The 106320-nt window shown below is 51.3% G+C and overlaps 5 protein-coding genes and 3 pseudogenes across 7 annotated transcripts; all 8 read right to left on the bottom strand.

Moving 5' to 3' along the window:
• Positions 24399–27370, bottom strand: LOC108638124 (zinc finger and SCAN domain-containing protein 5B-like). Its single transcript, XM_018063460.1, has 4 exons — positions 26993–27370; positions 26497–26703; positions 25421–25574; positions 24399–25045 (listed from the first exon to the last, which is right to left on the bottom strand). Exons 1-4 carry the CDS (start codon positions 27368–27370, stop codon positions 24399–24401), a joined length of 1386 nt encoding a protein of 461 aa, XP_017918949.1.
• On the bottom strand, positions 29380–30001 carry LOC102190814 (annotated as a pseudogene).
• On the bottom strand, positions 36401–39694 carry LOC102169898 (zinc finger and SCAN domain-containing protein 5B-like). Its single transcript, XM_005692993.3, has 4 exons — positions 39311–39694; positions 38791–39030; positions 37549–37699; positions 36401–37047 (listed from the first exon to the last, which is right to left on the bottom strand). Exons 1-4 carry the CDS (start codon positions 39692–39694, stop codon positions 36401–36403), a joined length of 1422 nt encoding a protein of 473 aa, XP_005693050.2.
• LOC102191077 (zinc finger and SCAN domain-containing protein 5B-like) lies at positions 41921–44892 on the bottom strand. The gene is made up of 4 exons (XM_005692987.3): positions 44515–44892; positions 44019–44225; positions 42943–43096; positions 41921–42567 (listed from the first exon to the last, which is right to left on the bottom strand). The coding sequence occupies exons 1-4, from the start codon at positions 44890–44892 to the stop codon at positions 41921–41923; spliced, it is 1386 nt and encodes a 461-aa protein (XP_005693044.2).
• LOC108638098 lies at positions 46653–47559 on the bottom strand (annotated as a pseudogene).
• Positions 55786–58757, bottom strand: LOC108638123 (zinc finger and SCAN domain-containing protein 5B-like). The gene is made up of 4 exons (XM_018063459.1): positions 58380–58757; positions 57884–58090; positions 56808–56961; positions 55786–56432 (listed from the first exon to the last, which is right to left on the bottom strand). Exons 1-4 carry the CDS (start codon positions 58755–58757, stop codon positions 55786–55788), a joined length of 1386 nt encoding a protein of 461 aa, XP_017918948.1.
• LOC102191368 lies at positions 60794–61412 on the bottom strand (annotated as a pseudogene).
• On the bottom strand, positions 81839–90373 carry ZNF444 (zinc finger protein 444). Of its 3 annotated transcripts, none has more exons than XM_018063471.1 (4): positions 90263–90373; positions 85669–86005; positions 83638–83722; positions 81839–82865 (listed from the first exon to the last, which is right to left on the bottom strand). In XM_018063471.1, the coding sequence occupies exons 2-4, from the start codon at positions 85978–85980 to the stop codon at positions 82285–82287; spliced, it is 978 nt and encodes a 325-aa protein (XP_017918960.1). In that variant the 5' UTR covers positions 85981–86005; positions 90263–90373; the 3' UTR covers positions 81839–82284. The 3 variants fall into 3 exon arrangements, with proteins under 3 accessions (XP_017918960.1, XP_017918959.1, XP_017918958.1); XM_018063470.1 differs by lacking the exon at positions 90263–90373 and having other exon boundaries at positions 81839–82274; positions 82373–82865; positions 85669–87686; XM_018063469.1 differs by lacking the exon at positions 90263–90373 and having other exon boundaries at positions 85669–87687.

The raw sequence follows: 106320 nt of genomic DNA, 5'->3' as shown, positions 1-106320 counted from the left end.
ATTCAGGACTGATTTCCTTTAGGATTTACTAATTTGATCTCCCTGCTGTCCAAGGGACTCTCAAGAATCTTCTCCAGCATGATTTGAAAGCATCAATTATTCAGCATCTCTAGCTGTCCCTTTGAAATGTATGCAAATCTTTTTTTTTTTAATTTACTTATTTATTTGGCAGTGCTGGGGTCAATTTCAACGTCCTTCTTCACCTCTAGGAACCGATTTAGACCTCAGTGATCAACAGAAGCGACTGAGAAAAATCAAGACGTTTCCCAGTCACACCTCAGTGTGTTTGGTGTCCTTGGCACCAGGGGGCAGTACAAGGGGGTAGGGGTGGTCTGCAGGCTTTGGCTGCCCCTCAGAAAGACATCCTCTCAGGTTCTGAAACCCGGACCTTGGCCACCTGAAATTGTGTCTCCTTAAGGCTTTGACGTAACACAGACCGAGGGAACTCGCAGGCGTGTCAATGGAAAAGGCATGATGCCGGGCACCTACCTTCTTCCTTGCAGCCGCTTGATTCTTCTGAAAAGAAGAGAAAGAGGCAAAGAAGGATGGGAAGGAAGGAAGAGGAGGGGGGGAAAGGAAGAAAAGAAATCATCAACAAATTCTGAAATGAACGGAGACCAAACCGTAAAGAGCAATTCTGGGCGCCCCAGGTAAGGAGAGCCGAGAACGAGCCCAGCCCCCGGCAGTCCCTGGTCTCAGGCACCGCGTGGCCTCGTGGCCTGTCCACCTGCTGTCCCCTCTGCCAGCAACACCCTGCACCCACATGTGCTCGGGACTGCCTCCCTCACCTCCTCCAAGTCTTTGCTCAAAGTCACTTTCCCTGATCACCTTTTAAAAACGTATCCCTCTGCCCTGCCCTGCCTTCCCGTCTCCCTTCCTCTGTGATCTTCACAGGGCTTAGCAACCAACAGACTTCTAACCCACTATTTCTCTATTTATTCGTGTTCTCTTCTCATCAGTTCTATCTGGACACAGATTTCTGACCTGTTCCTTACTGTATCTCTAACATCTAGAACAGGACTGAACACAGAGAGGCTAATATTAATTAGCATTTGTTGTTGGATAAATGAAAAAAAAAAAAGACACTTTTCATGTTCAGATAATGATAAAGAGTGTATGATTTCAATTAAAAATTGAAAAAGAAATTTTAAAAAACCCCAAGAGTGTAAGGTTTGATGCTATTTAAAGACTCTTCCAACATTAAAAAAGCAAAGCTGAGAAGTCTACATTTTTGTGTCCAGGAGCAAAAGCAAATGGTGGGGCCAATTAGCATAGTCACTACTTACCATTCAGCACCTGGAGGCTCAGCAAACCTGCAGAGACAGTGTGGACATGGAATTGCCAAAGGCAACGTGCTAAGTGCCCTTAGACCGACAAGGCGCAGCTAACTCACCCCAGCTGCCTCTCGCTCTTCTCATCGGCTCCCCCTGAGGACGCTCATACTGCCCTAAAGCTATCTGTCTGTCCCCGCATCAGTCTGTGTGGGGTTTCTCTAGAGGTACAAGCACATGAGGCTCATCTCTGGCTTTCCACCGCCCTGCGTGGTCCTATCCCACATGGAGAGTTAAAAAGAATATCCTTCCCGGGCTTCCTTCCTTGGTGGCTCAGTGGTAAAGCATTCGCCTGCCAGCTCGGGAGAGACACAGGCTTGATCCCCGGTCCAGGAAGATCCCACGTGCCTCGGAGCCACTGAGCGCCACCGCTGCTGAGCCTGTGTTCTGGAGGCGAGGAACCACAGCTACTGAGCCACACCCTGGAGTTGCTGCTCCACGACACGAGAAGACCACCGCAAGGAGAAGCCCGAGACGGCCTCTAGAGAGTAGCCTGCACTCCCCTCAACTAGAGAAAGCCACACACAGCCACGAAGACCCAGCACAGCTGAAAATTAATCTTTTTAAAGAAAAGACTTTTCTTTTCCCAAACAAACTTCCCATGCCAAAATCTCGGGGCATGCATGGAGTGAGATGATTTACCTAGGATCTCTGATGTCATCCATCCAAAAGGAAGTATGGTCCGGGAGGCAGGGCAGTGTTCAAGGGTGCAGACAAAGTCCAGAGTGTTGAGTCCAAGGGGCCGCGAGAGATGAGACCATAGAAGGAAAAAAAAAAGTCATAAGATCAGAAGGTGGGGAGACCGGCAGCAAACGAGAACGAAGCCCAGGCAGGCGGTGCTGAGCCGTGAAGGGGAGAGGGCTGGAAGCCCCACCGTGTGGGTTAGAGCAGCGATCTAGTGGCTGAAGGGGCTTCCCTGGGGGCTCAGACGTAAGGAGTCCGCCTGCCAATGCAGGAGATGCGGGTTCTGTCCCTGGGTCAGGGAGATCCCCTGGGGAAGTGAATGGCAACCCGCTCCAGTGTTCTTGCCTGGAGGATCCCATGGACAGAGGGGCCTGGCGGGCTCCAGTCCATGGGGTCACAAAGAGTCGGACACGACTGAGCAACTGAACAACAACAGGTAGTGGCTTGAAGAACTGGCGCTGGGTCAGAGTCAGGCTGGGAAGGCAGCCACCACGCCTGCTCTGCATATTTGCCATCACCATGCTGTGCCCCCTGACACCCTCCAGGTGAATAATGCCTGCCTGGTGGGGAAACGCAACAGAATATATTAAGCGTGCCCAGCGCCCAGGAAACCCTGAACGAATTTTCCTTACTGTCCTCACCGTCGTCATAAGAACGTTGCCCATGTCCCTGATTTGACCAGGGGCTTGGTTCTCATAAGACACCCCACCTTTGAGAAAGTGAAACTCATACAGTCATTTTTTCCAGTCCCCAGATTAATAAAAAAGAAACAGAAAGATTCTCTGATCAGTGAGGCCGTGGTTGGGAAGGGACCCCATGGCAGAGATAAGAAGGGGAACAAGACAGACGTGGGGGCAATGTGGAAAAAGATACTCACGTTTCAGGACTGTCGAGGTGCGGGCGACGGGGAGGAGAAATTCCAGCGGGAACCATTGGGCATCAACAGAAAGGGGAGAGGATGAGAAGGTGTGACTGGCTTCTTCCCAGCTCATCCCACCCTGCTGGTCCTCCGGAGAGACCCTCCCGTCACGGTGCGATGAGGGTGCCCCCAGATCTCATGGGGTGGCCAGGGGCCAGGCTGGGGACTCTGCCTGCTTCCGCTACACTTGCCTCCTTTGGAGCCCTGATTATCCAGATGGACAGACTCCCCAGACACCTGTTTTCCTTGAGCGTTGGTCCCCCAGAGATGAGGAAGGTCCTCAGAAGATCCCCCAACCCACCTTTATCTCCTTTCTCTCCTGAGAGGTCAGGAGGGAAGAAGCCTGACCAAAGAGAAAGCCATGGCTTTGAGCTCCTCCTCATTCAACCGTCCTCTCCGCAAATACACACAGCTCAGTACATTCTTGTGTCCTGGGGCTGTGGCCCTTGGCTTCTGCTAAAATCTGGAGGCCTTGATGGCCGTGCACTCACACACCCAGTCACACATACAGCCTCAGACACACCCCTGCCTCCCACAAATTCTGGGGATTATCCGTACGGTCTCAGGCGGGCCTGTGGACCCTGTCGGGTCAGTCTGAGCCCCTTTCAGAGTCAAGAGTGATAGATGGAGACCCTGTTAGCAGAGGGTCTCTCTCAACCCGGGTCCCCAGGTGAGAACAATCCAAAGATTCCCTTCTCATTTACTTTTTTGTCTCAGCGGCTGAAAACACCCGAATTACCACAGTAAAGGAAGAATAACTCACTTTTTACTGGAAGGTGCAGCAGGACCAGAAATCAGGGGGTCAACATGGAAAAAAAGGGAGCAAGAGAGTAGAATCAAATACACCCCCTGGCATATTCCTTTATTCACTCACTAAACACTCTTCAAGTTATTTGTAAGCTGTTATTATGCGCTAATTATAGGCTCGCAAAAACACTGCAAAAATAGTACCAGAGGGGGTTGCCCTTTCCTCCTCCAGGGGATCGTCCCAGCCCAGGGACTGAACCTGCGTCTTCTGCATTGGCAGGCAGGTTCTTTACCACTGAGCCACCAGGAAGCCCCAGTTTGGGGAGCCATGCCTTAAAACTAGGGTTCTGTGTGGCGCAGAGAGGCATGATGAGGATTCCATGGCATCATGGAGGTAGACGCTCCAATGCTGCTTCTCCTCCATTAGCAAAAATTACATCCATCAGCCATAGAAGGGACCTCTCTGTTGCTTCAGGAATAGTAGTAGAGCCCGTGTGTGTTAGACATGCTTCTAGGTTATGAGTGTGAGTGGTGGACAAGACTCTGCTCTGGAGGTGCAAAAGAGATGGGAGAGAGAGGTGCTTCGCCAGCTCACCTGACCTGGGGGGCATACGTCTGTCTTCCTTAGAATGCGTTCCCTGCTCTCTAACGAGCATGGCTCCCTTTCTCTCCCAAGAACCACCAAACTTTTCCTTCTGGAAGGTAGGCCCTTTTTCATGGGAGCAATTTACACACCAAACAAGAGCCACAGCGCTGAGACCCGGGCTGTGCCGGAGCTGGCTTGCAAGAGATGGTTGTTAAATTTGCAAAACTTTCGCAAGCCACTGCCAAGCCTAATTAGCGGCTTCAGATCAGCCCAGCGCTAAAGCATTTACACCACAGAAATCGGCAGTGGCTGCAAACCCGGGCTCTGCTCCCCATCCTCTCCCCATAGAAATGATTGTTAAATGTTACAAGCACAGCCCGACTGCAGCCCATTTGTAACAGTTTTGCTTTTGACCTCAAGACAATATCTAAATGCCAGGGCCCACACCAACACTTCCCTCCACTGTTTGTTTTCCACTGCAGCTTGTTTTATTTTTGGCTGCGCTGTGGGACATGCAGGATCTTAGTTCCCCAAGCAAGCCTGAAACCCAATAGACTCCTAACCCCTGGACCACCAGGGAATTCCCCTCCCTCGATTTTTTAATGAGGAAATCCCACAGACAGAGGAGCCTGGTGGGCTGCAGTCCACAAGGGGTCACAGAAGAGTCAGATACCACTGAGCAACTGAACAACAAGGTGTAATCCCAGAGAGGGTTACGGGAATGTCATCTCAAGGACACAGACTCGGGATTGAAAAAGCACTTACTTTCTTCCTCTGTCCTGTCTGGAGGCGAGGGTGCAGGCGGCCAGGTTCCAACAGAGGTGCAGAGGGAAGACAGGGATCAGCGTTAAGACACCGTGAAACAAGGACACCGCGAAACAAGGACACCGCAAAACGAGACTCCCTGACCGGTCAGAGGATTCAGAGGCAGAAGCAGACACGAGGCGGGTAGGGGCTCAGTCGTTGCCTCTCTCTCTCTAACAAGTACCGGTGGAGCCTCTAGTGTGTGCAAGGCGTGAGGGCTACACGGAAAGTAAGAGGACAAGGGTCTTACTCTCGGGGAGCACAAGCAAGTGGAGGCCCGAGAGGCGGCCTCGAGAGTCAGAAACCCATCCGGGGGAGGGCCAGGGTTTCTGGGTGCGGCCGGAACCTGCTAGAGAGCGGCATTTGCTGACCTTGTTGGGGTGCCAGGGAAGGCGTCTTGGAGGAACTGTCACTGAGTCTGACACCTGAAAGATGAGGAGGGGTTAGCCAGGTGAAGACCTTTGGAGGGGAGAGACAGAGACGCATTCCCGGAGGCAGGACAGTCCTGGGTGGGAAAGAGTCTGGAGCTTCAGAAGGATGGAGAGAGACCTGCTGAGAGGACACGGTAGGCGAAGATGACCAGCGGACAAGAACGCCCAGGGTTAGATGATGCCCGGCCCTGTGGGTCATTTTAAAGACCTCGGGCTTCATCCTAAGAATGATGGGCGATCGGGGAAAGACTTGGGCCCAGCACTTGGGCAACTTACCCCATCTCTCTAGGGCTTGGTTTTCTCATAAAAGTGCAATTATTGTCCTGCTTGGCCCAGGACTTGGAAGGGGTCCACTGGGTGAGAGAGTTTTAATGCTGAAACCAGGCATGTCATGGGCGCACACAGTCACTCTGGATTGTAATGGGATCCACCCGTCTCACAGGGGTGAGGAGGCTTAAAAGAAATGATCCAAGCAGAGCCCTGAAACACACTGGCTTTTCCAAGATGCTCCGTGAAAGTTTTTTAAAGAATTTTGTTTTGCTGTGGATCATTTTTTAAATCTATGGGATTTGTTACAATATCGTTTTGTGTTTTGGCTTTGGGGCCTCGAGACATTTGAGACCTTAGATCCCTGACCGGGGATGGAACCTGTTAGGGACCAAACGACAGGCTCTAGGACCTGAGTCATGTTTACCAGAAAGAGACAGGACATGCGTTCATCCTGCCTGGCCAATCATGTAACGCCAGCTACTCCTGTAACTGAGACAAAGAACTGCCTGTATATAAGCCGCCATACTCCTTTGTTCGGGGCTCTTGTCGGATTCTGCTGAGTCGGATGAGACTTGGGCCCTAGCGCGCTAGAAATAAAACTCCCTTCTTGCCTTTGCATTACCGTGGTGGACTTGCTCTCTCTCTCGGTCGGTTCGGAGATACGGGCTCAGAGCATAACAGAACCCATGCCCCTGGCATTGGAAGGCCAAGTCTTGCTAACTGCTGGACCACCAGGGAACTCCCGCATGACGTTTTTGTTAGTTACCACTCTGCCTCTGAAGCTCTGCGTCTTTCTGGCTGTTTTCGTGTCTCTACAGATGGTTTCCGGTCTGTGAGCCACGACTCTGGCCTCTGTAGTTGTGATTTAGTTGCTCAGTCGTGTCTGACTCTTTGCAACCCCATGGACTGCGGCCCGCCAGGCTCCTCTGTCCGTGGGATTCTCCAGGCAAGAATACTGGAGCGGGTTGCCGTGCCCTCCAGGGGATCTTCCTGACCCAGGGATTGAAGCTGGGTCCCCCGCATTGGCAGATGGATTCTTTACCACTGAGCCACTAGGGAAGCCCTGACTATATGGCTTTATCCACACTCAACTCTGGATCTGAGGTTATTTTGCCTAATAATGTTTATGTGACGTTGACCTTTGCCTTATAGCCGGGTCGTATGTTGGCTAAGAAGCGCATTTCACTATTTATGAAGTCTGGCTGTTTTCCAAGGAGGGAGGTCTTGGCCCATAAAGCTCTGCTATTTCTGGATGGATTCTTCGAGGGTAGGAGTTAGGGAGTCCTGTGTTATTCAGCTTGTGAGAAGGAGAAGGTCTTGGAATTCCACGGGCAGTGTGGGGAGAAGGAAAACGGGAGATGAGAAGAGAGAGAGTGAGCAGAGATGGGAGAAGGCCGTCCATCTGCTCAGGGCTCTCGCTGTTCTGCACGCTCTCGTTTCATCGAGACTCAGTACTCGTAGGTGTCAGCCGATTTCTCATGGGAACCAGTGAAGGAGGGTTCTGCTTCCAGGTTGATGGGAACACAGGGAAAGCACAGAGCTCTTCAGCAACCCAAGGGGAGAGACGTGAGAAACTGGTATCTTTGAAAGAGCAGAAGCCGTGAGGAGGGCTACGGACTCCAGGACCCCTGGACAGACGGGACGCAGGGAGCTGAGCCCACTTCAACCAGCTTCCTAGTACCTGAGTTTTTCATAGATTTAATTATAATGTCATATAATTTTTATAACATATAAAATGTTATAGTTTATTATAACATTAAGAAGCACTCCTTATAGTGTGGATTACTAGCCCTACTCTATGGGAGAAGAGAAGAGCCTTGCCCCAGGGTCCCATATGCTGGTAAAGAACAGAGCTGGCTTGAAATGCCAGGCATATGTACCCCTGGAAGTCCAGTTCCCGTCTCCATCTCCCTGGAGCTCCAGATCCTGGCATGCCCTGTGCACTGGGACGGGAACCCTTGGGGATGGCTGGAAAGGTCTCAGGTGGACACAGATGTTACTCGTTTGGAGTCACATGGTGGGAATATGTAATCTAATATTGAATTCACTTTATAATTCTCTTTCTTCTCAACAGTCTCAAAATGATGCTAACTTGTCCAGAACCTCTCTCTAATGCGCTCTGGTCTTCCTTTCCAGTGAAGAGAGAACCATCTTCAGACTAAGACCCTCAGCAGTCATCAGTATCGTTATAATTACTACTTTATTTTCATTGTTTCAGTATGTCTATTTTTGCAGTTATCTTCTTAGAAAATTCTTTGGCATTGTCCATCTTTGGGATTGGAATGAAAACTGACCTCTTCCAGTCCTATGGCCCCTGCTGAATTTTTCAAATTTTCTGGCACATTGAGTGCAACACTTTAACGGCATCATCTTTTATTATTTTAAACAGCTCAGCTGGAATTCCAGCACCTCCACTAGCTTTTTTCATTGCAATGCTTCCTAAGGCCCACTTGACTTCACAATCCAGGATGTCTGGCTCTAGGTGAGTGACCATTCCATCGTGGTTATCCAAGTCATTAAGACTTTTTTTTTGTATGGTTCTGTGTATTCTTGCCACATCTTCTTAATCTCATCTGCTTCCGTTAGGGCCTTGACACTTCTGTCCTTTGTTGTGCCCATCCTTGCATGAAATGTTCCCTTGGTATCTTCAGTTTTCTTGAAGAGATCTCTGTGGCTTAGCTGCTAAGTCGTGTCCGACTCTCGAAGAGATCTCTGTGGCTTAGCTGCTAAGTCGTAGCCCACCAGGTTCCTCTGTCCATGGAATTTTCTAGGCAAGAAGACTGGAGTGGGCTGCCATTTCCTTCTCCTCTAGTCTTTCCCATTCTGTTGTTTCCCTCTATTTCTTTGCATTGCATACTTTTGAAACAAATGAAACTGGATTTTCACCGACTAAAGGAATGCAAAACTTCCTTTGCAAGTTTATCTATTTAAGCTTCTCAATAAAGGAAGTCCTTTCAAAGTGCAGCCCTTTACTGGAAAACATAAATGATAGCACTGGACTGGACAGTAGCAGAGACAGCGGGAACTTCTGCTGGGGTTCAGCCTCTCTACCCGTGCACATGGGGACCAGTGTTTTCAGCCATCCCGTTTTGAAAAGTCAGAATACTAGATGCTACCCCATGTTGCTGAAGGTGTGGGGAACTTAGCATTCTTGTAGGCGGTTTATGGAACTGTACGTTTGTCAAACCTCTGCCCAGATTTAAAAGACCTCTGCTCTTTGACCCAGTCATTTGAGTCATGACCTCAGAAAGTTGAAGATATAGGTACCTAAGCACATTTCTTGTAAGAACACGCAGGAGACCAGGAGTGGTGGCTGTTTCAAGACAGGATAACTGGGGATAGGACAGAGAAGAAGATTTTGACTCTCACTTTATGTTCCTACAACTTTTCTCATGAGCATAAGTCTTTCATAGCTTAAAACAATCTACCACGTGATATTTCTCTTGCAAAATTCTAGCGCTCTGATTCTACACGAATAAAAATTTCCCTTACCTTAAAACTCTAAGAGACAAAACGTGATCAGATACAGTCTGAATCGTTCTTCCGAAATAAAGAAAGAAAACATAAATAAAACACGGAATTTAAATAAATAACTAAAAACACAAAAGACTCCATAAATCTGCATTACCTTATAGAGAAGAGAAACACCCGAGAAGACAGAAGTCTCACTTACCATCCGCTGACAGCCTGCTCATCATACCTGGGGAAGAAGACATAAGGAAAGACGTTCAAATGCAGCAGAAGGAAATATACCAAATTCGTGGATTTCCCCGGTTCAACGGATTTAAGAAGCTCTCTTCTTTGGAAAGTATGGCTATGAGAGCTCGCGCATGACTTAGGGTTTCCTCATTATTCCCATCATCCCTCTGTTCAGGCCCATCACCACCAGCAGACATCAGTGTCTCTAATCTAATTTCTGGGTTTTGTGTGTGTCTTTTCCATCAGTCTCTGAGTTCCTAAAGAGTGAGCATATATGATCCATCTTTGGGTTTCCATCACCCAACATGGCTCCAGACATACGTCAAATGCCCGGAAAATCTTGCTCAGAGTTTCCCCCCAAAGTTCACAGTCCAAGGGCATCGTGAACGTGGTGAGGTATTTACCTACGATTCCTGAGAGCAGTCGATCCAGGGTCGGCACGGTGGTGGAGGATACAGACGTGGTGCAGAACGGTGGGACCAGGGGCCGCGGAGAGGAAGCCATGAGTAGAAAACCAAAAGTAAGGTCAGATGCCGGGAGCTGGGACGGACTCGGAAAGCGAGGCCGCCGTGGGCGCGGGGAGCGGCTGGGTGGGGTTATCGAGAGCGGCTTTGTGCTTGATTTCGGGGAGGTTTACGTGAGTGGGGGCGGGGGTGGCGGACGCAGCCGTGGGCCATTCTTCAGCCAGGTAGGAAAGAGAGAAAGGAGCTATTCTTCACTGACTCTGGAAAAAAGCCCAACTCTTTCCTTATACTGATTTCACACCAACCCTCCCAGGTTAGCGAATTGTCCTCATGTTGTCAATGAGAATAGCTGAAGCTCTGAGATATCGTATTAATTTTTGAAGCCCCACACAGTGGATGAGTGAAAGCGCAAAAATTCAAATGTAGATCTCTCCAACTTCTTCTATAAAGTTCTATTTCCTCACCCACAAGGTGAGTATATTAATATCCATCACTCGGTTGGGGTTAAGTGATCTATATACTGATAAGAATAATAAGAAGAAGAAGCTTACATAGAGATGATTGCGTGTATGTCCATGGTGAGGGGCTTAGAGGCAGAAGAAGGAAGAATTCTGTGTGCTAAGTCACTTCAGTCGTGCCCAGCTCTTTGTGACCCCATGGACTGTAGCCCACCAGGCTCCTCTGCCCATGGGATTCTCCAGGCAAGAACACTGGAGTGGGCTGCCATTTCCTCCTCCACAGATCTCAGATAGACCTGAATTTAGCTCTACAACCAAATGGCTTTCCTTTAGTCACAAGTGGACCACAGAAATGTGCTCAGTTTCTGATCAACTCGTTTTTACAGGGGAAGGAGAGAGGCATGCAGTATTTTCTTTTCATCAAGATATCCAGTCTCGACTTTTTATGTCTCTAGATCAGAAGCTGGGCTGTGGACAGTCACAAGAAGAAAGATCCTTGAAAGGCAGGCCAAAATTACCCCGTCAACCAAGGGCAATCAGAACCCCAAGGGAGAGAGAGTGAACAAAAATGTCACCTTTCAGCACTGTTGACTCGGCGCACACAGCAGGAAGGAGAGGTTCAGAGGTGGCCGGCAGAGATCAGAGAGAAGGTGAAATGCGTTAATTCATCCTTTATACCCCGTGGCATCCCCCAGGTCCCAGGACAGCATGGGGACCCAGAATGAGAAGCTGTGTCCTGTTCCAAGAGCCATAGACCTCTTTGTGCATCATGCTCAGGCACTCAGTCATGTCTGCGACCCCATGGACTCTGCGACCCCATGGACCGTAGCCCCAGGCCCCTCTGTCCGTGAGATTCCCCAGGCAAGAAGGCTGGAGTGGGTTACCATTTCCTTCTCCAGGGGATCTTCCCAACCCAAGGATCGAACCAAAGTCTTTCTTTACCCCTGAGCCCTCAGGGAAGCCCATAGGCCTCTTTAGAGACACATTTATCCCAGAGGTCAAGACACCCTGAGATACCATGGTCTGGGGCATCCAATCACCCACCCCCCTTACACCTGAGTCTCCGGAGGGTGGCAGACAAGGGTCTCCATAATAACCAATAGTCAGAGGCCAGGATGGTTAATACTTGGCGAGGAGCGAGCCTTGGCCATTCTGTACCCTATTTCTCTCATCTACAACCCACCAGTGAAGCCACACAATGTAGTCCAGTCTGGTTGTACATGTTAGAGCACAAAGTCCTGCTGAAAATCCGACTGAAGCTATGAAGTCCATATTCCCAGAAAACCACCGAGATTCTGTCCCTCACACCCTGTTTTGCACAAGATTACAGAGGCTGGTCGGCCTCCCCGAAGTCCATCTGGTTGGCCCCAGGGATCCGCAGGCTCTGGGTTTGGAGCCGCGCTGAGATTGAGAGCATCCTGTGAGCTGCCCAGGTTGAAAATAAGAGACAGCCATCCCCCTGTCCCCTGTCCCCCCTTCCTCCTCTGGCTGAAGGCTCCCCAGTTACATTGGGAGAAGGAGATAAGACTCACATTTGACTGGAAAAGGACAACAGGACCAGGAGTCAGGGGGTCCACATGGAAGAAAAAAGCCAGAGAGAAGTTTGAGTTAACAGTCATTTATCCACCTCAGATGATTTCTGCATGCACGCCTTTCTCCCTTCATCTGAAAGTGAAAGTCACTCAGTCGTGTCCAGCTCTTTGCGACCCCATGGACTATACAGTTCATGGGATTTTCCAGGCCAGAATACTGGAGTAGGTAGCCTTTCCCTTCTCCAAGGGATCTTGCCAACTCAGGGATCGAACCCAGGTCTCCAGCCTTGCAGGCGGATTCTTTACCAGCGGAGCCCCCAGGGAGGCCCAAGATAGGATGGGGCCCCAGAATGAGAAGCTATGTCTTGTTCTAAGAGCCACTCTGTGTGTGTACGCTCAGTCTTCCTTCATTTAGCCTAGCCTATTCTTACGGGGGAGGGATTTCATGAGAGACTGATTTTTTGTAGTTTGTCATGTACAGTTAGATAAAGATCAAACAGCTCGGTTACACTGTTGGCAAGGATGTTGAGAACTCTCCTTCGTTTTTTTTAAACTTTTAGTCTTATATTGGGGTATAGCCAATTCACAATGTTGTGATAGTTTCAGGTAGACAGCGAAGGGACTCAGGCATACATATACATGTGTCCATTCTCCCCGAAACCCTGCTCCCATCCAGGCTGCCACGTGACACTGAGCAGAATTCTCTGTGCTGTAAAGTAGGTCCTTGTTGGTTCTCCATTTTAAATACATCAGTGTGTCCATGTCCATCCAAACTCCCTAACTGTCCGTTCCCCTCATTCTTCTGGCAACCGTAAATTCGGAGAACACTTCTTTAGCTTTACAGTTTTATAAATGAATCCTACAGATCGATTTTATGTATATATGTGTGTGTGTGTGTCAGAATATAACTCCAGTAAAAATATTCCAACTATTCTTTCTTGCTGATAAGAGCTCTCCATTCACCCACTGAGCCTGTCTTCCCCAGACAAAAGGATGAACGAACAGCCCTTTAGACAGCAGGCATCACTAGAAGACAGAGATGTCAATGGCTTGCTTTGGCTCCCAAGACGAAGCCCACTTTTCCCCAGAATCCCCAAAGGGGTTCTACAATCTACATGAATTCCCATGGAACTGGCTATGGGAATACAGACTTGGGATGTTCACAGTTCTTACTTTTTTCTTCAGTTGCAACTGGAGGCGAAAGTGTTAGGCCATCCGGATCCCAGCAGGAACAGGAAGAAGGGAGCAGGGAGAGAATTCAGCATTAGACTTAGATCACTGCAGTGCCCAAGGAGCCCAGAGCTGAAAGTGTCACTGGAGACGCACTAACCCATCCAGTCTATCGGGAAAGCTACTTAAGTCCACGTATCCCTCTCGCCACCCATTATCCCTCTATCCACCCATTTACTTCTTCACCATCCACTGATTTATCCATCTAACCATCATCCATTCATCATCTGTCCATCCTGCCATTCATTCACCATCTAGCCAACCTTCCATCCACCCATCCACCACCCATCCATCCTTCCATCCACCCATCCACCACCCATCCATCCTTCCATCCACCCATCCACCATCTATCCATCCTTCCATCCTTTATCCACCCATCCACCACCCATCCATCCTTCCATCCACCCATCCACCACCCATCTGTCCTTTATCCACCCATCCACCACCCATCCATCCTTTATCCACCCATTCACCACCCATCCATCACCCATCCATCCTTCCATCCACCCATCCACCACCCATCCATCCTTCCATCCACCCATCCACCATCCATCCATCCTTCCATCCACCCATCCAACCATTCACCATCCATCGATTTATCCAGCTAGCCATCATCCACCCGTCATCCATCCATTATCCTGCATCATCCATCCGTCCAACATTCACTAGCCACATATACTGGCCACTGGTCTGTGCTCGATGATGGGGGTGCAGGTGAATTAGACTCAATTCCTGCTCTGTAGGCATTTGTAACATTGCTGGGGAGAGAGATGTTGGTACAGGAGAAAATTAGACATCACAAACCCTGCTCTCATGGAACCTGTGACGCATGGAGGTCTTGCACATCTTACAGGCTCGTCACACTTAGCATGTCCAAAAGAGAACTTGTGGCCATCACCCTTCCACCCATCAAAAGATAAGCTGTTACTTTTTGTTGATAAAATAAATATCCGTGCGTTCATATTGATATAATTACTTGAATGAATAAATAGAGCAGAAGCATTGAGTCATCTTACAGAAGCGTTCCAACGGATACTTGTAGCAGAAATAAGAGAAACAGAAGATCACCATCGTGCAAATACTACAGCAATCATTTTGGCAGACAAGATCCACAGATGGATGCTGCAGTTCGTGGGGGGAAAGTCTGAGGGGGAATAGGATATCTGCAAAGTTCCCAGTGATCTCAGCCAGATTATCTACCAGTTATAAAGGCAAAAATAGTAGCTGGTTGGTGATCAAACTTAACATCACGGGTAGTAAGACACCTCGCCAACACATCATCTCTGATAAAGCAAGTCGAGGACAAGTTAACACGACTTCTGCGGGGCAATCACTCCCACCCCCGGTGTCACAGATTGTTGTGAGCGCTCGGTTGTGTCCCACTCGTTGCAACCCCATGGACTGTAGCCCGCCAGGCTCTTCTGTCCACGTGATTTCCCAGGCAAGAATACTGGAGTGGGTTGCCATTTCCTCCTCCAGGGGAGTCTCCCCGACCTAGGGTTTGAATCCGAGTTTCTGGCGTCTCCAGCCTTGGCAGATGGATTTTTTTTTTTACTACCGCGCCACCTAAGAAGTCAGTGATTTAACCAGGGTTCAGACTCAAGTCTGTGTGTCTTCAAGGGCAGGAGCCGTGATACCCAGGACTTGCCCACCCCTCCATCTCCACCAAGGGAAAGGGGAAGTGAGAATTTCTAAACAGGGAGCGGGAAGGAGCCTGGACTCAGACCCGAGGAGGCTCTCTGAGGCCAGCCACCAGGCCCCCTCCCGTGGTAACAAGAAACAGAGGACGGGGAGACGGCAGGAGGAGCTGGGCTTACCTTCCCGCGGGATGCAGGCGTCTGCCAGTCCCAGGAAAAGCAGAATCAGCAAGAACATCTTCAGAGAGGGCCCTGACTTGTGGACAGTGGGCTTGGGGGTTGGGGTGGATGAGCTCCTTCCAGGACCAACGGGACTCTGGTCACTCGCTGTTCTCCCAGATTCCAAGGGCGAAGCTAACTGCCCACACACACCCTCCCGCTGCCTGGAGGCTGACAGGTGTCTGCTCTGTGCCCACGACATCAGGGGCTGACACACAGACTGCTTCTTCCCATTGGCGTCTGCTTATTTATCCTTTTTTTTTTTTTTTTTTAGGTACCTGGGTTAAGAGTTAAGTGCATCGGGTACTTTTCAAAAATTTTCATTTATTTATTTAGCAAGCTCGGGGAGTTGGATGTACAGGGAAGCCTGGCGTGCTGCAGTCCACGGGGGTCGCAAAGAGTCACACGCGACCAAGTGACTGAACTGAACTGATTTACCTGTCCAGGGACCTTACTTGTGCCATGTGGGATCTAGTTCCCCAAGCAAGGATCGACTTGAGTCCCTGACATTGGGAGCTCAGAGTCTTAGCCACTGGACCACCAGTGAAGTCCTTGCTTATTTATCCTGAAACAACATTTTAGAATAATTTTATGCTGAGCCTGATCTTTGCCGTCCTATGACTCCCATCTCCTGTTTGTGTAGGACCCGTGGCCTATAAGTGGGTTTTTAAAATATCCTGAGGGCTTCCCTAGTGGCTCAGTGGTGAAGAATCTGCCTGCCAATGCAGGAGACGCAGGTTCGATCCCTGGGTCAGGAAGATCCCCTGGAGAAGGAAATGGCAACCCCCTCCAGTATTCTTGCCTGGAGAATCCCATGGACAGGGGAGCCTGGCGGGCTACAGTCCATGGAGTCTCAAAGAGTCAGATACAACTTAGCGACTAAAGAGCAACAGCAACAAATGATATGTTGCCCATACATCTCTTAAGAAGTGATTTTTGGGAATTCCCAGGCGGTCCAGTGGCTAGGACTCGACACTTTCACTGCCAAGACCAGGGGTTGGATCCCTGATCAGGAACTAAGATCTCACAGGCCACACAGCAGGAAAAAAAAAAAGTCAAAAAAAGAAAAAAGGATTATTTCATGCATGAAGTATTCAAAGTCCTTTACTGTCATGCACAGTATACTGATCATTTCTCCAAGCCTTCAACTATTTAACAACCATTGCTTTGTAAGCATAAGTTTTTTAAAAATTGTGTTTTGGCCACAGGGCTTTCAGGATGGAGCTGGAGATTGTCATCCTGAGTGAAGTAATTCAGACAGAGAAAGATGAATACCATACAATATCACTTACATATGGAATCTTAAAAAAAATGATACAAATGAATTTATCTACAAATTAGAACTGGAATCACAGTTGTAAAACACAAACTTATGATTACCAGACAGTAAGGGAAGAAGAATCAATTCAGAGATTGGGGCTGACATGTAGACACTAAAGTGTCTGTCACTAAATCATGTCCGGCTCTGCGACCCCATGGACTTTAGCCCACCAAGCTCCTCTGTCCATGGGATTCTCCAGGCAAGAATACTGCAGTGGGTCTCTTGCATTGGCAGGCATATTCTTTACCACCGAGCCACCAGGGAAACCCTGTTTTCTGCATTGCAGGCAGATTCTTTACCATCTGCACCACCAGGGAAGACCCATGATTCCTCATGAAAGTGCAAGTTGCTCAGTGGTGTCCAGCTCTTTTCAACCCCATGGGCTGTAGCCCGCCAAGCTCCTGTGTCCATAGGATTCTCCAGGCAAGAATACTGGAGTGGGTAGCCGTTCCTTTCTCCAGGGGGTCTTCCCAACCCAGGTCTCCCACATTGAAGGCGAATTCTTTACCCTCTGAGCCACCAGGGAAGAGTCCTCATAGTATTTCTTATTTCTGCAAAACCACAAATCAAGTACAAAAAAACTAGGAAAAGGTATTCTGAACATTTATTTTTATTTACTTATATTTGCTTACTTAACTTCTAGTAGAAATGACTTTTAATACAAAAGGAGGGGTTGACTGCCCCAAACTACACCCCCATGACTCCCTAAGGATGGCAGAGTTCTCCAAACGTGCCAGAGGCTCGCAGAGTCCCCCACACTTAGGAAGATGTGGCCATGGTGGGCGGGAAGATCCAGGGTGGAAGATGGCCAGGTCTCCAGGCGTCTGAGGCCAGTGGGCGTCTGGTTTCTGCACATCTTTGATCAGGAGGCACTGGAGGGACTCTGAAGCTCACGTCCCAGGAGCAAGTGTTCCGTAACCTCCCCATAAATTCTCTTGAGGACGTGGGGGTCAGCCCTGGGGGTCATTCCCAGCTGACCCGCTGGCTCCAATGAGTCACCCCTTGCTGGAAGTCTACCATCTCACTGCCCCTGAATGTCTCCGTTGCTTCCCCCTTCCTTCACCCCTGTCCTGATTGCCGTGGCCTCTGACAGTGTCCTGGGTCCCCTCCCCTGCTTAGTCCTTCCTGTGGACCTCACTCAGATACGGGGCTCTCTCCCCACCTACCCTCTCCACTACCTGGGGCTCGTGAACCCCCTGCAGACAGTGGTCAAGCCCGCTGTCTACTCCAGACCCGAAAACCAAGTTACCCATGGGCTCTACTGGGTATCTCCCTGGACGTCTATCCCACCGACCTGCTCACTGACCACTGAGAATGGGCAGTCTTTGCTTTTCTTTTTTCAATTATGAAAACAATATAACATGTTTACAGGAGAATTGGGAAATACAAAACAAAGTCACATATCACCCCATTATATAATTTTTTTTTGCTTTTTGTCTTTATTTTTTCTTTTTAAAATTATGAAAATATGATAATACATTTACACAAGATTTGTAAAATACAGAACAAAATTACATATAGTTCCACTATTTGTTACAATTGTTTAAGTAGATAAATTAAGTTTTTTTTAAGGCAGAATTTCAATATCAAACTCTCAGAAATTAGTAGAATGAATTTACAGAGAGGTAGACTATAGTAGACCTGAAAAGCATAATGAATCAATTCAACATATTTAAGATTTATACAATTTTCACGCAGCAGGAGGATAGCAATTCTATTCCGGTTCTCATAGACTGTAAACTAGGAAACACTGGTCACACCCAGGGACATAAGGGCAGGTGCAGAAATTTCATGGTCTAAAGATATTGCAGTCACACATGGCGTTTTCTCTTATTACTGTGGAATTATGTTAGAAATCAATATAAGATGTTTGGAAAAACCCACTTATTTCAAGCAGATTGTGACATCTACCAAGAGAGATCTTTGACTTCTCCATTAAAAGCCTCAATAAAGTTCGGAGACTGGAAAACCACAGAGGGCAATTGCAGAGGAGAGAGCATTGAAATGAGAAATTAATATCGAAATGAGAAGTTAATATCAAAGATGTTTTAAAAACCGCATGTATTTGGAAATTGAATGCCTGCTTCTAAATGAGGGGTATGTCTAAGAAGCCATAACAAGAAAATTAGAAAATACTGGTAATAGAATAAAAATCTAAAGAGAATAAAAATGGGCACTTATGTTCCTCCTTCGGACCTGCCCTTCAACTCCAGTTTGCCCTCAGGAGGAGCCCCTTGGGCCCCTGGCTTGCTTTTCTTTTTTCTATTATTATTTTTCTTTTCTAGACTTGCTTTTCTTTATCGCCATCTGCAGCAGGGGCCCTCGAGACACCTTTTTGAATGCTGCTGACTTTTGTCTTCACCCCTGCCTAACTCAGGGCATGCTCGTCACAGGGAGAGACAGCCTGGGCCTTGGCAGTGGGCTCCGCACAGCTCCAGGCCTCCAGGGCCCCTGGCCCCAGAAACTGCGATGTGGATTTTTTAAAGGAAATTGTGATCATGTCACTCTTGTGTTTCAGTCTCTTTGCTGCTCCTCCTAATTGTTCTGCATTTAAAAAACACATGTGTGTAATGTGTGTATCTGTGTATATATGTATTTGTGTAGATATATATATAATGTATATATTATGTATATAAGCATGTCTATGTTATGTATATATGTATACATAGGAAACACGAAGACACACTAAGTATTAAGACTGCTTGTCTCAATGAATGGATAAAGATGTGAGATACACACACACACACACACACACACACACACACACAGTGGAATACTACTCAGCCATGTAAAGGACAAAACAATGCCATCTGCAGCAACGTGGATGGACCCAGAGGTGATCACTCGAAGTGAAGTAAGCCAGACCAAGAAAGGCAAAGACCGTACGATATCACTCAGTGTGTGGAACCTAAAATATGACGCACTGTTGTTGTTGTTCAGGGACTAAGTTGTGTCTGACTCTTGGACTTGGACTCTCAGGCGACCCCATGGACCGCAGCGTGTCAGGCTCCCCGGCCCTCCACCGTGTCCTGGGGTTTCGCTCAAACTCAAGTCCATTGAGTCAGTGTTGCTATTTTACCATCTCACCCTCTGTTGTCCCCTTCTCCTGTCGTTTTCAACCTTTCCCAGCACCAGGGTCTTTTCCAATGAGTCGGTTCTTCCAATCAGGTGGCCAAAGTACTGGAGCTTCAGCATCAGTCCTTCCAATGAATACTCAGGGTTGATTTCCTTTAGGATTGATGCTTCAAGATCAGAAACAGGCAATGACTGTAGTTTGTTTTTTGTTTTTTTTTTTCCAATAAGCATTGAACCAAGCAGCCCAGCCTGGCAGCTCACAGTTGGCAAGTCATGTTTACCAGATCTTCAGAGTGAACTTTTTGATGCCAGTTCAGCATCTCAACAGGCAGAAGTTGAGCATCACGCTCTGGGACTCATTAAAATTGCCTTAACAACCCTCGGAGGGACCCTGGAAGTAGGTGAGGCTGTTTTCTTCGTCTTTCCTGCCAGGCAGCATAATTATGATCAATTATTCAACCCGTCTCCAGGAGGGTCAAGAAAAACAGCTTCATTTCTGAGGCCACGGGGACAGAGAGAACACCGAAGGGAAAAAAAAAAAAAAACTTTACCCTCCAAGAGAGGGAGGGGAACGAACAAATTTGAACACATTAGAGGGAATTAAAACTTTGAAATTGCGAGAGGAGAGTGGCTTCTGGGCTGTAATTAGGCAGCACCCCCCTGTGAGCGCTGACGCTTTAACACTCATTTGCCTTGCATTGGGAGTTCCTGGTTGAATGACTTACTCTCTGCGGGCAGAATTTTCCTCCGGCTCTCCAATTACCCATTCCTCTTCCCTGCTTGCCACCGCAGGTCCTCAGCTGGCGTCTAACCCCACTTAGGCTCAAGTTTGACACTCTTGGAATCATAGGTTAGATACGACTCTGTGCAGTGGTTTTCACTACTAAATAGTCAACAAAAGCTTTTTAACCTAAAGTGAAGTGTCTTTACTGCTAACAATAGCAGCTTGAGAAATGCGCACTTCATTTCTTTATTCTTTTTGTGGTAACCCTATTTAGTGTGGTGTGGGTTTCACACGCATGCTCAGGTGCGCACACCTGCCTGCACACACCTGCCTGCACCTGTACCAAATACGCAAACAGAACCCCATCCTGCCTACGGCTAGGTAACCTGCTTTTTCTTCCAGCTGTCAGTCTGTCGCAGACATTTTGCCAGCGCCGTAGAAAAAGCTCCATCTACAGCACACTCTTCTATCCTGTGGATGCACCATACCTTTATACATTCACTCTTTCAGTGAATATTTATGGGGCTTATGACACGGGCTGGGAACTGGGCTGACGATGTGGCTGCAAATAAAAAGTAAATAGAAGCAAAGGGAACTAGGCAAACCAAAAAAAGACATGTGCCAATGGGATTTTTTAAAAATAGAATTTACTAAGTAGGTTCTGAAGTTCACACCGAAAGAGAAAGTGCCCATACACATAAGAAACTAGAACAGGGGCTTCCTTGGCAGTCCAGCGGTTAAGACTTCGCCTTCCAGCGCAAGGGGTGCGGGTTCAGTCCCTGGTCAGGGAGTGAAGATCCCACACGCTTCGTGGGGTGGCCAAAAAAAAAAATTGTCATTATAGTAATCAGAACTTTACCTCTATATAATACTTTGGGGTTAATAATGATTTATGTAATAATAAAATATTTCATGATAAAATTCAAATATAGCATTCTAGGAAAAGAAGAGAACGGCAGATCGTGTGCAATATCATACAAAGGATCGAATTCCTTCCTGCACTAACAGCAGAAAGATTTATTTATTTTAAACAGACACTCATTTCTTGGGGCATCGGTTAGCAAAACGTTTCCCCATTTGAAGCACCGGTTATTTTTATTTTTTCATTTTACTTTTTACTGAAGGATAGTTGGCTTACGATACAATAGTTTCAGATGTACAAAGTAGTAATGGGATATTTGTCTCAAGGGCGCCACTCAGGATATTCACACTCCGTGCTCACGTGTCCACTGGGTCACGTGTCCACTGGGTCAGGTCTTGGGTGTTGCATCCAGAGTCCTCAGTCTCTGGTCTCGCTCTGTCTTTACAATAATTAGTTAATTAATTAACTTTTTGTTTATTTTTGGCTGTGGCTTCTGTTGTTGCGAGCATGGGCTCTAGGCACACAGGCTCAGTAGTTGTGGCACCTGGGCTTGTGGGATCTTCCTGGACCAGGGCTCGAACCAGTGTCCCCTGCGCTGGCAGGCGGATTCCTATCCACCGGACCACCAGGGAAGTCCAACAACTAGAGAGAGCCCATGCACAGCAGCGAAGACCCCCCACAGCCAAAATAAATAAATCCTTAAAAAAAAAAAAAAAGATGGCCTTATATTTGTGCCTCTGGAGGCAGAAAGTACAATATCCAGTTTGGCAAGAATGTACAGAAATGATACCCCTGCCCTCTGCTGGCTGGATGATTTCAAGAGAAATGTTCCAAGCTTGCAAAGAAGAGTTAATTGTCACTTATTGATAGCTCAGTTGGTAAAGAATCCACTTGCAATGTAGGAGACCCCAGTTCGATTCCCGGGTTGGGAAGACGGTGCTGGAGAAGGGATAGGCTACCCACTCCAGTATTCTTGGGCTTCCCTGGTGGCTCAGCTGGTAAAGAATCTGCCTGCAGTGTGGGAGACCTGGGTTCGATCTCTGAGTTGGAAAGATCCCTTGGAGAAGGAAAAGGCTACCCACTCCAGTATTCTGACCTAGAGAGTTCCATGGACTATTCCCATGGGATTGCAGAGTCGGACACGACTGAGTGACTTTCACTTTCACTCTTCACTTCATTTCCTGCTACCTTAAATGAACGACATTGGCTAGATATTCGGTATCTAACACATATGGGCTCTGTTCCCCACGTTGTACACATCCTTGTATCCTGACACCCAACAGTCTCTGCCTTCCATTCCCCCCCCCTTTCCTCTCATCACTAGTCACCCACTAGTTAGTTCTCTGTACCTGTGAGCCTGCTTTTTGTTATATTAACTAGCTTTTGTATTTTTTAATTAATTAATTTTAAAAATATTTATTTATTCAGCTGCTCAGAGTCTTAGTTTTGGCAGGCAGTATCTAGTTCCGTGACCAGGAATCTAACCAGGCGCCCCTGCACTGGGAGCTCTGAGTCTTAGCTACTGGGAAGTCTTTGTTGTATTAGCCATTTTTTTTTGAGATTACACATAGGAGTATCAATAATATTATGCAATAATCGCTTTCCTCTGACTTACTTCACTAAGCGTAATGCCCCCCAGGTCCATCTATGTTGCTGCCAGTGGCAAGGTTTCATTCTTTTTCATGACTGAGTAATATTCCATTGTATACACACACCACACCTTCAGTCCTCTGCTGATGGACACCTGCCTTGCATGCATGTTCTGGCTGTTGTGAATACTGCTGCTTGAACATTGGGGCACATGTATGTTTTACAATTGGTGTTTCTGGGTTCTGAGGTTCAACGGGGTGACAAGTTCTTCTCATGTCATGGAACAGTTCAACAATCAACCACAGTTAATATGGGGATCTAGGGAGATTAGTTGTTTCAACAAGGTCTCCAACTAATGAGCATAGCGTAGAAAACCAAACCCTTCTGAAACACACGTCCATCTGTCCTGACCTCTAAGCAGTCTCTTCACATGTCCCCAGCTGACATTTTCTCCATTGCGCCCTCTTGCCCTAAGTGCTCCCAAGCCAGGGACTGGCTCTCAAACTGTACCAGGAGATGAAACGTCTCTATTTATATGGTGCTGGGGGGAATTTCAGGGGTCCCTCCCTGTTACCCCAAAAGTGGAATGATTGGCTGAATATTGTAGAATGAATTGTTTTAAGCAAGCCAGGGGGATTCATTTTCCATGGAAACTACCCCATGACTTATTAAACAGGCCCCCATATTGGTTTAATGTGAAGCGGGGGACCTCATTTATTGTACGTTAGCCGTTTATGGATTGCATTTTGGCAGGGGGCAGAAATGGGTTGGTATTCCTGGTTTAGTGAATGTTTATTTTCATTTGCCTGAAGAGTTTACAGGAGAAAGAGAATCGAGATATGATAGTTGTCGGGTTGCATAGCTATTTTTTCTCATGTAAATACAGCTCCAAAGAATTTTCTAAGATCAGCTTAAGAGCTACAGGATGAAAGAACCTACGCTGGAGTAGGCATGTAGAAAGTCAGAGGCGGTACTGCCGAAGGGCGAAACAATGACACCTATCAGTTTTGGAAGCCTTCCTTTTTCTATATGACTAGGGAAGAAACATCAAAACAAGCACAGAGGGAAGACGTGGGTGCTCAGCTGTGTCAGCTGTGTCTGACTCTTTGTGACCCCATGGACTGTAGCCCGCCAGGCTCCTCTGTCCGTGGGACTCTCCAGGCAAGAATACTGGAGTGGGTTGCCACTCCCTTCTCCAGGGCATCTTCCTGATGAAGGGATCGAACCTGGGTCTTCTGTGCTGCAGGTGGATTCTTTACCCCGAGGCACTGGGAAGCCTTACAGAGGGAAGGTATCTCCACATAATAATGGCCATGTACCAAACAGCAGCTATCATCTACTCCATACAAAAAAAATATTGGAAGAGGAAATACACAGGACACTTATTTAACAGAAATGTCTTTATTTGAAATTTAAATTTCACTGGTGATCCTCATTTCCATCTGGCCACTCTGCTAGGAGCACCCTATTTTACAATTAAATCTTCCCTAATGGGGGGACAATCAGCAGTGACCTCAGTCTCACAAGACGTACTGAAAACTAGTGAGACCTGCATTCACTGAAAGAACACCACAAAGTCAAAACTGATCCCCAAAACACAGGCTACACTAAAGTAGAAAACAGAATCTGAAGGGAAAGATAAGTCATCACTCAAAGATTCGCCTAGTCCATGTGAATGGAAGCCCATCGGGTTCCAGTATGATCGTGAGTTCTTCACATGTCACCCTTTCATGGTATCACCTGAGTGACAAATAATCCCGAATTTCCTTCTAGGAGCAGAAGGCACTTGGACCTGAGGGCAGGGTCCTGAGCCAGTCATTTGGAATGGATTTTCTGGTGGCGTTTCAAAGCGCCCAGCTGACGGAAGGCACAGTGACACTCGGGGCACACGTAGGGCTTGACCCCAGAGTGGGTGCGTTGGTGAACGTTGAGGTTCCCTCGGCGGCTGAAGGCTCTGTCACACTGCTCACAGCGGAAAGGCTTCTCCTGGGTGTGGGTCTTCTTGTGAGCGCGCAGCGTGGAGTGGTGGGAGAACTTCTTGAGACAGAGATCACAGCTGTAGGGCTTCTCGCCAGTGTGGATCCGCTCGTGAACCCGCAGGTCCGAAGGCTGCATGAACCGTTTGGCACAGATGTCGCACTGAAAGGGCCTCTCTCCTGTGTGTGTCCTCTGGTGCAGGGTAAGCTGAGATTGATAAGGAAAGCTCTTTTTGCACACCCTGCATTCACAGGGTGCCCGACCCGGGGTTTCTGCTCCCTCAGGGAGACTGGTGGGTCCCACGGTGCCAGATGAACCAACGGAATGGGGCCCATGCTGTCCTGAGAGCTCTCCTTGGTCCAAACACGTGGCTGCTTCTGGACGCTCATCTTGGCAAGTGGGGCTGCTGTCCCGTTTCCTTAGGACGTGTCTGCGATTCTTCAGAGGACCTCGTCTGGATCCACTCGTAGTGGAAACGTCTCCCTCTGGAACACAAGAGGAAAGGGTTCAGGAGCCACATCTGAAGTATCAGTTCCTTCCTGGGGACTCTCCCCTCTCTCTCTGCCCTCCCAGAATCTGCTGAAAGAAGAGATTCAGCACCATATTTATCAAGGAGCATTATCCATGGTGCCAGCCTCATTGGAACCATCCCTAATCTTCGCCACAGTCTTCCCATCAACCAAACTACCTGAGTCTCGCTGATGAAACACTCTGGAACATTGACGATGGAGAAGGTTGGCACTGGAGAACCAACTCCTACCCGGCCCCAACACCAAGGGATGGAAATGCTGGGTACCCCTTCCTGGACATCAGTGGAGGCAGTCATTACCTCCTGCGGTCTCCAAGTGTTTAATACTCACCACCATCCTGCAGAAGTCCAGGCTCTTGACACGGAAGGGTTCTTGTCACTCCTGTGTCTTCCAGCAGGTCCTTCTCCAAGTTCTCCTGGGAGGGCATCTGACCCTCCAGTTCACCTGTTTCAGGAATGGTCTCTGGCGGGAGAGCTTTCTGGCCCTGACAAGGGGCAACCAAACAGAGTCAATCCCACTGCCTTAGCCCATGGCAAGCTCTGTCTCCTCTTTCCCCACCCCCCTAGTACCCTGATCTAAGACTCCAGCTTTCTGAATATCACTTTGGGGGATATGCCCTGACTGCTTCCCATCACCCTGACTGGCAGTCCTCTCCTGATTCCCATGACTGTCCTTGATCTATACTGACCACCTCTGGCAATCAAGTCCAGATTTCACAGCTGGCACGGCCAACTGTCTTGCACATATGTCTCCACCTCATCTCAAATCCTCCCTGCCCCTGACTCTGCAAGCAGAGAACTCTGGCTCAGGGCTCCTGACTTCACCACTTGTTGATACCTTGCCTGGATTTGTCCTCCTCATGGAGGGTGGCCTGGGGCACAAGAAGATGATAAGCAGTATAGCTGGTCTCTATTCATGAGAAATCAGTAGCATCTCCTCCCCCGATTCACACTGCAAAAAAATCCACTCTCTCCAGACATACTCCAAAATCTTCTGGGGCGGGGCGGGAATGACTCCAACTGGGAATTTTTTACTCAATTCAATATTCAATTCAATTTACAATATTCCCCAATAGTCAGTGCCTCTGACGAAATCCATCATGGGTAAAACAGCTGTGAGTGCATTTACCCCTGACGAACTGACCCAGCACCATCCCGTGGAAACAGGACTCCTCTGTCCTCATGCTTATGGCCACAAGCTTCCATGGTGAGGCACTAGGAAAGATGGGTGAGCCTTCATTCTCACACTGGCTGGAAAGCGGCTGGGCATGGAATGCAAGCATGGGAATTCCGGCACGCAGTGGGTCCATTTCTGTCCTTTGCCAAGTTCTCCCGATTACTTTCAGCCACGCCCACCCGACCCTCTTCTACCTGCTCCCAGACTGCAGGTCAGGACATGACACTCACCTGCCCCCTCCACAGGTCCTTGGCTCCTGGCAGATGCTGCCCGTCTTGGCTTTCCTGCTGGCCCTCGTCTGGAGGGACGACACTGACTGCAGACTGGGGCTCCCTGGCTCCGTCTCCCTCATCGTGCCCCTCACTGACCTCAAATCCTAACATCTCAACATCCGAGACTGGCATCAAAAAATCCTCGCCTTGGACACGGACTACAGTCTGTGAGGAAAAATTCAAATAGGTTCAGTCTCCCTTCACAGGATCCAAAAAGGCATTCCCTGCGTATCCCAGCCTAGGAGCCCACCTCCTGGCAATGACATTCGAAAGAGCAACACCCTCACAGTGAGGACCGACAGAAACACCTCCCCTGAGGCCACAGGCAAGCGCCCACCCCTGTGGGAAGCGCTGATTTAGAGCCAAGCCCTCTGGTCCTTCTGCTTCATCGCCCAGCTCGCAGCCCATCTTCCCACCCTTCCCTCTCTCACAGGGTCCCTAGGGTCCTACTCACCCACTTCTTCAGTTTCTGCTTATTTCTCAGCACCTCCTCCAGATCCTTACAAGTCTCGGCGCCACTACTTCTGACTAAGACCTGGATCTCCGGCGGCATGCACATCACGAACTGCTCCAGCACCAGCCTGTCCACCATCTGCTCCTTGGTGTGAAGATCCGGCCTCAGCCACAGACCGCAGAGTTCACGGAGCCTCCTCAGAGCCTTGATCGGGTCGGATTCTTCCGAGCTGCTAAACCTTCTGAAGCGGATGCGCAACTCTTCAAGGGCGGAGGCGGGCTTTTCCCTTCCGGTGTCTTGGCGTGGCGCAGAGGCTGGCGACCCTGCTCCGGGGCTGTCCGCGAGGCGGCCACGACCCGCTGTCTGGTTCTCAGCCATACTGACTGTAGAGTTTTCAGTAGGACTCTGGGCAAATGCTTCTAGAAGTGGGTGCCCAACGGGCCCGATAGCCAGGAACTTCCTCTTGCTTTTCCTCAGTAATAGATTCAGTATTCAGAAATATGGCGGCAAAAAAGGAAATTAAAAAGAATGCAGCCAATTAGTTTTATTTTCATCCAGCCTACCATCCCTCAGCCCAATACTGGGCATTATTCCCCCTTCAGTATTTCATACCGGGGACAAGAATCCATTCTATTCTTCCGACATGCATCTTATAGTACAAGAAACTGTGTAATCAAAAATGTCCCCAGGGCAGTGCTTAAACGCCCTTGTTGAAAAAATGAACCACACCACAGGACCGGTGGAGTGCGGAAACAACCTCATTCACAGAAGAGTTCCACCAATGAACCACGGTTTATGTGTGGCCCGAGGGCGGTCGCTGCATTTCCCACGGTCTCTGAGCCAATGCAAGGTGAACAGAAAGCCAGGACTTAGTGAAACCCACTTCCACGTGCCCTGACTTTCTAGCGTTCTCTTTAGACATTGCCCATCAATTACCTCCTTGAAGCCTTCTCGCCTTGGTCCTCCTCAGCTGGGCACTTGACTCAAACTCGGCAGGCGGAGAAATGTCTCTCTAGAGAGCTGGAGGCGACGCCTTCTCGGCCTGTTGCCCAATCAGCGCGTGGGTTGCTTAAGGGCGGGGCAAACCCTCAGAGACAATCCCACTTTCCTTGGTGACCAGGGACTCGCTTGCCCTGGAAACTCGCTCAGGAGAAACCACGATGTACTAAAGAGGCCGCCATAGTGGTTGAGTGATCCATGCTGTGTATTTTTGCCTGGTTTTGTTTTTGGCCAAGCAGGGAGGCGCGTTGGACCTCAGTTCCCAGACCGCGGAAGGAAACCACGCACCCGCAGCAGAAGCGCCGAGTCTCACCGCCGGGCCGCTAGGGAAATGCCTCGGTTTCCTTTGGGGTTTTATTTATTTTGGACTTTGGGGATGGTTTTGGCGTGTACGGATTGGTTTTAGTGATCTCATGAACTTTTTGTCTCACTGCCAGGAGGTTTGACTCCTCTCTGTTCTTGTGAGATAAGTCTTCAAAGGGTTTTCTAAAATCAGCAGATGAGCCAAGGTGTGAGAAGAACCGACTTCTAAGTAGCCTTTTTGAAGACTAGAAGTTGTCCACCAATAGGAAAAAGAATGACACGTATCACTTTCGGAAGCCTTCCTTTCCCTAAACACCTCGGGAAGAAATACCCGAACAAGTATGGAGTGAGTGAATCTATCTCAGCATAATAACAGCCATGTAGGAAAACCAGGGCTATCACCTATTCCATGTAGAGAAGTCTTAGAAAATACGCAGAGCACTCTTTGACAGAAATGTGTTTATTTGAAATTGAAATTCCACTGGAGAGCCTGGCCTCTGTGCCAGGAGCGTGCAGTTTTACAGTGAAGTCCGCCTAGCAGGAAGGCGGTCAACAGTAGGCTCAGTTTCGTGATGAAGTTTGGGTAACTAATGAGACGTGCTTTCATGAGAAGAAGAACAAAACAAAGCAAAAAACTTACTGAAACAGGCTACACTAAAGTGGAAAACAACATCCGAAGGGAACCATAAGCCATCATTCAAATATCCCACTCATTCACTGAATGGAACCCCTCTGGACCCAACATCCTCCAAACTCTTCACGTCATCCACCCTTTGTGTGACAGAATTGACAAATCATTGTGAAATTCCTTCTTGGAGGAGAAAGGACTTGGACCCGAGGGCAGTGTCCTGGGCTAATCGTTCGGAATGGGTTTCCTGTGGGGAATGACAGATCCCAGGGAGCGGAAGGCCGGTGACACTCGGGCACACGCAGGGCTCGAGCCAGAGTGTGAACACGGAGGGTCCCACTGTGGTTGAAAGCCTTGTCACAGTGCTCAGAGCAGAAAGGCTTCTCTTGGGTGTGGGTCCTCTGGTGAGCAAGCAGTGTGGAGTCGTGGATGAACTTCTTGGGGCAGAGATCACAGCCTAGGGCTTCTCGTCCTCATGGGTCTCCTGGTGAACACACAGGGCAGGAGGCTGCATGAACCATTGGACAAGGATGTTGCTTTTGTATTTTTTAAATTTAGAGTTAAAGAGCCATCTCTCTTTATTGCAGTTCCAGAGTAAGGGCCCATTACTTTGATCAGCACGGGCTCAGCAGAAGGCTCCAGAGGATGTGTGTAAAAGAATGTTTCCAAAGGCTCCAGAGATGAGCCCAACCCTGCTTCCTGCTTCCCCTGGACAATACTCCGTCTCCTGGGTGGGGCGGCTGCTTGGTCCAGCTGACTTTGGGGATGTCATAGTGCTCCGAGAGCGTGTCCAGGTGTCTGTTGAAGTCCTCCACTCTCTGCTTGTGGGTTGTGGATGCTTTCTTCAGGACCCTCTCCATCTGTCGCGTCTCCTACACCTTCTCAAAGGCCACCTGGGCTGGGGTCCGCTTGTCAAGGTGGCGCCTCAGCTCCTCCTCCTGGTTCTTCTGGATTTTTCCCATCATTTGCAGGAGTTTTGCCTTGTCTCTGTCCTTTTCCTTCTTCCGCTTGGTCACGCCAAGCTCTGGGACTCCTTTCAGCTTCAGGGGTCCCTTTTGGACCTGCTCATAGGCGTCCATGCTGCCCATCTTCGGATTCGGATTTCTAAATGGACAAAAGTGGTGGGTCCGTTTTCTCAAATGGAAACTGGGACAATATCGTTCTCTGCTGTAGATCCGGGAGGTTCTCTCTGTGCGGGTTGACACAAATGAATGCAGACGAACATCTCTGCTTAGCCCAGGGGGCCGAGGTTCAGAAAGCCTTGTGGAATAATTGCACCACTCCACACCATGGAGGGTGGCAACACTCTCCCCCCTCACAGAGAGCTCTGGCTCAGCCATGGTTAATATGGAGTTGAAGGGAGACCCACTGCTTTCACAAGGTCTTTGAGCTGATGCAAGGTGAGTAGACAACCCAGCCTTCTGAAACCCCCCACCTCCTTCTGTACTGATTCCCAAACCTTCTTCTTAGACGTTCTCACTCATCACTTACCTCCTTTGAGCCCTCTTGCCATCAGCTTCCTCAAGTAGGTGACTGGCTATCAGAGTGTGCTGGGGACTGAAACGTCTCTATTTATAGAGAGCCAGGGGAAATGGCAAGGGTCCCTGCTTGTTACCCCATCAGCACAGTGATTGTGTAAGGGTGGGTCAACCCATTCATATGACCTCATTCTAGATAATCCAATTTATCCATGGATCCAGTTTCACATGAACACTGAACCAGGAAAAAAACACAATTTATCAAAGAGGCCTCCATGGTGGTTTTGTGGGAGACTTCTCGGATAGCTCAGTTGGTAAAGAGTCCACCCGCAGTGCAGGAGACGCTGGTGTCATTCCTGGGTCAGGAAGATCCGCTGGAGAAGGCACAGGCTACCCACTCCAGTGGTCTTGGGCTTGCCTTGAGGCTCAGCTGGGAAAGAGGTAAAGTGGGAGTCTTTCAGTCAAGTCCGACCCTTTGTGACCCCGTGGAGATACATTCCATGGAATTCTCCAGGCCAGAAGACTGGAGTGGGTACCGTTCCCTTCTCCAAGGGATCTTCCCAACCCAGGGAGGGAACCCAGGTCTCCCGCATGGCAGGCAGATTCTGTACCACCGGGGAAGCCCATGCACGTTTTGGCAGGAAGATTGATTTTCTGGGTCCAGCAAGTACTTTCCTCATTTGACTGCAGAGTTGGAAGGAGTCACAGCATAGGTATCTGACAGTTTTAATCAGTTTGGGTCGCCTAAGCGTCCCTGGTGGCTCAGTGGTAAGAATCTACCTGCCAAGGCAGGAGGTGTGGGTTCACTCCCTGGGTTGGGACGATCTCTTGCAGAAGGAAATGGCCACGCCACTCCAGTTTTCTTCCCTGGAAAATTCAATGGCCAGAAGACCCTGGTGGGCTACAGTCCATGGAATGGCAGAGTTGGACACAAGTGAGCGACTAGACAACCCTTTATAAATTCCGCATGTAGAGATTTCGGACGAGGTCAGAATCCTGTTTTCTGCAGGGAATGTGCCACTTTTGGGGTTGCAGTCTGGCTTTTCAGTAAGTATGCTTTGGTGTGGCGCAGACACTGGTGGTTCTGAGTAGGGGCTGTCTGGGACTATTCCAGGACCCGACAAAAAACGTACATTCTTTAGCCATAGTGACTGAGGAATTTACTGCCAAAATGTTGAGCACGTGCTTCTAGACGCCCATGACAAATTCACCCGTATGTAAAGGGATTTCCTCTACCTTTCGTCAGCAGCGTATTCACGGCTCAGAAGAATGGGGGCAAAGGATAAACGAACAGGATTAGTTTCATTTTATTCCACCCTTCCATCTCCTCTACAATCCTCATCCCAAACCCCTTACCATTCCCTCACGGGTGCAACATCTCATATTGAATGGACATTAGTCCATCCATCATTCTTCTGACATCCACCTTTCCAGGAAGAAAAGGTTCAAATGTCTGAATGGCTCCCTAGATTTTGATTTCTGTAGTCTGGGACTATGTTGTTCTTTGCTGTACTTTCAAGAAATTTACAATGTGTGAGACTCCTCAAATGGATATTAACAGCAATGCCAGGTTTTATATTATTCGGTCAAGACAAGCCACCAGGCAAGGCTCTCAGTCATGATTCTTCTGGGGAAAAAAAATATGAGGAAGACTTTAAACGCTGAATTCCATGTAATATAGTGACGTTGGAAATGTTCAGCAAAGATTTTCCACCCAAAACATTTCCTTGCTGTCACCAGGGTATTTATTAGCTCGAAGGAAGGGATGCACAAAAGGATCCAAAGAGAATAAAGTTCCTGATCAGATACTTGTTATGGTCATGAAACACGCAACGTGCAATTTTGCCTCTTTTATAAAGTGTACAATCTTGTTCCACCACGTTCGTTCACAGTTTTGTGCAACTGTCAAATTTGTCTACTTCTAACTTTTTTCATCACCCCAAGAACAAAATGTGAACCATGAAAAGTCCCTCCCCATTCTCTGCCCATCTTCCCCCTTACCCTTGGCAATCCATTCATCTACTTCTTGCATCTGTGGGTTCAGTTCAGTTCAGTTGAGTCGCTCAGTCATGTCCGACTCTTTGAGACCCCATGAACCGCAGCACGTCAGGCCACTCTGTCCATCACTTACTCCAGGCGTTTACTCAAACTCATGTCCATTGAGTCAGTGATGGCATCCAACCATCTCATCCTCTGTCCTTTCCCTCCTGCCTTCAATCTTTCTCAGCATCAGGGTCTTTTCAAATGAGTCAGTTTTTGCATCAGGTGGCCAAAGTATTGGAGTTTCAACTTCAGCATCCTTCCAATGAATATTCAGGACTGATTTCCTTTAGGATGGACTGGTTGGATCTACTTGCAGTCCGAAGGACACTCAAGAGTTCTCCAACACCAAGGTTCAAAAGCATCAGTTTTTTGCCACTCAGCTTTTTTTAAGTCCAACTCACATCCATACATGACTACTGGAAAAACCGCAGCTTTGACTAGATGGACCTTGGTTGGCAAACTAATGTCTCTGTTTTTTAATATGCTGTCTAGGTTGGTCATAACTTTTCTTCCAAGGAACAAGAATCTTTTAATTTCATGGCTGCAGTCACCATCTGCAGTGATTTTGGAGCACCCCCTCCCTGAAAATTCTCTCACTGTTTCCACTGTTTCCCCATCTATTTTCCGTGAAGTGATGGCACCGGATGCCATGATCTTAGTTTTCTGAATGTTGAGTTTTAAGCCAAGTTTTTCACTCTCCACTTTCACTTTCATCAAGAGACTCTTTGGTTCTTCTTTGCTTTCATGCCATAAGGGTGGTGTCATCAGCGTATCTGAGGGTATTGATATTACTCCTGGAAATCTTGATTCCAGCTTGTGTTTTATCCAGCCCAGCTTGTCTCATGATGTCCTCTGCATTTAAGTTAAATAAGCAGGGTGACAATATACAGCCTTGATGTACTCCTTTTCCGATTTGGAATCAGTCCGATGTTCCAAGTTCAGTTCTAACTGTTGCTTCCTGACCGGCATACAGACTTCTCAGGAGGCAGTTCAAGAAGTCTGATATTTCTGTCTAAGACTTTTCCACAGTTTATTGTGATCCACACAGTCAAAGGCTTTGGTATAATCAATAAAGCAGATGTTTCTCTGGAACTCTCTTGCTTTTCCAATGATCTAATTGATGTTGGCAATTTGATCTCTGGTTCCTCTGTCTTTTCTAAATCCAGCTTGAACATCTGGAAGTTCATGGTTCATGTACTGTTGAAGACTGGCTTGGAGAATTTTGAGCATTACTTTGCTAGCGTGTGAGATGAGTGCAATTGTGCGGTGGTTTGAATATTCTTTGGCATTGCCTTTCTTTGGGATTGGAATGAAAACTGACCTTTTCCAGTCCTGTGGCCACTGCTGAGTTTTCCAAATTTGCTGACATATTGAGTGCTAGACTTTCACAGCATCATCTCTGAGGATTTGAAATAGCTCAATTCGAATACCATCACCTCCACTAGCTTTGTTCATAGTGATTCTCCCTAAGGTCCACTTGACGTGACATTCCAGGATGTCTGGCTCTAGGTGAGTGATCACACCTTCAGGATTATCTGGGTCATGAAGATCTTTTTTGTATAGTTCTGTGTGTTCTTGCCCCCTCTTCTTAATATCTTCTGGTTCTGTTGGGTCCATACCATTTCTGTCCTTTATTGAGCCCATCCTTGCGTGAAATGGAAGGCAGGCTCCTCTCCAGTCGGGGCATAGACTTCTCACTGCAGTGGCCCCTCTTGTGCGGAGCCCGGGCTCTCGGGGCTCTGGGCTTCAGTAGTGGCGGCTCACAGGCTGAGTGGTTGTGTCGCGTGGCCTTAGCTGCTCTGAGCACTGGGATCTTCTCGGGTCAGGGATTGAACTCGTGTCCTTTCATTGGCAGGCACAATCTTTACCACCGAGCCCCCGGGGAAGCCCTATTATTCATTTTTCTTAACTAATACTTAACTGTGTCTGTGTTTTGAAGTCTTATTCATATGTCATCATATTAATTTCTTGTGTTTATTCTTCGATAACGGTTCTAATACCCCTGTTTCTGAAGAGACCCAGTCTTTATATTCTATATTGCTTCTTTGAATTAGTTGCCTCCTACTTGGGCCTGTAAGTTAACATCCTTTTAAACAGAAGGAGGCAACAGAGGATGAGATGGGTGGATGGCATCACCGACTCAATGGACATGAGTTTGAGCAAACTCCCGGGAGACAGTGAAGGACAGGGAAGCCTGGCGTGCTGTGGTCCATGGAGTTGCAAAGTGAAAGAAAGTGAAGTGGCTCTTTGTGACCCCATGGACTGTAGGCCACCAGGGTCCTCCGTCCATGGGATTCTCCAGGCAAGAATACTGCAGTGGCTTGCCATTCCCTTCTCCAGGGGATCTCCCGACCCAGGGAGCAAACCCACGTCTCCTGCATTGGCAGGCAGATTCTTCACCACTGAGCCTCCTGGGAAACCATGAGAAGCTGCCACAATTCTGAGAATTGACCCGAGAAATGAAAACAAACGGACCCGGAACTGAAGGTTAACTGTATTTACAACAATCAAGGTGACACTGATGAGACCAGTGATGACCAGTTTCAAGATGATTGTCAGAGCTGACTGTGCTGTTTCTGCCTGTAGCCCCCTCCCTCCATCTGTAAAAGCTGTTGCTCACTAAGTGTCCAGGGTGGGAGGTGGGGGCAGTCAGCCATTGGACAGACGTCTGACCCGCCCTCCACAGTTGTTGGAGAAGGAAATGGCACCCCACTCCAGTACTCTTGCCTGGAAAATGCCATGGACGGAGGAGCCTGGTGGGCTACAGTCCACGGGGTCGCAAGAGTTGGACATGACTTAGCGACTTCCCTTTCACTTTCAACAGTTGCTGGCATCCAGAATAACGCTGGCTCTCCTTTCCCCCAACCTGGCCTCTGTATTGGCTTTTGAGTGGCGAGCAGCCAGACGCCAATTTCTATTAAAATATCATGCTTGAGATTGCTGCCCCCAACAAATTCCCAGGCTAATTAATAGAAGAAAACACTGGTTCCTTGAAAAAAAAAAAAAAAAAACTTTATTATCTCCATTCTGCTCCAAATGACTTGTCTTCATTTCTACTGGAGGAGAGCCAGGTGGGATGAAAGAGTGCTACCTTGAAGAATCTTTTCAAGCCGAGACACGCTATACTCTCCGTGTTCAAATGGGCATTAATCGTACATCACCTAACAGTCCATAATCCCAAGAGAATGCAGTCACTTTAAATGCTCGAGTGGGTGCTCAGGCGCTTCAGGCGTGTCCGACTCTTTGCAGCCCAGCAGACCATAGCCCGCCAGGCTCCTCTGTCCGTGGGACTCTCCAGGCAAGAATACCGGAGTGGATTGCCATTCCCTTCTCCAGGGCATCTTCCTGATCAAGGGATCGAACCTGGGTCTTCTGTGCTGCAGGCAGGTTCTTGACCCCTGAGCCACTGGGGAAGACTTACAGTGGGAAGGTATCTCCACATAATAATGGGCATGTACCAAACCGCAACTATCATCTACTCCATACAAAAAAATCTTGCAAGGGGAAATACAGAGGACACTTCTTTGACAGAAGTGTCTTTGTTTATTTGAAATTTAAATTTCACTGGTGATCCTCTTTTCCATCTGGCCACTCTGCTAGGAGCACCCTATTTTACAATTAAATCTTCCCTAATGGGGGGACAATCAGCAGTGACCTCAGTCTCACAAGAAGTACTGAAAACTAATGAGACCTGCATTCACTGAAAGAACACCACAAAGCCAAAACTGATCCCCAAAACACAGGCTACACTAAAGTAGAAAACAGAATCTGAAGGGAAAGATAAGTCATCACTCAAAGCTTCGCCTAGTTCATGTGAATGGAAGCCCATCGGGTTCGAGTACGATCGTGAGTTCTTCACATGTCACCCTTTCATGGTATCACCTGAGTGACAAATAATCCCGAATTTCCTTCTAGGAGCAGAAGGCACTTGGACCTGATGGTGGGGTCCTGGGTGAATCATTTGGAATGGATTTTCTGGTGGCGTTTGAAAGTGCCCAGCTGACGGAAGGCACTGTGACACTCGGGGCACACGTAGGGCTTGACCCCAGAGTGGGTGCGTCGGTGAACGTTGAGGTTCCCTCGGTGGCTGAAGGCTCTGTCACACTGCTCACAGTGGAAAGGCTTCTCCTGGGTGTGGGTCCTCTTGTGAGCACGCAGCGTGGAGTCGTGGGTGAACTTCTTGAGGCAGAGATCACAGCTGTAGGGCTTCTCGCCAGTGTGGATCCGCTCGTGAACCCGCAGATCTGAAAGCTGTATGAACCCTTTGGCACAGATGTTGCACTGAAAGGGCCTCTCTCCTGTGTGTGTCCTCTGGTGCAGGGTAAGCTGAGATTGATAAGGAAAGCTCTTTTTGCACACCCTGCATTCACAGGGTGCCCGTCCCGGGGTTTCTGCTCCCTCAGGAACACTGGTGGGTCCCACGGTGCCAGATGAAGCAACGGAATGGGACCCATGCTGTCCTGAGAGCTCTCCTTGGTCCAAACACGTGGCTGCTTCTGGACGCTCATCTTGGCAAGTGGGGCTGCTGTCCCGTTTCCTTAGGACGTGTCTGCGATTCTTCAGAGGACCTCGTCTGGATCCCTTCGTAGTGGAAACGTCTCCCTCTGGAACATAGGAGGAAAGGGTTCAGGAGCCACATTTTATCATTATTACTTTTTAAAATATAAATTTATTTTTTTAATTGAAGATTAATGACTTTACAATATTGTATTGGTTTCACCATACATCAACATGAAATCTGCCACAGCTATACATGTGTTCCCCACTGGGAGCCACATTTTAAATGTCAATTCCTTCTTCAGGATTTTCCTGTCTCCCAACACTCCCAGAATCCACTGAAAGAGATTCAGCGCCGCATTCAACAAGGAGCATGTCCTGTGCTGCCCGCCTCACTGGAACCCTGATGTTGGCTGAGAAGTTCCCATCACGCAACCAAGCTAAGAGCTCGGACTGTGCGACTCTGGGACGTTGATGATGGAGAAGCTTGGCACTGGACAATGATCTCCACCCCACCCATCCACGGATGGCGATGCGGGCTGCCCGGTCCCTTGCCACCATGGGCAGGAGCCGCTAAACTGCTGAATTCCACGGTTTTGAATACTCACCAGGACCCTTCAGAAGTTCAGGTTCTTGAGATTGAAGGGTTTTTGTCTCTCCCCTGTCTTCCAGCAGGTCCTTCTCCAAGTTCTCCCTGGGTGTCTGACCCTCCGGCTCACCTGATTCAGGAACAGTCTCTGGCGGGAGAACTCTCTGGTCCTGACAAGGGACAAACAAGCAGAGTCAATAACCCATCTACCTTAGTCCGTGGAAGACTGGTTCCTGTTTTCCCATCTGCCTCGTATCTTGATCTAAGACTCCACCTTTCTTAATGTCATTTTAGGGGATATGCCCTGACTTCTTCTGGTCCACCCCATCACCCTGATTGATAATCATCCGCTGATACTCAAGACTGTCCTGGATCTACACAGACTGCATCTTGCAATCAAATCAGGACATCCCAGTTGGCACTCTGACTTCTCTATGCAAAGGTCTCTCCAAATCATGCCCACTTCTGCCTGCCCTTGACGCTGGAGGGAAAGAACTCTAGGTCCAGCTCTCTTGACTCCATCATTGTTGGAGACTTTGCCTGGATTCATCTTTGTGATGGTGGTTACCCGGCACATAGGAAGAAGATGACTAGTACTCTTAGTGTCTACTCCATGCAAGTCAATAGCATCCCTGTCCATACCCAACCTTATTTGAACGAATCAACTGTCTTCCATTCATTCTTCAATGTCTGAAAGTGAAAGTGTTAGTCGCTCAGCTGTGTCTGACTCTTTGCAACCCCGTGGACTATAGCCGCCAGGTTCCTCTGTTCACGGGATTCTCCAGGCAAGAACACTACAGTGGGTAGCCATTCCCTTCTCCAGGGGATCTTCCTGACCCAGGGATCAAACCCAGGTCTCCTGCATTGTTGGCAGATTCTTCACCATCTGAGCCACCAGGGAAGCCCAGTGTCTACTGGGGGGCACAATGAGTCCAATTTGGAGTCACTCCTTCAGTTGCAAGGAATGACTACATTCTGAAATATAACGTGCCCCTGGGGGAAGGGGCCGTGGGCAAATCAGCTGTCAGTGCACTCACCTGTAGCAAACTGAACCTCGCAGCCTGTCAGGAGGACAGGACCTTCTCCCCACTCCTAAGACTAGAAGCTTTCGTGGCAGAGGGACAAAGATGGATTATCTTCATTCTCACACTGACTAGGAAAAATGCCTAGGAACTGAATGCGTGCATGGGAATTCCTGGAAGCAATGGGTCCATTCCTATCCTTTGCCAAATCTCCCCATTACTCCAGCAGCCACACCCACCTGACTCTCTTCTACCCGCTTCCACTCTCTCGCCGGCTCCCTAGACAGGTCCGCGGCTCCTGGCAGATTCTGCAGCTCTTGGCTTCCCTCCTGGCCATCCTCTGGAGGTATGACCTTCACGGGGGGTTGGGGCTCCCCACACGGGTCTCTCTCATCATCCATGTCGCCGGCCTTGGCTTCAGCCACCTCAGTATCGGGATCCCGCACAAGATGTTTCTGCCCTTGTATGCAGACTATGGTCTGTGAGGGGAGAAATCAATCAAGATCAGTCTCTATAAGACCTGGAATGTAGCTTTCAGGCTTCCAATGGCATTGACAAGAGACGCTCACATTTGGTGTAAACGACCTACGTCCTTCGAGTTGAGACAGCCAAAAATATGTCCCAAATTGCCCACGTGTGAACTTCCCTCACCTGCTTGGGAGTCACTGACACAGAGCCAAGCCCTCAGGTCCTATCTTGTGATCCCTGCAGCTTGCAGCTGTCTGCTCGCCCCACACCCATCACTGAGGTCCTACTCACCCATTTCTTGGGTTTCTGCTTGTTTCTCAGCACGTCCTCCAGGTCCTTGCAACTCTGCACCCCGCTTTCTTTGAGCAGGACCTGGCACTCCAGGGGCATGCAGACCATGAACTGCTCCAGCACCAGCCTGTCCATCATCTGCTCCTTGGTGTGAAGGTCCGGCCTCAGCCACAGATGGCAGAGTTCACGGAGTCTCCTCAGGTCCTCAATGGGGTCAGATTCCTCCGAGCTGCTAAAGGTTCTGAACCGGACGTGCCAGGTTTCCTGGTCACATTCTGAGTTTTCCATGAGTGTGTCTTGGGGTGGCACGGACGCTGGTGACTCTGCCCCAGGGCTGTCTGAGATGTGTCCACAACCTTGAAAAAATGTCTGGTCCTCAGCCATATGGATGGAGGACATTTCCAGTAGGACTCTGAGCAAATGCTTCTAGAAGTGGGTGCCCAGTTGACGCCTATGGAAATGGATTTCCTCTGCTTTTCCTCAGCACTAAAGTCACTGTTTAGCAGTCTAGGGAGGAAAAAAAAAAAAAAAAAAAGAAACAAATGGGTTTAATTTTGTTCCACCCTTCTGTCTCCCCCTACATCCCAGTATTGGACACCTTTGCCCGACTCATTCAATATTTCATAAAACTGTCTGGTCAGAAATGACCATAAGGCTTCCTTGGTGGTCCAGTGGCTAAGAATCTGCCTGCCAATGCAGAGGGACATTACTGAACCCAAGCTCTAGACTCCCAGCTCTGCCATGGGAGAAGCTGCTGCAATGAGAAGCCCATAGCCCTCAGCTAGAGAGTAGTCCCCACTAGCTACGACCAGAGAAAGCCCTCACAGCAAAGAAGACCCAGCCCAGACAAAATGAAGGAATTAAAAAAATTTTAAAGTAATAATAAATATATATGTAGTTCCTAAATGGCGATAGGGTCACCGCTCAGAAACAATTGAGGAAAACGAGCCACCTCACAGCACCATGTGTGGAAACATCCTCCTCCCCTCACAGAAGAGCTTGATTAACCGTCGTTCATGTGGGGTTTGAGGAAGATCTCCTGTCACAAGTCTCCCAACTAATGCAAGATGAGGAGAATGCCAGACCTTTCTGAAACCCACCCGTGTGTACTGACTTCTAAGCCTTCTCCTTGTATGTGCCCACTCATCACTTACCCCTGCGAGGTTTCTTGCCTTCAGCCTCCTCAGGTCGGGGACTGGCTCTCAAAGTGTGTCTGGAGCTGAAATGTCCCTATTTATAGAGAGTTGGGTGAAACTCCAGGGGTTTCTGGCCATAACCTCATCATCCCAGTGATTGGATAAAGGGCACGGAAAGAACCACCTTGGATAATCTGGGTAGATTCCATTTCCTGTGGAGACTCCAACAGGAAGAACCATTAGAGAGGCCACCATATTGGTTTGGTAGTAAACGTTCTCTTATATATTTATTTTAGACTTCATGAATGGCATTTCTTGGGGAAACAGATTGATTTTCCTGATCTAATGAATTTTTTCTCTCCGCTTGGAAACAGTGAGGCAGTCCAATAATGGTAATCCGATGGTTGTAATCAAATTGGGTTAACTAATCTTGTCTCTTTTCTCATGAAATAAGTCATCAGAGACTTTTGTCTAAAATCAGCTGATGAGATCAACTGTAAGAAGCCATTTCAGAGAGGCATCACAGAAACCAGAGGTTGTACACCACTAGGGAAAAAGAAGGCAATGGCATCCCACTCCAGTACTCTTGCCGGGAAAATCCCATGGGCGGAGGAGCCTGGTGGGCTGCAGTCCATGGGGTCGCTAAGAGTAGGACACGACTGAGCAACTTCACTTTCACTTTTCACTTTCACGCACTGGAGAAGGAATTGGCAACCCGCTCCAGCGTTCTTGCCTGGAGAATCCCAGGGACGGGGGAGCCTGGTGGGTTGCCGTCTATGGGGTCGCACAGAGTCGGACACGACTGAAGTGACTTAGCAGCAGTAGTAGCAGCAGGGGAAAAGAATGTCACTTATCAATTTAAGAAGCCTTCTTTTTCTACATGCCTAAGAAAACAGTATGCAAACTAGTGCAAAGGGAACATATCTCAACATAATGGCCACATAGACAAAACCACAGCTATCACCTACTCTGTGTAGCAAAGTCTTAGAAGAGAAAAGACACAGCTCTTTGATAGAAATGTATTTGTTTATTTGAAATTTAACTTTCACTGGAGATCCTGTATTTAATCTAGCCATCCTGCTAGGAGCATCCTATTTTACAAGGAAATCATGCCTGATAAGAAGGGAATCGGCAGTAGCCTCACTCTGATGATGAGGTACTGATAACCAGTGAGACACAGCATCAAGGGAAGAACAAGAACACAAAGCAAAAACATGTAAGAAAACCACAGTCTCACATCGTAAGGCAATTATCCTCCAATTGAAAATAAACAAATGAAAAGGAAAACTATAGTCTATAGAAAAGTAGAAAATCAAATATCCTAATTCACACGAATGGAACCCCACTGGGTTCCAGTATCCTCCTAAGCTCTTCGCCTGACATCCACACTTTGTATCACACAGGTGACAAAACATTCTAAATTTTCTCATTAAAACAGAAAAGACCTGGCCCTGAGGGCAGGGTCCTGAGCCAGTCATTTGGAATGGATTTTCTGGTGGCGTTTCAAAGTCCCCACCTGACGGAAGGCACGGTGACACTCGGGGCACACGTAGGGCTTGACCCCAGAGTGGGTGCGTCGGTGAACGTTGAGGTTCCCTCGGTGGCCGAAGGCTCTGTCACACTGCTCACAGCGGAAAGGCTTCTCCTGGGTGTGGGTCTTCTTGTGAGCGCGCAGTGTGGAGTGGTGGGTGAACTTCTTGAGGCAGAGATCACAGCTGTAGGGCTTCTCGCCAGTGTGGATCCGCTCGTGAACCCGCAGGTCCGAAGGCTGCATGAACCCTTTGGCACAGATGTCGCATTGAAAGGGCCTCCCTCCTGTGTGTATCCTCTGGTGCAGGGTAAGCTGAGACAGATAAGGAAAGCTCTTTTTGCACACCCTGCATTCACAGGGTGCCCGTCCCGGGGTTTCTGCTCCCTCAGGGAGACTGGTGGGTCCCACGGTGCCAGATGAACCAACAGAATAGGACCCAAGCTGTCCCGAGAACTCTCCTTGGTCCAAACACGTGGCTGCTTCTGGACGCACATCTTGGCAAGTGGGGCTGCTGTCCCGTTTCCTTAGGACGTGTCTGCGATTCTTCAGAGGACCTCGTCTGGATCCACTCGTAGTGGAAACGTCTCCCTCTGGAACACAGGAGGAAAGGGTTCAGGAGCCACATCTGAAGTATCAGTTCCTTCCTGGGGACTCTCCCCTCTCTCTCTGCCCTCCCAGAATCTGCTGAAAGAAGAGATTCAGCACCATATTTATCAAGGAGCATTTTCCATGGTGCCAGCCTCATTGGAACCATCCCTAATCTTCGCCACAGACTTCCCATCAACCAAACTACCTGAGTCTCGCTGATGAAACACTCTGGAGCATTGACGATGGAGAAGGTTGGCACTGGAGAACCAACTCCTACCCGGCCCCAACACCAAGGGATGGAAATGCTGGGTACCCCTTCCTGGACATCAGTGGAGGCAGTCATTACCTCCTGTGGTCTCCAAGTGTTTAATACTCACCACCATCCTGCAGAAGTCCAGGCTCTTGACACGGAAGGGTTCTTGTCACTCCTGTGTCTTCCAGCAGGTCCTTCTCCAAGTTCTCCTGGGAGGGCATCTGACCCTCCAGTTCACCTGTTTCAGGAATGGTCTCTGGCGGGAGAGCTTTCTGGCCCTGACAAGGGGCAACCAAGCAGAGTCAATCCCACTGCCTTAGCCCATGGCAAGCTCTGTCTCCTCTTTCCCCACCCACCTAGTACCCTGATCTAAGACTCCAGCTTTCTGAATATCACTTTGGGGGATATGCCCTGACTGCTTCCCATCACCCTGACTGGCAGTCCTCTCCTGATTCCCATGACTGTCCTTGATCTATACTGACCACCTCTGGCAATCAAGTCCAGATTTCACAGCTGGCACGGCCAACTGTCTTGCACATATGTCTCCACCTCATCTCAAATCCTCCCTGCCCCTGACTCTGCAAGCAGAGAACTCTGGCTCAGGGCTCCTGACTTCACCACTTGTTGATACCTTGCCTGGATTTGTCCTCCTCATGGAGGGTGGCCTGGGGCACAAGAAGATGATAAGCAGTATAGCTGATCTCTATTCATGACAAATCAGTAGCATCTCCTCCCCCGATTCACACTGCAAAAAAATCCACTCTCTCCAGACATACTCCAAAATCTTCTGGGGCGGGGCGGGAATGACTCCAACTGGGAATTTTTTACTCAATTCAATATTCAATTCAATTTACAATATTCCCCAAGAGTAAGTGCCTCTGACGAAATCCATCATGGGTAAAACAGCTGTGAGTGCATTTACCCCTGACGAACTGACCCAGCACCATCCCGTGGAAACAGGACTCCTCTGTCCTCATGCTTATGGCCACAAGCTTCCATGGTGAGGCACTAGGAAAGATGGGTGAGCCTTCATTCTCACACTGGCTGGAAAGCGGCTGGGCATGGAATGCAAGCATGGGAATTCCGGCACGCAGTGGGTCCATTTCTGTCCTTTGCCAAGTTCTCCCGATTACTTTCAGCCACGCCCACCCGACCCTCTTCTACCTGCTCCCAGACTGCAGGTCAGGACATGACACTCACCTGCCCCCTCCACAGGTCCTTGGCTCCTGGCAGATGCTGCCCGTCTTGGCTTTCCTGCTGGCCCTCGTCTGGAGGGACGACGCTGACCGCAGACTGGGGCTCCCTGGCTCCGACTCCCTCATCGTGCCCCTCACTGACCTCAAATCCTAACATCTCAACATCCGAGACTGGCATCAAAAAATCCTCGCCTTGGACACGGACTACAGTCTGTGAGGAAAAATTCAACTAGGATCAGTCTCCCTTCACAGGATCCAAAAAGGCGTTCCCTGCGTATCCCAGCCTAGGAGCCCACCTCCTGGCAATGACATTCGAAAGAGCAACACCCTCACAGTGAGGACCGACAGAAACACCTCCCCTGACGCCACAGGCAAGCGCCCACCCCTGTGGGAAGCGCTGATTTAGAGCCAAGCCCTCTGGTCCTTCTGCTTCATCGCCCAGCTCGCAGCCCATCTTCCCACCCTTCCCTCTCTCACAGGGTCCCTAGGGTCCTACTCACCCACTTCTTCAGTTTCTGCTTATTTCTCAGCACCTCCTCCAGATCCTTACAAGTCTCGGCGCCACTACTTCTGACTAAGACCTGGATCTCCGGCGGCATGCACATCACGAACTGCTCCAGCACCAGCCTGTCCACCATCTGCTCCTTGGTGTGAAGATCCGGCCTCAGCCACAGACCGCAGAGTTCACGGAGCCTCCTCAGAGCCTTGATCGGGTCGGATTCTTCCGAGCTGCTAAACCTTCTGAAGCGGATGCGCAACTCTTCAAGGGCGGAGGCGGGCTTTTCCCTTCCGGTGTCTTGGCGTGGCGCAGAGGCTGGCGACCCTGCTCCGGGGCTGTCCGCGAGGCGGCCACGACCCGCTGTCTGGTTCTCAGCCATACTGACTGTAGAGTTTTCAGTAGGACTCTGGGCAAATGCTTCTAGAAGTGGGTGCCCAACTGGCCCCGATAGCCAGGAACTTCCTCTTGCTTTTCCTCAGTAATAGATTCAGTATTCAGAAATATGGCGGCAAAAAAGGAAATTAAAAAGAATGCAGCCAATTAGTTTTATTTTCATGCACCCTACCATCCCTCAGCCCAATACTGGGCATTATTCCCCCCTCAGTATTTCATACCAGGGACAAGAATCCATTCCATTTTTCCGACATCCATCTTATAGTACAAGAAACTGTGTAATCAAAAATGTCCCCAGGGCAGTGCTTAAACGCCCTTGTTGAAAAAATGAACCACACCACAGGACCGGTGGAGTGCGGAAACAACCTCATTCACAGAAGAGTTCCACCAATGAACCACGGTTTATGTGTGGCCCGAGGGCGGTCGCTGCATTTCCCACGGTCTCTGAGCGAATGCAAGGTGAACAGAAAGCCAGGACTTAGTGAAACCCACTTCCACGTGCCCTGACTTTCTAGCGTTCTCTTTAGACATTGCCCATCAATTACCTCCTTGAAGCCTTCTCGCCTTGGTCCTCCTCAGCTGGGCACTTGACTCAAACTCGGCAGGCGGAGAAATGTCTCTCTAGAGAGCTGGAGGCGACGCCTTCTCGGCCTGTTGCCCAATCAGCGCGTGGGTTGCTTAAGGGCGGGGCAAACCCTCAGAGACAATCCCACTTTCCTTGGTGACCAGGGACTCGCTTGCCCTGGAAACTCGCTCAGGAGAAACCACGATGTACTAAAGAGGCCGCCATAGTGGTTGAGTGATCCATGCTGTGTATTTTTGCCTGCTTTTGTTTTTGGCCAAGCAGGGAGGCGCGTTGGACCTCAGTTCCCAGACCGCGGAAGGAAACCACGCACCCGCAGCGGAAGCGCCGAGTCTCACCGCCGGGCCGCTAGGGAAATGCCTCGGTTTTCTTTTGGATTTTATTTATTTTGGACTTTGGGGATGGTTTTGGTGTGTACGGATTGGTTTTAGTGATCTCATGAACTTTTTGTCTCACTGCCAGGAGGGTTTGACAGAGTCAGGGACATGATGGTGGGAGCCAGATCGGTTTGACTCCTCTCTGTTCTTGTGAGATAAGTCTTCAAAGGGTTTTCTAAAATCAGCAGATGAGCCAAGGTGTGAGAAGAACCGATTTCTAAGTAGCCTTTTTGAAGACTAGAAGTTGTCCACCAATAGGAAAAAGAATGACACCTATCACTTTCGGAAGCCTTCCTTTCCCTAAACACCTCGGGAAGAAATACCCGAACAAGTATGGAGTGAGTGAATCTATCTCAGCATAATAACAGCCATGTAGGAAAACCAGGGCTATCACCTATTCCATGTAGAGAAGTCTTAGAAAATACACAGAGCACTCTTTGACAGAAATGTGTTTATTTGAAATTGAAATTCCACTGGAGAGCCTGGCCTCTGTGCCAGGAGCGTGCAGTTTTACAGTGAAGTCCGCCTAACAGGAAGCTGGTCAACAGTAGGCTCAGTTTCGTGATGAAGTTCGCGTAACTAATGAGACGTGCTTTCAAGAGAAGAAGAACAAAACAAAGCAAAAACTTACTGAAACAGGCTACACTAAAGTGGAAAAGAACATCCAGAGGGAACCATAAGCCATCACTCAAATATCCTCCTCATTCGCTGAACGGAACCCCCCTGGACCCAACATCCTTCAAAACTCTTCACGTCATCCACCCTTTGTGTTATAGAATTGACAAATCATTGTGAATTTCCTTCTTGGAGCAGAAAGGACTTGGACTCGAGGGCAGGGTCCTGGGCCAATTGTTCGGAATGGGTTTCCTGGTGGGATGACAGATCCCAGGGAGCGGAAGGCCGGTGACATTCGGGCACACGCAAGGCTCGAGCCAGAGTGTGAACACGGAGGGTCCCACTGTGGTTGAAAGCTTTGTCACAGTGCTCAGAGCAGAAAGGCTTCTCTTGGGTGTGGGTCCTCTGGTGAGCGAGCAGCGTGGAGTCGTGGGTGAACTTCTTGGGGCAGAGATCACAGCCTAGGGCTTCTCATCCTCATGGGTCTCCTGGTGAACACACAGGGCTGGAGGCTGCATGAACCATTGGGCATGGATGTTGCTTTTTTTTTTTAAATTTAGAGTTAAAGAGCCATCTCTCTTTATTGCAGTTCCAGAGTAAGGGCCCATTACTTTGATCAGCACGGGCTCAGCAGAAGGCTCCAGAGGATGTGTGTAAAAGAATGTTTCCAAAGGCTCCAGAGATGAGCCCAACCCTGCTTCCTGCTTCCCCTGGACAATACTCCGTCTCCTGGGTGGGGCGGCTGCTTGGTCCAGCTGACTTTGGGGATGTCATAGTGCTCCGAGAGCGTGTCCAGGTGTCTGTTGAAGTCCTCCACTCTCTGCTTGTGGGTTGTGGATGCTTTCTTCAGGACCCTCTCCATCTGTCGCTTCTCCTGCACCTTCTCAAAGGCCACCTGGGCTGGGGTCCGCTTGTCAAGGTGGCGCCTCAGCTCCTCCTCCTGGTTCTTCTGGATTTTTCCCATCATTTGCAGGAGTTTTGACTTGTCTCTGTCCTTTTGCTTCCGCTTGGTCACGCCAAGCTCTGGGACTCCTTTCAGCTTCAGGGGTCCCTTTTCGACCTGCTCATAGGCGTCCATGCTGCCCATCTTCGGATTCGGGTTTCTAAATGGACAAAAGTGGGGGGTCCATTTTCTCAAATGGAAACTGGGACAATGTCGTTCTCTGCTGTAGATCCGGGAGGTTCTCTCTGTGCGGGTTGACACAAATGAATGCAGACGAACATCTCTGCTTAGCCCAGGGGGCCGAGGTTCAGAAAGCCTTGTGGAATAATTGCACCACTCCACACCATGGAGGGTGGCAACACTCTCCCCCCTCACAGAGAGCTCCAGCTCCGCCATGGTTAATACGGAGTTGAAGGGAGACCCACTGCTTTCACAAGGTCTTTGAGCTGATGCAAAGTGAGTAGAAAACCCAGCCTTCCGAAACCCCCCACCTCCTTCTGTACTGATTCCCAAACCTTCTCCTTAGACGTTCTCACTCATCACTTACCTCCTTTGAGCCCTCTTGCCATCAGCTTCCTCAAGTCGGTGACTGGCTATCAGAGTGTGGTGGGGACTGAAACGTCTCTATTTATAGAGAGCCAGGGGAAATGGCAAGGGTCCCTGCTTGTTACCCCATCAGCACAGTGATTGTGTAAGGGTGGGTCAACCCATTCATATGACCTCATTCTAGATAATCCAATTTATCCATGGATCCAGTTTCACACGAACACTGAACCAGGAAAAAACACAATTTATCAAAGAGGCCTCCATGGTGGTTTTGTGGGAGACTTCTCGGATAGCTCAGTTGGTAAAGAGTCCACCCGCAGTGCAGGAGACGCTGGTGTCATTCCTGGGTCAGGAAGATCCGCTGGAGAAGGCACAGGCTACCCACTCCAGTGGTCTTGGGCTTGCCTTGAGGCTCAGCTGGGAAAGAGGTAAAGTGGGAGTCTTTCAGTCAAGTCCGACCCTTTGTGACCCCGTGGAGATACATTCCATGGAATTCTCCAGGCCAGAAGACTGGAGTGGGTACCGTTCCCTTCTCCAAGGGATCTTCCCAACCCAGGGAGTGAACCCAGGTCTCCCGCATGGCAGGCAGATTCTGTACCACTGGGGAAGCCCATGCACGTTTTGGCAGGAAGATTGATTTTCTGGGTCCAGCAAGTACTTTCCTCATTTGCCTGCAGAGTTGGAAGGAGTCACAGCATAGGTATCTGACAGTTTTAACCAGTTTGGGTCGCCTACGCGTCCCTGGTGGCTCAGTGGTAAGAATCTACCTGCCAAGGCAGGAGGCGTGGGTTCACTCCCTGGGTTGAGATGATCTCTCCCAGAAGGAAATGGCCACGCACTCCAGTTTTCTTCCCTGGAAAATTCAATGGCCAGAAGACCCTGGTGGGCTACAGTCCATGGAATGGCAGAGTTGGACACAAGTGAGCAACTAGACAACCCTTTATAAATTCCTCACGTAGAGATCTCGGACGAGGTCAGAATCCTGTATGTTCTGCAGGGAACGTGCCACTTTGGGGGTTGCAGTCTGGCTTTTCAGTAAGTATGCTTTGGTGTGGCGCAGACACTGGTGGTTCTGAGTAGGGGCTGTCTGGGACTATTCCAGGACCCGACAAAAAACGTACATTCTTTAGCCATGGTGACTGAGGAATTTACCGCCAAAATGTTGAGCACGTGCTTCTAGAAGCCCATGACAAATTCACCCGTATGTAAAGGGATTTCCTCTACCTTTCGTCAGCAACGTATTCACGGCTCAGAAGAATGGGGGCAAAGGATAAACGAACAGGGTTAGTTTCATTTTATTCCACCCTTCCATCTCCTCTACAATCCTCATCCCAAACCCCATACCATTCCCTCAGGGGTACAATATCTCATTTTGAATGGACATTAGTCCATCCATCATTCTTCTGACATCCACCTTTCCAGGAAGAAAAGGTTCAAATGTCTGAATGGCTCCCTAGATTTTGATTTCTGTAGTCTGGGACTATGTTGTTCTTTGCTGTACTTTCAAGAAATTTACAATGTGTGAGACTCCTCAAATGGATATTAACAGCAATGCCAGGTTTTATATTATTCGGTCAAGACAAGCCACCTGGCAAGGCTCTCAGTCATGATTCTTCTGGGGAAAAAAAATATGAGGAAGACTATTTAAACGCTGAATTCCATGTAATATAGTGACGTTGGAAATATTCAGCAAAGATTTTCCACCCAAAACATTTCCTTGCTGTCACCAGGGTATTTATTAGTTCCAAGGAAGGGATGCGCAAAAGGATCCAAGGAGAATAAAGTTCCTGATCAGATACTTGTTATGGTCATGAAACACGCAACGTGCAATTTTGCCTCTTTTATAAAGTGTACAATCTTGTTCCACCACGTTCATTCACAGTTTTGTGCAACTGTCAAATTTGTCTACTTCTAACTTTTTTCATCACCCCAAGAACAAAATGTGAACCATGAAAAAAGTCCCTCCCCATTCTCTGCCCATCTTCCCCCTTACCCTTGGCAATCCATTCATCTACTTCTTGCATCTATGGGTTCAGTTCAGTTCAGTCGCTCAGTCGTGTCTGACACTTTGAGACCCTGTGAACCGCAGCACACGATGCCTCCCTGTCCATTACCAACTCCTGGAGTTTACTCAACCTTATGTCCATTGAATCAGTAATGCCATCCAGCCATCTCATCCTCTGTTGTCCCCTTCCCCTCCTGCCTTCAATCTTTCCCAGCATCAGGGTCTTTTCAAATGAGTCAGTTCTTTACATCAGGTGGCCAAAGTATTGGAGTTTCAACTTCAGCATCCTTCCAATGAATATTCAGGACTGATTTCCTTTAGGATGGACTGGTTGGATCTACTTGCAGTCCAAAGGACACTCAAGAGTCTTCTCCAACACCACAGTTCAAAAGCATCAGTTTTCTGCTGCTCAGCTTTTTTTAAGTCCAACTCTCACATCCATACATGACTACTGGAAAAGCCATAGCTTTGACTAGATGGACGTTGGTTGGCAAAGTAATGTCTGTTTTATAATATGCTGTCTAGGTTGGTCATAACTTTTCTTCCCAGGAACAAGAGTCTTTTAATTTCATGGCTGCAGTCACCATCTGCAGTGATTTTGGAGCCGCTCCCTGCCCCCAGAATAAATTCTCTCACTGTTTCCCCATCTATTTGCCATGAAGTGATGGATAGGACTGGATGGCATGATCTTAGTTTTCTGAATGTTGAGTTTTAAGCCAAGTTTTTCACTCTCCACTTTCACTTTCATCAAGAGACTCTGGTTCTTCTTCGCTTTCTGCCATAAGGGTGGTGTCATCTGCGTATCTGAGGTTATTGATATTACTCCTGGAAATCTTGATTCCAGCTTGTGTTTCATCCAGCCCAGCTTGTCTCATGATGTCCTCTGCATTTAAGTTAAATAAGCAGGGTGACAATATACAGCCTTTACGTACTCCTTTCCCAATTTGGATTCAGTCTGTTGTTGCAAGTCCAGTTCTAACTGTTGCTTCCTGACCTGCATACAGACTTCTCAGGAGGCAGTTCAAGAAGTCTGATATTTCTGTCTAAGAATTTTCCACAGTTTATTGTGATGCACACAGTCAAAGGCTTTGGCATAATCAATAAAGCAGATGTTTCTCTGGAACTCTCTTGCTTTTCCAATGATCTAATTGATGTTGGCAATTTGATCTCTGGTTCCTCTGCCTTTTCTAAATCCAGCTTGAACATCTGGAAGTTCATGGTTCATGTACTGTTGAAGACTGGCTTGGAGAATTTTGAGCATTACTTTGCTAGCATGTGAGATGAGTACAATTGTGCGGTGGTTTGAATATTCTTTGGCATTGCCTTTCTTTGGGATTGGAATGAAAACTGACCTTTTCCAGTGCTGTGGCCACTGCTGAGTTTTCCAAATTTGCTGACATATTGAGTGCAACACTTTCACAGCATCATCTCTGAGGATTTGAAATAGCTCAATTCGAATACCATCACCTCCACTAGCTTTGTTCATAGTGATTCTCCCTAAGGCCCACTTGACGTGACATTTCAGGATGTCTGGCTCTAGGTGAGTGATCACACCTTCAGGATTATCTGGGTCACGAAGATCTTTTTTGTATAGTTCTGTGTGTTCTTGCCCCCTCTTCTTAATATCTTCTGGTTCTGTTGGGTCCATACCATTTCTGTCCTTTATTGAGCCCATCCTTGCATGAAATGGAAGGCAGGCTCCTCTCCAGCCGGGGCATAGGGTTCTCACTGCAGTGGCCCCTCTTGTGTGGAGCCGGGGCTCTCGGCGATGAACATTGGGGTACATGTGTCTCTTTCAATTCTGGTTTCCTTGGTGTGTATGCCCAGCAGTGGGATTGCTGGGTCATAAGGCAGTTCTATTTGCAATTTTTTAAGGAATCTCCACACTGTTCTCCATAGTGGCTGTACTAGTTTGGATTCCCACCAACAGTGTAGGAGGGTTCCCTTTTCTACACACCCTCTCCAGCATTTATTGCTTGCAGATTTTTGGATCGCAGACATTCTGACTGGTGTGAAGTGGTACCTCATTGTGGTTTTGATTTGCATTTCTCTAATAATGAGTGATGTTGAGCATCTTTTCATGTGTTTGTTAGCCATCCGTATGTCTTCTTTGGAGAAATGTCGATTTAGTTCTTTGGCCCATCTTTTGATTGGGTCGTTTATTTTTTTGGACTTGAGCTGCAGGAGTTCCTTGTATATTTTTGAGATTAGTTGTTTGTCAGTTGCTTCATTTGCTATTATTTTCTCCCATTCAGAAGGCTGTCTTTTCACCTTGCCTATATTTTCCTTTGTTGTGCAGAAGATTTTAATTTTAATTAGATCCCATTTGTTTATTTTAGCTTTTATTTCCAGTATTCTGGGAGGTGGATCATAGAGGATCCTGCTGTGATTTATGTCGGAGAGTGTTTTGCCTATGTTCTCCTCTAGGAATTTTATCGTTTCTGGTCTTACATTTAGATCTTTAAGCCATTTTGAGTTTGTTTTTGTGTGTGGTGTTAGAAAGTGATCTAGTTTCATTCTTTTACAAGTGGGTGACCAGTTTTCCCAGCACCACTTGTTAAAGAGATTGTCTTTACTCCATTGTATATTCTTGCCTCCTTTGTCAAAGATAAGGTGTCCATATGTGTGTGGATTTATCTCTGGGCTTTCTATTTTGTTCCATTGATCTATATTTCTGTCTTTGTGCCAGTACCATACTGTCTTGATGACTGTGGCTTTGTAGTAGAGCCTGAAGTCAGGCAAGTTGATTCCTCCAGTTCTATTCTTCTTTCTCAAGATTGCTTTGGCTATTCGAGGTTTTCTGTATTTCCATACAAATCTTGAAATTATTCTAGTTCTGTGAAAAATATGGCTGGTAGCTTGATAGGGATTGCATTGAATTTGTAAATTGCTTTGGGTAGTATACTCATTTTCACTATATTGATTCTTCTGATCCATGAACATGGTATATTTCTCCATCTATTAGTGTCCTCTTTGATTTCTTTCATCAGTGTTTTATAGTTTTCTATATATGGGTCTTTAGTTTCTTTGGGTAGATATATTCCTAAGTATTTTATTCTTTTTGTTGCAATGGTGAATGGAATTGTTTCCTTAATTTCTTTTTCTACTTTCTCATTATTAGTGTATAGGAATGCAAGGGATTTCTGTGTGTTGATTTTATGTCCTGCAACTTTACTATATTCATTGATTAGCTCTAGTAATTTTCTGGTGGAGTCTTTAGGGTTTTCTATGTAGAGGATCATGTCATCTGCAAACAGTGAGAGTTTTACTTCTTCTTTTCCAATTTGGATTCCTTTTATTTCTTTTTCTGCTCTGGTTGCTGTGGCCAAAACTTCCAGAACTATGTTGAAGGTAGCGGTGAAAGTGGGCACCCTTGTCTTGTTCCTGACTTTAGAGGAAATGCTTTCCATTTTTCACCATTGAGGATAATGTTTGCTGTGGGTTTGTCATATATAGCTTTTATTATGTTGAGGTATGTTCCTTCTATTCCTGCTTTCTGGAGAGTTTTTATCGTAAATGGATGTTGAATTTTGTCAAAGGCCTTCTCTGCATCTGTTGAGATAATCATACGGCTTTTATTGAATCAGTTCTGATGAGATGGATGCAACTGGAGCCGATTATACGGAGTGAAGTAAGCCAGAAAGAAAAACACCAATGCAGTATACTAACACATATATATGGAATTTAGAAAGATGGCAATGATGACCCTGTATGCAAGACAGCAAAAAAGACACAGATGTGTATAGCGGACGTTTGGACTCAGAGGGAGAGGGAGAGGGTGGGAATATTTGGGAGAATGGCATTGAAACATGTATACTATCATGTAAGAATCGAATCGCCAGTCTATGTCCAGCAGGATACAGCATGCTTGGGGGTGGTGCACGGGGATGACCCAGAGAGATGTTATGGGGAGGGAGGTGGGAGGGGGGGTTCATGATTGGGAACCCATGTACACCCGTGGTGGATTCATGTCAATGTATGGCAAAACCAATAAAGTATTGTAAAGTAAAATAAGGTAAAAATAAAATTTTAATAAAAAATTTTTTTAAACTAATAATAAATATATATGTAGTTTTTAAATGGCGATAGGGTCACTGCTCAGAAACCCTTGAAGAAAACGAGCCATCTCACAGCACCATGTGTGGAAACATCCTCCTCCCCTCACAGAAGAGCTTGATTAACCCTTGTTCATGTGGGGTTAGAGGAAGATCTCCTGTCACAAGTCTCCCAGCTATTGCAAGATGAGCAGAATGCCAGACCTTTCTGAAACCCACCCGTGTGTCCTGATTTCTAAGCCTTCTCCTTGGACGTGCCCACTCATCGCTTACCCCTGCCAGGTTTCTTGCCTTCAGCCTCCTCAGGTCGGGGACTTGTTCTCAAAGTGTGTCTGGAGCCGAAATGTCTGTATTTATAGAGAGTTGGGTGAAACTCCAGGGGTTTCTGGCCATAACCTCATCATCCCAGTGATTGGATAAAGGGCATGGAAAGAACCACTTTGGATAATCTGGGTAGATTCCATTTCCTGTGGAGACTCCAACAGGAAGAACCATTAGAGAGGCCACCATATTGGTTTGGTAGTAAACGTTCTCTTATGTATTTATTTTAGACTTCATGAATGGCATTTCTTGGGGAAACAGATTGATTTTCCTGATCTAATGAATTTTTTCTCTCTGCTTGGAAACAGCGAGGCAGTCCAATAATTGTAATCCGATGGTTGTAATCAAATTGGGTTACCTAATCTTGTCTCTTTTCTCATGAAATAAGTCATCAAAGACTTTTGTCTAAAATCAGCTGATGAGATCAACTGTAAGAAGCCATTTCAGAGAGGCATCACAGAAACCAGAGGTTGTACACCACTAGGGAAAAAGAAGGCAATGGCATCCCACTCCAGTACTCTTGCCTGGAAAATCCCATGGGTGGAGGAGCCTGGTGGGCTGCAGTCCATGGGGTCGCTAAGAGTAGGACACGACTGAGCAACTTCACTTTCACTTTTCACTTTCATGCTCTGGAGAAGGAATTGGCAACCCACTTCAGTGTTCTTGCCTGGAGAATCCCAGGGACGGGGGAGCCTGGTGGGCTGCCGTCTATGGGGTCGCACAGTCGGACACGAATAAAGCAACTTAGCAGCAGTAGCAGCAGCAGGGGAAAAGAATGTCATTTATCAATTTAAGAAGCCTTCTTTTTCTAAATGCCTAAGAAGCAGTATCCGAACTAGTACAAAGGGAACATATCTCAACATAATGGCCACATAGACAAAACCACAGCTATCACCTACTCTGTGTAGCAAAGTCTTAGAAGAGAAAAGACACAGCTCTTTGATAGAAATGTATTTGTTTATTTGAAATTTAACTTTCACTGGTGATCCTGTATTTAATCTAGCCGTCCTGCTAGGAGCATCCTATTTTACAAGGAAATCACACCTGATAAGAAGGCAGTCGGCAGTAGCCTCAGTCTGATGATGAGGTACTGAAAACCAGTGAGACACAGCTTCAAGGCAAGAACAAGAACACAAAGCAAAAACGTGTAAGAAAACCACAGTCTCACATCGTAAGGCAATTATCCTCCAATTGAAAATAAACAAATGAAAAGGAAAACTATAGTCTATAGCAAAGTAGAAAACAAAATTCAAAGAGAAAAATAAGTCATCATTCAAATATCTTATTTCACGTGAATGGAACCCCACTGGGTTCCACTATCTTTGTAAGCTCTTTGTTGGTCATTCACACTTTGTATCACACAGGTGACAAACATTCTTAATTTTCTCATTAAAACAGAAAAGACCTGGCCCTGAGGGCAGGGTCCTGAGCCAGTCATTTGGAATGGATTTTCTGGTGGCGTTTCAAAGCGCCCAGCTGACGGAAGGCACGGTGACACTCGGGGCACACGTAGGGCTTGACCCCAGAGTGGGTGCGTTGGTGAACGTTGAGGTTCCCTCGGCGGCTGAAGGCTCTGTCACACTGCTCACAGCGGAAAGGCTTCTCCTGGGTGTGGGTCTTCTTGTGAGCGCGCAGCGTGGAGTGGTGGGAGAACTTCTTGAGACAGAGATCACAGCTGTAGGGCTTCTCGCCAGTGTGGATCCGCTCGTGAACCCGCAGGTCCGAAGGCTGCATGAACCGTTTGGCACAGATGTCGCACTGAAAGGGCCTCTCTCCTGTGTGTGTCCTCTGGTGCAGGGTAAGCTGAGACAGATAAGGAAAGCTCTTTTTGCACACCCTGCATTCACAGGGTGCCCGACCCGGGGTTTCTGCTCCCTCAGGGAGACTGGTGGGTCCCACGGTGCCAGATGAACCAACGGAATGGGACCCATGCTGTCCCGAGAGCTCTCCTTGGTCCAAACACGTGGCTGCTTCTGGACGCTCATCTTGGCAAGTGGGGCTGCTGTCCCGTTTCCTTAGGACGTGTCTGCGATTCTTCAGAGGACCTCGTCTGGATCCACTCGTAGTGGAAACGTCTCCCTCTGGAACACAAGAGGAAAGGGTTCAGGAGCCACATCTGAAGTATCAGTTCCTTCCTGGGGACTCTCCCCTCTCTCTCTGCCCTCCCAGAATCTGCTGAAAGAAGAGATTCAGCACCATATTTATCAAGGAGCATTTTCCATGGTGCCAGCCTCATTGGAACCATCCCTAATCTTCGCCACAGTCTTCCCATCAACCAAACTACCTGAGTCTCGCTGATGAAACACTCTGGAGCATTGACGATGGAGAAGGTTGGCACTGGAGAACCAACTCCTACCCGGCCCCAACACCAAGGGATGGAAATGCTGGGTACCCCTTCCTGGACATCAGTGGAGGCAGTCATTACCTCCTGTGGTCTCCAAGTGTTTAATACTCACCACCATCCTGCAGAAGTCCAGGCTCTTGACACGGAAGGGTTCTTGTCACTCCTGTGTCTTCCAGCAGGTCCTTCTCCAAGTTCTCCTGGGAGGGCATCTGACCCTCCAGTTCACCTGTTTCAGGAATGGTCTCTGGCGGGAGAGCTTTCTGGCCCTGACAAGGGGCAACCAAACAGAGTCAATCCCACTGCCTTAGCCCATGGCAAGCTCTGTCTCCTCTTTCCCCACCCCCCTAGTACCCTGATCTAAGACTCCAGCTTTCTGAATATCACTTTGGGGGATATGCCCTGACTGCTTCCCATCACCCTGACTGGCAGTCCTCTCCTGATTCCCATGACTGTCCTTGATCTATACTGACCACCTCTGGCAATCAAGTCCAGATTTCACAGCTGGCACGGCCAACTGTCTTGCACATATGTCTCCACCTCATCTCAAATCCTCCCTGCCCCTGACTCTGCAAGCAGAGGACTCTGGCTCAGGGCTCCTGACTTCACCACTTGTTGATACCTTGCCTGGATTTGTCCTCCTCATGGAGGGTGGCCTGGGGCACAAGAAGATGATAAGCAGTATAGCTGGTCTCTATTCATGAGAAATCAGTAGCATCTCCTCCCCCGATTCACACTGCAAAAAAATCCACTCTCTCCATACTCACTCCAAAATCTTCTGGGGCGGGGCGGGAATGACTCCAACTGGGAATTTTTTACTCAATTCAATATTCAATTCAATTTACAATATTCCCCAAGAGTAAGTGCCTCTGACGAAATCCATCATGGGTAAAACAGCTGTGAGTGCATTTACCCCTGACGAACTGACCCAGCACCATCCCGTGGAAACAGGACTCCTCTGTCCTCATGCTTATGGCCACAAGCTTCCATGGTGAGGCACTAGGAAAGATGGGTGAGCCTTCATTCTCACACTGGCTGGAAAGCGGCTGGGCATGGAATGCAAGCATGGGAATTCCGGCACGCAGTGGGTCCATTTCTGTCCTTTGCCAAGTTCTCCCGATTACTTTCAGCCACGCCCACCCGACCCTCTTCTACCTGCTCCCAGACTGCAGGTCAGGACATGACACTCACCTGCCCCCTCCACAGGTCCTTGGCTCCTGGCAGATGCTGCCCGTCTTGGCTTTCCTGCTGGCCCTCGTCTGGAGGGACGACGCTGACTGCAGACTGGGGCTCCCTGGCTCCGTCTCCCTCATCGTGCCCCTCACTGACCTCAAATCCTAACATCTCAACATCCGAGACTGGCATCAAAAAATCCTCGCCTTGGACACGGACTACAGTCTGTGAGGAAAAATTCAACTAGGATCAGTCTCCCTTCACAGGATCCAAAAAGGCATTCCCTGCGTATCCCAGCCTAGGAGCCCACCTCCTGGCAATGACATTCGAAAGAGCAACACCCTCACAGTGAGGACCGACAGAAACACCTCCCCTGAGGCCACAGGCAAGCGCCCACCCCTGTGGGAAGCGCTAATTTAGAGCCAAGCCCTCTGGTCCTTCTGCTTCATCGCCCAGCTCGCAGCCCATCTTCCCACCCTTCCCTCTCTCACAGGGTCCCTAGGGTCCTACTCACCCACTTCTTCAGTTTCTGCTTATTTCTCAGCACCTCCTCCAGATCCTTACAAGTCTCGGCGCCACTACTTCTGACTAAGACCTGGATCTCCGGCGGCATGCACATCACGAACTGCTCCAGCACCAGCCTGTCCACCATCTGCTCCTTGGTGTGAAGATCCGGCCTCAGCCACAGACCGCAGAGTTCACGGAGCCTCCTCAGAGCCTTGATCGGGTCGGATTCTTCCGAGCTGCTAAACCTTCTGAAGCGGATGCGCAACTCTTCAAGGGCGGAGGCGGGCTTTTCCCTTCCGGTGTCTTGGCGTGGCGCAGAGGCTGGCGACCCTGCTCCGGGGCTGTCCGCGAGGCGGCCACGACCCGCTGTCTGGTTCTCAGCCATACTGACTGTAGAGTTTTCAGTAGGACTCTGGGCAAATGCTTCTAGAAGTGGGTGCCCAACTGACCCTGGTAGAAAAGAATTTCCTCTTGCTTTTCCTCAGTAATAGATTCACTATTCAGAAGTATGGGGGCAAAAAAGAAAAAAAAAAGAATGCAGCCAATTAGTTTTATTTTCATCCAGCCTACCATCCCTCAGCCCAATACTGGGCATTATTCCCCCTTCAGTATTTCATACCAGGGACAAGAATCCGACATGCATCTTATAGTACAAGAAACTGTGTAATCAAAAATGTCCCCAGGGCAGTGCTTAAACGCCCTTGTTGAAAAAATGAACCACACCACAGGACCGGTGGAGTGCGGAAACAACCTCATTCACAGAAGAGTTCCACCAATGAACCACGGTTTATGTGTGGCCCGAGGGCGGTCGCTGCATTTCCCACGGTCTCTGAGCGAATGCAAGGTGAACAGAAAGCCAGGACTTAGTGAAACCCACTTCCACGTGCCCTGACTTTCTAGCGTTCTCTTTAGACATTGCCCATCAATTACCTCCTTGAAGCCTTCTCGCCTTGGTCCTCCTCAGCTGGGCACTTGACTCAAACTCGGCAGGCGGAGAAATGTCTCTCTAGAGAGCTGGAGGCGACGCCTTCTCGGCCTGTTGCCCAATCAGCGCGTGGGTTGCTTAAGGGCGGGGCAAACCCTCAGAGACAATCCCACTTTCCTTGGTGACCAGGGACTCGCTTGCCCTTGGAGACTCGCTCAGGAGAAACCACGATGTACTAAAGAGGCCGCCATAGTGGTTGAGTGATCCATGCTGTGTATTTTTGCCTGGTTTGTTTTCGGCCAAGCAGGGAGGCGCGTTGGACCTCAGTTCCCAGACCGCGGAAGGAAACCACGCACCGCAGCGGAAGCGCCGAGTCTCACCGCCGGGCCGCTAGGGAAATGCCTCGGTTTCGTTTGGGGTTTTATTTATTTTGGACTTTGGGGATGGTTTTGGCGTGTACGGATTGGTTTTAGTGATCTCATGAACTTTTTGTCTCACTGCCAGGAGGGTTTGACAGAGTCAGGGACATGATGGTGGGAGCCAGATCGGTTTGACTCCTCTCTGTTCTTGTGAGATAAGTCTTCAAAGGGTTTTCTAAAATCAGCAGATGAGCCAAGGTGTGAGAAGAACCGATTTCTAAGTAGCCTTTTTGAAGACTAGAAGTTGTCCACCAATAGGAAAAAGAATGACACCTATCACTTTCGGAAGCCTTCCTTTCCCTAAACACCTCAGGAAGAAATACCCGAACAAGTATGGAGTGAGTGAATCTATCTCAGCATAATAACAGCCATGTAGGAAAACCAGGGCTATCACCTATTCCATGTAGAAAAGTCTTAGAAAATACGCAGAGCACTCTTTGACAGAAATGTGTTTATTTGAAATTGAAATTCCACTGGAGAGCCTGGCCTCTGTGCCAGGAGCGTGCATTTTTACAGTGAAGTCCGCCTAACAGGAAGGCGGTCAACAGTAGGCTCAGTTTCGTGATGAAGTTTGGGTAACTAATGAGACGTGCTTTCATGAGAAGAAGAACAAAACAAAGCAAAAAACTTACTGAAACAGGCTACACTAAAGTGGAAAACAACATCCGAAGGGAACCATAAGCCATCATTCAAATATCCCCCTCATTCACTGAATGGAACCCCTCTGGACCCAACATCCTCCAAACTCTTCACGTCATCCACCCTTTGTGTGACAGAATTGACAAATCATTGTGAAATTCCTTCTTGGAGGAGAAAGGACTTGGACCCGAGGGCAGTGTCCTGGGCTAATCGTTCGGAATGGGTTTCCTGTGGGGAATGACAGATCCCAGGGAGCAGAAGGCCGGTGACACTCGGGCACACGCAGGGCTCGAGCCAGAGTGTGAACACGGAGGTTCCCACTGTGGTTGAAAGCCTTGTCACAGTGCTCAGAGCAGAAAGGCTTCTTTTGGGTGTGGGTCCTCTGGTGAGCAAGCAGTGTGGAGTCGTGGATGAACTTCTTGGGGCAGAGATCACAGCCTAGGGCTTCTCGTCCTCATGGGTCTCCTGGTGAACACACAGGGCTGGAGGCTGCATGAACCATTGGGCATGGATGTTGCTTTTTTTTTTTTAACTTAGAGTTAAAGAGCCATATCTCTTTATTGCAGTTCCAGAGTAAGGGCCCATTACTTTGATCAGCACGGGCTCAGCAGAAGGCTCCAGAGGATGTGTGTAAAAGAATGTTTCCAAAGGCTCCAGAGATGAGCCCAACCCTGCTTCCTGCTTCCCCTGGACAATACTCCGTCTCCTGGGTGGGGCGGCTGCTTGGTCCAGCTGACTTTGGGGATGTCATAGTGCTCCGAGAGCGTGTCCAGGTGTCTGTTGAAGTCCTCCACTCTCTGCCTGTGGGTGTGGATGCTTTCTTCAGGACCCTCTCCATCTGTCGCTTCTCCTGCACCTTCTCAAAGGCCACCTGGGCTGGGGTCCGCTTGTCAAGGTGGCGCCTCAGCTCCTCCTCCTGGTTCTTCTGGATTTTTCCCATCATTTGCAGGAGTTTTGCCTTGTCTCTGTCCTTTTCCTTCTTCCGCTTGGTCACGCCAAGCTCTGGGACTCCTTTCAGCTTCAGGGGTCCCTTTTGGACCTGCTCATAGGCGTCCATGCTGCCCATCTTCGGATTCGGATTTCTAAATGGACAAAAGTGGTGGGTCCGTTTTCTCAAATGGAAATTGGGGCAATATCGTTCTCTACTGTAGACCCGGGAGGTTCTCTCTGTGCGGGTTGACACAAACGAATGCAGACGAACATCTCTGCTTAGCCCAGGGGGCCGAGGTTCAGAAAGCCTTGTGGAATAATTGCACCACACCACACCATGGAGGGTGGCAACACTCTCCCCCCTCACAGAGAGCTCCGGCTCAGCCATGGTTAATACGGAGTTGAAGGGAGACCCACTGCTTTCACAAGGTCTTTGTGCTGATGCAAGGTGAGTAGACAATCCAGCCTTCCGAAACCCCCCACCTCCTTCTGTACTGATTCCCAAACCTTCTCCTTAGACGTTCTCACTCATCACTTACCTCCTTTGAGCCCTCTTGCCATCAGCTTCCTCAAGTCGGTGACTGGCTATCAGAGTGTGGTGGGGGCTGAAACGTCTCTATTTATAGAGAGCCAGGGGAAATGGCAAGGGTCCCTGCTTGTTACCCCATCAGCACAGTGATTGTGTAAGGGTGGGTCAACCCATTCATATGACCTCATTCTAGATAATCCAATTTATCCATGGATCCAGTTTCACACAAACACTGAACCAGGAAAAATCACAATATATCAAAGAGGCCTCCATGGTGGTTTTGTGGGAGACTTCTCGGATAGCTCAGTTGGTAAAGAGTCCACCCGCAGTGCAGGAGACGCTGGTGTCATTCCTGGGTCAGGAAGATCCGCTGGAGAAGGCACAGGCTACCCACTCCAGTGGTCTTGGGCTTGCCTTGAGGCTCAGCTGGGAAAGAGGTAAAGTGGGAGTCTTTCAGTCAAGTCCGACCCTTTGTGACCCTGTGGAGATACATTCCATGGAATTCTCCAGGCCAGAAGACTGGAGTGGGTACCGTTCCCTTCTCCAAGGGATCTTCCCAACCCAGGGAGGGAACCCAGGTCTCCCGCTTGGCAGGCAGATTCTGTGCCACCGGGGAAGCCCATGCACGTTTTGGCAGGAAGGTTGATTTTCCTGGTCCAGCAAGTACTTTCCTCATTTGCCTCCAGAGTTGGAAGGAGTCAAAGCATAGGTATCTGACAGTTTTAACCAGTTTGGGTCGCCTAAGCGTCCCTGGTGGCTCAGTGGTAAAGAATCTACCTGCCAAGGCAGGAGACGTGGGTTCACTCCCTGGGTTGGGACGATCTCTCCCAGAAGGAAATGGCCAAGCCACTCCAGTTTTCTTGCCTGGAAAATGCCATGGACGGAGGAGCCTGGTGGGCTACAGTCCACGGGGTCGCAAAGAGTTGGACATGACTGAGCAACTCACTTTCAACAGTTGCTGGCATCCAGAATAACGCTAGCTTTCCTTTCCCCCAACCTGGCCTCTGTATTGGCTTTTGAGTTGCGAGCAGCCAGACGCCAGTATCTATTACATATCATCCTTGAGTTTGCAGTCCCCAGCAAATTCCCAGGCTAATTAATAGAAGAAAACGCTGATTCTTTGAAAAAAAAAAAGAAACTTTCTTATCTCCATTCTGCTCCAAATGACCTGTCTTCATTTCTGCTGGAGGAGAGAAAGGTGGGATGAAAGAGTGCTACCTTTAAGAATCTTTTCAAGCCGAGACACGCTTGAATCTTAGTGTTCAAGTGGGCATTAATCTTACATCACCTAACAGTCCATAATCCCAAGAGAATTCAGTCACTTTACACACTGGAGTGGGTGCTCAGCCGCTTCAGGCGTGTCCAACTCTTTGCAGCCCAACAGACCATAGCCCACCAGGCTCCTCTGTCCATGGGACTCTCCAGGCAAGAATACTGGAGTGGGTTGCCATTCCCTTCTCCAGGGGATCTTTCCAACCCAGCGATCGAACATGGTTCTCCTGCATTGCAGGCAGATTCTTTACCATCTGAGCCACCAGGGAAGCCGGGAAATAAATAAATAAAATATAATATAATTTATATTTCTACTGTATTTCAATTGAAAGAGAGAGAAGACAAAGAAATACAGCCTAGCCTCTGTATTAGTAAGTTCTATATCTGTGGATTCAACCAATGATAGATTGAAAAAAAAAAAATTCTTCCATTGCTTCAGATTTTCTTCCTGAGATTTTAATTTCACGATCTCAGTCTCAGTAGAGGGTGACGACACAGGGTTTCAGAAGGAGCCAGAGGAGCAACGGTTTGGAGCAGAAGTCTGGGGACATCTAGGAACCCAAGGCATCTTCCTCCTTGAGGACCTTCTGGCCGAGCACGCCTGGATCTGCGTGAGAGAAAGAGGTCAGTTTGAATGGTTCCATTCCCCACTGCTACCCCTGCCAACTTCTGAGCGTTGGGGTGACCCAAGAGAGGAACCTCTCTTCGGTTCATCTCAGTTTCAATGACCCTCTCAAGGACAGAGAGCTCCTCCTCTCTGCCCTTGCTTATTTGCCCTCTCCTATCCGTCTACCTGCCTACTTTCCTCTTGCACTCCCATTTGGAGGTGGTACATGGTGATGCTGGGGAGCGTTTTCAAGAGCCAGCGTGTAGCCGAGTTTGCGGTGGGAAGCAGTGAATCAGAAGGTGTCCCCTGTCTGGGGTTGGTAGTCCTCCACCAGATACTTGTCAAAGCAGGTCCCCAAATGAGGTTGGGATCGAAGGAGGTGGAATTGAGGTAAAAAAATCTAACTTGAGAACGGCAGGCAAAGCTGGGGCTTGATCGTTGCCTTTGTCTGTGGTCGGCTGGGTCCGTGGTATGTGAGCCTGCACTTGCTTAATTTAGTTCATTCATTTCACAGATATTTACCGAGCACCCAGCATGCACCATCCATTGCGCTAGGCAGTAAGCAAGACGGAGAAGGTCTCTGCTCTCACGAAGCTTAGATTTTACTGGAAGGAGACAGAGTGTAAGTAGGTAAAACCATGAAGGAGGGAGAATCATATAGTGGTAAACACTGCTAGTAAGTGGGTTTCCCTGGTGGCTCAGATGGTAAAGAATCTGCCTGCAATGTGGGCCAAAGAGAAATGGAGTAATGTCAGATCAAACGGACAGGTGACCATTATATGGAAGAGGTGATGACTAAGCTGGTTTCTGAATGACACGAAGGATCTAGCCGCGCAAAACTCTAGAAACAGAACTTCCGAGAGAATTCCCTGGAGGCCTAGTGGTTAGGACTTGGTTCCTTCGCTGGCGTGGTTCAATCCCTGCTCGGGGAACTAAGATCCCGCCCGCAAGGGGCAAAGCACAGTCAAAAATTTTAAAAAGCAACAGAGCTTTCTAGATTGAAGCAAGAGCTGGTGCCAAGATCCTAGAGGGAACAGACCCAGTGTTTCAAGAAAGTCAGAAACCAAAGTTGGGACAGGTCATGTTTGAGTACGAGTGTGTGTGTGGCGGTAGGTGCGGGTCCCGTGGGTGAGCCCAGGGTCCTTCCCGCCTCCCCGAGCCTCCCAGCCCCACTCCCCCCGCCCCACCTCTCATATTTCCCCAGGCTTTACCTCCGATCTCTGCTTTGGCAATAGTCTCCCCCAGACTCCTGGAGGCCCGCAGAGACTGGGAATAGGGGAGGCCGTCTAGGAAGAGAGACACACGTCAGTAAGCTTCGGGGGCTTTCAGTTTGGGACTCTGTGCTGTGTAGGTTTGTTTTTTTTTTTAATTCTGTCTTCATTTTTTGGGCTGTGCTGGGTCTTTGTTGCTGCGAGGGTTTTCTCTGGTTGTTCCGAGTGGGGGCCACTTTTCCTTGCCGTGCGGGGCTCCTCTTGTTGCGGAGCTCAGGCTTCGTGGCTCTGCAGCACGTGGGGTCTCCCCAGATTGGGGACAGAACATGTGTCCTCTGCGTCAGAGGACGGATTCTTAACCAGGGCAGCGCTGGTTTTACTTCCTTGATTTCCTTGGAATCATACACTGCTTATCAGTTCTCATCCGGGGCAAACGCCCCCTACTTCCTCCCCCACCCCTCACCCCCTTCGCTGGGGGATATTTGGCGATTTCCAGACACACTGTCGGTTGTCACAACTTGGAGGGACTACCGCCGTCTAATGAATGGAGACCCGTTGTTGCTGTTCACTCGGTCGTGTCCGACTCTTTGCGACCCCATGGACTGCAGCACGCCAGGATTCCCTGTCCATCACCAACTCCCAGAGCTTGCTCAAATTCGTGTCCATTGTGTCGGCAATGCCATCCAACCCTCTCATCCTCTGTCGTCCCCTTCTCCCACCTTCAATCCTTCCCAGCACCAGGGTCTTTTTAAATGAGTCAGCTCTTCGCATCAGGTGGCCAAAGTATTGGAGCTTCAGCTTCAGCATCAGTCCTTCCAATGAACACTCAGGACTGATCTCCTTTAGGATGGACTGCTTGGATCTCCTTGCAGCCCAAGGGACTCTCAAGAGTCTTTTCCAACACCACAGTTGAAAAGCATCCATTCTTAAACATCCCCTGACACACAGCGGTCCAGCCCCAAATGTAAACAGCGCCGAGGTTGAGAAACTCGGCCCGAGATACAGTTAAGTGCCGGCATCTGGCAGGTGGTGATGAAAAGCGGGTTCCCTTCAGGTCGCCCTGTGCCTTCCCGGAGTGTCTACCCACGTGTCCCCGAGGCCACGTGCCCCCAGGGTTCTCGCCCTTGAGAGGCCAAAAGGGGAGAGGGGATTCTCAGAGATGGTAGCCAGCCCGGCGCGATGAGGAGGTAAACAGGATCGGGGCTGAGCAAGGAGGAAGTGGATGGGGGGCCCTGCAAGGAGATACTTAGAACCACCGAGACTCATCTGGCTCTCACCATCTGCCAGACCCTCTGCTACGAATTTTCCACGCAGCCTCACTGACCACACTGCAGAATTACGAGGGGGCTTCATAGCACCGCTTAGGCGTTTGAAACAAACAGCATCACTCTCTCATGTTCAGTCACTTCAGGTGTGTCCGACTCTGCAACCCCATGGACTGGGCCCGCCAGGCTCCTCTGTCCATGGGATCCTCCAGGCAAGAACACTGAAGTGGGCTGCCATATCCTCTTCCAGGGGGATCTTCCCGACCCAGGGATCGAACCCGTGTCTCTTATGTCTCCTGCATGGGCAGGTGGGTTTCCAGGGAAGACCCAGTCAGTCTCCCAGGCTCCCCCAACTCGTGAGTGTCAGGGCAAAGGAGGGAGCCCACACACAGCGGTTTCCGAAACCAGAGCCGGCAGGTGGGGCAGAGTGAGGGGATGGGGTGGGCCCTCCTTTTCCTTCGTTTACTCACCAATGGCTCGCCACAGGTCTAGGATCCCCAGGGTCGTCTTCTCCTTCCGGCCTCTGTCCACCCTCAGGGGAGGGGAGAGCACTGCAAGGGGCGGGGAAGCAAGACCAGGAGGTCGTTAGAGGCGGAGAGGACACGCAGAGCCCGAGGTCCCGGAGCACCGCTCAGCGGGCGAGGGACGGAGCACAGGCTGACCGGGCAGGGGCCGCGGCTCTGAGAGACGACACCTGCCCGGTGACCCGCCCCCCCTGCTGGGGGAGACTCCTGAGAGCCCCTTGGCCAGCAAGGTCAAACCAGTCCATCCTAAAGGAGATCAAGCCCGAATATTTACTGGAAGGACTGATGCTGAAGCTGAAGGTCCAACACTTTGGCCACCTGATGCGAAGAACTGACTCATTTGAAAAGACCCTGATGCTGGGAAAGACTGAAGGCAGGAGGAGAAGGGGACACAGAGGATAGGATGGCTGGATGGCATCACCGACGCGATGGATGTGAGTTGAGTGAACTCTGGGAGTTGGTGATGGACAGGGAGGCCTGGCGTGCTGCGATTCATGGGGTCGACTGAGCGACCGAACGACAAGCAACCCGTAGGCGGCAGACCTGGGGCCTGAGCCCACCTGCGTCTGCAGCCAAACCTCGCATCGTTTCTGCCACACTTCTTGGTGCCTGGCTGACTTCACTGTCCCCAGAGCACGTCTCTGGGTGTACAGCAAGCGCCCAGTGAAGATGCGGGGAGGAGGGTTGGGTAGAGCGGATGGGGGGGGATCGTGGCAGGAAGTGCTCCGGTCTGTCTGACTCTCACGCAGTGTGGGGACGGCCGTTGTGCCCACTGTCACGGGCTGGGGAGCCGAGGCATGGAGGCTGCACATCCGCCCCTGGGGGCAGAGCCGGGACTTGAAGCCAGCGCTCTGGCTCCGGGATCCCAGCGCACATCACTTCCCTGGACTAACCCCATGACCGGTCTGGAAATCAAGCCCACAGACTTCGGGGGCCGTGGGGCTGGGAGTTTCGGGTTGTGAACACACGGCTCACAGGCGCCAGGCAGGGATGGAGGGTCACTCACCGGGACCCAGGAGGTAGCCGGCACTGTTGAGGGTCCAGCCTCCTCGCCCCTAGACAGAGACAGAGAGACAAGGCTGAGAGAGATGGGCAGCGCAGTCCGCACGGCCTGGAGGACCTGGGTCAGCACGCCGCCGCCGCAGCTCAGCCGCCACTCTGTGAAGTGGCCTGGCTTCAGCTGGATTCCCCCAGTGGCTCAGCGGTAAAGAGCCCGCCTGCAGTGCAGGAGACCTAAGAGCCGCAGGTTCAGGCTCTGTGTCAGGAAGATCCTCTGGGGAGGGCACTGGAGGAGGGCATGGCAGCCCACTCCAGGATTCTTGTCTGGAGAATCCCCCAGACAGAGGAGCCTGGCGGGCTACAGTCCAGGGGGTCGCGAAGAGTCAGACACGACTGAGGACTAAAGGAACAATGATGTTTACTTTATTGTGGGCTTGCCCTGGGCCAGCGTGGGTTCTGACGGCTGAGGTAGGGAGTCCAGTGCAGAATGAAACTACAGCCCCTGCAGGTGGCTCTCCTGCTTGCTACGGCGCTGAAAGTTTACATAGTCGGGAAGCTCTGCCTTCGAAGGCAGCTTTGGGCATCTCTGGGCCAACGCTGATCATTAGGCTGTTTTCGCTTTGGACAAGCTGAGCCCCGAACCCCCGTATTCCACCTGCGATCTGTTCTAACCCGCCCCCACCCCCGCCCTGGTCCAGGGTGATGAATTCAGTCTTTCTTCTCTTATTTAAGAAAAAAAAAATTTTTTTTTAAATTTCTGGCTGCACCATGTGGCCTGTGGGATCTTAGTTCCCAGACCAGGGATCAGAACCTGCACCCCCTGCATTGGAGGCGCAGGGTCTTAACCACTGGACCGCCAGGGACATCCAGCTTGCCCATCCAGGAAAGTTAGAGCTCCCTTCCCGGGAGGGCGGTGACAGCTGTGCAGTGACAGGCAGGTCTCACCCCGTGGACGGGGGCAGAGGCTGGAGTCTCGGCCAGGCTGAGGAGGACCGCAAGAAGGAGCAGACGGACCGACAGAGGCATCTCAGGGCCGGAGGGCTGGGCGCTGAGGAACGCTGCAGAGAAAGCGCAGGGGGGTTATTTGCTTATTTTGCAGCTTGATTGGGGTATAACTGATACGAAAAAAAAAGAAAAGGAAAAAAACGAAACATGTTTAAAGAATGCCTCTTGGTGAGTGTGGACATGACCCTTCACCGGTGACGCCATCATTGAAATAGATGTATCCATCACCTTCAGAAATTTCTGTGGGTTTTTTTTCCTCCCTCAAAATTTACATTTTTTCCCCCAAAGATCTCTCGTGGTAAATGTCACATTGCGCTTGAAAATATGTGGTTTATTCAAATATCTTTTGATACTGGAATTTCTAGCATAATTCCAGAGTGATGGGAGCACAGACTCTGCGATCTCAGTACTTTTACACCAAGAAATTTCTGCACCTTGCTTTATATCCCTGGATATGTTCCAGTGTCCCCTGGTTTATACTCCATGGGAACTTGAATGCCATTCGTATCCTGCTGTTGTGTGAGAACTGCATAAATCTTAATTATGTTGAATTGGTTCATGGTGTTCTTCAGGTCTGCTAGAGCCTTCTACTTCTCTGTCTATTCATCCTATTAATTTTTGACAATTTGATATTGAGACTCCAACTAAAAATCTTAATTTGTGTATTAAAAAAATTATAATTACAGTGGAACTATATGTAACCTGGTTCTGTATTTTCCAAGTGTCCTGCAAAATGTGTGATCATACTTTCATAATTTAAAAAAATAAAAATCAAAAAACTTCTATTTAAAAGATTTTCATTGGAGGATAATTGCTTTACAACGCTGTGTTGGTTTCTGCCATGCATGAACATGAGTCAGCCATGGGTATGCACATGTCCCTCCTTCTTGACCCTCCCTCCCCATCCCACCCCTCTAGGTTGTCACAGACCACTGGGTTGAGCTTCTGTGGTGTTTTGTTTTTAAGATGCCACATGTAAGTGGGTCTGAGGCGGGCTCAGACGTAAAGTGTCTGCCTGCAATGTGGGAGACCCAGGTTCAATCCCTGGGTCAGACAGATCCCCTGGAGAAGGAAATGGCAACCCACTCCAGTACTCTTGCCTGGACAATCTCATAGACAGGGGAGTCCATGGGGTCGGTCCATGGGATTGCAAAGAGTCGGACACAACTGAGCGACTTTGCTTTCACTTTTCACGTAAGTGGGCTTCCCTGGTAGCTCAGATGGTAGAGAATCTGCCTGCAATTTGAGAGACCAGGGTTCGATCCTTCGGTTGGAAAGATCCCTTGGAGAAGGGAATTGGTACTCACTCCAGTATTCTTGCCTGGAGAATCCCATGTGTAGAAGAGCCTGGCACTCTACAGTCCTTGGGGCTGCAAAGAGTCGGACACAACTGAGCAACTAACACACACCTCACTTCACATGGAAGTGACATCATACAGTCCTTATCTTTCTCTGTCTCTTAATATACTGTAAAGCGCAGGATATTCTATTGTTAACTGAAGGTTCATCTCTACATTTTTGGTCATAAATATATAATCAAGAATTAAAACAAACGATTCTGAATGTTTTGAAGTTTACGTGGAGCACATTTCTTTAAGTAAAATGAGAGTTGGTTGGGAGAATGCCAAAGCAAGTAAGTAACAGGATATTCAGTACATAGAGCATGAGTGTGTGCACAAGTGTGAAGGTTGCTCAGTCGTGTCCGAGTCTTTATGACCCCATGGACTACACAGTCCATGGAATTCTCCAGGCCGGAATACTGGAGTGGGTGCCTTTCCCTTCTCCAGGGGATCTTCCCAACCAGGGATCGAACCCAGGTCTCCTGCATTGCAGGCAGATTGTTTACCAGCTGAGCTATGAGGGAAGCCCTGATACATAGTACACAGTACATGGTACATAGCACACAGCGCATAGACTATGCCCCTCCAAACCCTCAGTGCATGAGTGACCCAAGCTTCAGAACCAGAGAGGCCTGAACTGAGAGAGTGAGACTGACATAGACACACACCACCACGGGTGAAACAGCTAGCTAGTGGGGAGCTGCTGTATAACACAGGGGGCTCAAGCCAGGGCTCTGTGATGTCCTAGAGGGGAAGGATGGGGGGGAGGCAGTGGGAGGAAGGCTTTGCAACCCCAAGGACTGCAGCCCACCAGGCTCCACTCTCCATGGAGTTTTCCAAGCAAGAGTGCCGAAGTCGGTAGCCACTCCATTCTCCAGGCGGTCTTCCCCACCCAGGTCTCCTGCACTGCAGGCGGATTCTTTACCGTCTGAGCCACCAGGGAAGCCCCAGCTAGCTAATGGGAAGCTCAGCTTGGTGGTCTATGATGACCTTCTTCTTGGAGGGGTGCGATGGGGGTGGGATGGGAGGAAGGCTCAAGAGGGAGGCGATCTATGTACACTTATAGCTGACTCCCGTCACCGCCCAGCAGAAACCAACACAACCTTGGAAAGCACTCATCCTTCAAATAAAAACCAGGGCCACGGCCCACCACCGTGCCTCCCCCATCCGCTCTCTGACCCGCCCCCAGCCCTGGAATGCCGCCTCCTCACTGGCCCCAGCCCCCGTCCCGGACCTCCCAGCCCCCTCCCCGCCTCACCTGTGCCCCTCCCCACCTCCCCCTCCCCTTCTCCGCATCCGCTCCCGCCTGCGTCTCCATCCTCCCAGGACCAGCCTCCCCGCCCCGTCTCACCTCGCTGAAGTGGGCAGACCTCGCCACCTTTCTCCTGCCGGCCGGTCCGGGTCCCAGCTCCCGAGACTCCAGCTTTTATGCCCGAGGAGGAGAGGCGGGCGGAGGGAAGCCGGAGGAGACTAGACGGGGAGAGGGCGTGGGGAGAGAAAGGCGGAGCGGAGCGCCCGCCCACGGGAGGGGGTTTCTCAGGTCAGGACAAGGGTGCTTCCCGGAGGGAAGATTTCTCTGCCAGTTTCCCCCGCAGACCCCGCAACAAGAGGTATTTGCTCCGCATTTACCCAAGGACCCCCAGCCCACCTCCGCCTGGTGTCGGCCTTGGTGGGCAGGGGGCAGTGGACGAGGCTTGGGGAGGCGGGGTGTTCTGGGTTCTCTGCACGCCCTTGACTTCTCTCCACCTGCCCGGGGCACCCGGGCCACCTGTTTACGTGTTTGTGGAGCGTCTCTCCTCGCCACACACCGGGAAATAAGCTCAGTGCGGGCCGGGGGCGGCGGGGCCGGGGATGGGGGCGGTCACGTCCTGCTCACCCCCGAGTCGCCAGCACGCGGCGTTCAGCCAGGCGGGCCCCTTGGGCGCGCTCGGCGGCCCTTCCGCGCGTCCTGACCCGGGAGGGCGCTTCCGCATCCAGTGGGTGGAGGCCAAGGTCGCTCCATCCTCCGGGGCAGAGGACACCCCCACCCCCAGCAAAGAACCGCTGGACCCCCAGTGTCGTAGTACAAGGGTGGGAAACCCTGCGGCAGCCCGTAAAAGCGTCCCCAGAACCGAACAAATGTTGCTGGATGAACAAATCAGAGTGTGAGTGTGTGTGTGTGTGAGTGAGTGTGCGCTTGGCCTCTCTCCCGCTCCGTTTCGCTTCCTCCGTTCCTGTGTCTGTTTCTTTCTCTGCCTCTGGGCCCCGGGAAAGCAGCAGTTTTCCAGAGGAAAGACCCGGGAATCAAAGGGGAGGGGGCCCGGCCCGCTGGCTCTGCTCCCGCGCTTTCGGACGTCCTGGGGTCCTGGCGGGACTCGGTGTCCTGGCTCTGTGATGAAGAGCCCAGGTTCAGCCTGGACTCGGGGGTCTTTGCTCCAGGTCCTCATCTCTACCCCAGCCCTCCCACCCCCACTGCAGACCTTTCTGGACTGCCATGCCCGTCTGCCTCGCTCTTACGAGGCTCAGGCTTTACCGACTGAGCTAGCCGGGGGCGGGGGGAGGGGGCTGGGGGGGGAGGGGCCGGGGGGGCGGGGGGTACCACTCCCGCCTGCCTCAACCTTAAAAGCAAGACCCCAGCGGAGAGGAGAGTGAGAAACAACATCCCGGAGGCCTCGTGCGCGCCTCCCCCAGGTGGCTCCCTCTCGCCTCTTCCCGGCTTCCTTCCCTTCCCATCTGAGGGGGAGGGGTGGTGTTCCGATTGGGAGAAAGTCACAAGGAGGTGTAAATGGCTCTGCTGGGAAAGAGCGGAGCGGGGGACGCTGGCGAGGACAGACCGGCTGATCTGAACCTGGCAGACGGCTTCTCTGCGTGACCAGTGCCGTGAAAAATGAAGCTATGGGGTCTGCATCTCACGCAAACAAACAAACACAACCCAGATGATGTGGGGGACATGTCACTTTACATTTCCGTGACACAGCTGGACGTCTGTGGATGTGTGTATATGTATGGACACCCAGGCACCTATGCAGATATCTGGCTAGGTGGCTACCTAGCCGTATCTCCTACGAGATATAAGAGCTCCTTTGAGTACTCCCTAAGTAGCAGTTGTTCAGTCGCTAAGTTGTGTCTGGACTCTTTGCAATCCGACCCCATCCACTGTAGCCTGCCAGGCTCCTCTGTCCATGGGATTCTCCAGACAAGAAGACTGGAGTGGGTTGCCATGCCCTCCTCCAGGGGATCTTCCCCACCCAGGGAGAGAACCCATGTCTCTTGGGTCTCCTGCGTTGGCAGGCGAATTGTTTACCACTGAGCCACCTGGGAAGCCTTTTCTCATATAGGTTAACACAGAATTCCTTGCTTTTTTGCGACAGTTTTCGGAAGCGTGTCTCTGTACAGATAAGGCTCTGAATATGGATTTGCATATATACATATATCTCTCCAAGTGAAAGTCGCTCAGTCATGTCTGACTCAGACTGGGGTCCATGCAATTCTCCAGGCCAGAATACTGGAATGGGCAGCCATTCCCTTCTCCAGGGGACCTTCCAAACCCTGGGATGGAAACCAGGTCTCCCGCATTGCAGGCAGATTCTTTACTGGCTGAGCCACCAGAGAAGCCCGTATCTCTCCATCTCTTCCTTTAAACAGCCCCCAGCCCTAAGGTGAAGTCGCTCAGTCGTGTCTGACTCTGCGACCCCACGAACTGTAGCCTGCCAGGCTCTTCCATCCATGGGATTTTCCAGGCAAGAGTACTGGAGTGGGTTGCCATTGCCTTCTCCAAGCCCTGCTGCTGCTGCTAAGTCGCTTCAGTCGTGTCTGACTCTGTGCGACTCCATAGACGGCAGCCCACCAGGCTCCCCCGTCCCTGGGAATCTCCAGGCAAGAACACTGGAGTGGGTTGCCATTGCCTTCTCCAATGCATCAAAGTGAAAAGTGAAAGTGAAGTCGCTCAGTTGTGTCTGACTCTTAGCGACCCCATGGACTGCAGCCTAAAGGGATCCTCCGCCTATGGGATTTTCCAGGCAAGAGTACTGGAGTGGGTTGCCATTGCCTTCTCCAAACCCTGCTGCTAAGTCGCTTCAGTCGTGTCTGACTCTGTGCGACTCCATAGACGGCAGCCCACCAGGCTCCCCCGTCCCTGGGAATCTCCAGGCAAGAACACTGGAGTGGGTTGCCATTGCCTTCTCCAATGCATGAAAGTGAAAAGTGAAAGTGAAGTCGCTCAGTCGTGTCCAACTCTTCACCACCCCATGGACTGCAGCCTACCAGGCTCCTCTGTCCATGGGATTTTCCAGGCAAGAGTACTGGAGTGGATCCCCCAGGAGTTGTTATATCCCCCTGCCACCACGAGGGGGAGCCAACCCCAAGACGATCCGGCACCTCCCAGCGTTTCCTGCATCCCTTCGTTATTGTTCGGTGGGTGTGTTTAGAATACCTCGCGTTATGAGATACGAAATCTAAAAAAAGAGAAAAAATGTGACAAATAGACCTACTTACAAAACCAGAAGTACATTCACAGATGTAGAACACAAACGTACGGTTAGCCGGGGGCAGGGGAGGAGGGATAAGTTAGGCGATTGGGCCAGACACATACACACTGCGATATATAAAACACGTAACTAGTAAGGTCCCGCTGTACAGCGCGGGAAACTGCTCAATACTCTGCAACGGCCTATATGGGAAAAGAGTCCTAAAAAACAGTGGCTATGTGTATATGCCTGGGCTTCCCCGGGGGGGGGGGGCTCAGAGGTAAAGAACAGGCCTGCCAATGCAGGAGCCGCAGGTTCGATCCCTGGGTCGGGAAGATCCCCTGCAGGAGGGAATGGCAGCCCACTGCAGTCTTCTCGTCTGAGTTCCCTGGACAGAGGAGCCTGGCGGGCTGCAGCCCGTGGGGTCGCAGAGAGTGGGACGCGACTGAGTGCCTAAACAACGACCATGTGTGCATACAGAGCTGGCTCGCTTTGCTGCGCACCTGAAAGCAGCGCGGCGCTGTGAATCAAGTCTACTCCAGGGAAAGTTAATTCCAACAAAATAAAGAACTCTTTGCTTGAGATCTCTCCTCTTGAAGAATCTTGAGGACCCCAGTCGAGGGTTCAGCAGACCTCTAGAGCATACTCATCTAGCGTAACTGAGTGCCTTTTCCCCCTCCACACACACACACACACACACACACACACACACACACACACACACGCACACAGCATGCAGTGAGAAATCAGCCACAGGGGGAAACCGGGAAGTTCACCAACGTGTGGCGATTAGCCAGCCCACCGTGAACCACCACGGGGTCAAGGAAGAGATGGCGGGTGAAGTCAGGAAACACCCTGAGTTAGGCTGGCTGACTCAGACCTCCGCCAAGGCTTCCTGAGAGATTACAGCGCCCGCCCCCACAGTCACAGCTAAATTTTTATGAGTCAGCGGGGAGGGGGCTTATAAGGCCAAGGTTAGCGACAGCGACTGGCCCTCAATGCTTTCATCCCGGGGGTGGCAGGATATGCCAACCCCCTAAGGACGCCATGTAGGTATATTGATTTCTCTGAGCCTAAGCACCTGGGGGGAAGAACACAAAAACATCAGGGAGAGACTTCCTCCCCGCCGCCCACCCTCCACACACACACACGCACACACACACACACACACACACACACTTTTACTTCTGCTGGGAACACTTATGAACATCCAAAGGAACTGTTCATCCACTCCATTTGGTTCCTGTCAAGTACTTGAGGAAGTGATAGACGAGGATTCAGCCTGCTCCCAACAAATAATATATCTAAGTGTCTCCATTAGGATGAAGGTGTAAATTGAAAGACCGAGGAAAGAAAATTGCAGCAGGGAGCAGGAGGAACTGCTGAAATTTCCGTCTGCTGTCCCCTGCATTAGCCTACTGAGAGAACACAGGGAGCTGAAGACGGGGTGGACGGGTGGGTAGGTTGGTAGGTGGATGGCTGGTAGATGAGAGATAAGTGAGAGATGATATACAGCTGAGAGAGACGGCAGATAATAGACAGATAATAGGAGAGACTTCCCTGATGGCTCAGACGGTTAAGGACCCACCTCAGTGCACGAGACACAGGAGACGTGGGTTTGACCCTTAGGTCGGGAAGATCCCCTGGAGAAGGGCATGGCAACCCACTCCAGTCTTCTTGCCTGGAGAATCCCCTGGACAGAGGAGCCTGGTGGGCTACAGTCCATGGGGTCGGGTCGCAAAGAGTCAGACACAACTTAGTGACTGATCAACAACAACTGCTACTTAGGGAGTGCTCAAAGGAGACATAGCCCTTATATCTCACAGGAGATACGGCTAGGTAGCTGCGTAGCTAGATGTCTGCACAGATGCATGGAGGGAAGGAAAAAACAGTCGTAGAAAGAGGGAAAGACACCAAGGATCAGGGAGAGTGTGCGTGTGAGCTTGTGCTTAGCCGTTCAATCCTGTTGGACTCTTTGCAACCCCATGGACTGTAGCCCGCCAGGCCCCTCTGTCCATGGCATTTTCCAGGCAAGAACACTGGAGCTGGTTGCCATCCCCTTCTGCAGGGGATCTTCCAGGCCTGACCTAGGGGTCGAACCTGGCTCTCCTGCATTGCAGGCAGATTCTTTACCCACTGAGCCACCTGGGAAGCCCATGTTTGCTAGTAACAGTTAAAGAAGAAGCAAGATTGTTTAACTCTTGCAGGCCTCTCCTGTGCCCACGTCTGTTCACTCATTTCTGTTTTTGCTGCAGCTAATTCCCCGATTAGTTATTCCCTCCATATCGATAGAGGAAGGGAAACAGGCATGGTTCTTGTCTGGCTGAAGGCATAAACTTCAGTTTTGCTCCATTTGGCAAATATCAGCTGCCTGGGCCAGGGGCCCTTCTATCCCCTACTTCAACCTCAGTTCCCAGACCAGGGATCAAACCCGAGCCCTCTGTGTTGGAAGCTCGAAGTCCTAACCACTGGATGACCAGGGAAGTCTCCGTTCCTAGATTTTTAGTATATGTTTCCAGATTACCTTCCGCCAGCACTATAGGAAGGTCCCCACTCCACCTGGGAGAGTCACCTATTTTGAGAGAAGTTTAGTGAGAAAGACCTAATTGAATTATTGAATGGGAAGGGAGAGAATTGGTGGAATTTTAAAACAGGCATGGGTGGCTGAGGCTGACAATCGTGTTATCAGAAGGGGCAAGATGTCCGAGAGACAGGGGGAGAGGAACCCGCGGTCAGGAAGCGTCATTTCTGAGCTGACCCCCTCGAGCACATTTCTGTGAGAAGCTGGTGAGTCAGAGTGCGGTGGAGTCCAGGAGGGGTCAGGAGGTTGAGAGCAGCCTGTGAAAAGCATCGCTGCTGTTGACGGTGCCTTCACGCCGGGGCATCAAGTGGAGTGACGTCAGGCGGTGGGGGAGGGGGGTGGTTCGTGCTGATCCATCCTGGAGCCTGCAAAGGTGGGCACGACAGCAGCCAGGATGCAGAGTTCAAGGGACAGCATGGCCTAGCCTTTAGCGGGTGAGTGGGCAAGAAGGTGCGGACATTTTTTTCAACCTTTTTTTACTGAACTATAGGTAACTTAGAATGCTGGGTTCATTCGGGCTGTGCAGCAAGATAACTCAGTTATTCCCACATGCATCTCTGTGCAGCCGCCAAGTCGTGTCCGACTCTTTGCGACCTTGTGAACTTCAGCCAGGCCTCCCTGCCCATCACCAGCTCCTGGAACTTGCTCAAACTCAGGTCCATTGAGTCGGTGCTGCCATCCAACCATCTCATCCTCTGTCGCCGTCTTCTCCTCCTGCCCCCAATCTTTCCCAGCATCAGGGGCTTTGCCAGTGAGTCAGCTCTTCGTGTATATATACATACGCACAATGCTCTAAAAGTTCTCTCGCAGTACGGTTTATCATAGGCTTATCATAGTTCCCTGCACTATACAGTAGGGCCTTGCTGTTTATCCATCCTCCACATGAAAGCTGACGTCTGCTAACCCCACCCTCCCACTTCAGCCCTCCCCCAGCCCCCTCCCCCCCGAAACCACCAGCTTGTGCTCGAGGGCCATGATTCTCCTTCTGTTCCAAAGATGGGTTCATTTGTGTCGTAGATTAGATTCCACGTAGAAGTCATATCACATGGGTTCGGTGTTTCTCCCCAGCTGACCTAACCCACTCAGCTTGAAGGTCTCCAGTTGCATCCGCGCTCCTGCCAATGGCAGGACTGCGCTCTTTTCCGTGGCTGAGTGGCCTTCCATCGCATGTGTGGCCCACATCATCCTTATCCATTCCTGCTGATGGACACTTAGGTTGCTTCCATGCTGCTATGAACACAGGGTGCCTGTAACTTTGCAAATCATATTCTTCACGTGTTACTTCTTTTGAGTTGGGCAGTTTCTAAAAGCCCACATTTGTGTGCTGTGTGGTCCAGCGACTCGGCATTCGTAAAAGTCCGCTAAGATTTAAAATTTTAGAGCCGTATTTGTCTTTTCAGTCTCATCAGAGAATTCTCTGCACATACACACAATAAAGGGCCTCCCAGGTGGCCCTAGTGGTGAAGAACCCCCCCCTGCTAATGTAGGAGACGTAGGGACGTGGGTTCGATCCCTGGTTTGATCCCTGGGTCCGGATGATCCCCTGGAGAAGGAAATGGCCCCCCACTCCCGTCTTCTTGCCTGGAGAATCCCATGGACAGAGGAGCCCGGGGGCTACAGTCCTGGATTTGCAAAGAGTCGGACAGGACGGAGCGGCTGCACAGCAACAACTCGTACAGTGGAGCCGCGAACAGGAGGTCCTCGTGCGGCATACAGTCTCCACGAAGCTTCCCTTCTCTTTCCGCCTGAGAAGGGAGGTGAGCAGAGACTTCCGGGGTGAGAAGGGAGGTGAGCAGAGACTTCTGGGGTGCGGGGTGCCAGGCAGCTTCTTCCCTGTGGCTCAGCTTCGAGCAAACACCCCTGTCCACTGTGCTGAAGGCTCCAGTGTCTCCCTCGGTCCCTCTTTCCTCCTCCCGGACCAAGATCCAGGGATCCCAACAAAGCCTCTAAAGGACACATGTGTGTGATTGTTGGGTTGGGGATCGGGGTTGATTGAGGCCCCTTCTCCCTTTCCTGCCTAGAAATCACCCAGTGTGGGTCCAACACTCCCCACTTCCCCCTCCCGCGTTCACCGTCTCACACCCAGGAAAGAGGGGACTTGGGGGTCAGCATTCTGTCGTCGCCCTGACTCAGGGAGGGGCAGCGGGAGACACCCTCGTGTCTCGCTGGCCGACTGTGCGACTGTGGGGAACTGCGGGTCTGCGGACTTTGTCTCCTCACTGATGACCTGCTTGTACCTGGCTTTTGTTTGTTTCAGTTCTTTCATGGACTCTTTCAAAGTCTGCTGTGTCATTTTCTGAGTGGAGTGGGGTCATACTATAGATCTGGTTACATTTCTTTCTCCCAGCTGCCGGCTCCCCCCACCCAATGCTCACAATGTGTTAAAGAGAAAGTTGTGATTCTGTGAGCACCTCTAGTTCACTGCCTCTGGCTTCAGGCAGTATTCAGCATAAAGCTGTAATTATTGATTTTTTAAAATCTCATATCTCTCATATTCTAAATGCTTTCTTCTCTGTAATCACCCTCTGTGTGTTTTCAGGTTTCTAGCTTCATTGAGGCTTTCAGCAGCTAAGTCAAAGACCTCTCTTGGTAAATGTTATGTTGCACTTGAAAATAAGTGGGTTATTCTTGAACGTCATTTGGTATTGACTGCTAACATAATTCCACAGTGACGAGAACGGACTCTGATTTCAATACCTTTAGATCATGAAATTTTTGCAACTTGATTTATGTCCCTGGATATGTTCCAGTGTTTCCTGGTTTACACTCTGTGGGAATTTGAATAGAATTTGTATCCTGCTGTTGTGTGAAAGCTGTTTAAATCGTATGTTGAATTGGTTCACAGTGCTTTTCAGGGCTACCATATCCTTCTACTTCTCTGTCTATTCATTCCATTAATTTTTGAGTTTGATATTGAAGCTCCATATGAAAATATTAATTTACCTATTTAAAAAATAATGGTAATATACAGTGGGACGTTTCATGGAAAAAGACCCTGATGCTGGGAAAGATTGAAAGCAAAAGAAGAGGGCAACAGAGGATGAGATAGTCGGACAGCATCGCCATCTCAGTGGACGTGAGTGTGAGCAAACTCTGAGGAGCTGGTGAAGGACAGAGGAGCCTGGCGTGCTGCAGTCCATCGGGTCACAAAGAGGTGGACATGACTGAGCAACTGAACAGCAAGTGGAGCTACACGTAACTTTGTTCTGTATTTTCCAAGTCTCCTGTAAACACGTTATCATGCTTTCATAACTTTAAAAAATGTAAAAGAAAGAACACACACACCAAGCCAAGACTCTCATACAGACAGATATCAAAGCTGGGTTGAGGATGTTCTGGGCTCCGTTACCACAGACCCCCAGGACGCACAGCTTGTTGTGAGGATTGGAAGGACCAAGGCCGTGTGGCTGGTGGAGCAGGGTGCTGAAGAAATGTGCCTCCTCAAAGCTGGTCCATGCCCCACCCGGACGGTGGCCCTCCACATCTGGATGCCCTCCTCCACCAGACAGAATAAACATGGTCCCACACCTAACTAGCTGTGCTCAGGTTAACCTCTGACTTGGCAGGAGTGGTGAACCAAGCCCTCTCCGTAACAGCTGTTGGCCCGTCTCAGTTTCACTTGCAAGGAGGTAGAGGAGCCCGGGGTTGGATGTCTTGTTCGTCTACACTGCGGCATGATGTTATCAGGCTGCGCAGCGGATTCTCACCTCCTTTCCGGGGTTTGCCTGGACGGTGTGCAGGCACCTCCCCCTCTTCCTTGGGTGGACATCCGAGCCGGCTGGCGTGTGCACCGCGCTACACAGGTGCCGCTGTGAAGGGCCAGCACCGGAGTCCGCGTGGGTCGCCTAGGCGACAGGAGGCGAGCCCCCGGATGCTGCTGCCACACCACGAACCTGGGTTCCTCCGCCCGCCTGCACCCCCGGCCGCCAGCTTCAGACCCCGACCGTGGCGCGGCCACACACCCCTCTGATGCCTCGGTTCCCCCATCTGTGCGGTGGGGTGACCAAAGCGCTTGTCTCCTTGGGTTCTGACGATTCAAGGACTTGATGGCTTTGAGTGCTTGAAAGCGGGGCCTGGGGGCTGGCACTTGGCATGGTATTGGCAGAGCCCCGTCCTCAGACCCCAGTTTCGGGGGAGACACCCCCACCTCCCCTCCTCTGGTCCCCTCGCCGGTCTGGCTGTAGACGTGGCCTCTCCGAGCCAACTTCCTCTGCCAGGCATAGCCACACGGACCCCGGGGTGCGGAAGGAGGCCCTGCCAGAGACCGCCTGCGAGGGTCACTGCTCTGCGGGCCAGAAGGGCCGGCCCCTTCCGGGAGCGTTATCAACCCCGTCCCACAAGGTGGACGCTGAGGCCTGAGCGCTTGCCCTAGGCACCCTGGAGACCACCTGGAGGCCCCGCCCCCACCAGCTGTTAATGGTTTCGGAAGGTGGGGCCCGGCTCCGGCTGTAAACACCTGCGGGGTCCAGCTAGTCGCCTTCCCAGACTCCCTCGCAGCCACATGGCAGGGCCCCGTGGCCTGGGTCTTGCTGCTCCAGGGGCTAGCAGAGCGAAACGAGGGCCGTGACCGAGTGGGGTTCTCCCAGCAGAAGCCCGGCCAGGCTCGGGCACTGGATGCGCGGGAGCCCAGGGGAACTCGCCCTGTCACCTCTCAAGTGCTCATCGAGTCTCTAGGCTCAAGGACAAGGAACCGGGCCCTGCCAGCCGGGAGGGGCCCCGGCGGGGCCCACCATGCCCCTCCCCGACGACAGCTTGGACAGAACGCAGGCGCCAGCGGCTGCACAACTCGTCGGCGGCTTTATTAACACTCTCCAGACGCTGGTCAGCGGCGGTCTCCGGCACCTGTCCTCCTCGGGCCTGCCTGACAGGCTGGTCGCAGCGCAAGGACCCACAGCTCGGATACCCCTGCTGGAACCCGGTCGTCCTGTCGGAGCCGTGCCGTGATCCACCCGTCCTGGGAGCGGCAAGGGGCGGTCTCCCCGGGCGGGACGAGACGCAGTCCCCTCCCTGCAGACTCCTCCAGCCCGGGACCCCGCCCCTGCCCAGGTCCTCGACTGGGCTCCGGGTGGAGAGGACCGCAGAGGCGTCCTCGCAACGCAGAGACTGCGAGGACGAGGGCGGGGCGGGGGCTGACCCAGAGAGTGAAGTTCGGGGCATCACGCGACAGGGCTCAGGCACCGGGTGCGGAGCCAGGGCAGAGGCGCCGGGCGCGCGGCCGGAGCTACCCCAGGGGCCAGGGCGGGAAGGGCGCGGCGCCCTCGGGGCCCGGGGCCACTCCGCCCGCGCCGGCCGCGCGCCCGTGGGTGCGCTGGTGGCGGAGCACGTGCTCGCGGCGCCCGAAGCCCTTGCCGCACTGCCAGCAGGCGAAGGGCCGGGCGCCCGAGTGCGTCTTGCGGTGGCGCACCAAGTGCTCGCGCCAGTAGAAGGTCTTGCCGCACTCGCAGCAGGCGTGCGGCTTCTCGCGCGCGGGCAGCGGGCGCAGAGCCGGGCCCGGGCCGCCAGGGTGCGTGCCGCGGTGGCGCCGCAGGTGCTCCTTGCGCCGGAAGGCCTTGCCGCACTCGGGGCAGGCGTGCGGCTTCTCGCCTGAGTGGCTCTGCCGGTGGCGCAGCAGGTGCGCAGGCTTCAGCGAGGCCTTGCCGCAGTCGGGGCAGGACGTGGTGCCCGGGGCCGTCAGGAAGGCGGGCAGGCCGGGCGCAGGCGGGGCTGGCGGCGCCGGCGGGGGGCTGCCCGGCTCCTGCTTGTAGGGGCGCGCGGCCTGGGCGTCTGCCGTCGCCGGTTCCTCAGTCCTGGGGGCCGCATCTCCTACAGGTAAAAGCGCAAAATCAGGACGGCCATGGACTGGCTCATGGATGCTGGGGCCGGGACAGTTCATGGATGGGGCGTGAACCAACAGGTGCAGGGGCGGAGGACAGGGTGGTCATGGCCTGATGGATGGGCAGGGGGGTGAATGGGCACTGGGGGTGCATAAGCTGGGTGGGTGGACGGACTGGTTGACAGGAGGGACACTAGAAAGGCTGGTTCGAGGATGGGGGGACAGGATGGCTCATGGATGGGGGGTGGACGGACTGGTTGATGGAGGCTGGACCAGCTGGCTCAGGGATGGGGGGGCGGGTGGACAGACCAGTTCACGGATGAGGGGAGAGGATGGTTCGTGTATGGGGAGGAGAGACTGGTTCATGGGTGGATGGGGGGTGGGTGGAAGGACTGGTTGATGGGATGGGGAGCGGGCTGGGGGAAGGATGGATGGGCCGGCAGGTGGGGAAAGACAAGCTGTGAGGGGATGGACAGAGGCTGCCAAGGAGGCGCCTGGTGAGAACCAGGGTGCAAAGCCGGGGTCAGGCTGCCGGGACACAACCCTGGCTCAGCAGGCGCCCATCCCGGGTGGGTTAGTCTCTTCTGTGCCGGGCCTCCTGCTGCAGGGAAAGGCTGTGACGCTAGGGTCTCGAGGCCGCCACTGGAGGTCAGCACTGCAGGCGCTCCCGTCCTGTCTCACCCCCGGCCCCGTGTGCCGGTCCATTGAACGCGTGAGTGACGGACAAGTGGGGAGCGTGGTGCAGAAGGAGGGGCTGCTCACCTGAGGGCGTCGCCCCACCAGCTTCCTCTCCCACGCCGACCCCGGAGCCTCCGGTCGCATCCTGAGGCGCCCTCGTCGCTGGTCCCTGGAACCAGAGACCCCCACGTGTCCAGCTGAGAAGCTGGAGCCCCACCACCCGCCCTCCGGGTCCTGCCGCGGGCTTTGAGGGCAGCAGCCGCTGGGCTGGGGTCCTCCATGGACAGGCTCGTGGAGGCCCACATGGCGAGGCCTGAGACCTCCCACCAAGCACCTCGGCAGTGGGTCCTTCAGCCCCCGGCAGCCTCCTGGGCGCCCCTCACTCCCGACCCACGGGGCCGGCGGAGACCAGGACCGCTTACTGCTCTGGGCCACTGCGCTTCGGGCGGTTTGTTACCCGACAGGCAGACCACTGATGGAGCCGCTTTAACCCGGCTTTTAGCCTCGATGCCCTGTGCCAGCTCCAAGACAAAATGCAGAAGGAAAACACAGAGGCCATTTTCAACTCAGGACCAAATTAAGCAGCTTTTCCCAGCTGTCCCGTGGACGGCTCTGAGCAGTGTGGCACAGCCAGAGGCCCATGGTTGAGAGGCAGCCTCAGACCCACAACTTCTGGCTCCTTTACGCTCTGGTCGCGGCTCCTCGAGGAGTCTGCGTGGAGTCGTTTCTCCTGGAAAGGCCTCCTGGGCCTCCTGGTGGAGTCACTGTCACTGGACTGCCTTCCCAGGTGGCTCAGTGGGCAAGAAGGTGCCCACCAATGCAGGATTCGTGGGTTCCGTCACTGGGTCAGGAGTAGGAAATGGCCACCCACAGCAGTATTCTCGCCTGGAGAATCCCACGGACAGCTCTGCGGCAGGGAGAAACTAGCCCCAGGACAACTTTCAAGTGCACGGGAGGCCAGTCACACTACAGCCCCGAGGCTGCAGGGCTGAGCCTCTGGGCGCAGCAGGACCCGGGCTGCCCCAGGAGGCCTGCCCTCTGCCCCCGTCTGCCGGGCAGGGAACGCTGGGCCGGCTGGTCCCACCAGACTGGGTCCTGAGGCCACGCCGGGCGCTCTGAGGACCTAACTCACGGCGGAGGCTCCGGCCCATGCGGGCAAGCGCCCACATGTGGCTGAAGCGCGCCGCACCTCCCAGCGGGAAGCTCGGGAGCACTCCAGCTGGCGCTCCTCCGTGGGCCCCGCCACAGGCTGTTGCCCAGGGCTGGCGCTGCCCCCTGGGTCCCGGAAGACCCTCCTGGCCTCTCCCTGCCGCCTCTCCTCAGCAGTTAACCCGTGTCCTTCGGCTAGGACCAACCACAGCTGTGGGCAAGGCAGGGTCAGTCCTCAGGGTGGTCCAGGGGCCCTGAACTTGAATCAGTCATCAGAAGGGTGGGCCTGGGGCAGTGTTAGTCGTGTCCGACTCTCTGCGACCCCTTGGTCTGCAGCCCAGTAGGCTCCTCTGTCCTTGACTGTCTCCTGAAGTTTGCTCAAGGTTGTCTGTGCACCCACCGTCCCTTACCGCCAAGGCAGGCCTGACCCTTCCCCCCACTGCCACCATACCATGGACCTCAGGGTTCCTGGAGCCTGTTGAGGGTATCTCCACGGGGAGCTTGGTGGGGGGCTGGGGGCAGGGGGCAAGCATGGGGGAGGGGGAGGACCGGGGGGCAGGGGGTGGGGGGGGAGGGATGGGGGTAAGGAGGGAAGGGACAGGGGAGGGGACAGGGGTGAGCGTGAGGGGAGAGGGAGGAGGGACAGGGGCGAGGGAGGAGGGACCCAGGGTGGAGGGGGGCAGGGGGCTGGCATGGGGGAGGGAGAGAAGGGACCCAGGACGGAAAGGGGAGAGGTGAGCTTGGGGGAGGGGGAGGAGGGACCCAGGGCAGGGGGGGGAGGGAGCCTAAGGGAGGGGGAGGAGGGACGGGGTGGGTAGGGATGGGGGTAAGGAGGGAAGGGACAGGGGAGGGGAGAGGGGTGAGCGTGGGGGAGGGAGAGGAGGGACCCAGGGCGGAGGAGGGAAGGGGGGGAGAGGAGGGGGACCTGGGACCCGGGGGCAGGCGGAGGGCGGACCCCGGGCTCACCCACAGCTCCTCCAGCAGCGTCACGGCCTCCTCGCCGCTCTGCGGCCGGCGGCTGCACACCCAGGCCTGCACCTCGGTGGGCAGCGCGCTCAGGAACTGCTCGAGCACCAGCAGCTCCAGCATCTGCTCCTTGGTGCGCACCTCGGGCCGCAGCCAGGCCCGGCAGAGCGCGCGCAGCAGCCCCAGAGCCTCGCGGGGCCCCGGGGCATCGCCCAGGTGGAAGTGGCGGAAGCGGTGCCACGGCGAGTCGGCGGTCAGGCCCTCGGCGGCGCCTTGCTCCTGCTTCACGGGGCCCAGGCCCAGCGCCTCCATGGGGCCGGCGGCGGGGTCACGGCGCCTGCGGGGAGCGGCCGCGGTCAGAGCGCCCTCCGGCGGGGGGGCCCCACGTGGGAGGGCTGGCTGCCCCATCCCGAGCCTCAGTTTCCCCCCCGCCCCCCGAGATGAACAGCTCGCCCGCCGCTTGTGGGCCCGTCCCCACTCTCCCCCACTCCTGCGTCCTCCCCGCGAGGACCCAGCGAGGCCGCGCGCACGGAAGCCGCTGGTGCCCAGGCACCCGGGCCTTGTCATCAGCACCTCCTATGCTGGTGGTCGCACCCGATGCTACATCCGGGAGGCGGAGGCTGCCAGCTCCCAAGCGCTCCGAGCCCCACCTCTCCCTCACTAACCAGGGTGGACACAAGCGTCCCCCTCCACCCCGGGGGTCTCATGTGGACGCTCCAGCCCCAACATGACTGTACGTGGGGCCGGGGCTTCGAGGAGGATGTGGAGATGAAGGGAGGTCGTGATGGGGCGCAGGGTGTGGCTGTCTTCATAGGACAGGGCAGCTCTGCCCCCGACCTGGGGGGACACAGCAGGAAGGGAAGGCAGGGTTCACAGGCAGAGGAGAGGCTCTCCCCACACCCCCGTCCCCCTTTCCTGATCCCGGCCGGATCCCGCCTTCCCAGCCACAGGGAGCAAGTGTCTGTGGTTGAAGCTGCCTGATCTGCAGTGGTCAGGCCTCGACACTCACAGGGCCCCCAGGCACAGTCTGGGAGCTGGGAGATGCCGGGGACTGGCTGTAAGGCCCTCCACCCTCCCAGCGGAGTCACTGGACTGCCTTCCCAGGCAGCTCAGGGGTCAAGAAGCTGCCTGCCGACGCAGGAGACGCAGGAGACCCGGGTGCGATCCCTGGGTAGAAAATGGCAACCCACTCCAGTGTTCCCACCCAGGGAGCCCTGTGTCCCCGCCCCCCGCCCCCGCTTCCTCGTCCCTTTCCCAAAGTGCGGGACACAGGCAGGCAGGGGCCTCGGTCCTGAGGACTGAAGACACAGAGCAGGGCTCCAGGGCGGGGCGATCTTGAATGGTCTGGGGACATTTCTGATGGCCAGATGGGGGTGCTGGGAGCGGCACAGCTGGCATCTAGCCAGCGGGGGTGGGGACACTGTAGGGGACCCTGCAGGGACCAGAACGGCTCCACCCCAACAGAGAAGGACGCAGCCCCCCAAATAAACCCTGCCTGGAACGACGGTCCTCAAACAGACCAGGGACCCTGGAGTTCCTTCAGGGCTACCTCGAGGTGGGAACACGCTTCCTGACCGAGTTACCAGTCCCTTCCCCGCCTTCTCTCCCGAGCATGTGGTAGGCCCCCCACCCCCACCCCGGGCCTCGGCAGAGAGCAGAGGCGGCCGTGGGAACCCAGCTGTTCGGGTCACAGAGATGTGCAAAGACAAGTGATGCCATGCTTCCAACTTTTCGTTGGGAAGACATGGTTATTCTTCATTTAAAAACCGTTATGGGGCATGGGAAAAACTGGGAGATTAGGATTAACACATACACACTACCACATACAGAGAACTGATACGAAGCTAGTGAATAGCGCCGGGAACCATACACGAAGAGAATCTATAGAAGAGCGGATATGCGCACGTGTAACTAACTCTGCTCCACAGCAGAAACACACTATTGTAAACCAACTATTCGTGCGTGCGCCTTAAGCTGCTTCAGTCGTGCCGACTCTTCCGGACCCCATGGGCTGTAGCCCGCGAGGCTCCTCTGTCCGCGGAATTCTCCAGCAAGAACACTGGAGTGGGCAGCCGCTCCCTCTCCAGGGGATCTTCCCAAGGCAGGGATCGAACCCAGGCCTCCCGCACTGCAGGCAGATTCTTTACCAGCTGGGCCACCAGGGAGGCCCTAAGTCAACTGCACTCCAATAAAAAAGAAAAAAAAAAAGAGAAAAAAAGTGCTATTTGTGTTAACATGTGGAAAAATCAACTACCGCTATTTCTAAATGCATTCATTACTATTATGAGATTTTCTCAGCCTTCCCTTCTGAGATGACACAGAGATGTGAGCAAGTGCTTTGGGTTGCGTCTTCAAAAATTGTTTAAGATATAAAGGGGTCCTGAGCTTAAAACCTCTGAGACCACTGGCCCACAGCCTGCTTTTAAATTAGTCTTACTGGTGCACAGCTGTGCGCATGTGCTGTGTAGGGAGGATCCTCTCAGACTTAAGCTGGCTTGATCAAGCCAGCTAATAAGCGGCAGGGACTGAACTCACGCTGGCCTTAAAGCGAGGCTGCAAGGGGAGCAGCAGCGGGACAGAGCGGGAGACGGGGATTAGCAGACACAAACTGGTATACACAGGACAGAGTAACAAGGCTCTCCTGCGCAGCACGGATCCCAGTCCACCACGATGCGGTCCAGCATCAATCCTGCGGTGGACCAACATGGAAAAGAGCATGAAACAAGGCTGCAGCAGTGCGTAACTGAATCACGGTGCTGGACAGCAGAAATGAACACTGTGAATCAACTAAACTCCCATAAATTAAGTTTTTTAAAAAATGCAAAAAAGGGGGAGGGAGGTTCCAGAGGCAGGGGACATATGCATGCCTATGGCTGACGCACGTCGACGTATGGCAGAAGCCAGCACAATATTATAAAGCAATTACGCTTCAATTTAAAAAAAATTATTAAAAAATAGTTACAAACCAAACGTTTAAGAAAAGACGGAAAAAATAACTGAGAAGGCTCTGGATGGAGCGTGCCTGCCTGGCTGCCACTTTGAACCTGGCCAGTGTTTTGCAGCCTCTTTCACCCAGATGCCACCAGGGTCTCCCCAACTGTGACAACCAAAAATGTGTCCCGGAAACGTCCACGACTCCCGGCGGCAGGGCAAGGGGCAAGTGCGCCCTGCCGGGGCGCCACCGGTCCACTGGACCAATATTTACTCAGACCAAAGGGCCACCTTCCCAGCGAGTCGTCCTAGGACAAGGCACGCCACCTTCTACGCTCTGAATCTTCCGTCCCCGGGGCTACAAAATGGGGAAAGTCGGACCAACCTAAACGTCTCAGGAAGTCAAGAAGAACGGAAAACAAAAATGCTGCGGGGCGCGCGCGGGGGCGCCAAGCCAGCCTTCCACCAGCCTCCGCCCGGCCCACTCCCGTCACTCTATGCGGTGCCGGGGACACCGCTTCCAACAAAAGCGCCGGCGCTGCACCCAAGCACCCGCGGGAGCAGGGGCTGGAAGGGGAAATAGGAGGCGGGCGGCAGCGCCGCCGCAGACGACCGGGAGAGCAAACACAGCCCTGCAGCGCGGCGCGCCCACCAGTCAGGCTCTCGGGGGGAGAGGGGGGCACGCGTCCCCAAGCAGGAGAGAAAGGAGGAGGGCAGCCGACCCCGGCCCGGGGAAGGCGCAGCTCCGCCGAAGTGCCGCCCAGCTTGCAGAGACCCGCGCGCCGGAGGGCCGCCCGCACCCCGCCCGCGCCGGGCCCGCCCCCTCCCCGGAGCCCCTTTCCGCAAACCTCTCCGACCCGGTCCGTCCCCGCCGGCGCCCCCAGACTCCCAGGCAGGGCCCAGCCCCCGCCCCCGCCAGTGCCCTCCCCCTCCCCCACCGACCTTCCCCCACCCAGCCCCTCTCCTCTTCCAACTCTCCCCACCCCGCCGCGGCGTTCTCCGCCCCCGGGAGCCGCACCCCCTCCCCCTTCCGACCCTCCCCACCCACCCCCTTCCGACCCTCCCCACCCCACCCCTTCCGACCCTCCCCACCCCTCCCCCTTCCGACCCTCCCCACCCCTCCCCTTCCGACCCTCCCCACCGCTCCCCCTTCCGACCCTCCCCACCCCTCCCCCTCCCCGCCCCGCCGTCTTCAACTCTCCCCGCCCCCGGGCGTTCTCCGCCCCCTCCCCCATCCCTCCCCCTCCCTCTCGACTCTCCTCAGCCCCGGGACCCTCACCCCCTCCCCCTTCCCTCCCCTCCCCCTCCAACTCTCCTCGCCCCGCCGTTCTCCGCCCCTCCCTTGCTCCCCCTCCCCGCCCCCGCGCCGTTCTCCGCCCCCGGGACCCGCACCCCTCCCCTCCCCCGCCCCGCCGTTCTCCGCCCCCCTCTCTCTTACTTCCCCTCCCCCTCCCCGCACCCCCGCCGTTCTCCGCCCCCGGGACCCGCACCCCTCCCCCGTCCCGACGCCCCCACCCCCGTTCGCGCTCCCAGCCCCCGGCCCCCTTTTCATCCCTCCCCCACCTCCGCCGTTCCTCCCTCCTCGGGCCCCCCGCCGGCCCCCTCCCCGAAGCTCATCCCGCCGGGCCCCTCCGACGCCTCCCTCCTTGCCCCCCTCGCTCACCTCACTCTCCCGGGTGAGGGCCCCCAAGCCCCCTCGGCACCTCGCGCATGCGCACAGCGCTCACCAGGACTCCATGCCCCGGCAGGCTTTGCGCCAAACGCGCCTATCCCCCTCCCCCCAACGCTCCCAGACGCCCCGCGGCCGCTTCCCCCCCGGCAACAACCCCGCCGCCCTCACCCAGAACAACATCTCCCAGGGAGCACCGCGGCAAAGGCGGCCTCTCATTGGCTCTCGCCTCGGCAACCTCCCCCCCCATGCCCGTCCCCGGAAGGCGCCGCCGGCGCCAGAACTACATTTCCCAAGATGCACCGAAGCGCCGCCAGGTTTTGGACTACATTTCCCACAACACACGCACGGGTCCTCGCCCGGGCACCCCCACCACCCGACCCCGGGCAGGCGCAGGCGCGCCGAAGGGGCCGAGGGAGGAGGAGCCAGGGCGGCGTTGCCATGGAAACCGGAGCGGCCGGTCCGGAAACGGGGCCCCTGCAGCCCAGAAATCTGTCGGCGGGGAGGAGGCGGCGCCGAGCCGGAGCTCCGCGCCAATCAGAGCTGCGCGCTGCGTCTCCTTGACAACGGACCGCGCGTCACCCTCCCTCCCCGCCCCGTGCGGACGCAGCTGGGTTCGAGTTGGCCACGCGGCCGCGGCGGGCCAGGCCAGGGCGCCCTGCTCTGCCGTGTGAGCCTGGTGCGCGGGTCCTAGACTTCGCTTGCCTCCTCGCCTTTGAGTCGGGGGGCGGGGGCTGTCTGCAAGGTCTCGACTGGCCTCCGGGGTCCGGGCCGCAGCCTCCCCATCTCAGACCCGGGAAGGAGATGCACAGACGGGCGCAAGACCGAGGCCGGCCGGGAGCCGCGCGGACCCCGGGCTCAGTCATCGCCCGGGGCCACACCTCGTGTCCTCGGGAAGGGTGAGGCGGACACGCCCCTCGCCCCCACCTCCGCCTCCGCCTCCGGGGCTGGTGCGCAGACGGGGTGAGACAGTGGCTGGCGCGGAACCAGCGTTCACCAGACGGACACTTTCCCCCTGGTTTCACAAGTGGTCAGTGGCTGAGTCAGAACCTGCTGTCAGAGAGCGGGGTGAAAACCACCATCCTCACTGTGGCCTCACGGACCTTGGCCCACCGCTCCCCTCTTGCCCAGTGGATTCCAGCCACACCGGAGTCTCCTGCTGACCTTTGTTCCCACTCACTTCCGATTGCCCACTCGACGTCTCCAGTTGGAGTTCTTAAAGAGGCATTTCAGACCTTGAGGTGGACAGAGGAAACTGTTTCGCCCCTCCCCCCTGGCAAAGAAACTTGCTTTCGCCCCAGTTTTCTACAGTCTTAGGAAATGAGTCTAAAGGACTTCCCTGGCGGTCCAGGGTCCAGTGGTTAAGACTTCACGCTTCCACTTCAGGTGCATGGTTTCGATCCCCGATGGGGGAACTAAGATCCCACAAGCCACGCAGTACAGTTAACCCCCCCCCCCAAATAAAAACAGTTGGGTGGCATTTAGGACGTTCACATCGTTGTACAAACCATCACCACCGTCCATCTCTAAAACACTCCTTATCTTGCCAAACTGAGACCGGCCGCACTCGACTCCCTCGTTCCCCTGCCTCAGCCCCTGGCAGCCCCCATTCTACTTTCTGCCTATGAATGAATATTCTGGGCACTTCATGTACGTGGAATCATACAGTACTTGCCTCTTCTGACTGGTATATTTCACTTAGCATAATGTTTACCCCTATCGTGGCAGCTGTCACATTTTCCTTCCCTTTTTGTTTTTTTAAGGCTGAGTAATATCCCATTGTATGAATAGACCACATTTTGTGTATCCATTCCTCAGAAGGCTCTTCCTAAAACTTAAACCTTTGGAGTTCCTTGGTGGTCCTGTGTTTAAGACTCTGAGGTTCCACTGTAGGGGGCACGAGTCCAATCCCTGCTTGGGGAACTAAGATCCTGCATGCTCCCTGGCAAGGCAAACAACAACAGCTTAAACCCTTGACCCTGGCCTGCAAGTTCCCACAAAATAGGACCCCTTCATAGACCCAGGATTCCTCCAGCTTTGGGGCAAATCAGGAGTGCGAGGGCTTGCCCAGCAGAGTAAGGAGTCAGTAGATAAACATTCCCTAGTGGGCTTCCCTGGTGGCTCAGACGGTAAAGAATCTGCCCACAGTGTAGGAGACCTGGCTTCGATTCCTGGGTTGGGAAGATCCCCTGGAGAAGGGCATGACAACCCGCTCCAGTATTCTTGCCTGGAGAATCCCCAGGAGCCTTGCTGGCTACAGTCCATGGGGTTGCAAACAGTCTGACACGACCGAGTGAGTAAGCACAGCACAGATAAACAAACATTAGCTAATTTTCACTTTACCTATGGTTGAGTCCGGAGAAGGCGATGGCGCCCCACTCCAGTACTCTTGCCTGGAAAACTCTATGGACAGAGGAGCCTGGTAGGCTGCAGTCCATGGGGTCGCTAAGAGTCGGATACGACTGAGTGGCTTCACTTTCACTTTTCCCTTCCATGCACTGGAAAAGGAAATGCACCCACTCCAGTGTTCTTGCCTGGAGAATCCCGGGGACGGGGGAGCCTGGTGGGCTGCCATCTATGGGGTCGCACAGAGTCGGACACGACTGAAGTGACTTAGCATAGCATAGCATGGTTGAGTCAGTAAGGAAAGCGTGCCCAATCCAGACGCAAAGTTCACCGCACCCCACCCCCAGCCTGCTGCCATGTAATGAAATACCCTGTTTCACCACAGAATCTCCTCTGCTTATCCCTTGTCTGATTCCTGTGTGCTGGGCACTTGTATATTATTGTTAATATAAAGACAGATGCTGGGGCAGGCTCAGGACACGGGCAGGGTTGGGGAGAAAGGACAGGGCAGATTCCGGGTCCATCTGGAGCTTCAGTGTCGCACAGTGGCTGTGTCAAGGTTCAGAATCCCCTCCAGCACCGTCTCACACACACACACACACACACACACACACACACACACACACACACGCACGCACACACGCCCCGTGCCCACCTCCCTAGCTACAACACGTCAGTGTTTTCATCTGAACTGTAGGTGTTTTCATCTGAACTGTAGGTGACCTAGCACGCAGATGTATTCTCAGGTGGTGCTAGGGGTAAAGAATCTACTTGCAATGTAGAAGACACAAAAGACATGGGTTCGATCCTCAGGTTGGGAAGACCCCCTGGAGGAGGAAATGGCACCCCACCCCAGTGTTCTTGCCTGGAGAATCCCATGGACAGAGGAGCCTGGTGGGCTGCAGTCCATGGGGTGATAAAGAGTCTGTCAGGACCGAGGGGCTGAGCACACAGACCGCCTTCAGATTCCTTATGCCTATGCATATATGGCAGTATGATGATTTGGCTGCTCCGGGCTCGGCTGTGGCATGCAGGGTCTTCGCTTGCGGTGCGCAGGCTCTCCAGCTGTTGCACACAGGCTCTAGAGCGTACTGTGCTATAGTGGCCAGGCAGGGCTTAGTTCTCCATGGTATGTGGGATCTTAGTTGCCCAATCAGCCACACAGGCTCTAGAGCGTACTGTGCTATAGTGGCCAGGCAGGGCTTAGTTCCCCATGGTATGTGGGATCTTAGTTGCCCAATCAGGGATCAAACCCGTGTCCCCTACATTGCAAGGTGGATTCTTAAACACTGGACCACAGGGAAAGTCCCATCTTCAAATTCTCTTTTTTTAGGGGGGGGGGTGTAACTTGAGGTATTTTAGTGTTAAAAATGGAGAAGGCAATGGCATCCCACTCCAGTACCCTCGCCTGGAAAATCCCATGGACAGAAAAGCCTGGTAGGCTACAGTCCATGGGGTCGCGAAGAGTCGGACACGACTGAGCGACCTCACTTTCACTTTTCACTTTCATGCATTGGAGAAGGAAATGGCAACCCACTCCAGTGTTCTTGCCTGGAGAATCCCAGGGACAGGGGAGCCTGGTGGGCTGCCGTCTATGGGGTCGCACAGAGTCGGACACGACTGAAGCGACTTAGTAGCAGCAGTAGCAGCAGTGTTAAAAAAAATGAACACCAGTGATATTAAAGAATATCACTTCAAGCATATTTCAGGTGCCATTTGAGATAAGAAAATATTGTGAAAATCTGCATTTGAAGTTGACTTTGGTAGATGCTAGACCCATCTTCAAATTCTTAATGCTTTTTTTTTTTTTGCTTGACGCTCTGCATTTTCACTGTTCACTGGGCCCACAAATTAAGTAGCTATTCGCATAACATCGCCTTGATGAGTTACGCAGTACCCACGCATGGCGGCCGTTTCTCCAGCGCTCAGGTGTACTGTCGTTATGGGCAAGGAATAGAATAAAAGGACTCTCTGGATGTCTCCCCTCCATTTCTTCACCCAGTACTATCGTACCTAGTGATCAGTGATCAAGTCACGTGTCACCTCCTCCAAGAAGCCCTCCCAGACCATGCCCACTGCAATAAACCTGGACGAAGGGCCTCATCTGAGCCTCCACAGTGTCCCTCCACTCTCCGTCTCTGTGGGTGTGTGGCTGCCCCGCCCACCCTCTGGTGAGGAACTCATCAACACAGATCCAGTGCTTGCCAGCTCCTCGCTTGGGGCCTGCTCTTGAAAAGAGTAAATAAGCATGGGAGGAAAGAAATTCTTACCCTACTTCCCAGGCCCGAGGGCAAGAATTCCTTTGGCAGCAAACCTAACCGTACCCCACCAAAGCTTCCCGGCTCCTTTGTAGTGCCAATATAATTATTACTCAAAATAATAATTAACGCTTTCTTTCTGTCTGGTCTTTAAGGTAAGGAGATCCAGCAGGGCGGCGAGGGCATTGAGCTCTCCCCTGGGTCTTTGGCCCTGCCCTGAGCGCCCGGGAGGCTCAGGTAACGTTCCTGAATAAGCAGGTGACAGATGAGCCCCTGAACAAGGGAGGGGACAAGTCCTGGGATGAACGGGGCAGTCTGCACCCCACCTCGAGGGCTCCGGGGCAGGGAGTGGGGGCTGAATTCGAGAGTGAGTCATCCTCCCCTTAGGAAACACTCAGGATAAATAAGGAAATTAGGAATGAATTGCTTAATGATGGGATCACGCTGCCCCCATTATGTTATTTCACCGGCACACTCACCCAGCGGAGAAGGCAGAGCAGATCAGAGCATGAGCCCATTTTACAGTCGGGAGAACTGAGGCCCTGCGAGGTGAGTGGGCTTGGCCCAAGTGACCCAGTGGGAGAGAGGCAGGGGAGGGGGGGCTCGATCCAGGCTTTAGGCACTGCAGTGGAGGGTGGGGTGCAGGTTCTTCGTTGGAAGACACGCCCCGCCCCCATCCCTCCTTTCGTGGGCGTAGAGACGGTGAGCAGGGCCTACAGCAAGAGGTTTAATTTTTCACCACTCTGGAGGCTAGAAGTCCAAGATCACGGTGTTGTGGAGCCCTGTACCAAGTCACAGCACTGAAATCCCTGGAACTGACCAAGCCGTATAGCAACTGTGGCCGTGAATCTGCAGATCTAAACGGCCAATTCCCTGACCCCAGGCTGTTCAGCCGCTAAGTCATCTCCAGCTCTTTGCAACCCCATGGACTGCAGCTTGCCAGGCTCTTCTGTCCTCCACTGTCTCCTGGAGTTTGATCAAACTCGTGTCCATTGAGTCTGTGATGCCATCCAACTACCTCAATCCTCTGTCATTCCCTTCTTCTCCTGCCCTCAATCTTTCCCAGCATCAGGGTCTTTCCAGTTGAGTCAGGTCTTCGTATCAGGTGGCCAAAGTATTGGAGCTTCAAGTTCAGCACCAGTCCTTCCAATGAATATTCAGGGTTGATTTCCTTTAGGATTGACTGGTTGGATCTCCTTGCTGTCCAAGGGCCTCTGAACAGTCTTCTCTAGCACCACAGTTTGAAAACATCAATTCTTTGGGGCTCAGCCTTCTTTAGGGTCCAACTCTCACATCTATACATGACTACTGGAAAAACCACAGCTTTGACTAGACGGACCTTTGTTGGCAAAGTGATGTCTCTGCTCTTTAATATGCAGTCTAGGTTTGTCACAGCTTTTCTTCCAATCTTCCTGATCCCATATTAGGTGAAATGCCCACCCTATTACTCACCCTGTCGCATCCTAACCGATCACCTAATGCCACCCTTCCAGTCTATAAACATCGACTACTCGCTCATGAGAGGTTAGCTCTCCCTTGAGCCGGCCCCCTGTTCCAACAGTATCGCCCGCTCTAACAAACTTTATCCTTCTCTCATTCTGCCTCATGTCTGGAAATTCTTTTCCAACCCATGCACAGACCAGGACAGGTGTCGTCAGAGTTGGCTTCTTGCAAGTCCTGATTTTGAGTGCCTGTTGGGCATAAACCCATTTACTTGGTAGGAGAGTTCGAAAGTATGGAATTCACATACAAGGAGGATCGACTACTTTTTGGGGTTTTAACTGGAGTAGTTGCTTTACAATGTTGCGTTAGTTTCTGCTAACAGCAAAGTGAATGGGCTCTATGTATACATATGTCCCCTCCCTCTTGAGCCTCCCCCCACCCTTCTAGGTCATCAGAGCGCAAGCTCTGTGCTACAGAGCATCTTCCTGCTGACTATCTATCTGACACTTGATCGTGTAGGTACCTCAGTGTTGCTATCTCAGTGCCCCCTCCCCTTTTCCGAGTCCACAGGATGGACTACTTTTTAAGAAAATAATAATAGTTTTTCGTTTCATTGGTCAAGAGAGAATCCCAGCCAAACCCAGAAATAACATTCTTGTAAATACGAGATACGGGTCCCTGTGGGAAGTGGCCGTTCCCCAGAACCACTTATTCTGGGATGCTGAGGCCCTCGTGTGCTGTTCATCGGCATTCCACAGAGCCCCCGACACACACATGCACACACACACACGCACACGCACACGCACACACACAGTGCAGCCTGGAGAGGCGCTGAGAACGACCACCTGGGAGATCTTAGTTCCCCAACTAGGAATCGAACCTGGGTAGCCTGGCATCCCTGGTGGCTCAGTGATAAAGAACCCGCCTGCTGACGCAGGAGATGCAGGTTGGATCCCTAGGTTCAGAAGATCCCCTGCAGAAGGAAATGGCAACCCACTCCAGTATTCTTGCCTGGAGAATCCCATGGGCAGAGGAACCCGGTGGGAGTCAGGGAGACAGTAGGGGGATCAGATGCCGAGCCAGCAGCCCCAAATTTATCTTCTGTCCTGTGAGAATGTCGGGAAAAACTGCCAGACATAAATAAACATTTATTTTTAAACGAACTCTTCCGGCAACAAGAGAGTGTTCCCTTTTAAACCTCATAATCATTCGGAATTTACGCTGGACTTTTTATAGCTCTGGGAACAACCCGCCAGCCTAAGAGGAAAGTTTAATGGGTTTTATAGTTTGTTTACACCAACCAACGCCTGCGCCTGCCCCCACCTCTCATTAACTTTCTCCTGACGGTTTTGCAGTTGCCAAACCAGGTCTCGCTAGAAATGAACTGAAATCTAGAGGATCTGAATGTACTTTGCTTCTTCAGTAATAAGGATCCTACTTTATTTTGTAATGAAATGTATTAAAAGCTGGTTGGATTTATAGTTAAGGAGGTCTTTGGGGGGTTTTGCTGTGTCTTATTTATTTCTGTGGTCCATCTTTTCCCCTTGGGTGTCAAGCGTGTTAGGAAGGGCAGTGAATAACCAATTCAGTCTCACTCGGGGATTCTTACTGTTTCACAGATGGAGTTAGAAAAGCCTGTTAAGGAGACCCATGTGGTTCCTTTTCTGAGAACCTGTTTATTTATCTGGCTGTGCTGGGCCTGGGCCGTCTTTGCCGCGGGAAGGCTTTTCTGTATTGTGGTGTGTGGGCTCCTCATTCTGGCGGCTTCTCTTGTTGGGGAGCGCGGGTTCCGGGGAGCACGGGCTTCTGTGGTCGTGGCACGTGAGCTCAGTAGTGGGGGCACACGGGCTTAGTTGCCCCGAGACCTGTGGGATCTTCGTTCCCAGACCAGGGATAGACCACATGTCCCCTGCTCTGGAAGGCAGATTCTTAACCACGGAAGCATCAGGGAAATCCCCATGTTTCCTTTAGAAAGGAAGTTGCCATGGTCTGGATATTCACGTCTCCCCAGCATTTCTGTTGAAATCCTAATGTGGCCGGATGCCTTGGTGTGTGGGGTGGGGGAGGTCTCTGAGAAGTGATTAGGTCATGAGGGAGGTGCCCTCAGGTACCAGAATTAGCGCTTTTATAAAAGGGACCCCAGAGAGCTTGCTAGACCCTTACACCATGCGAGGCCACATCGAGAAGGTGCTGGCTGTGAGCCAGGAAGGTGGCGGTGGTGGGGGGCCTTCACCAGAAGGCAACCGTGCTGCAGCCTTGACCTTGGACATCTAGCTTCCAAAGCTGTGAACAATGCATTTCCATTGTGGAGAAGTCACGCAGGCTGCGGTGTTCTGATAGCAGCCTGAATGTACTAGAACAAGACTGATACGTTCGTGTGTGTGTGTGTGTGTGTGTGTGTGTGTGTGTGCGCGCATCTTCCTCTATCTCTCACATCTGTGTGTGCTCAGCTGCTCAGTTGTGTCTGACTCTTTGTGACCCCAGGGACTATAACCTGCCAGGCTCCTCTGTCCACGGAACTCTCCAGGCAAGAATACTGGAGTGGGTTGCCATTCCCTTCTCCAGGGTATCTTCCCGACCCAGGGATCAATCCCAGGTCTCCTGTGTTGGCAGGCAGATTCTTCACTATCTGAGCCACCAGGGGAGCAGAGGAGTTGTTTCATGGGATTATTGGGAGGACTAGTTGAGATCAGGGAAGTGAAGAGCCCAGCACTGTCCCCATGGACACACTTTAGCTGATGTTGCTAGCTCCTTGCACAGTGATGAAGCTAAGGTGAGGAAGCGCCTGTGAAGCGCCCAGCACGCCCACCTGTCACCAGCCTGGACCCTTCCTTGACGCCTTCACTATTCTCCCAGTATCCATTCCCTGCTCTCCGGTAACTGCACCCAGTTTTCCTGGGGAGCCGAATGGGTCACCTCTTCCCGACTCCTCTTCTACCCGGTTTTGGGGAAGCTGGGTCCGTAGGAGAGAGCCTGTGACTCAGGACTGGCCAATCAGAACAGCAACCCCCCCCCCCAGGCCACTGTGATTGGTTCAGGCCACCCAATCAGATTTAACCAAATAGAACGTTTGCCAGGACAAGTGAGAGAAAGGCGCACCAACTTTCCCCACCTAATATGTAGAGAGGTAAGCACAGCTTGGAAACTGCTGGAGGCTATCGTGCCAGCATGTGAATGCCTAGAATGAAACAAAACGGAGGCTAGCAGAGCCCAGAGATACATGGCAAGAGACTAGTACTTGGTGACGTTCTTTGAGCTCCTGGATCAAATCACACCTGACGGTGTTTATACATATGGACCTTTTTGGATGTTATATAAGCCAACACAGTGTTATTGCCCTCCCCCCTTTTTGTTTTTTGGCCTCAAACCTATTTGAACTGTGTTTCTGTTTCACGCAAGCCGAGCCCTAACGGGTAAAGTCCTCCTAGTTTGTGATCGGATTTCTGGGGATTGGAATCTTTGAAATCTGCGTGGAGCAGCCACACACTTGGGTCATAGAGCTCCAAAGCGTTAGGGCCGCAAGGGGCTTTTGAGGAAACCCCAAGCAGTGACCAGAGGTTCAGAGCCCGATAGATGTGGGATGGAATCTCTGCCCTGTCCTTGCTCGCTGTGGGTTCTGGACAAAAAGGGGTTGTCATTATAATGGGGATGGTACAGCAAGGTGGAGGACGGAGGAGGTACGTAACCTGGTTGAGTCAGGAAGGATGAGTAGGAATTACTGAGGCAAAATGCGAGAGTGCAGCAGAGGTTAAGGGAACAGTGAAAGCAAATACCCAGAAGTGGGGAGATGGCAGCACAGCTGGGAAAATTTCCAGTAGCTTCTGTGGCCATGGTCTAGTGTCACTCTGGGGGCCGGGGCGGCTCTGAGAGTCTAGACCCACGGGCCAGAGCCACACACCGGCAGGCCTCGGAGCTCAGTCAGCTGTGGCTTCCCCCTGAGGGTGATGGGGAGCCACCGGAGGGCTTCAGACAGTCATATCAGGGCGATGGTGACAGACAGTCATGTCAGGGTGACATACACAGTCGTGTCAGGGTGACAGACACAGTCGTGTCAGGGTGACAGACACAGCCATAGCAGGGTGACAGACTCATGTCAGGGTGACAGACACAGTCGTGTCAGGGTGACAGACAGTCATAGCAGGGTGACAGACACAGTCGTAGCAGGGTGACAGACACAGTTGTATCAAGGAGACAGACAGTCATATCAGGGTGATGGTGACAGTCATGTCAGGGTGTTAGACACAGTCATATCAGAGCAACAGACACAGTCATATCAGGGTGTTAGACACAGTCGTATCAGGGCGACAGACAAGTCATAGCAGGGTGATAGTCATATCAGGGTGACAGACACAGTCGTATCAGGGCGACAGACAAGTCATAGCAGGGTGATAGTCATATCAGGGTGTTAGACACAGTCGTATCAGGGCGACAGACAAGTCATAGCAGGGTGATAGTCATATCAGGGTGACAGACACAGTTGTATCAGTTGTATCAGGGTGACACACAGTCATGTTAGGGTGTTAGTCATATCAGAGTGACAAACAAGTCATATCAGGGTGACAGACACAGTCGTATCAGGGTGACAGACAGTCGTGACAGGGTGTTTGACAGACACAGTCATATCAGGGTGACAGACAGGTCTATCTGGGTGTGTATGAAAGCTCTTTCTGAGCCTGAAATGAGGCAAGACTGGAGCAGAGGGGACACGACAGTCAGGAGTGCACTGTCCCCTCTCTCCCCTGCGGCCTTCAGCACCTGGGATGCACAGGGGAGGTGTGGAAATCTGGGGACATCAGTGACGCAGAGGGTGGACAGATGTTATAGGAGCACCTGCAGTGTCCCCTCGGGAAGGACTGATACGGAAGCTGAAGCTCCAGTATTTTGGTCCCCTGATATGAAGAGCTGACTCACTGGAAGAGACCCTGATGCTGGGAAAGACTGAGGGCAGGAGGAAAAGGGACGACAGAGGATGAGATGGCTGGATGGCGTCACTAACTCAATGGGCATGGGTTTGGGTGGACTCCGGGAGTTGGTGATGGACAGGAAGGCCTGGCGTGCTGCGGTCCGTGGGGTGTCCGTGTTCTGGTGAAAGCTCTCTTCAGGGCAGTAGGCGGCCAGTTTCTTGCTGTGTCCTCACATACTGTAAGGGGCCAGGGAGGTCTCTGGGTCTCCTTTTTAAATTTTGTTTATTTATATATTTTTTTGGTCACACTGCATGGCATGTGGGATCTTAGTTCCCTAACCAGGGATCAAACTGGTGCCTCATGCATTGGAAATTCGGGAGTCTCTTTCTTTGACACCAAATTCATTCAAATTTATTAACAGACATTTAAAATAGGAAACTATCAAAATAATAGACAAAAACAAAGAAAGTCTACATGATCTTGGGTTTGGTCTGTAGATCATGGACTTTGAGTTTTAACACACAACACAAAAAGCCAGTCCACAAAAGAAAAAGGTATTGCGGACTTTATAGGGTTAAAGATTTCTACTCTGAAACACCTTATTCAGAAAATCAAAAGACAAGCCACAAACCGAGAGGAAAATATTTGTAAAACTTGTACCTGATAAAGGATTTGGACTCAAAATACAGAAAGACCTCTAAAACAACTCCATCAAAAATGGAAAAGGATCTGGACACCCAGCCAAAGAACATTTACAGATAGTAAAAATCATACAAAAATATGCCCCGCATCGTAAACCACTGTTGTCATTGCTACGTTGTGCCCAGTTCTTTGCGACCCCCTGGACTGTAGTCTGCCAGGCTCCTCTGTCCATGGGATTCTCCACGCAAGAATACTGGAGGGGGGTGCCATGCCCTCCTCTAGGAAGCTCAGAGCATCACCTCAGGGACTAGGTTTCAACATAGGGATTTTGTGGGGACATATGCAGACCATAACACCATACATCACAACAGTAAATCACAAGTTTGTTTCTCTTCAAACTTTTGACTATTGCAAACACACATAACATGCAACTCACCATCTAGGTGTTGCAGGAGGGTTCAGAGGGCAGACGCACTGAGACCACACTCACAGGAAACTGGTCAGTCTGACCACACTGGGACCACAGCCTTGCCTAACTCAGTGAAACCGAGCCGTGCCCGCGGGGCCACCCAAGACGGGCGGGTCATGGTGGAGAGCTCTGACAGAATGCGGTCCACTGGAGAAGGGAACGGCAAGCCACTTCAGTATGCTTGCCTTGAGAACCCCATGAACAGTAGGAAAAGGCAAAATGATAGGATACTGAAAGAGGAACTCCCCAGGTCAGTAGGTGCCCAATATGCCACTGGAGATCAGTGGAGAAATAACTCCAGAAAGAATGAAGGGATGGAGCCGAAGCAAAAACAATACCCAGTTGTGGATGTGACTGGTGATAGAAGCAAGGTCCAATGCTATAAAGAGCAATATTGCATAGGAACCTGGAATGTCAGGTCATGAATCAAGGCAAATTGGAAGTGGTCAAACGAGATGGCAAGAGTGAACATCGACATTCTAGGAATCAGCGAACTAAAATGGACTGGAATGGGTGAATTTAGCTCAGATGACCATTGTATCTACTACTGCAGGCAGGAATCCCTCAGAAGAAATGGAGTAGCCATCATGGTCAACAAAAGAGTCCGAAATGCAGTACTTGGATGCAATCTCAAAAAACACAGAATCATCTCTGTTCGTCTCCAAGGCAAACCATTCAATATCACGGTAATCCAAGTCTATGCCCCAACCAGTAACGCTGATGAAGCTGAAGTTGAATGGTTTTATGAAGACCTACAAGACCTTTTAGAACTAACACCCCCAAAAGATGTCCTTTTCATTATAGGGGACTGGAATGCAAAAGTAGGAAGTCAAGAAACACCCGGAGTAACAGGCAAATTTGGCCTTGGAATGTGGAATGAAGCAGGGCAAAGACTAATAGAGTTTTGCCAAGAAAATGCACTGGTCATAGCAAACACCCTCTTCCAACAACACAAGAGAAGACTCTACACATGGACATCACCAGATAGTCAACACTGAAATCAGATTGATTATATTCTTTGCAGCCAAAGATGGAGAAGCTCTATACAGGCAACAAAAATAAGACCAGTAGCTGACTGTGGCTCAGATCATGAACTCATTATTACCAAATTCAGACTTGAAGAAAGTAGGGAAAACCGCTAGACCATTCAGGTATGACCTAACTCAAATCCCTCATGATTGATTATACAGTAGAAGTGAGAAATAGATTTCAGGGCCTGGATCTGATAGATAGAGTGCCTGATGAACTATGGAATGAGGTTCGTGACATTGTACAGGAGACAGGGATCAAGACCATCGCCATGGAAAAGAAATGCAAAAAAGCAAAATGGCTGTCTGAGGAGGCCTTACAAATAGCTGTGAAAAGAAGAGAAACGAAAAGCAAAGGAGAAAAGGAAAGATATAAGCATCTGAATGCAGAGTTCCAGAGAACAGCAAGAAGAGATAAGAAAGCCTTCTTCAGCAATCAATGTAAAGAAATAGAGGAAAACAACAGAATGGGAAAGACTAGAGATCTCTTCAAGAAAATTAGAGATACCAAGGGAACATTTCATGCAAAGATGGGCTCGATAAAGGACAGAAATGATATGGACCTAACAGAAGCAGAAGATATTAAGAAGAGGTGGCAAGAATACACAGAAGAACTGTACAAAAAAGATCTTCACGACCCAGATAATCACGATGGTGTGATCACTCATCTAGAGCCAGACATCCTGGAATATGAAGTCAAGTGGGCCTTAGAAAGCATCACTACGAACAAAGCTAGTGGAGGTGATAGAATTCCAGTTGAGCTGTTTCAAATCCTGAAAGATGATGCTGTGAAAGTGCTGCACTCAATATGCCAGCAAATTTGGAAAACTCAGCAGTGGCCACAGGACTGGAAAAGGTCAGTTTTCATTCCAATCCTAAAGAAAGGCAATGCCAAAGAATGCTCAAACTACCGCACAGTTGCACTCATCTCACAAGCTAGCAAAGTAATGTTCAAAATTCTCCAAGCCAGGCTTCAGCAATACATGAACCGTGAACTTCCTGATGTGCAAGCTGGTTTTTGAAAAGGCGGAGGAACCAGAGATCAAATTGCCAACATCCACTGGATCATCGAAAAAGCAAGAGAGTTCCAGAAAAACATCTATTTCTGCTTTATTGACTATGCCAAAGCCTTTGACTGTGTGGATCACAATAAACTGTGGAAAATTCTGAGAGAGATGGAAATGCCCGACCACCTGACCTGCCTCTTGAGAAATCTGTATGCAGGTCAGGAAGCAACAGTTAGAACTGGACATGGAACAACAGACTGGTTCCAAATAGGAAAAGGAGTACGTCAAGACTGTATATTGTCACCCTGCTTATTTAACTTCTATGCAGAGTACATCATGAGAAACGCTGGACTGGAAGAAACACAAGCTGGAATCAAGATTGCTGGGAGAAATATCAATAACCTCAGATGTGCAGATGACACCACCATTATGGCATGAAAGTGAAGAGGAACTAAAAAGCCTCTTGATGAGAGTGAAAGAGGAGAGTGAAAAAGTTGGCTTAAAGCTCAACATTCAGAAAACGAAGATCATGGCATCTGGTCCCATCACTTCATGGCAAATAGATGGGGAAACAGTGGAAACAGTGTCAGACTTTATTTTTTGGGCTCCAGAATCACTGCAGATGGTGACTGCAGCCATGAAATTAAGACGCTTACTCCTTGGAAGAAAAGTTATGACCAACCTAGACAGCATATTCAAAAGCAGAGACATTACTTTGCCGACTAAGGTCCGTCTAGTCAAGGCTATGGTTTTTCCTGTGGTCATGTATGGATGTGAGCGGTGGACTGTGAAGAAAGCTGAGCGCTGAAGAATTGATGGTTTTGAACTGTGGTGTTGGAGAAGACTCTTGAGAGTCCCTTGGACTGCAAGGAGATCCAACCACTCCATTCAGAAGGAGATCTGCCGTAGGATTTCTTTGGAAGGAATGATGCTAAAGCTGAAACTCCAGTACTTTGGACACCTCATGTGAAGACATGTGAAGACTCACTGGAAAAGACTTTGATGCTGGGAGGGATTGGGGGCAGGAGGAGAAGGGGATGACAGAGGATGAGATGGCTGGATGGCATCACTGACTCGATGGAGGTGAGTCTGAGTGAACTCCGGGAGTTGGTGATGGACAGGGAGGCCTGGCGTGCTGTGATTCATGGGGTCGCAAAGAGTTGGACATGACTGAGTGTCTGAACTGAACTACCATCTAAACCATTTTAAAGCACAGTTCAATGTCACTAAGTGCATTCACATCGTTGTATAACCATCACCACCATCCATCTCCAGAACTGCTTTCATCTCGCAAATAAATTCTGTCCCCGTTAAACATGACCTCCCCATTCCTCCTCCCCACCAGGCTCCCCTGTCCATGTAGCCTCCTCCATAGGATTTCCCAGGAAAGACCAGTGGGTTGCCATTTCCCTTTCCAGGCATCTTCCTGACCCAGGGATCAAACCTTCCTCTGTTACACCTCCTGCATTGGCAGGTGGATTCTTTACCATTATCGCCACCTGGTAAGAAAATAATTCTAAATAACATCAATAAGTCATCTGTCGCTCAGGTGACAGCCAGCCAACTGTAGACCCAGAAAGGGATCAGAAGGACTCAGCCCGCGAGGACACTGTGGTGTAAGCACTGTGGTGTAAATAATTTTAAAAGCATGTATTTACTAACAGAAACAGGTAAGCTCACAAAGCGCCCTCCTCTCCAGAGAGGAGGTGAATCCCGGGACGTTATGATGAACCTTCAGTGACAGGAGGCAGTTTGCAGAGGCAGTGCTCAGTGTGGGAACTGGGAGCCAGACTCCACGAGTTCGAGCCCAGGACCCGCATCCTCGGTGTGTGGCTTTGGCCAGGTATCTTGACCTCTCTGTTCCTCATTATCTGCAAAACGGGACTGGATTACCCACAAACTACTCAATGTACCTAAAGCCCCTGGAGGCAGGCGCACAACGTGTTATTGTCGCT

The sequence above is a fragment of the Capra hircus genome, chromosome 18 (genome assembly GCF_001704415.2).
Source record: "Capra hircus breed San Clemente chromosome 18, ASM170441v1, whole genome shotgun sequence".
NCBI lineage: Eukaryota > Metazoa > Chordata > Mammalia > Artiodactyla > Bovidae > Capra > Capra hircus.
This window is presented reverse-complemented; position numbering and strand designations above follow the sequence as displayed.

Excerpts from the sequence above, each read along its gene's own strand:
- LOC102169898 (XM_005692993.3), bottom strand. The coding sequence starts at position 39,694 with ATGGCTGAGGACCAGACATTTTTTCAAGGTTGTGGACACATCTCAGAC. Across the intron at positions 39,031-39,310 it reads AGCAGAAACCCAAGAAATGG|ACCATAGTCTGCATACAAGG; the intron begins GTGAGTAGGACC and ends CTCCCCTCACAG. Across the intron at positions 37,700-38,790 it reads AGCGGGTAGAAGAGAGTCAG|GACCAGAGAGTTCTCCCGCC; the intron begins GTGGGTGTGGCT and ends GTCCCTTGTCAG.
- LOC108638124 (XM_018063460.1), bottom strand. The coding sequence starts at position 27,370 with ATGGCTGAGAACCAGACAGCGGGTCGTGGCCGCCTCGCGGACAGCCCC. Across the intron at positions 26,704-26,992 it reads AGCAGAAACTGAAGAAGTGG|ACTGTAGTCCGTGTCCAAGG; the intron begins GTGAGTAGGACC and ends TTTTCCTCACAG. Across the intron at positions 25,046-25,420 it reads TGGACTTCTGCAGGATGGTG|AGGGAGACGTTTCCACTACG; the intron begins GTGAGTATTAAA and ends CTTGTGTTCCAG.
- LOC108638123 (XM_018063459.1), bottom strand. The coding sequence starts at position 58,757 with ATGGCTGAGAACCAGACAGCGGGTCGTGGCCGCCTCGCGGACAGCCCC. Across the intron at positions 58,091-58,379 it reads AGCAGAAACTGAAGAAGTGG|ACTGTAGTCCGTGTCCAAGG; the intron begins GTGAGTAGGACC and ends TTTTCCTCACAG. Across the intron at positions 56,433-56,807 it reads TGGACTTCTGCAGGATGGTG|AGGGAGACGTTTCCACTACG; the intron begins GTGAGTATTAAA and ends CTTGTGTTCCAG.
- ZNF444 (XM_018063469.1), bottom strand. The coding sequence starts at position 86,235 with ATGACAAGGCCCGGGTGCCTGGGCACCAGCGGCTTCCGTGCGCGCGGC. Across the intron at positions 83,723-85,668 it reads CGCTGCTGGAGGAGCTGTGG|GGACCAGCGACGAGGGCGCC; the intron begins GTGAGCCCGGGG and ends CTCTGGTTCCAG. Across the intron at positions 82,866-83,637 it reads TGGTGGGGCGACGCCCTCAG|GAGATGCGGCCCCCAGGACT; the intron begins GTGAGCAGCCCC and ends TTTTACCTGTAG.
- LOC102191077 (XM_005692987.3), bottom strand. The coding sequence starts at position 44,892 with ATGGCTGAGAACCAGACAGCGGGTCGTGGCCGCCTCGCGGACAGCCCC. Across the intron at positions 43,097-44,018 it reads AGGACCTGTGGAGGGGGCAG|GGCCAGAAAGCTCTCCCGCC; the intron begins GTGAGTGTCATG and ends GCCCCTTGTCAG. Across the intron at positions 42,568-42,942 it reads TGGACTTCTGCAGGATGGTG|AGGGAGACGTTTCCACTACG; the intron begins GTGAGTATTAAA and ends CCTGTGTTCCAG.